The following is a 144,179-nucleotide window of genomic DNA, read 5'->3' as shown; positions in this document are numbered from 1 at the left end:
CGTGGTGCAGCGGTTAGCACGCCGCGCTACAAACCCGGCAAACTGAGTTTGATTCCCGCTGACGGCCGATATCAGTGACGATTATTGGAACCGGTCTCAAATGAGCCCCTGGTGCGATGTGTAAACGTCGCCACTGCGGAGACAAAGGCGCCGAGGCGTGGTGCTGGCCACCCACCCCCTCGTGTGCCACGCCGGCCTTTACAGGCACTCGCTAACAGCACTTGCATGGCCCAGCAGTGTTTCTAGGTTATACAGGGGATCTTTGTTTTTGTCTGGTACCGTCCTCTTTCCGGAGGATTGGCGGCATCTCCTCCACCTCTCGCCATCCTGCCCAGTCTCAACCGCGTTGTCCATCTGCATCCCCATTGCCGTCTCGCCCCACCTCGGGATCTGTGCGCATGCGTACACAGATTGTGCTCCGGTCTCCCTAGAGACCTGCAGGGTTTGAGAACAGGACGTCGTGAATCCGACCTTCGCACGTGGGCTGTGAGGACCGTTTTAATGATCAGGCATTAAGCATACAATTGTGGCACCTTTTTTCCTCTTAAGATATCACTGAGGTCATTTGTCAATCTAGATGATTTTAAAATGCATAGCCCCAGTGCCTTCCAAATATCGGAAGGAAGAGCGTTCCAGACGGCCGCAAACGGTTTGCCAAAATGTGGTTAAATGAGCTCTTAAAGTGTCCAAATAAAATTTTCCTAACGAGTCCAACTTGCTTGAAACCTTCCATTTAGATTCTCTTGCTTGCCCCTGGTGGTTGTTTTAGGCCGTTGGTGATCGGCTCTCCCTGGCCCGTGTGCTCACTGCAGTAAGAAGTGCCGCGTCGCGCCGAATGCTACGTGCTCACTTTCTTTCCCCACTTCCCTCCACAGCTCAGTGCCCAAACAACGAAGTCCGCACTGCGAGCTATGGCGTCATTTTGAGCCCCGAGTTTCCAAGAAACTATCCAAACTTTCAGACGTGCGCGTGGACGGTATCCGTCGAGAGGGGTTACAACATCACCGTGTCGGTGGAGTTTTTCCAGAGCGAGAAAGAATACGACTTGCTGGAAATATTTGACGGTGAGGACAGTCACGAGCTTGCATTTGACAAACGTTCGAGCGATTTGTTCTTCTTGGTCTTGGGCAATGATTGTTGTACAGGAATTTACAGAGACACTACGTAAATCTGTGAATACTAAGATTCACAAGGCCCTTGGGGGGGCCCTTGGAAACTCTTAAACTATGAAAAACTTTATATTTTACCAGGTAAGGCCCACTCAGCTACAAAGCTATTTTTCAGAAGCGACTTAGCCATCACAAATACTAGCTCAGTGAAGTGGCTTTTCACGTGGAAATTTATAGCAGCCAAATACTCTAAACGCATGTTTCTAAATGTACAGGGAAAAAACCAGAGGACCCGGAGAAAAATCCACGCGACCAACATACAGGCGTCAGGGTCGGGATCGAACCCCCAACGTTCTGCATACTAGGCGAGGTAGTTAACATCTCGTGAGGTAGTTAACATACAGGCGAGGTAGTTGACATCTCGTGAGGTAGTTAACATACTAGGCGAGGTAGTTAACATCTCGTGAGGTAGTTAACATACAGGCGAGGTAGTTGACATCTAGCCCCACCGCGGCGCCTATATTGTTTTATATGGCCAACTAGAAAAGTTCTAGGGTCGGTGGATTTCGCGTCCGGTAAAAGCTTGAACCACCTTCAGCCTCTCCTGCTCTGCCAATCCCCCCTTGCAGGCATCAACGGCGAGAGCCCCGTGCTGCTGACTTTAAGCGGCAACCACTCACACCCCATGAACGTGACCAGCCACGGCCACCACATCCACCTGCGGTGGGCGGCCGACCAGGCCACGAATAAGAAAGGCTTCCGCATCCGATATGGAGGTGGGTGGGGGGTGGGTGGGTGTAATCTCACGCGCGTACATCGTTGTCTTACTGTTCATTTTAACCCCATTAAACGTCGCAACTAAGAAGTCACTGGAAGCACAATCAATGCCCTACGCGTGGACTACGCGCGCCTAATGATCCGAACCGTCTTCTTCTTGTGCCCACCTCCAGCGGCCTACTGCAGCACCCCCCCACCACCCCAGCACGGCTCCCTGCAGAGCCAGATCGGGGGCCACGTGGGCGGCACGGTGCGCTGGGTGTGTGACCCCGGCTACCGCATGGTGGGGCGCGGCTCGGCCGTGTGCCGGAGCACGCCGCGGGGCTGGCTCTACTGGGATGGCCCGGTGCCGGCCTGCCAAGGTGCGCACACAACTCCTCCTTCACCGGGCGGCTCCTCCACACCCAGGAAGAATCGCTCTCTCCCTCCTCTCTTCTGCCAGTTCAGCGTGCAGTGGCATACTTAATTTGGAGCTTTCGTGACTGCAGGAATTACTCTTTGGTTCTTTCGGTAAAGTCACGTATAAAGAGAAAATAAGAAATAGTATTTAATTTATTATTTTCTCTTTATACGTGACTTTACCGAAAGAACCAACATGCAGTGGCAGCCCAGGGCCCAACAGTCGAATATGCAGTGGCAGCCCAGAGCACAAGCAAATCAAGCAAACTATTAAACTTTATATATTTTTATTTTATTTTACTAGGTAAGGCCAACTGAGCTATACAGCTCTTTTTCAGAAGCGACTTGGCGACATTATAGCTCAACGAAGTGGCTTATAATGTGGAAATTTATGGCAGCCAAATACTCTAAACGCATGTTTCTAAATGCGGAGGGGAATACCGGAGGATCCGGAGAAAAATCCAAGTGAATACAGGGAGAACATGCAAATCCACAACCTCCTGTATACCAGGCGAAGTAGTTAGCACCTCGCACCCCAAGCAGCTTTAGGGGCGCCCAGATTCATGAAACAATCGGGAGTTCATCAAGCATCAGCTCAAGTTCAAATCCTCATAAAATAATTCACGGAAAGAGTAAATTAATCTCTCATTGCTATCTTGTCGGTGACTATATTCCTATTATCATGGTTGGCTATGTACGGTGCGAAAGAAATTCAACATACATACATAGTCCCAGCTCACTGCATCCCTGTTTTATCTACATCTTTGTTATCTCGCTATATCTCTATTTATTGTCTATATCTTCTCTGCTTGTCACCAGGAAGTTAAACTTTGGAAGAGGTGAGGTGGTGGGGGGGGAGAGGTCTCCAAAAAATATTTTCAGCTTAGGGCCCCCCGATGGGGGGGGGGGTGGCGGCACCACCACTGGTACCAGGGCGGCCGACGAGGAGGCCGGACGTCTCTCTGCCCGCGGCGATCGCCTCCCTTCAGTCCTCCCCCTTGAGGCCATCGATCCACCGCTCGCGCACGCGGCCCCCACTTCTTGCTCCTTCCACGCGGCAGTGCAGATCCACTCAAAACGGTCGTTTGTCAAACTCCCATTCTCTTTGCGCGCGTCCGAACCGAAGAAGTCTGCTTTCGTTGTTATTAAAGGGATTGGCGACGCTGCGTGTGCGGTGCTGCACGAGCACAATTGGCGACGAATGTGTTGACTTATTTTTCAATTTTTGCACGGCCAAATATCTTGCGCCCAAGCAAGCTTCTCACGGGCCAATGTCATTGTTTTGACCGCTCACGATACTGCCCAAGATCCTGAGACAATTCATTTCTGCTCCTCATCAGTCATTTCTATTTTGACATCAGCATTTGAGATGCATCGCAGATGAGTGCGCTCTGTCGAGCAAAACTATTTTAAGCTGCTAAATTAGTAAAAATTTAATCTTTGCATGGAAACCTCTGATGAATATAATATTTGAAGTAAAATTAGTTATGTATTTTATCTTAGGTCTGGATTATTAAAGTCATTATCAAAAGGTCATGAAAGGATCAATTATTTCAGCGTAATATTCCTTATTATTTTTAAATATCACAAAACATTAATATGGAGATTTAAAACCGTATATACAGTATTTTGTAATGATTTTCTTAATAAGAAATAATCCATCGTCAGCCCTGATCAATCCACTGCTGGATGAAAGCCTCACTAATCCATCGCCATCTCTCATGGTCCCGCGATGTAATGATCCACCCAGCTCCGGCGGCACACAAGCTGATTTCTTTGCTCCATCTCCGTGGCACGTATGTGTACGTCGTCGGGAACGGGGTCATACATTTTTTTTCTATTCCATTCCGATGATGTAAACAAAAAAAAAATACGTAGGCTTTCGCGACCAATATTATTCATAATCAATGTTTTTGGGTTAGATCCCATTATTGATAACGTTGAAGTGTTGTGTAAAACTAGTTACTACTGGCAAAGACTAATTAGATAATCCATTGAAATTGAGAGAAACAGAAATAACTTTAACCGCTCAGACAGCTACAGACTTAGTGTGGCCTGGAAGCATATTATTAAATAATACATATTACAATTCCTTATAGGGAAAACAAATACTAATTAACCGATTACTAACGTAGCATATAATTACAATAACACACATTACAACTGATTACTAATCTACAACTAACATCGTAACAATTGCCTGATTATTAATACAGGACCCTGCAGGGTGGGCTGGTAGGAACGAATAACCAAAGAATATAAACATAATGTATTATTACACTTGTTTAGCCAGGAAAGCCCCACTGAGTCTAAAGATTTTTGTAGGGTCCTGCCAAGTGTTTGCAGTAGGGGGCGATGTTGCTACACCGAATCGGACGATACGAAGGGAGAGTGTGAGGCCTAGTTCTAGGCTTTAGGCCTAGCTGTAGGCGTTAGGCCGCTGTGAGTTAATTTTTAATTCAAATGTTTTAATTATTTATGTAAAAGGTTTAAATGTAAATGTTTCTATTTAAAAACATCAGGGAATGTAACATTGTTAAACATTAACTCCCTTTCACACACGCGGGGGTACGATACGAAGGGAGAGTTTGAGGCCTAATTCTAGGCTTTAGGCCTAGCTGTAGGCTTTAGGCCGCCGTGAGTTAATTTTAAATTTAAATGTTTTTATTATTTATGTAAAAGCTTTAAATTTAAATGTTTCTATTTAAAAGCATCAGGGAATGTAACATTGTTAAACATTAACTCCCTTGCACACACGCGGGGGTACGATACGAAGGGAGAGTTTGAGGCGTAGGTCGAGGCTTTAGGCCTAGCTGTAGGCTTTAGGGCGCTGTGAGTTAAATTTTAATTTAAAAGTTTTAATTAAAAGCTATCTCAGGGAATTATAAGGGAATGTTACACTTGTTTAGCCAGGAAAGCCTCATTAATTAAAATGGTTTAATTAAAAGCTATCTGAGGGAATTATAAGGGAATGTTACACTTGTTTAGCCAGGAAAGCGTCACTGAGTCTAAAGGTTTTTGTAGGGTCATGCCAAGTGTTTGCAGTAGGGGGCGATGTTGCTACACGGACGGACGGACGGACGGACGATATAATCTGTTGTAGGCTGGTCCACTTCGTTCCTACCAGTACTAGTATATAATTACAATAACCTCCGCCTCAAATCACTGCACCTGATGAGTTCAATGATAACGTCACCCTGCTGCTGTTCTATTTAAGACCGGGAGCAAGAGCAGAGCCTCACCATTCTGGCGAATTGCCCGATGATGCTGGTTGCAATTACCAGCGAAACGTCGTACTCAAAAAATTGTAAATGTTGTGGTTTCACGCTTCAACACACCGGTGGGCTAAAGCAGTGAACTATTTGTCTTTTGTCAACGTGACACTTTTTTTGCTGATTGGCCATGTTGGGTGGTGGAGGGTTACGACACATTTATAAATAACGTGATCTAACTCAAAAACGTTGATTATGAATAAAAGAAAATATCTACAACAAACTCAGATATCTTTATCGCTACGTCTTCAGGTCGGTAGGCGTACCGAGGCTCCCACAAGGCCATGCGTGAGGGCACATGGCACAGTTTGGCGCCGGCTATCGTACAGTGAGGTGGTCGTGTCGCTGCAGTTCACTGCGGTGAGTAGCGACGTCTTTAAAAGCAGCGGCGCTACTCCTCTCTAAAGAAAATGAACACTTACCGCTTGCGCGTTCCGAGATTCGGCGGTGAACGCGACACCACCCTGCAACTTGCAGATGTTCTATAATCTATTTGTTCCCTGTTACGTCTCGACGGAATTCTCAGCATGCAATATCTCCATGCTTCTTTGCACACTCTTCAGTTTTTGTTCCGTACATTTCTCAATGACCATTATTCTGAAGCGGTGCATGCTCATTAAAAAAAACTAATTTAGAAGATTTATTTAGACTGGAGGAGGAATCCAATGACCTATGAAGCACGGGCTCAGAAAGTTACAACAACAAAAATACAAAGGCACGATAGGCGTACAAAGTATAGGAAAGCTAAGGAAGTGACTAAATATAGAAAAAATATAAATAAAGTGTTTTAGTGAAAATGAGGTACGTCGCTGCGTTACTTTTCATTATCAGGTTCAGCTTTCCAACGGCGCTCCAACCAGCTCTCATCTGCCTCCTTGTGTCATCATTTTGACGCCGGGGATCACCTTCAACAACCGCCGGGCTAAAATCGTTTTAGCCATCCGCCAATGGGTCTTCTGGACCGAAGTCTTCCAGCGACATTCGCTTACGCAGGCAACAACACATCTGGGCCACTTTTGACTTATCTGCGTCTCGTCACTCGGCTGCGGTCAGTTAAGCACATTCTGCTGGATACCCTCAAGTTATCGGCAAGGGCCTTGAATGTTCCGTAAAAGAGCTTTTAGCGCAATGGGCCTCGCCAAGCTGAGGTAGACCGAGTTGAAAAATATTCCCCTCCGACGCCCGATTAAAGTGGCTGAGACGCGCTTACAGTGATGGATAAACGTCGCTTGTGGCCCGCTTGAATAAGTGATAGGGCTGACATGGCCGCTGGCCGCGCGCAGTCCGGAGTGCCGAATTAAATGAAGTCAAAGGTCCTATCCAGCCCACCCACGGGCCATAGGTCTCTCCACCCCACCCAAGCCCCCCGGGGTTAAAGTATGTGAAGATAACTTGAAATGCGCGGCAAGCCCTCACTAATGAGGCGTGACTGCACATCATTAGCAAACTATATTTTAGTCCCATCAGCGCGCCACCCCCCACATACTATAATGTGAATGGAGCCAGATATTTACTCTCTCTCGACTGGTCGTGTCCAATAGAGCAATTGTGCATGCTGCGGAATGTCGGCAGCTGCGGCCGCTACGTCAAGTCCTGGAGTCGGCGGTCAAGCCGTGGGTGTGCGGCGAGTGGTTGCGATCACCTCTCTCAGTCTCGTCCGCGCCTCGAACGATGGCAGCTTGCTTCCTTCGTGCGCCTCGCGAATTCCTTGCACGGCAACTTCAGATGAAGCAAATGACCACTGTCACGTTCCTCACTCAAATCAACAAATAAACCCCGGATCTCCCCGATCCTCACAGCCCTTCACTGGCTCCCTATCGTATGCCGGAACACAACTGTAAAGATTGTGTTCTTAATGTCGCAAACTTTCTACATGAATCTGCTCCTGGCCTCCCCTCTCTCTATCATCTTGCTCTCTTCTCCCCTCACTGGAGGTAGAAGAATATCGAAATTGTATTATTTTTTACTCTAAATGCAAATTCCCCTTTTCACAGAAGGTGTTTATTACAGACTGGTTATTTCCTACATTGATCATCACTCTTTATTTGAGCTCCAATCGTATTTATTCTCACAGTTATTAATCGATTTTCTTTATTAAAATGTAGTGAGTCCAACTGAGTCACAAACGTTGTTTCTTTTTGAGGCAACACATTTATTTGTAGCACCGTAACACACAGGGATAACTGCCCCTTTACCAGATACCACCTAGGGTGGTGACCACCCGGCTAACTACTCTATACAGGGGAGTTACTGCTACAAAGGGTCAGACCCTCGCTCTGGTCTCCGACCACGTGGTCCCCCGTAGGACGAGGTGCTTCCAGCTTGAGACGCAGAGCTTCCCGCTTGTATAACGAAAAGAGACCCCGGTCCCTCCCATGGACCCGCCTTATATCCCTCTCCGGTCGGGGCCGCTCCGCCCTCGGCCCCGCCCGCCTTCCCGAACATATTCGTTCCCTCTCGTTCCTTCTCAAGAGCTCTCTCCGGACACGTGATCACCCACTCGCCCCCCCCCCCCCCACCTGGGGCCCCCTGTGTGGACACTCCGGATCACGTGTCTACGGGGTCAACCAGAGTGCCATGGCCCGTGGCAACCCTGCCCCTGGGCTGACACTCACCCACTCCCCCTCGTGGGAACCCCCACCACATGCTGCGCATGGTGCCCACACTATCCCAGTGCTCGCCAAGCCCCGCTAGGGCTGTGTCACACACAGCCTCCCACACGGTGCTGTCCACGCTAGGGCTGTGTCACACACAGCCTCCCACACGGTGCTGTCCCCACTAGGGCTGTGTCACACACAGCCACCCACACGGTGTTGTCCACGCTAGGGCTGGTGTCACACACAGCCACCCACACGGTGCTGTCCCCGCTAGGGCTGGTGTCACACACAGCCACCCACACGGTGCTGTCCCCACTAGGGCTGTGTCACACACAGCCACCCACACGGTGCTGTCCCCACTAGGGCTGTGTCACACACAGCCACCCACACGGTGCTGTCCCCGCTAGGGCTGTGTCACACACAGCCTCACACACGGTGTTGTCCCCGCTAGGGCTGTGTCACACACAGCCTCACACACGGTGTTGTCCCCACTAGGGCTGTGTCAAACACAGCCGCCCACACGGTGCTGTCCCCCCTAGGGCTGTGTCACACACAGCCACCCACACGGTGCTGTCCCCCCTAGGGCTGTGTCACACACAGCCTCCCACACGGTGCTGTCCACGCTAGGGCTGTGTCACACACAGCCACCCACACGGTGCTGTCCCCCCTCGGGCTGTGTCACACACAGCCACCCACATGGTGCTGTCCCCCCTCGGGCTGTGTCACACACAGCCACCCACACGGTGCTGTCCCCCCTAGGGCTGTGTCACACACAGCCACCCACACGGTGCTGTCCCCCCTCGGGCTGTGTCACACACAGCCTCCCACATGGTGCTGTCCACACTAGGGCTGTGTCACACACAACCACCCACACGGTGCTGTCCACGATGTAGGAACATCTAATGGCACGACCCTTCCAGGCCGGCACCATACAGTGACATCCCTGATATGACGACAAAAATAATAATCCTGATTTTGATTGTTTTTTTTCTTCCTCAGCAATTACATGCGGTGTCCCTAACCTGCCGGACAATGGCATTGTAGTAGGAGTTGAGCACACGGTGGGATCCGAGGTGACGTACCGGTGCAATCTGGGGTGGATGCTGTCGCCCGGAGATTCGATCAGTGCCGAGTGCCTGGCAAGCGGCGAGTGGAGCAACAAGAACAGGCCCCCGGTCTGTGCCGGTAGGTGTCCGCCCTTTCTCGTTTTACCCCCATCGCTTTATCAGAATCAGCATATTTATTTATACTGGAGGAATCCGATGAGCTATAAAGCTCTTTTTCACAGATGTTCAGGAGGGGTGGGTGAGAAGGTTTCAACAACAAACTGTATAGTAGTGCAGAGTACCAGAAAAGTAAACAAATCACCCAAACAAATACAAATTAAACAAAACCATCCCTATCCTACCAGGCAAAGCCCACTGAGGTTTTAACTTATTTTTCAGAAGCGACCTGGCTACAAATGATAGCTAAAAAAATTGCCCATCATTTGGACATTTATAGCACCAGAAAAATCTAAATAATCTAAGCGCATGTTTCTAAATGTCGAGGGGCAAACTGGAGTAACCGGAGAAAAAAATCCACGCGACCACGGGGAAACAGACACGCAAACTCCATATATACAGCAGCAGGCGTCGGTTTTGGTATCAAACTCCCGACCTCCTGCATACACCAGGCGAGGAAGATGACGTCTCCTCGCCACCATGGCGCAGGGCTCAAACCCCATTTTGGACAACGCTTACTTTCGATGCAGACCTGGTTCCAGGATCCTGGTTATAGCAGCAACAACAACAACGAACAGAACCCTCAAGTTTCCGAATGGCAAGGTCGTGCATCAAGGTGGTATAACCAGCGCACACACACACAAAAAGCTAACAGAATGCATACACAAAAAACCGACACATTTTCAGAGTAGAATTTCGTTCCAGGTAATATAATGTTGATTTATGTTTGCGTACTGTTTTTTTTTATTTCCTCTGTAATGTGGTAGCTTCTGCGCCGATTTGAATTTTTGCTTCATTTGATGTACTTTGTTTTATGTGTAATTACTTTAGTCGTTTTTGGTGACTCGGTGTCACTATTTGCAAATGCGACTGTCATAAACTCCTTTCCCCCCCTGACGAAACAAATCAACTTGAGCTTGGCTGTGTGGCAAGGCCGCATTGACAAAACAATCACAACGCTGCTGCTGCTATCATCGCCTGCCGCTCACACTTTTGGGGAGTAAGTTTAACACGTAGTAGTAATATTGTCCATAATAGAGGTTTTTGGGTTAGATCGCATAAATATAAATGTGTCGTTAAACCCACCACCACCCGACACAGCCAATTAGTAAGGTTTGTCACGTAAACAGAATGCGCCAATTAGTTACTAGTTCAGCACACCGGTGTGTTGGAGAGTAAATCCACAACATTTACAATTTGCGTAGTACGACGTTTCACTGGTAATTACATCCAGCATCATCGGGCGATTTGCCAGAATAGTGAAGCAATCTACCTACTTACAGTCTTAAATAGAGCAAGATGACGTCATCACTACCAATCAGGTGCGGAGAGCAGAGGGGGGGGGGGTGTTATTGTAATTATATAACAATAAATTGTTAATCACATACTTTTTGGTTCTTTCGGTAAAGTCACGTAGGTATAAAATAAAATAAATCACGACGTTTCGGGCGCAACACAAGCGTCCGTCATCAGGTGGGAAAGCGTGGCCTGCTGCTGAGGCAGACTGTTTTAAAAGGTTTGAAATGATTGTAGCCCAACGGTCATAAAGAAGTGGCCGGGGCTAGTGATGTTAATGTGAGAAATTAAAGGGCATGGAAGTGGCTTTGTTAATGTGAGGGATTAGCACGATGTTAGTGTGAGAAATTAGAGGGCACGGAAGTGGCAGTATTAAAGTGAGAGATTAGCATGATGTTAATGTGAGAAATTAGCATGTAACTATAGAAAAGAAGGAGAGCGGCCTGCTCGACGAGGGAGTGCAACCCAACGGGTGTAATCCACAGGGCCTGTGAGTATGAGAGTGCAATCCAAAAGACGTGAGCATGAGAGTGCAATCCAAAGGCATGAGAGTGCAATGCAACGGACATGTGAGCATGAGAGATCTAAGAGAGAGGCATAGAGAGAGAGACACAGAGAGTCGAAATAACAGCTGACATAGGCAGGTAGGATGGAAACATCACATTCAGTTAAGACTTTACCTGGTTAATAACGTCCTTCCAATGATTGCTCAGTTTCTACCCATCATCTCGGTTGAAGTTGTGTCTATGTTTATATATCTGGATGGCTTCATGAACAAATCTCTGAAGGTAGCCGGTAGGTTTGCAGAGTACCTCCGTATTGGAAAAATCTATTTCGCGTGAGTCCACAGCGTTAAAACAACGATCGGCAACGGCAGAGGTATTGGTCCTACCGTGTTTCAGATCTGCCTTGTGTTCACGGACGCGGTCCGGGACATGTCGTTTCACAGTTGATTAGCATGTGTTGCCTTTACAAGGAATACAATTGAAAGGTGTATTGCATAATAATACGTGACAAACTTTACTGTGTTGGGTGGTGGAGGGTTACGACACATTTATACTTACGCGATCTAACCCGTCAGACTGTGTGTGTACGCAGAGAGAGAGCGCTCGCGCGTCTCGACTGGCACGAAGCCGCTGCTCTGACGTGTGCTGTCGCCCCGCAGTGATGACATGTCCCAGCATCAGCAGATTCGTGTTGACGCACGGGAACTGGCGATATCTTGGCGAGCCCAAAAATGAGTACAGGTCGCAGGTGCTGTTCGCTTGCAACCCCGGGTACCACCTGCAAGGCCTCAAAACCATCACCTGTGAAGCTAACGGAATGTGGAGTTGGCCTTCTAAGCAACCGCAGTGTGAAAGTAAGTTCATTCAGACTCGTATGTCACCATCTAAGTGATGCATGATCGGCTTGTGCAATGGCTAGTGTAAGCCTACCACGACGTGGCGACACAAGAGTTTGTTCTACAACGATAGTTTATTATGTACTCCGGTGTACACAGTGGTGTTGGTTGCCTTGGAAACCGTTTTGTGATTGTAAGTTGAGGTGCCGCCGCTGCCCCCGTGAGCGGCGGCGCTCGGGAATCTCTTCGCTCGCGCTCCTTAATTCCGTCGATGCTTCAGGAGGTGAATCGTACGTCATTGTTGCAGCGCACAGTAATGATGCGGCAACTGTCAACTAAACCCACGTCGTCGCGCCGATTCCACCCCCTCTTCCCCCCCGCAGTCATATCGTGCGGCGAGCTGCCGACCCCTCCCAACGGAAATAAAGTTGGCACACAGATCTGTTTCGGTTCCACCGCCATCTTCTCGTGCAACTCGGGGTACACACTGGCGGGCTCGCCGGGGAGGGAGTGCCTCAGCACGGGGCTGTGGAGCGGCACCGACGCCAGCTGCATCGGTGAGCGCCGGCTCCACCGCCGCCTTCGAGCCTCGGCGGCGTCGCTTTGGTGATGCTCGTCTCCTTTTCAGTTGTCGGCAAGGACGTGGAGGAGCTTCCCCCCCCCACCCCCCGCCAATGTGGATGTGGCGCGCAGCGCGTGTAAACGAGGCTGCGAAACGATTCTCCGTGACGGTTCACGAAGGGAGGGGATTACCTTGGGCGAGTGTGCGCTAATGTGCAGCTCTGGGTTTGGCGGCAGAGATTTCATTCGAAATAAGTCGCGCGGAATCGTACTTACGTCATCGGCCACCATGACGCTGCGTGCAAACTGACACACGGAGCTCCGGGTCTTCTCGGCCATAATTGTGCACTCTCTTCTCTACGTTTCCAAATCGCGAACTCGTCACGCAATAAACACATGCAGTGGATAGAAAAATTCGGGCTGACCCTCTAACAGTCCATCCCGGGTTTTTCAATCCTGGATTGTGTGAGGAGCTGACAGACACTTTAAATATCTGGACACAATGCCCACACCAGTGAGTTCCTCTGCCAGGTGAAGACCGAGTCAAGTGATTGCACAATCAGGCACCGCGTGCCCACGCAGCTTCCGCACACGAAGGGACAGAGGAATGACGTCCCTTAGTGGCCAGAGGTGGCACTCCGTGAATCGGCCCTGTTGGACCGGTGGCTGCCGTTGCTCAAAATCGACCAACTCCCTTCAAAACAGAGTCACGACGACAGCCGGAAACCCACGATGATTATCTTCTCTAAACACCGACCCTTCCACCGCACGCACAGCCTGGGCCCGTAGAGCTCCCCTTTGTCAACAGTCCTGTGCCAGTGGAATAGGGGCATCCATTTGGTAGCTGGTTCGTGCCCTGTAATCCACGTGCGTGCGACCCGAGCGCCTACGCAGGAAGCAGGCGAGCGGATTGGCCGGCGTCGCGAGGCCACCGTGAGTCACAGCACAAAGGCGCCGCTGTCCGGCCGACTGCTGACCGTGCACTTCGCTCTGTGCTCTGCCATGGTTGAGAGATGTTAACTAACTCGCCTGGTCGTGGGGGGATAGATCCCAACCCTGACGCCTGCATATTTGCAGTTTGCGTGTCTCTCTCCCCTTTGTCGCGTGGATTTTTCTCCAGGTCCTCCGGTTTTTCCCTCCACATTTAGAATCGACGTCAACCATTTTAGAGTATTTGGCTACGATAAATCTGCACACGATGATAAGTCACTTCGTTGACCTATAATTTGTGATAGCCAGGTCGCTTTTGTAACAGAGCTGTATAGCGCAGTAGAATCTTACCTGGTAAAATAAAAAACATAGTTTATCGTTGAAATGCCACCACGGTGCTCGGTTGCAGAACGTCGAGCCGAGTGCCGGCACCGATGCTGCCGCGGTGTCACGGTCGGCGCGCTGCACTCGCGATCCGGAGGTCGCCTGGTTCGATCTCCCGGAGCAGTGGTCAGAACAGTGGGCGGGCAGAGCTTCTTGAACCGCCATCCGCCGCCTCCATCCAAGGTGTGGTGGGCGTTTGCCAAGCAAGCTCCCGGCGGCCGTGCGAGCAAAAACGATGGACGTCGTGCCGAACGGCACGCGGCGCAAACCCGAAAACACGTGGGAGAGGTCTCCATGTCGTGTGTACTTCTGTGTGTTGAACCTCTTTCGCACTGTACGTAGCCGACCGCGCTAATAGGAGGTGCAGGGGAAGGACAACAAACTACACACACACGTCGTAAATGTCCACGCGAGTCGAGCGCTGACACGTTTTTTTGTTCCATCCAGCGGGCCACTGTGGGGTGCTGGAGCCCATCGTGAATGGGCAGGTGGTCGGGGAGAGCTACGGTTACAGGGACACGGTCGTGTACCAATGCAGCCCTGGATTCCGTCTCATTGGCTCCTCCGTCAGGATTTGCCAACAGGACCACTACTGGTCTGGGAATTCGCCAGCGTGCGTGCGTAAGTGCCACTTCTTTTTTTTATATTTCCGTCGCTAATGGAGGTTGTTATTCTGCGGTAATGGTGTATTTAAAAATACACGTGTTTAATTAAATAATCGCAAGCGCGTACGGATTTTGTAAAAATGTTAACTCAGAACCATGGTTACTAATGTTGTCAAAACCATTGCAAAGCAGCCCTGGCCCTGTGGGTACATGTTTATCAATGTTGCGATGTGACGCCTGACTTCCTTCTACAACACACAGCACAGGCGCCGCGGTGTGCGAGATGTTAGATACCTCGCCCGGTATAGAGGATGTCGTGGGTTCGATCCCGACCCTGATGCCTGCTGTATATTTGGAGTTTGCATGTTATTTGCATGTTCTCCCCGTGGTCGTGTGGATTTTATTCGCGTCCTCCGGTTTTTTTCCCTCCATATTTAGGAGCACGCGTTGTAGAGTATTTGGCTGCAAAAATTTCCACGTGATAAGCCACTTCGTTGAGCTATCATTTATGGCCAGGTCACTTCTGAAAAAGAGCTAAATAGCTCAGGGGGCCTTACCTGGTAAAATTTTAAATAAAATAAAATGTATATTTAATGAACACGGTGCACTGCAAAGTGTATAAGCGAAGTCACCTCAATTCAGACACAGAATCCTCATACTTCGCAACACACAGCGATACATTACCCTGTCCATTGCAATAACTCCGTCTAATTGTTCAGCGATACATTACCCTGTCCATTGCAATAACTCCGTCTAATTGTTCAGCGATACATTACCCTGTCCATTGCAATAACGCCGTCTAATTGTTCAGCGATACGTTACCTGTCCATTGCAATAACGCCGTCTAATTGTTCAGCAATACGTTACCTGTCCATTGCAATAACGCCGTCTAATTCCAGTCGGACTTGCTGAGTCTCAAGATGCCCTTTCATGAGGGTTCGACATTGGCATGTTTGCTAGTTTCATGCTCAGTGGAGTTTTGTGCGACGTCTCTCAGGTCGGTGTTTTTTTTCTATTGCTCCGTTAGCCATTGCCAGCCGCACACAAAATGGTGCATTCAGAAATGCCCGCTTCATTCACTTACACTTTGTGCCGTTAAATTACTTCGCGTGCGTCGTCGTTTTAGTTCCATTACTTTTACGGTCGTTAGGGCGGCGGGGATTGGTGAGGTGTGGTAGCATCACCGGCATCGGTCGTGCTGACCTTATGACCTTGGCGGTGCATGTGTACACGTTGTGTACGGTTCTGCTACGGACAAATCCGCGTGACGCTTGAAACTCTGAATGGTGAGCCTTGGTTCCCAACAGATGAACCGACGCCGCTCGATGTTCTCGTTCCACTCTGTCACCGAGAAATTAATCTCTGTACGGTAATACCGTCAACTCGCTTATAAATCAGCGGCTCTGCTCGTACCAAAACAATCTGTCGGAGGCCGCCGGGCACGTGATGACATTGTGATAGCGCTGGCCACGGACGATGCCGCCCCGCGTTCGTGCGGCGCGCCGTGATTCGTGGACATAACGAACGCCGGAACGCGCATGATGAATCTCGTCACCGCGAGGTGACCTTGCAGCGAAACACCAACAAAGGCGTCGTGCCATCTCTTTATCGGCGTGGATGTCTCGCCCGAGCCTGCGGGACACTTCTCACAACTCCCTCCCTTGCACACCGGTCATTTATTTATTGTCCAAGGTCCATCAGCTCAATAGACACGATTCCACAGTGGCCGTCGCACTGTGCTGATCGCCAGCTGCGAGCACCGTGTCTCTCTCGCAGACCCAGAGACGACTGCCCTCTGGTTCCCCACCTCCAGTGTATCACCACTTTGAAGCCCACCGCATCGTAAAGCGCGTCCTCCCGAGACATTCACAACAACCCTTCTCTCTGCACCCAAGATGAATCGTGTCCCCAGAATGTTCGCCCGCCCTGCGTCTGACGGGAAACGCACGCTCGTGGGGTGTTTTAAGCGTTCAGGCGAGAGAGGGTGAGGTTGTAGGCTGGGTGTGGTGGTGTGACAGAGAGGTTGGGTTGGCGCCTCGCACAAAGGTAACACCAATGAAGTGCCGGCCAGGCACCAGCAGGGAAGGCAGTACAGCAAATTGGTTTATTAGCGCACACACGCACACAGCGACAAATAAAGTAGTCCCCAGTTAACGTTTTTAATCCATTCTACGAAAAGTACTGTTGACCGAGATAACTGTTAATCGAATATAGGAATTACGTGAGTCTGCAAGAGAGCTGTTTCCACTGCCAAAACAGAAAACGTTATAATATAAACAAAGCCAGTCGAGATCTAAACGCTCATAAATGGGCGTCGTTGATTGGCTGAGGGCGTGGCTCAGCCCCACTTACGAGCGCTCGGATTGGCTGAAATTTAGTGCCCGCGTGCATAACATAAACACGTGACCATTAATCAAAATATTCTTAGGTTTTTTTCGGTAAAGTCACGTAGGTAAAAAATTTAAATTAATAAAAGTAAAATAAAATAAAAATCAAGACGTTTCGGAGGCAACACAAGCTTCCGTCTTCAGGTAGAACCGTCACAGCCCTACAAGTAAATGAGAGATTACAAGAGATACCACTCCGTATATATAATGGTTGAGTGGGGGGGAAGGGCCAGGAACGGCACACTTTTTATTATTATGGTAAGGTGCGGCTTGAGACTATGAATAGACTGCATAACAAATGACTGAGCCTTTATTATGGAGAGGTGCGGTTTGTGACTACGCCTAGCCTACATAACAAAATGCTGCAAATGAGACCGAGCCTCTGCCATGTAGATGGTAATAGACTATATAACAAATGACTGAGCCTTTATTATGGAGAGGTTCGGTTTGTGACTATGCCTAGCCTACATAACAAAAGTGTGAAAAAATGTGAAAAAAGAAACTAAACCTGGTAAAACAAAACTGGCTGTCTAATCAAAATGTTCACGTTAAGTCGAAACCATGGGGTCCTATGGGAGGTGAAACGTTAACTGGATAACCGTTAACCGATGTCACTGTTAACTGAGGGACTACTGTACATGTAAGCGTAATGTATGTTGAACTTCTTTCGCGCTGTACGTAGCCAACCGTAATAATCGAAAAAAAAAGCAGCTCTAAACAAATTAGTTTGCCAATCTATATTTGAAAATGCACAGCTCCAGTGGCTTCCTATCAATCCACGACAACGTTTTACTTTTCAGATTTTTCTTTTCAGGTGGCCAAACCACAAGTCACTGCCGCGGAAATACTAACGGTGAGCTCGCTCCGTGCGTTGCCTATCTTCGCAGCAATCAGCTGCGGACACCCGGGCAGTCCTGTGCACGGCATCGCTCACGGTGGCCGATTCAATCTGGACGACGTGGTGGGTTTTTCCTGTGACGTGGGCTTCGTAATCCACGGAGCAGAGAGCACTCAGTGTCTCCCCAGCGGGCAGTGGAGCGACCCCTTGCCGGTTTGCAAAGGTAACTCTGACGGCGTCGCGAGGAACGGACGGCATTGAACGGAGCGCGGTTAACCCTCGACCCTCCATGTGGGCAAATAATCCGGGCTCGCGGACGACCCCGTGCTCGTTCAATTACGAGCGGCTCCTTACTCGTCGACTCGGTGCCCACGCGACCTGCAAACGCGTCGGCGAATGCAATGATTACTTTAAGAAGCTGTCATGTCGAGTCGAGCACTACACAATGATTACATTAAGAAGCTGTTAGATAAACAGGCACCTCGTTCTGCTATCTTCGCCCCCAGTCTAGTAAGGTGAAAACATTAATACGTTTCCATAGCCTGATTCGCATTGTTTGCGTTTTACTTTTATCTGGGCTACCACTCCGCCCCAACACCGACCATTAGTCCCGATAATTGGGAGCTGACTGTGCGCTCAATCTGTCCGTGTTTAATATCGACAGCGTACAGCTCGCATCTTTACAAAGATTCCCCCCCCCCGTGTAGCCTTTAGCATACTGTTGGGGCAAGTGCTGTTCGTGAGTAGCACCTATGAAGGCCGGCACGGCACACGAGGGGGCGGGTGGCCAACACCACGCCCGGTCGCCTTTGTCTCTCCATTGGCGATATTTACACACCACACCAGGTACTCATTTGCGGCTGAGTCGTCCTAGGGGAGGCCCAGGACCGATTCAGATAATCGTCACTGGTTTTGGCCCGTGAGCGGGAATTTCATTCGGGCCGCCGGGTTTGTAGCGCAGCGTTGCGCTAACCGCTACACTACCACTCTCCACGTCCTCGAACGCCTTTGTCTCCCTAGTGGCGAAGTTTACACACACGCACGCACACGCACGCACTAGTGCAGCTGCTGCAATGTATCGCATTGTGTCCCTCCAGTGGTGAACTGCACCGGTCCGGCACACGTGGAGAACTCCTACCTGGAGATCAAGAACAAAAACAAAATGTTTCCCTACGGGACACTCGTGTCGTACCACTGCAAGCCGGGCTACGATCTCATGGGTTCCTCGACTCTCAGCTGCCAGCCCAGCGGCCAGTGGGACAAGCCGCCTCCCGTGTGCACCGGTACGTGAGCCGGGGCGACCTCGCGGACGCCACTCACGAGGGAAGGCAGCGACATTGTGAGGCCCGGGCGGCTGGAACCGCGGCCCTTTCCCTGAGCGTAACCAGGGCGGCGGGGGCCTACGCGCGTGCCGGGCCCGTAACTCGCTCACGGTAGGTGTGGAATAATATCGCGCGTCCCGGCTGTTGGGGGCAGACTGTGGCCCCCCTCGCACCGCGTGGGCTTTCTCCAGGTGCTCCGCTTTTTCTCCCATACACGGGCACACTCATACACGGACACTCTTACACGGACACACTCGTACACGCACACACTCGTACATGGACATTCGTACATCGGCGGACATTCGTACATCGGCAGACATACGATGTGGCAGAAAGCCTCGGGCAAAGTGTCCTTGGGCTTGGGTGTGGACTCCTGGGTAAACCCAAGTGACCATTGATCACGATTGGGTCATGAAGTCCCAAACTCGCGTTGTTCACGGAGGTGGCTCGGTTAAAAAACAGGGAAACGAAAAGCACCGCTCCTGCGACCAAAGTGCAGCGTTCTGAGTGGACAGTCCGGGCATTGCTGACAGGACGTTAATATTCACCCCACGGTATCGCCCAGGGAAATGATGAACGTTGCAGTGTGTTTCTGTAGTGTGAACCATTCTGTTGTTTAGTTATCAATACGGTACTGTCTTTAAATACGTGAGTATTTATTTTTCCGTATGAACTCACGTTTTGTGTCATGCTGCAGTTTAACATCTGCGCTAATAGGACAGCAGAATAACTCTCGCACACGTCGCTGCTGACGGCCGCCATCGAGAGTCGGAGCCGTCTTCTTGTGGTGCCTCAAGAGCCTCTGGCCTAGGATTAGCGGCGCTAGTTTGGTGCAACAGCAGCTGGATATAAACACAATCTTGGGAGGAATGCCAGCTGTAGTTATATCCACAGTGTGCTTGGATCAGAAGTTGCCCTTTACCCCTCCACCAGTACAATATGAGGACGTCTTGACTATATGAGAGCTGTGCTTGTATAATGTGTGCTTATACCCAGCGTCTGCCGTGCCACAAGTGCTGGGAGGAGAGCGGCCACGGCTGCCCGATGGCTTTTTAGCCGGTGCTGAGATGGCACGTCGTGGGTAGCAGGGCCCTAGGGGAAGGTGGAGCTGGTGATGAGCACCGTTCCAGCGCACAGGCGCTCGAGAAATAAGTCCAGACGGAGGCAAGGGATGTCACAGGGTAGTGGCACCAACAGCGTTGGCCACGATTATCTGATTGATATTCAGTTTTCACATCAAAACGATGGTTTTGTATTTGCAAGCGCTGCTGCTGTGGGCGTCTTGCGGTGAGCGCGATGCGCTACGAACCTGGCCACCCGGGTTCGATTCCCACTCACGGCCAACACCAGTGACAGTTATCTAAACCGATTCTGGGCCTCCCCTCAGGTCAACTCAGTCTCAAATGAGTACCTGGTGCAATGTGTAAAAACATCGCCACTGGGGAGACAAAGGCCGTCAGGCGTGATATTGGCCACCCACCCCCTTCGTGTGCCGTGTCTTCATAGGTGCTCGCTAGCAGCACTTGCCCAAAAAGTCGGTTAACGCTATACGGGGGATCTTTCTCCTTTGGCCGGTGCCGGAGGATTGGCGGTGTGTGGCATCTCCCTCCACGTCTCGCAATCCTGCTCAGTCTCAACCGCGTTGTCCATTTGCATCCCCGTTCATTCTTCATCTCTCCATTGCCGTCTCGCCCCACCTCGGGATCTGTGTACAGGCGTACACGGCTTGTGCTCCGGTCTCCTGAGAGACCTCCAGGGTTTGAGAACAGGACGTCCTTAAACTCGTGAATACGGCCTTCATTAGTGCTACTCGCTAACAGCACTTGCCCCAATGTGTGTTGAGGCTGCACGGTCGGGGGGGGGGGGGGCGTCTTTATCTTTTTGTTTTTGTTGCCGTGTGTGAGTAGTGGTGAACTGCAGTCACCCAGGCTCGCCGCCACACGGCATCTTGGCGGCCGAGGGCTTCACGTACGGATCCTCGGTGACGTACTCGTGCTCCGAGCGCAGGGCGCTCCTAGGCCACTCCACGCGCACGTGCCAAGCCAGCGGCCACTGGTCTGGCTCCACGCCCCTTTGCTCTGGTAAGGAGACACAACAGTGAGCTTCTCCCCCCGTGCGGGTGTTTCAGGTTTAAACTGCCGTAAATACCCTATATCGCATCCGCTGCAGATGTGCGTGGGGTATCAGCAGTGATACCCCACGCACAAATGTGTGCGACTGCGGTCATCCAGAACAGACCGTACGACATATAACGACGCGATGGGTTTGATCTTCCACGAAGCTGCTCATCGTCTCCCCTAACTCGCATCCACTGGCCAAACCATGGCAGCAGCAGCAGATGCGGATACCAGGTACACAAACAGCCACTAAAAAACTGTCCTGCGTGCGACTGCGGTCATCCAGAACAGATCCTACACAACGTATAATGATGTGATGCCCCGATCCACAAATACGGAGGAGGCATCGTGGCGGTGATGATCCACTCCTCCGCTACTGCTCCTGACGCGGTCGTTATCTGGCTTGACCACCTGAATGTGAAATTGTAGTCGCTGCTCTGCATCTACATCAGCCGTACGACAGCCGGAGAAGAAGACGAATACGAAACGCACCGACGCAGCGTGAAACAAACGCCTTACTCCACCGCGTTGACGGGAGACGTGGACGGCGAGCGGTCTCACTGTGTCGTGGCCTTGGTCACCAGGTGCGGGCCTAGTGGCTGGAGATACGTGATGAATGAAAACTAGGCTAAACTTTTTTTTTATTTTACCAGGTAAGGCCCCAATGAGCTCTATGTTTGTTTTCAGAAGCGACCTGGCCATCGCAAATGGTAGCTCAACGAAGTGGCTTGTCGCATGGAAATTATAGCAGCAGCCAAATACTCTGAACGACAGGAAGTTAACGTTCTGGCAGGATTACCCGAGCGTGAGTGAGTGGGTTGTAACAATCATCAATCACCCAACAAAGTAGCTTATCAACACGTGATGTTGATTCTAAATGTGGAGGTACCCGGGAGAAAAACCCACGCGACCACGGGGAGAGAGAGACGCAAACTCCAAATATGCAGCAGCAGGCGTCAGGGTTGGGATCTATCCCACAACCTCGTGTATACCAGGCGAGGTAGTTAACATTTGGCCACCACAGCGCCCTGAGTTGGTGAATGGCGAGTTCACATCCCCACGCTGGTCGCGTCGCCGCGTTGAGTTTGACGACACGTGCGCTGAGTCCTGCACACCGGGAAATCCTTCAGAGATTCACTCAAGCGACACCGGCACGACTCGGCACTATTTCTGTGGCATCGTGGTCGTGATGCCATCTGATGCTGTCCTCGCGGGGAGTCGCAACGATGTTAACTCGCATCGCCACTTGAATTTTCGTACAAAGGAAACGTCGCTTGAAAACGTGTGAGAGCATATGTGTGTGAGAATCAACCCCGTGAAATGGTAATTTGTAATAACACTTTTCAACTCTGACTAACCTCATTAAGAACAGGGGGGAATTAAATGTGGCGTAAGGAGAGAGGCGGTTGTTTATTTAATAAAATTAAGAGCTGTGGATAAAAGACTTGCTTTTCCATGGGTCCTGCATGCACAAGGCATCTTAATTATCTGCTTATTAATGGTTCATAATTGCCCTGACGCATGATGGAAAAAAATGACGAAGGAAGGGCATTTTAGCAATCCCTAAAAGAGCGAATCTATTTGCATTCAACTCGATGTCATAACCTCGCACCCTGACGAACCTACACTAATTGCTTTGGGATAATTGCGCGCAACGTATTCGAGGCCAGTGCTTTGCATGATTACTTCATTCACGTTACAGAGGATTTATAGCCCGTGACAAAGAACACGATCCCAACTACCGAATCGTAGGGGGGGGGGGGGAAGTGTATAGAGTGGGCTTGTGTTCCAACGTATTTTGCTCTGCTTTGTCGAGAGAGAGGGTGGGGGGGGCGGTGAGTGGGCGGGCGGGCGGGCGGGCGGGCGGGGGTCAGGTAAATGAAAAGGATTACAAAATAATGAATTTGGAGCGACGCCAAAACATTCTACGTGACCCCACGGATGATCGTGCCTCTCAGGCGACGGCCACGGGGCGTGCGGGGACCCCGGGGTGCCGCCGCACGGCTCCCGGCGAGGTGGTGCCTTCCGGACGGAGAGCGTGGTGAGCTTCTCGTGCGACGACGGCTACGTCCTGCGCGGCTCGGAGCGCCGCTCGTGCCTCGCCAACGGCAGCTGGTCGGGGACGCAGCCAGACTGCAGAGGTGCGGGCGAGAATATAAAGCACGGGCGGTAAACACCAGCGCCGTACGCAACGCCCCGAGGAGTCGGGAATTCCTACTTTAAACAACAACAAAGCAGTGACGTCGGTGTTAGCCAAAACAGAGGCGATCGGCCAAATGCATTTCTTCGCGCGGTCCTGAGCACGCGGCAAACGGCACGGCATGCGAACAATTTCAGTGTGCGCTCTCCTTCAGCGATCGTGACGGCAGCCGTCGTTTTCGCCACCAAATTGGCTGCGATGTCACCGCAGCGCTTGTGCCAGGCTAGCTGCGCTTTTGAGACCGTGTCAGAATCAATCATCTTCATTTAGACCGGTGGAATCCGATGAGCTGTGAAGCTCTTTATTTCACAGATGTCCAGGAGACATCTGTGAAGTGTGGAGGGTGCTTGCTCGCAGGAGGTCACGTGACAGACCCAGGTGTTATGGGTTAACTGATGGCGATGACTGGGGGGTTGCACCACCCGTGCTCCCTACTGTGCCACCCTCCCTTACCGCATCAGCTCGCCCCTTCTCCAGCCCGTTTAGCCCCCTCTATCTGACCAATCAGAAGCTGCTCCTGGAGGAGTTCACTGATGAGACATGCGAGTGAACTGTGATATGAAACCATAACTAACAGCAGTGAATACTGATCTCATCACCAGCCCTGCCCTCCCCCCCTCACAAACTAACACTACCCAGTGTGGTGAAATATGGTCAAACGACCGCCATGAGACTGAAATTGCGTGGGGAGACCTTCAACCATAGATGGATTACTAATGGTGAATTAAGGATGGCTGGGAAATAAATATATACGTCCAAATAGTTTTATTAAAAGTGCGGAGTTTCGTGAACATTACTGTCATAATCGGCGTGGCACTGTAACTGGTGTGTATGTGCGCATGTGTGTGTCTGTGCGCATGTGTATACGCGCGTGTGTGTGCTTGTTGTGTGTGTGTGCATGTGTGCGTGCATGTGTATGCGCATGTATGTGTGCGTGTGTCTGTGCGCATGTACGTGCGTGCGTGACCCCAGCGGTGTCGTGCGGGAATCCGGGCATCCCCATGAGCGGCGTGATGGCGAGCTGGGCCGGCGCGGTGTTCCCAGACTCGGTGACGTACGCGTGCCGGGACGGCTTCCGCATGCTGGGCCAGCGCACGCGCCACTGCTCCGCCAACGGCACGTGGAGTGGCAGCCTCCCCAGCTGCATCGGTAACAAGCACAAAGATCCCTCGTGTAGCCCGAACAGACTTTTGGGGCAAATGTTGTTAGCGAGTAACACCTGTGAAGGCCGGCACGGCACACGAGGGGGTGGGTGGCCAGCACCACGCCCGACCTCCTTTGTCTCTCTAGTGGCGATGTTTTTACTGCATCGGTAACGCACGGGCGTACGCACACACGCACGACGGCGTAAACCCGCGGCAGCGTAGGCTTTCACGGCTGTGCTGGGTGGCTCTCCGGTGGTTCTCTGGTGCGTTTTCAGAATTTATTTTCTGCTCCTCCTTGGGGACGCTGAGAGGCTGAAACTGACGCAGTGTACGCAGCTGCAGCTCGGGATTCTGCCACACGTCTCGGCGTAGATGTGCGCATCGGCGGGATAACTAACGATGGCTCTATGTTTGCTTTGCTTTACGTGTTAGTCATTACCTGTGGCGATCCTGGAACGCCGGCTAACGCGGTACGGACAGGCGTGGACTTCACCTTTGGCCATAACGTCACTTACCGGTGTCACCCGGGCTACACCATGGAGCCCACAACTCAAAGCCAACGTGTTTGCACCAAGGAAGGCGTCTGGTCTGGAAATCTGCCTCTGTGTAAAAGTAAGTTTTTTACATTGTTGACATTTGCGTGTGGGAGATGGACTGTTATCATCTCAGCCATATAGCGTAATTCATGTTAACAGCATCCCATAACGCGTGCTCTCTTCACCAACCCGCACCGACCAGCGTGGTGAAGTACGGTCAAATCCACCCGCGCCCCCAACCCCACCCACCCATGACTGATCGCGCACCCAAACCGAACGGTGTGCCGTTGCACGTGAAGTCATCCGATGCCAGGAGCCGCCGCTCGTGATGCACGGGAGGCAGGAGAGCGGCGACTTCACCTGGGGCTCGGCGGTCGCCTACGGCTGCCTCGCGGGCTACCAGCTCTCGCACAGCGCCACGCTGTTCTGCGAGGGCCGCGGGGAGTGGACCGGGGAGCTCCCTCAGTGCCTCCGTGAGTCCCGGCGCCGCCACGCCGCCCCCGCGAGCTTCCCCGCCGTTTGTTTTCATTGCCCCCCCCACCCACGCCGGCTCGCGACCGATGAATTAGGCGCGGCGGTATTAATGACGTGGTTGTTTAAGTTTTGCTGCGAATCTTTCGAGATTTTCAACACGTTCGCTGAGCGTTAGCAGATAATGCGGTGGCGGGTAGAGGGGGGCATTGTGGATGATGATGCCCTCCCGTGACCCACCCCGACCTTTTACGTGAGCCCGTGCGTAGGTCTTGTTCCGTGGGCGCCCGCGCAGCGAATGCACCTACTGCCACCTTGTGGCAACATCCAGAAAATAAAAACATTGCAGTGAGAAGGACCCCCACGGTCGTGCCCATTTGGGGGTCTGCAACCAAAATAACAAGATACTATTTTTTCGAATTCAGAGCGCGCAATGCCCGTGGTGAATACTCGACGGTGGTCCTTGATAAATAACATCACGAAGTCAGTCCTTGAAGAGATGCGTGTGGCGTCCGGAGCCGCAGGTTGCCGACCCCCATGATCATGCCCCATTCACATTCTAAAAAATGTATCAAACAAAAATCTAACGGGACGTAAAAACTTACAATGAGTAATTTTAAGAAGTGCCCAGCTGCAGGGTGACGCGCAGCTCAAAAACCTCCGGCTGTGAGAAGGGGCCAGCCGCCTCTTCCCAGCAGCGCCACGGGTCGACGAGCACGGTTGGCTACGTACGGTGCGAAAGAAGTTCAGCAGGACATACGTACGTTGAGTCGCCGCCGCCACCTCACAAAGCGGGAAACTAAGACGAGATGTTTCACATCGGAAAGCCGTTACGGGTTTATGACTTTGTCCCTGCCTTCTCTGTGCCATGTAGGGGCAGAGATACGTGAAGCCGGAGAGTTAGTTGCATGGAGGTAGACGCAGAAAGAGACAGAGAGAGACAGGGGCAGAAACGGAAACTCTGAATGGCAAAGGCAGTGAAGCAGAGAGACACGCAGATACAAATGTAGGGAGATACATCGGTAGACAGAAATAAAGAGGAGAGAACGATATAAATAGACAAGCATGAATAGACATGCATAAATAGACAGGGAGGCAAACATCGGCAGAGGGAATGAAAGGCATTATCGACATACAGCACGTAGAGATTGACTCTAAGGTGGACATAGAGATTGGTACAGAGAGGCAGACAGGGAAACGACACCCTTGGAGATGAACAGACAGAGATGATCCTTACCCATGTGTAATAAAAGACTCGGACGCTTCTCTCTGTCCTGTGTCCTTTATTTGGGTTCGATCTCTTTTCCCTCACGGCACTCCCCTATATACTCTCTGCTCTGCAGCCCCAGGCTGCTGTCGCTCACGTAGCCCAACTCCCTCCTAGCAGACCCGCTGCTGTCTCGTCGTGCAGACCCCTGCTGCCCAACTCCTCCCTTGCAGACCCGCTGCTCTCTGCAGCCTCCTCACTGCTCCTGCTGCCCGGGGGTCGGTCACCGTTGGCCGACGGTGCCGATCCTCGTGGCCCGGGTGTGTGGCGATCTCGCCACTCTCTCTCACCCTTCGCCCTGCGTGGCCTCACACTTTCCCAGTCTCCGATCACTCCCGACTGCTTCCGGTTACCCCCCTTATAGACCTCTACCCTCTCCCCCACGTGACGTAACTCCTCCCCCCATGACGTCACTTCCGGGAGGTCGTTTACGCCCGCATTACACCACCCTCCCCCGTAGAGAAAATCCAGCCGACCTCGGCTGAACACAACTCCATTAAGCAATGCGAGCGAACACGACCGAATACGAAAAAGGACACAGAACACACCATAATATACCGAAAGAACAAGAACACAACACAATAATTAACGAAATGTGAGGGATTTCGAGCGGGTGCGGGTCGCCGGGCCGTCCCGGACGGTCGGTGGCCCTCCCGCCGAGCGGGAACGTGGCAGGGTTTTAAGAGCGACAGGCTGAAGTTCGTCTGTCGCTATTGGAGGCCTGGCAACGTCCCGGTCCCCTATTCTCGAAGGCGCAGCATCAGAGGCGTCCCGCAATCGTGTCCGCGGCGGGGTTGGAAGGGCTGCGGGCCTCAAAGGTTCCGCAGCCGTGATAGGCGCACCCCGAGCTGAGTCTTCTTTCCCCTGCCGCGTCACGGCCGGCTCGTCTGTGAAAGGCACGACAGGCGCTCTAGCAAAGTCAGCAGGCACAGGCAAGGGCGAGTCGGCAGCAACAGACCCCGGCAAGGCAACCTCAGAAGATGACGCATCCGGTCGAGGGGCCACGTATGGTTTCATCCGAGATGTATGGACGAACCAACGCCGAGAACCAAACCGAACACGCGCCGACTGTGGGTTGGGAACCTCGATGAGGCGAACCGGCCCTTGCCATGGCTTATGTAACTTAGGAGAGGTACCTGGCCGCACCTGTGGACAATGGAGCCAGGCCAGGTCCCCCGTTTTCCAGGGGCATTCCCCTTTTGAACGTCGCGCACACCGCTCGTTCCGAGCCTGGGCTTTGGCCGTAGCCATGCGAGCCCCTACCCGCGCCTCAGTGACTCGGCGAACGGTGTCCTGAATATAATCAGGAAGAGGCTTGACAGGTCCCCTCGCTCCGGTTCCCAACTGTTCATTAATCGGCGGTACGTTTTCACGACCGTACATTAGAAAAAACGGCGAATATCCTGTAGCCGCATGCGGCGTCATCCGGTACGCTGAAAGCACCCCAGGGATATGCAAATCCCAATCCGATTGTTTTTCACTAACCGTATGGCACAACATGGCGGACAGGGTCCGATTAAGCCGTTCCACCATACCATCCGTTTGTGGGTGGTAGGGAGATGTCCGTATTTTTTTTGTACCCAGAGCCGCACACACCTCCCCCAACAATTTAGAGGAAAAATTCCGGCCTTGGTCTGTAAGGAGCCTCTCCGGCGCCCCTTTGTCCATAACATACCCAAATAGAAAGGCGTCTGTGATAGACGCCGCTGACTGGTCAGGCAAAGGCCAGGCCATCGGCCAGTGGGAGAGGTACTCCACCCCTACCAGCAAATATTTATTTCCCCTAGCGGATGGCGGAAAGGGTCCCAAAATATCTAACGCCACCAACTCATTAACTCGAGACACCTGAATAGATTGTATCGGCGGCACATATGGATGTTTAGGTGGCTTACGGCGGGCACAATCGGGACACGCGCGAACGTGCCCGACGACATCCGTCGTCATGCCGTGCCAATAGTAGTCTCGCTGCAGCGTCAATAGCGTCTTCTGCACCCCCAGATGTAAAAGCGTGTCACAATGCAGAGTCCTAATCAATTCGTACCGCAATGATGCCGGTACAACAAGACGCCAGCGTTCCTGCATCCCTTCCCTCCACATCAGCAAGCCATCACGGAGAGCGGTTTCCGGCACGCCTCCCGCACAGAGTCTCCCACTCCCCTTCACAGGCTGCTTACGTAACGTTACCAAAGAATCATCCAACATTTGTTCCCGAATCCAAACAGACCTCGGGAGATGTAGAATGCCATCAGCCGGTCCCCCATCAGCCGGCCCCGCATCAGCCGGCCCCGGCTCAAGCGGAGCTTCCGGCACTTCGACTGCCAGCGCGACAGGCGGAGGGGGGTGCTGAATCGGGCCACACCTATGCGTCCCCGACGCACACGCGCAAGGGGATCGCTGCGGCAGCCTGGAAAGTGCGTCCGCATTAGCGTGACGCACTTCCTTCCGATGGTGAATTTGGAAGGAAAATTCTTGCAGCGTGTCCAACCACCGCGCCAGCTGGCCGGATGGTTGGTCCATTTTAAGAGCATACTGCAAGGCCGCATGATCCGTGCGAACAATAAACGAACGACCGTACAGATACGGTCGAAATTGGCGGAGAAAAAAAACAATAGCCAAAAGTTCCCTGCGAGTGACGCAGTAGCGGGTTTCAGCGGGAGACAAAACCCGGCTACCATACGCCACCACGCGTTCCACACCACCTTTGGACTGAGATAACACCGCCCCAATGCCCGTGTCACTCGCGTCCGTATCCAGAATGAAGGGATGTGCAAAATCCGGATAATCCAACGTCGGTGCCGTAGCCAATAGATCGCGTAGGCCTCGAAACGCCGCCTCCTCTGGCGGTCCCCAAGCAAATTTGTGTCCTTTACCCGTCAGGAGATGCAAAGGCCTCGCGATCGTAGCAAAATTTGGAACAAACCTCCGATAATATGAGGCGAACCCCAAAAACCGACGCACATCCCCCACCGTGGCAGGGGTTGGCCAGTCACGGACGCACGCAGTTTTGTCCGGATCTGTGGCCACCCCGTCCGCACTGACGATGTGCCCCAAATAACGCACGGAGTGTTGCAGCAGGTGACATTTCTTAGGCTTAAATTTCAAATTAGCAGAACGCATCCTGATCAACACGGCCTCCAACCGCGATAAATGCTCGTCAAATGTGCGGCTGAAAACGATAATATCGTCCAAATATATAAGACGTCTCCCACTGCAACCCCGTTAATACCAACTCCATCAACCTCTGAAAAGTGGCAGGGGCCGCATTCAGCCCCATCGGAAGACAGTTAAATTGGAATAACCCCTGCGGCGTACGGAAAGCAGTCTTTTCTCGCGAGGACTCGTCAAGGGGAAGCTGCCAGAAGCCCGAAGAGAGATCTAGCGTTGAAAAGAACTTCGCCCCCGACAAGGCATCGAGAGAGTCGTCCATACGCGGCAGGGGATACGCATCTGCCACCAACACTTTATTTAATTTACGAAAGTCTACACAAAATCACAATTTGCCATCTTTCTTCTTGACCAAAACAACAGGTGCGCCCCATGGGCTGTTAGACGGAGATATTATGTCCGCAGCCAACATGTCATCCACTGCCCCTCGAACATGCTCTCGCTCAGCCGGACTCATCCGATGCGAGTTCAACCGAATAGGGGCAGCGTCCCCTGTGTCAATATGATGCTAAAGCAACGAGGTGCGTCCTAAGTCCAAATCATCGGAGCTAAACACATCAGAATAGCTCGATAATAATTTACGAATCGCACAACGTTGTTCCCCGGAAAGAGCTGAATTCTCCCCACACAATTCAGCAATCCAGCGGTCATCTACAGCTCCGGGGCCCGAAACACCTCCAACAAACCCCCGGCCGGACAGATCATCATGAGCTGTAAACGCAGTAGTGGCATGTGCCACAACGGTACCCGCCGGCACACACACGCTTTCGGCACTCGCGTTAAGCACCTGCAAAAACGGCTGCTGGTCTGGCCGAACGCACTCCAATCGCCCCCGATGGAGAATTCCTTGACAGTCGTTAGGTGACGACTGCGACGCCTTGGCGCGTTCCCTCCAGCCGCTGACTCATCCGGTGGCATGTTCAACATGGCATCGCAGCGTGGTGTCGACAAGATGGCGGCCTTCCGTCGCGGAGGGCCCAAAATGGCGGCTTCCCGCCTTTCGTCGTGCGCCACGCCCAAGATGGCGTCTTCGTGCCGCGTGGCTGATGGCGTCGACATCGAAGACAACCCGGGCTCCTGCGGACCACCAACATCTCCTTCCGACGCCGTCCTCGGCGTAACGAGCTCACACAACTGTGCAAGTACGTTCTTGAGAGTTTCAAGTTGCTCCGCCATCTGACTCCATCTTAAATCCGCGTCCTTTGGTGCAGACTGGTCCGCCGACGCGGCGACATCTTGGACCCCCGGACCCGCACTCGTCCCAGCACGGATCTCCTCCTCTGCCGGAGTCGGGTCCACCGCAGGAGGAAGGTCATCATCGTCGGAAGATGAAGCCGATGCCGGAGACGGAATATTCTTTTTTCTCAGTTGTTTAGCCATGCCGTTACACTTTTGACACCAGTGTAATAAAAGACTTGGACGCTTCTCTCTGTCCTGTGTCCTTTATTTGGGTTCGATCTCTTTTCCCTCACGGCACTCCCCTATATACAGTCTGCTCTGCAGCCCCAGGCTGCTGTCGCTCACGTAGCCCAACTCCCTCCTAGCAGGCTCGCTGCTGTCTCGTCGTGCAGACCCCTGCTGCCCAACTCCTCCCTTGCAGACCCGCTGCTCTCTGCAGCCTCCTCGCTGCTGCTGCCCGGGGGTCGGTCACCATTGGCCGACGGTGCCGATCCTCGTGGCCCGGGTGTGTGGCGATCTCGCCACTCTCTCTCTCACCCTTCGCCCTGCGTGGCCTCACACTTTCCCAGTCTCCGATCACTCCCGACTGCTTCCGGTTACCCCCCTTATAGACCTCTACCCTCTCCCCCACGTGACGTAACTCCTCCCCCCATGACGTCACTTCCGGGAGGTCGTTTACGCCCGCATTACACATGTATCGATTGTTCAATTTAAATGTTCCATTTCATTGAGGCACTAGTGCTGTGTGTTGTTGTCTTGGTGTGGTCTGGGACTGTTGTTGTTTTGCTGCCTTGCCCAAGCTTGCAATTTGTGTTGAAAAATCAGCAGGAATTTTTGTACTTATATACTATATTTATTCATGTTGTGACTTGCTTACCCTTTCCTCGACTTTGCACTCCTATCGTGTTGTTGTACTGTTTGTTATTGTAACCTGCGGACCTGCCCTGGCGCTGGCCTTCCACCCCCTCGTGTGCCGTGCCGGCCTTCATAGGTGCTCGCTAACAGCACTTGCCTCAATAGTCTGTTAAGGCTATGGGGAGGATCTTTGTATGTAAATGGTTGTGTGTACGGCCGTTAGCGTTTGTCCGGCAGTGCAGTATTTTGTACACTGCACCTTGAATCCCACAACTTAAGTTTGGCTGTTAGCCGCAGCATACATCAGTAGCGAAACATGCTTTTACATTATTTGGCTGCTATACATGTCCAAATGACAAGCCACTTCGTCATTTGTGGCCATGTCATTCTGATAAAGAGCGATATAGCTCAGTGGGCCTTACCTGATAAAATAAAAAAAGATTTTACAGTGGTTTTCTGAACTGGTTGTTCTGAAACCACTATATTTAGATTACTGAAAACTATGAACTTGATACTTAGATGTGCGGTGTTCACACCAGGGTTTGCACAGCAGTTGTTAGATGAGACATGGGAAGCTTCTTCGTAGTGATAATAAGATCTGGGCGACTCATAATCCAATTCAAGTCGAGTTTGTTTTCCCACATATACGGAATTCTGGAGTTACCCGGAATTATGAATGGAATAGTCTTCAGCCCGATTCATCGCGCATGAAGGGTGCCACCCAAATCCGCAAAGAAATATCCTGCAGCCAATTTAAGGCGAAGCCACCCCTAGAGAATATGCAGAACGCGTTATGACACCGCACTGCCACTGATGTTTGCCGTGGCTGTAAATTAAACCGAAGTCGCCAGGTTCATACCGCAGTTTGTTAATAACTGCACCACCACCCTAACCCTAACCCATACGTGCTCGGAGAGCAAAGGCAGTGGATTGAATAAGGGCGTCAATTTAGTATTATTATATATGCATGTACGTTGAACCTCTTTCGCACCATACGTAGTTCTAAAGGCTGCTCTGACAGGATGCCGAGATCACTATCCAAAGCGCACCTCCGATTAGCACGGTTTTCTACGTACGGTGTGAAAGAAGTTCAAAATTACATATACAGACAGACAAAATGAAGACTTTACCCTCTTGTTGATTAAAACAATTTTTAATTTACAGCCGTATCTCATTACACTGTTGGGGAAACGCCTCGCAAGTGTTTATTAGGCATGGGGTTCGTTTGATGATAATCACCGCTTTATATGAACGTACTATCCACCTCATTTCCATATCACCTCGCTGGGAAGTTTGCCGACTCCGCCTTCGATGGCAAGGGGCCCGGGAGCTATCCGGATATCACTCACCGATAACTGATGCTAGCCATGGCCAGGAATTTAATTTAGGTCACTGGGTTCATGGGGCAGTGCTGGTGGCCCACTCCCATCCACCTGCCTCGTAGAAGTATACGCAGTGTGTGAGTTTGTCTGTTTACGTGCGTGTCTGCGTGTCTGTGTGTCTGTTTACGTGCGTGTCTGTGTCTGTGTGTCTGTTTACGTGCGTGTCTGTGTCTGTGTGTCTGTGAAGATATGGGGAGCAGTGATGTAGTGGTTAGCGCGCTGCGCTATGAGCCCGGTGACCCGAGTTCGATTCCCACTCACGCCCAACACCAGTGACGATTATTTTAACCTGTCCTGGGCCTCCCCTACGTCGACTCAGCCTCAAATAAGTACCTGGTGCGGTGTGTAAGCATTGCCACTAGTGAGACAAAGGTGGTCGGGCGTGGTGCTGGCCACCCATCCCCTCGTGTGCCATGCCGGTCTTCATAGGTGCTCGCGAACAGCACTTGCCCCAACAGTTTGTGAAGGCTAGACGGGGGAGTGTTTGTCTTTGTTGACATTCATTGCCACACGTTGGACACGAGTGTGGCCACAGCGAGGGAGCAGACTCTCTTGGGGTGAAGGCAAAACACGCTGGCCACTATGCACGGCCATTCGCATCGGTCTTGTGTAGCTTTAAACAAAACATATACACACATGTAAGAATAAGGCTGCTAACTGATGAAAGATACACGGCATTTATTGATGGTTTTAATTATATTAAAAAAGAGCTAATTTTGTTTGCAGTATTCCTTTTTTAATGTTTAACATCTTTGAGAATAATGACACAATTTAATAGCCTGCGGAAGCCCCGCAGTCATATATCATTGACGGTCTGCGCTCCATCAATTCAGGTGTTTTGTTTTTACTCAATTACCGATTCACAGGCCCAAATGCCCAAAAACGCCAAATGGCCAGCAACGGACGGCACTCTTAGAGTTGTGATTGATAAAAAAAAATAGTTAACACGACTCTTGATATTGAGCGAGGTAATGAGAACTTGGTAGAAGAGACGACGATGGGAGGAGGTGGCGGTTCCTTCCAAAGTGGAGCGGTGCGAGGGGAGAGGCAGAAAGATAAGTGAGGTGAACTGCGGCGTGGTGAGTGAGCGAGCGGTGGGCGAGTGAGCGTGGTGAGCAGGCGAGTGAGCGCGGCGAGTGAGCGTGGTGAGCGAGTGAGCGTGGGGAGTGGTTGTGCCCTGTATTTCCACAGTTGGCACAGTAGGGGGCACAGCTGGTGCATCTGCCAGTCATCTCAGTTACCTGGGTCTGTCTCGTGACCTCCTGTCAGCAGCGAGCCTTCGATACTTCACGTGGCCTCAAAGTGCACCTGGCCTGGCACAGGCGCCGTGGTGACGTCACTGCCACTTCACGGCGAATGCCGAGTGTTGTGTTGCGTGTGCCCCGTATTGTGGTGAGCGGTCGCGGTTGGGTGACACTGAGCCCCATCAACACGAGCGGATTAAATATATGGATGGTACGTGTGTATCCAAACAAATGTGCCATTCATTTCGACAGCCATGTTCTGCGGAGACCCAGGCGTCCCCGCCAACGGCGAGCGACAAGGCAGGAGTTTCACCTTCCAGTCGGAGGTCTCCTTCACGTGTGCCTCTCCGCTGGTGCTGGTCGGCTCTGCCAAGCGCGTGTGCATGGCCAGCGGGATGTGGAGCGGCACTCAGCCGCGTTGCATCGGTGCGTCCCGTCCCGTCCCGCCCCCTCTCTCCCTCCCTCCACAGGCTCACTCACCCACTCGCCAGACTCACTCTCCCAACCGCTCACTCACTCACCGCACTGCGGGTCATCTCACTTCCCTTTCTGCCTCTTTCCCTCGGACCGCTCAACTTTGGCATTGCCTCCTCCCATCGTCGTCTCTTCTCCCACCCTGGGGGCATTGCGAGCAGAGGCCGCTGTTGACAGATGCAGCCACGTGGGCTTCACTTTACCAGCTTCAAATCCCTAATTGAGAGGCATTGCTCTTTCGGGAACGGAAAACCTTGCAGGAAATGTTTCAAAGGACAAATGGAGACTGGAGCCGCATGGAGTGGAGTTGACTGCAAACTACAGCAGTTTAATTATTTAAAGTGGAATTCAACACCATTTGAATTAGTGAATTGCCCACATGCGACTATGTCTGAAGATTCTGTACACAAGGTAGTCGTGTCGCATCACTGCTGTGGCCTCCGTCAGTGGACACCCAACCTTGGCCAGCCTTTGGGTGGTGTCCCCAGAACAGCTGATTCATTCCACAATGTTAGTCCATTGGAGGTGTTCTCACTTCTCCCTGTTCCCTCTCCTCCACCTTTGTAGGGCGGTGGTAGTTACTGATGTCGTACCTCTGCTTTTCTGGATTTCACGGACCGTCGTCGGCTGTGATCTCTAATTTATTCTTGTTATCGCTGCTCGCACTCGACTGAATCAATCTTTTGGTGCGGCCTACGAGATGCGCAGTGGCCCTCTGAAGCATCTCATTTCCATCGCTGGGATATTTCTCGCATATTTGCTGTTATAGTCCGAGTTTCAGATCCATACAGGAAAACCGATGAGACTCCTGCTCCCACGATTCCGATCCCAGTGACTATTTAGACGTTCTTGGCGTTCCAGATCGGGTTAAGTTTGGACGGCGACAGCTTTTGCCTTTGCGGCACTTGACTTTCTTTCTTCCAGGGATTTTCCATCGTTGACGATCGTCAATCCAAGGTAGTTAAATGTACCCTCGTCATAGTGGCCCGTCCACCTGTGTACCTGGAATGTACGTACATATGTTGAACCTCCATCGCACTGTGCATAGCCACCCGCGCTAATCGTAGGTGCGAACCCTCCTGGCGCAGAGGCCTACCTGAGGCTCATGGAAGGCAGGGGGAGCGGCTTACCTCCCTCGTGGCGTACGATTCCGAGAAGCCGACCCAGCAGCTCAATAAATGCGTGCGTGTTGTGAGATAGTGGTGGGGAGAGGAGGAATGAGGGATATTATTGGAAGTGAAGGAGGAAGCTCGGGGGAGAGCAAAATCCTGATGATTTCTCTGCTGATCAAGACAACGGGACAGAGGGAAATAGCCACCCACAGGCAGGGGAGAAGAGCGACATCTCAAGCCTGCACCTGAGGAAAGAGAGATGGAGCTGCCAGTGAGGTGGACAGAGGGAGTTTGACGTCAGTTTGATCCCGTGTTTCACGACAAAGTGTTTCTTTGTGTTGGCACGTGCCACAATGGAAACGACAGGCGTTATTATGTACATCATGGGACCTTTTTGCCAGTATCAAAGTATGATAAATCGATATGATATTTTTGATAAGTGCTGCTCACCCCGAGCTGTAAGTGCTCTGATACGTGCATTGTCTTTGTTTGTGGCGAATTGGCACGTTCTGTTTACGTGACAACCCTCACTAGTTGGCTGTCGGGTGGTGGCGGGTTTTAACGACACATTTATATATTAGCGCGATCTAACCCAAAACAAAAAATAAAACTCTTATGGATGATATTGGTCGCGAAAGCCTTCGTGTTAAAATGAAGAGAGAGTATCACGACATGCCGTATGTTGATTTTGACTCAAAATAAAATGAGCCCCTGCCCTGTTGGAGGTTGAGCTCAAATGCAAAGGTATAAGGAGGGTGTCTTGGAAAGCGGCAACAATATTTGCTTCTGTCTGCAAAACCGTGTCCTCTTGTTACAGAAGCATCTCACACGACCTGCACCAACCCCGGCACGCCGCACAACGGATTCCAGAACTTCTCCCTGGGATATCAGGCAATGTCTACACCAGCGATCTTCTTCCCCCATGCTGTATTAATCCAACTGCCGCATCGGCTGCCGCGGTGTAACGCGTTCGCACCCCCCGGACCTGCAATCCAGAGGTCGCGGGTTCAATCTCCCGGCTCGGCAGTTGAAACAAAGTTCCAAGCTTCTTAAATCATCACTCCCCCCCTCATCTCTGTCCACCCGGCAATGTAAACGGCTTCACCGCAGTGACGTGCGCAGCCCACATTGAGCCGTGGTGCCCGATGATGGCGAGATGTTAACTCCCTCGCCTAGTAGACGGGAGATCGTGGGTTCGATCCCGAACCTGCCGCCTGCTGTATATTTGGAGTTTGCGTGTCTCTCTCCCCGTGGTCGCATGGATTTTTCTCCAGGTCTTCCGGTTTTCCCCTCCACATTTAGAATAGACGTCACTCGTTTAGAGTATTTGACCACCGCTATAAATGTCCACGTGATAAGCCGCTTCGGTGAGCTGTCATTTGTGATGGCTGGGTCGCTTCTCAAAAAAGTCCTACATAGCGCAATGTGCCTTACCTCGTAAAATAAAAAAATAGTTTAGTTTTTTTTAGTAAAGTCTGGGTACCTTTGGCTAGTTGCCCAGAGCTCGATCGAGTGCAGGCCCCCTCTGCGAGCCCGTGGCGTGAAAAATAAAACAATTTCTGTGCTGCGCCTTTTCTCTCCCTCCTGCTTCAACAGGCTTTGTCTGCTCTGTTTCCCTTTTTTGTTTTTCCTTACAAACACGACGCCAGGTTGGGAGCACCGTGGCGTTCGAGTGCAAGAAGGGGTTCCACATCCAGGGGTCAAGTACTCGGACCTGCCTCCCTGACCTCACGTGGAATGGCCTCCAGCCCGAGTGTGTCGGTACGTCCCTCGCCACTACGGCCTCGTGCCCAGCACGCAAGTCCTGCCACCGGTCTGACGACGCACAAGGGGGCCCGCTCGGCAGCGTTCGAAAGCTCTCGGCCTCGCGCAGACCGCTGGCTCAAGAGGGCTGAACGTAAAAAATTAGCTGGGCACACTCACCCAGTCGCTCACCTAGTCACTCACCCGGTTACTCACTCGGTCACCCACCCGGTCACTTACCCAGTCACTTGCTTATTCGCTCTGTCATTTGGACCACCGCCGGCTCCACGAGTTGGGGAAAATGTGGCCGTAACCAACAACGGGCAGCAGTGACATAAGACTTAACTATAGACCACTTGCACCCTCATTGGGACTTATCTGTTACAGTCATCAGTGCTTGCTGTGTGATGTGTTTTTAATGTTTCAGGTTTCTCATTATTTACAGATTTTTATATCGGTCCTAAAACAAACAAAGAGGAACAGTGCCTGCTAATGCATGCGTTCCGTAAAGGCTTCCAACGTGTGATTGTCCTCGGTAATGACCGTGCCGCCGGTTGACTTGCGATCGTGACGTTACCTTCCGAGCCCCGAACGAGGTGACGTCGCGCGTCGTGAGGTCAGGGGACAGGCGGAACGAACCTTGGGAGACATTTGCCAATCTGCTCGGACCCGACGAACGGTCGCATCAGGGACATCGGGTTCGCCGCATTTACAGTCGCAGCCTCGCCGCAAAATTCCCGTGGCCTCGCTGCCGATCGATGTTTCACTCCCAACGTCGCATTCTACGGTTTCAGAATCAGAATCAGTTTATTCACGCCATAGGATTCCGACGAGCTACGACACTTTTTTTTTTACCCGGTCGTCCACTTTGACATCAGGAACAGAGCAAACGCCGACCAGGAGCGGCAACGGCGCCCGTTGCGCGTTTTTCCGACGCCGAATAGCACGCGCGAATTTGCCCACCCCGGCCTCTTTTTGGAGGTGGCCAGCCAACCGACGACCTTTGTCGGCGCGCGTTTTTCAGCGCACAGATGCAGCCAGCCGGAGACTCCAGCCTACGCTGACGTCCGGGCGCAGGACGTCGCGCAGCTGGGCTACACGCTGCTCTACTCGTGCCAGCCCGGCTACTACCTGAGCGGCGGCTCCGAGCACCGCACCTGCGACCCCGAGGGTGCCTGGTCGGGAAAGCCGCCCCTCTGTCACGGTGAGGGCCGCCCGCTCCTGCTGGGTTTGGGAGAAAGTGAGGCCCCCCCCCACGCCTCAACTCCCCCCCCCCCCTTGCAACAACCCCCCCCCCTTCAACCCCCCCTTAACCCCCTCCACCCCTCAACCCCCTCTCCCTCACCGCCCTCAACCCTCACCCATCCCCCTCAACCCACCCCTCCACCCCACCCTCACCCCCTAAACCGCCTCTCCTTAACCCCCCACCCCTCAACCCCCCCCCCGCTTCCCCCTCAACCCTCACCCCCCTCCGCTGCCTTCACGTTATTTGTGGTCTCGCTAAAATAAATTGACACACGATCGATTGACCGTTGTGGATTTGACAGCCAGCATGGGGAAGCCTTCAACAGTAGCTTGACAGAGGGCTGAACATTTATTATAATTATTACATAGCAATTGTATAATACTGTAGTCATATACAGCACGGTTGGCTACGTACGGTGCGAACGAAGTTCAACGTGCGTATATGAGCGTGTATACGTCCAGCATCGGGAGACCACATACTTGGAGAGTCTTGTCATTCTAAAACTTGTATTTGTTGTTTATATATAGTGAGTCTAGATTTGAAGCTTTCGTGACTGCAAGGATTCATATTCTTAGGTTTTTTCGGTAAAGTCACGTAGGTAAAACATTAAAATTAATGAAAGTAAAATAAAATAAAAATCACGACGTTTCGGAGGCAACACAAGTCTCCGTCATCAGGTGGGACCGTCACAGCCAGATTTGATGCAGCAAATCTGGCTGTGACGGTCCCACCTGATGACGGAGACTTGTGTTGCCTCCGAAACGTCGTGATTTTTATTTTATTTTACTTTCATTAATTTTAATGTTTTACCTACGTGACTTTACCGACAAAACCTAAGAATATATAGTGAGTGTCGCTGCCTTCTAGGATCGCCACTTGATATTGGCAGACTCCTCGGATCTGCCTGTCTCTGACGCCAATAGCTCATCACCCTGCCTCAGTGGGGCCGTGTGTGATACTCGTGCTGCTTGGGAAAATATTTGACAACCCCCATCCTGCCGACTAGGTCAACAACCTCCAGATTTCCTCTCTCCCAGATCGTGCTTCTGAGCTTTCAGATAGCCTCGCTGGCTGAAGTTTTATCTGAGACAGATCCAGAAACATTGGTTAATGACTGGGGAAGGTCTAAGCCATTACACCAGCTCTTCTTAACTGTCTCCTCTTGGAAACATTCTGACATCGGTGACAGAATGACACATTTACCGATCACCTGAATATGCATGTGTCATGTTGCAAACACATCTTGCAGAACTCAAGAAAGGATACCACCAGCCACACTGACTTTGCATTGACAAACCTCCACATCTTGCCAGAATGTGTCAGCTAATGATGACGCCTTCTTTCGTTTTTGGTACAGCCTCTGGTCCTCGCACCTGATTGGCTCACAAGTGACGACACCACATGTGTAGTGGGTTCACTTGTGACATGGACGACGTAGTCGAGGCACAACGTTTATTATAACTTTGTATTCAATACAGGGCGACGTATACAACACTTGAAGTGGTAGCGGCCCCTTCACCCGTCCTGAACAGGGAAGACCCCGAGCACTATCCCCGGCTGGTCTGCTCCCAGGTCCTCCGCTAAGAGTGCTAGGGGAGGCTATCTGATCCAGCCCTGGTCAAGCACGGATCCCGGCACCCAGCTAACCAGGCCGTGCTCTTACAAGAGCATCGGCTCTGAGGCTCTCAGGGCCGCGCCTCTGGCTTGCCCTGCCCGGCCCTGAGAAGGACAGCGAGCCAGGGGAGTTCCAGGGCCTATCTGCCGGTCTTCCGTCTTCACTGGTTCAGCTTGTATACTCGACCACGAGCCCTCTGGCTCCCCGCCTTTTATACCAATTTCCCCCGAGGGGAGGGGCTATGGGAGATCCCAGCGACCACCCACAGCCCCCCAGGGTTAACCGTTGCGGACGTGGATGTAGACACCCCTGTGTGTGGGTGTAGACACCGCTGTGTGTTTGTCCGCTTCCTCTCCCATAACACCCCTACACATGTACCCCTCTAATTAAGGCCGAAACAGGAGGATTTCTCCACAACTCTGGCTGTCGTCTGATGATGCTGGTTGTTGTAATTACCGGCGAAACGTCACGGTGCTCGAATTGTAAATGTTGTAGTGGGTTTACTCTCCAACACACGACTGGTGTGCTGAACTAGCAACTAAGTGGCACGTTTTGTGGACGTGACAAACCTTACTTATTGGCTGTGTCGAGCGGTGGCGGGTTTAACGACACATTTATATTTACACGATCTAACCCCAAAAAACCCTCTTGTGGATAATATTGGCTGAGAACGCCTCCTCTGCGTTAAACTGCATATTTGGTGAAATCGGCTCACGGGGAGGTGCCAGGTGGATTATTACACCGTGGGCCCGCGAGAGATGGCGGCGGCCTTGAGCCAGCAGTGGATCGACCGTGGATGACGATGAAACGGACGCGTTTATAAGCAACGGGCGGTGGTGCGGGGGCAGTGCAGGCTGAGGGCTCACCACCGCAGGATGCTGCTCGTGACCGATGGATTGTGTTCGGGGCACTAGCCCGCAAACCGCACTTCTGCACCCCGCCACGCACACGCGTGGCTGCAACCGGTATTCCCGACTGCACATTCCCGGATGCACATTCCCGGCTGCACTTTCCCGCGCAAATCAGGCCGCAACTTTCTAGCACAGATCGTAAAATTCGAGTCGCAGCTGCAGGATAAAAGCAACCAAGAGCCTTGTTTTGCTTTAAAATAAAAAAAAATAATTTACTTTTGTAACGTCATAAAAACCAGTGCCGACGTTAATGTACATGTCAGCTAGGGAATTACATGTTGAGAACAATTCTGAATATGTAATGTGCCAGTTCGCAATATTTCCCAGCGAGAATAATATCTCAGTGTTAATATGCATATTTTAGTTTTTTTTTTTCTTCTGCAAAAAAAGTCTGTGTGTTATTGAGATGCAATTCGCCTGTCTCTGAGCCCATGGCTCCCGGTTAACTGAGACACTCGTGTAGGCGGTTGTGTCACAGTACATTGAGGCCACCTCACCGCAGTTGATGTGCAATGATAGCGCGCTCACTTCTGGCAGCTTAGCTGCCTCCCTTCCAATTACCGAGGCGTTTGAGCCTTTGAGGTACGATTAGCGTGCTGCGCAGTGCAACTGCGACGTGATGATGGCGATGACGATGATGAAGCGTGTTTTTTTTGTTCACGATTGCAATGAGGTCATTGTTTCTTGTTTGCAGCTGGAATAAAGCAGAAGGAGAAGACGAGCGTGTCTCTACTTGGGACGACCGGATTCAAGCCGGCGGGTGATTGTCAGCATGCTCTCTGGCCTCGTTACGTTCATCCCGAAATGTATTCGCATTTGTCCGTGGGAGTTTTCTATCTTTTCTTTCTGAGAGTATGGAGTCATAATAATAATTAATAATTACATGTATATAGCGGCTTTTCATCAATGATCTCAAAGCCCTCTACAGGACGCAGCAACAGCAGAAAACACTCGGCATGAAAATCATGATATTATAAATACATTTTAATAATCCATTTACAAAATGACCTAAAAGTTTAATAAGCTGCAGGGTATATAAATGGGTTTTAAGACGCATTTTAAACATGTCCACAGACTCGGAGAGGTCCCTGATACCCCTTGGAAGTGTTTCATTATCTGGGGGCTACACGGGGGAAAATCTCGGTCACCCATAGACAGAAGCCTCGACCTGGGAATGCAGAGAAGATCTGCAGGAAAGGTCTGCAGGGTATTCATTTAGAATTGAAGTCATGTCTTATGGCTTCAGTGGAGCCACACGTCAGTAAATAATTGCAGCTTAGTTTTCTTTGAAGATAAAAGTTTGTCAGTTTTAACAAGGCTGGCAATGTCAAATATACTTCAAAAAGTGATCGCAAATTAATTTTCTTTACGCGCAGAATACCTACCAGAGGTTTATTTTTTTATATATCGAAATGTATGCAGTGTAAGGGATGTTAACTGTTCATAGTTTTGCAAATATCGCAACAGGTTATGTTGTAAGCACAGGGTACAACTCATGAAATATTCAATCACTCTCTTCCACAACATACGGAAACCCCATCACTCTCATAGTGTTTAATCACCTGTTGGAGAAGGCAGCCGAGGGTTATTAGAAATCAGTGGTGGATAAATATATAAGTGGATCACCCTGCATTGAGAAATCTAGTTACACATTCGTCAGAGGTATCATTAAATCTTGACTTAAAGCTTTCGTGAATGCAGGAATTAATATTCTTTGGGTCTTTCGGAAAAGTCACGTAGATAGAAAAATAATTTTAAAAAATCCCGACGTTTCGATCGAAACACAAGGAATCATCTTCAGGTGAGAAAAAGACGATTGCTTCTGTTGCAATCGAAACGTTGTGATCTATTATTTTTTTTACCTACGTGACTTTACCGAAAGAACCAAAGAGCATACCCACACCTCGTCGTCATGCCCACACCTCCTCGTCAGAACCACACCTCCTTGTCGTAACCACAACTCCTCATCGTAACCACAACCGCTTTGCCGTGACCTCTCACCTCCCGCGGCCACAGTGCCCGATGGCATCTTTGCCGAGAACCACACGTGGAGAGGATTCTACGACTACCTGGGGAAGAAGCAGCCACTCTCCCTGAGCGCCCCCGAGTTCAACCTGAGCAGTTTCCGCGTGAACCTCACCTTCTCGGATCGCGCCGTCGATCTCAGGCTCTCCGGTGAGTCTCCGGCGGGCCGCCCTGCCGCCCTGCCGGAGGGGAGCGGCATTTGCGTCGCAGGGTCCACCAAGAGCCACAGGGAGGCCGCACAAAAGCGTCGCGAATCGACGTTAATTCAACCGTGTAACAATTGTTTTTGTTCCTGGGTAGTAAGTGTTATTTCCTAATTGCTTATGTCTCAAAAGTACAGAAAATGGCTATTATTCCCCACAAACTTTGCTTTGTGACCAGGGCAGTGATTTTTTGAAATTTACCTATTTTCCAGAACATTCCAGATATATTCAGTGCTGAGTGAACTTGGAGCAACTTCTCGAACATTCTAGAACTTTCCAGTAATATAAATAGAAGTAGAAATACAGGGGCCTTAAGCCCACCAGGTCAGTTTATTTCCAGCTGCCTAAGTGGATACATATCTGCATTTTTCTGAAATGGCATGAAGAGGATGCAAGCATCCGGCAGACGCATTTTGCTATGTCTGCAGCCAATTTATCAAGACAAGAGCGAAAAAGTACTCTGTGGAAGCATCTGCTAAGATGTGTGAGGCCTACAAGGCATATTTCGGCATGCCTGTCAGGGATCAAGACAAATCCTGGGCACCTCATTTCACCTGCGAGCAATGCAAAAAAACTCTGGAAGGTAAGATGGATAATTGTTGCTCGAAATTTAATGTTATAACATTTTTAAAATTGTAAAAGTTTTTTTAATGTTTTACAATTTTAAATGTTATTGAAAAAATATATAATATATGAAAAATGTTGTGAGAATCTCTTACACATTAGTCATGGGTGAAATTAATTTATTTTTGTAGGATGGTACAGAGGGGAAAAGAGAGCCATGAAGTTTGCAGTCCAAGAATTTGGTGGGAACCCACTGACCACTCAAGCAACTGCTACTTCTGCATGGTGGACCCTTCCAAACGTCGGACTGGCAAGAATGCACCTGCTATCACGTATCATCCATCGCTCCGGTGCTACACTGCCATGAGCTCCCCGTACCCATTCCTCCGGAGAGAGAGCAGCCGTCTTTAGAAGAGAGCAGCAAGTCAGAGAGCGAGGAAGACGTTGTAGATCCAGATGACAATTTCAGAGGCGGAGCTGAGGAGAGAAACCCATACTATCCCAACCAAAAAGACCTCAACGACTTTATCAGAGATCTTGGTCTCACCAAGTCCAATGCCGAGCTTTTGACGTCTAGGCTCAAGCAGTGGAACTTGTTGGATGAAAGTGTGCAAGTCGCAGATCAGAGGAAGCGTCATGAACCTTTTTGCAACTTCTTCACCCATCAAGATGGGCTCTGCTTCTGCCACAATGTGACCAGTCTGTTCGAGGCTATTGGAATCGCCTGTAACCAGAATGAGTGACGCCTCTTCATTGACAGCTCATCCAGGAGTCTCAAAGCCGTGCTGGCCATAATGGTAACAAGTACCCGTCTCTTCCCCTGGCTCATTCGGTGCACCTCAAAGAGGATTACAACAGCATCAAGACCTTGCTGGACGCCTTGAAGTATGAGTACAGCTGGGAGATCATCGGAGACTTCAAAATGGTGGCATTCCTGATGGGTCTCCAAGGCGGTTTTACCAAGTTTCCCTGCTATCTTTGCCTTTTGGACAGCAGGGACACCAAGGCGCACTACAACAGGCAGGACTGGCCACAGCGGACCGAGTTCTCTGTGGGGAGGAACAACGTCAAGTGGAAGCCACTGATGGACCCCTGGAAGGTGCTGATACCACCACTGCACATCAAATTGGACCTTATGAAACTATTTGTCAGAGCTGTAGATAAGGAGTCAGCAGCCTTCAAGTACCTTCAAGACTTCTTCCCTAAGCTGTCTGAGGCAAAGGTCAAAGCAGGTGTCTTCGTCGGAACACAGATAAAGAAGATCCTGGAGTGCAATGAATTCCCCAAGAAGCTCACTAGTAAGGAGAAAGCGGCTTGAAACAGCTTTGTCGCAGGGGTTCGTGGCTTCCTGGGCAATCACAAGGTCGAAAACTATGTGTAGCTGGTTGAGACTGGTGAAGAACTACGGCACAATGGGCTGTAGGATGTCCCTCAAAGTCCATATCCTTGATGCTCATCTTGATAAATTCAAGGAGAACATGGGAGCCTACTCAAAGGAGCAAGGCGAGCGCTTCCACCAGGATATACTGGACTTTGAACGCCGCTACCAAGGACAGTATAACGAGAACATGATAGACTACATTTGGGGGCTGATTCGTGAAAGTGATTTACAGTATAATCGTAAATCTCGAAAAACGACTCACTTCATGGGACCTTTTTTGCCAGTACCAAAATATGATAATAGGTTTCCCCCTTTTTTCTGGCAACAAAACAGGTGTTAAGATGTTAAAACACCAAACTGAAACCTTTTACAAGGAATTATGTCTGCATTAACCACAATACTTGTGGTCAGAATGCAAACAAAAAACATACTCTGATAATATATGCATTGTCTTTGAAACCGATTGGTCCACACCAGAGACAGCTTTCTTTTGAGCCTCGTCTCAAATCAAATGCCTTTTGGCATCCTTGGGTCTAACACCGTTTGGGGCTCGAAAGAAAACTGTCTCTGGTGTAGACCAATCAGTTTCAAAGACAATGCATATCAGAGTATATCGGGTCTTTTGGTAAAGCCACGTAGATAGAAAAATAATACAATTAATAAAAATAATAACAATATCACGACGTTTTGATCGCAACACAAGCAATCGTCATCAGTTGAAAAATATAGCCGGAGAGCTGCTGAGGCAGGAAATAATATATGTCGGGAGCGCTGCTAAGTCATTTTGGTATTTTAATATCTTAACACCTGTTTTGTTGTCAGAAAAAATGAGAAAACCTATTCTCACAAATACTCACTAGCGGAGCCAGGGGGGAGGGGTGACACGTGCCTCCCCCAATGATCCTTAATTTCGATCATTGGGGTTAGTAATAAATTAGTAATAAATCGGCATTTTGCGACCCCCACTGCCACTGTGTAGCATAGTATTACGTGCCAGGGACTCTATGAGATGATAGGACAATAGTCTGAGTCCATAATTTGCAATAAGTAACGGCAAAGCAGTTATAAGTGACTCACAGAATTGTGTGCAGTTGCGTATACAGTACACGACTTCCCTGAAGGCAAACACCTTCAGCGAGCGCGATGCCGATCACACACGGTTCGAATTCGACCCTCGATCGATGGCTGCGCCATCGCCGCACACGCATCAAATAAAAAGCAACTTACTATAACAACTCCTATCATTTTTCATTGCTGGAGGGGTTGCCCCCCCTACCTGAAAATCCTGGCTCCGCCATTGCAACTACTCACTTCTAAATCTTTTGTAGTAAATTTTGTCTTACTTTAGTATAAATACATGTTAATTTTGATTCATATGTTGTTTTCTGACTTTATGTGAACGAAAAGACACAAATTCGCCCGTTTTCTCATTGAAAATAGGTAAATTTCTAAATATCACTGTCCTGGTCACAAAAGCAAAGTTTGTGGGGAATAATAGCCATTTTCTATGCTTTTTAGGCAGAAGCAATTACAAAATAACACTTACTACCCAGGAACAAAAATTGTGTTTTTTGTATGTTGCGTAATGCGTGATATCATTGGAAATAAGAGTTGCATTTTAGTTGAAACAAGGGCATGGGTTTCTTCAATCCCCCCCCGACCCCTCGCCTCTGTCCACCCGGCAGTTAAAATGAACAACGCCGCAAATTGATCGGCTGGTTGTGTGTGGTGGGGTAGAGCTTGGGGGAGCGGTGGTGCAACGGTAAGCACGCTGCGCTACGAACAAGTGTTTCGCTCCACGTTTCAGAAACAACATCACGTGTTTGGGGTATTTGGCTGCTTCTGTCCATTTCCGGATGACGGCGAGCCACTTCGTAGAGCTGTCATTGGTGATGGCCGGGTCGCTTCTGACAGAGAGCTATGTAGCAGCTCAGTGGTCATTACCTGGTAAAATCTCGAATATATAAATATTATATAGACTGCAGCAGGCCAATGGAATGGTTTAGATGGGATGTGATCCTCCTTAACCAGGGGGATGCGGCCCAGCCGAGGAGGCACGCCCACCTAGCGGCTTGGCAGACAGCGGCGCACTCTGACATATAAAAGCACATGGGGTGTGGACGACAGTGGTTACACACTTGTAGTTTAAATATATGCATACATACACGGTCTGTTCTCCTGTAACGTGTAGTGTTCATGACGCGAATGGGATATAACGCGACATGTATTTAGGGAACACATTTTTATAACCCGGATGCGAATTGGATATAATGCAATCGAGAATTAACGAACTACGTCGCGCGAGTAGGAATAAGCGGTCGTACGGCTGCATCGGCGTAGCATCACACAAGGCGGGATGTTACTGGATGCTTCTAGATGCTACCCACAGTGCCTCAGTCTTTGTTCGGCCGGCGTACGCATCTCACGTGGTGTTATTATGGACTCTGCTTTACCTCCATATTATATCTCATTCATGATAACGAGATTTTTCCCATAACGTGGTGTCCTTCAGGAACTACTGCCACGTTATAGAACAAGACTGGACGTATGTTGGTTAGAGAAAGACAAAAACAAGAGGAACTACATGGATGAGATAACTTACGCAGGTTAGGGGCATTATCTGGACTGTTACCAAAAATAGGTGGGCAGGACTCATCGCCAAGAGGGATGATGGTCGGTGGCCGAGGATAATTATGGAATGACAGCGAAAATGAGAACGATGTCCCTGGAGAGGAAGACATCGGCCGTGGAATGCAGCAAATGAAATCGGCTCGTGACGTGCGGTCGCACGGTGTAACGTTGGCATCGCAAAAGCTGTGGATAGATGGCGATGGCTTGGGGCGCGCGTCCATCCAGCAGTTGATAGATGGTGGCTTGTAACATCTGCGATTGGATTGAGATTGAGCTGTGCTTTGCGGTGGGTGTCATGTGTTAGGAATATACAAGCGGCAAGAAGCCAGACTGACGCTGCACATATTCACGATCACAAGCCAAACGCAGACTTCTGCCACGAAATTCAAGGATGAAAACTGGGTCATGGATGGATACGTGAGTAGGAATTATAATCAAGTTGTCAATTTCAACAAGGTGACAAATATGACATTGCTCTTGCGTTATTATTCACGTGACATTCTTTTGGTAGCAACAAATTCATTTTTCCCGAATGGAAATCGCAAACGTTTGCGAGTTTTTCATTTGCATTAAACAAGGAATCCTCAGAGTCTAGTAAGGTAGCCCATGTCATGCTGTTGCTGTAGACACTCAGAATTCAGAAACACCGACCTACGCGCACACACAGAGACATTGCGATCTCTATAGACGGATCGCCCAGTACAGTCACCCTCACGTCTGAATGCTCCATAATATAATTGTAGGCGTGGATAAGCCTATAGTTTAGTCAGTTTAACATGAGTAAAGTTTAGTGATTGTTTGATTTTGGTTAGCATTTTTTTGTCATTCAAGAACCCAGAAATACGGTGTGAATTTCCAAAGTATGTAGGAACAGCAAATCACGTATAACAGGCCAGGCGTAATTGTGATTGTTTGATTTTAAAGTAAATTTGAATTAATTTGTTCAAACTGAAAAGTGTTATTTTACGTGATAAAATGCACTTTGTATTTCAACTGCGCTCGGTTTGATTTCTTTGCAGGTGTCTGCGGAACACGGAAGCTACGTCTATCAGGGGTTCATCCACGCGAAAGGCTTCGGGCAGTTTGGAGTGCAGCGTCTGGGTGAGACGCTGCACGCCTGCGCCTTTGTTCGGTGCTCATTTTACACGTCTTGCGTGTTTCCTGTAACGCGTATGTGGCCAGACGACGCTTCGTGCGGTTGTTCGTACGTGTGTTAAACTACTTTCGCACTCTACGTAGCCAGCCGTGCTAATCGGAGGTGCGAGTGAAGGGACAACAAACTGAACACAAAAATCGGTTCTACAGAAATCAGTTTTCAATCTTGATGATCATTTTAAAGTGCATAGCTCCAGTGTCTTTCTAATATGGGAAGGAGCAGCGTTCCAGACAGCGGCAGAAGCGCGCGACACAGTGACCGTCTTTGTTCGATCACGAGCCAAAATCCTCTGTGAGGATGACTGGAGTTCGCGTGATGGTTTACGCTCCTTGACGAGATATTGTCTAGCCACGGATATGGTAGTGGCTGGGCTGTTGGGTCATTGGAGACTCGTCGAGGTTTTGCATCTTCATTGTGTTCCGCGAGATACTCGCACTCGGTCCGGGAAAGTTCGCCCATTGATGTTGAGTTGGAGGGACCTTGTTTCCGGAACAGATGTGAAAGCAGCTCGTTGGTTGGCCCCCGGAGAAAAGGCCCGTTGGTGTGCCCCCTTCGGGTTGTTGTCTCTCTGGTGACCGGGATATCATCGGTTATACGTACTGTATGTATGTATGTTGAACTTCTTTTGCACCGTACGCAGCCAACCACGGCTAATCGGAGGTGTGATTGATGTTCGTTCGCCGGGTTGACGATGATGGAATCGGTCCATCGTAGTGGGTCTGCTTCACCTCCGCTAAGTGTCAAACGCGAGGTCGGAAAATTGTAAAACGGCGGCAAAATCCTGCTTTTTCCAAATGTTTTTGGGACACCGGAGAGACTTTCTGAAACTGAGACCGACACGGCCAGACCGGGACACAGACGGCAGCCTCACAGAGCCACCTGGCTGCTCCGGCACGTGGCGCTCCCATCGACCAAAGACGGTGGCCACCCCATCGCACGGCGCTTTCAGATGCGCTTCTGCGGCTGTCTGGAAAGCTCTTCTTTCCGACATTAGGAAGCCACTGGGAGCAATGCTTTTTTAAATCATCGAGATTGAAAACTCATTTCTTAGAACTGCTATTTTGTGTTTAGTTTGTTGTCCTTTCCCCCGCACCTCTGATTAGCATGGTTTGCTACGTACGGTGTGAAAGAAGTTCAACATATATACAAACATGATGCATATCTTTTCTCCCTGTGGTCGCGTGGAATTTTTTTTTTCCGGGTCCTCTGGTTTTTCCCTCCACATTTAGAATCAATGTTCGTTTCTGGTATTTTTCTTCTATATATTTCCACGTGATTATGATGATGAGCCACTTTTTTGAGCTGTCATTTGTGGCCGGGTCGCTTCTGAAAAATAAACTAACATCTCAGTGGGCTGTACCTGGTAGAATAATTTTTTGTTTTGTTTTATCTATACTTTTTGTAGCGATTTGCTTACCTTTTCTATACTTTGCACTCCCGTCGTGTTGTTTGTTGTTGTAACGTTCTGACCCAGTGCTCCTTTTAAGACGTCTGTGAAAAAATAGCTTCGTAGCTCATCGGACTCCCCCAGCGAACATAAACATTCTGATTGCGATGGCACGCGCGCGTGAACTTTCTGGCTGAACCCACCAATGTTTTCCCACAGGCCTCACGGAGCCTGGGGGCTGGCGAGAGTCGGGCGCTACCCGCAGGGGCACCAGCAGCAGCTCCGTGGCCATCGCCATCCTCGTGCCATTCTTCGCTCTCATCTTCGCCGGCTTCGCCTTCTATCTGTACAAGCAGAGGCGAGTATCCCGGCGCTCGGCGGCGCCCGCCCAAACCCACTCTCGCGAAGGCCGCCCTTAGTCGTCGTCACCGGGGGGCGAAACGCAACCGCTGTGCAATTGCGCGATGGCTAGGAGATGTTAACTACCTCTACCGGTGTACATGAGGTCGTGGGTTCGATCCTGACCCTGACGATGCCTGCTGTATATTTAGAATTTGCGTGTCTCTCCCCGTGGTCGCGTGGATTTTTCTCCGGCTCCTCCAGTTTTTCCTTCCACATTTTAGAATCAACGTCACGAGTTTAGAGTATTTGGCTGCTATACATTTCGTTATCATTTGCGATAGCCAGGTCGCTTCTGAAAAAAGCCATACAGCCCAGTGGGGCCTTACCTGATAAAATAAAAAAATAGTTTAGTTTTAGTTTATCTGTGGTCACGTTTACTCTTGAAGCAATGCCTTGCGTGCTCCTACCTCCATGTCAAGGATCGTTGTAGTTTTGCAACTCCCCCACGCGGTAGATTAATAGCCTAGGCCTCCACTGGAGGGAGACTCCACGGGCAGCACCGTGAACAAGATGTCGCAAGGATGCGCACACCTAATTACCCTCAAGTAATTACCATCACGTAATTACCCTCAACCTATCCTTGTTCATGTCGTGTATTTGAATAGTCACCGCTTTAATAAATGGATTATCCCCTCCTTTCTCTGCCACCCCCCCCCCCCCTTTTTACCTCCCCATGTGAGTTTTCTTTCCCCTCATCCTCCCCTGCCCATTGATGTCGGCTCTCCTCATGTTCTCGCTCGCAGTCCCCACTTGGGAGGGGCAGAGAGCCGGAATCTCCAGCACCCCTCCGCCACCCCTCGTTAAGCCCCCTGGCGTGATGATCTCGGGGGGCCGGGGGTTTTGCTCCAGAAGTTTCTGTCCCCCCCCGCTCCTGTACTACGACCGGTGCTCTGTACTGGGCTCGTGTTGGGTCGCAATAACAAAAAAAATGGAATGTCCAAGATACATGAAGATTTTACATTTGCAGCCTGTTCTCGTGTAACGCTGCGTGTGGTTTTCATAATGCAAATTGGATATAACGCGATGGATGTGTATGGGGGAACTCGTTTTTTATAACGCGGATGCGAATTGGATATCACGCGATCGAGCAAATGGAACTACGTCGCACAAATAGGAATAAGCGGTCGTACGGCTGCCTCGGCGTAGCATCGCACAAGGCAGTGGCAAGGCAGCGGGATGCTGCTGGATGCTTCTAGACGCTACCCACAAGCCTCAGCTTTTGTTCAGCCTGCGTACACATCTCGCATGTTATCGCGGACTGTGCTTTACCCCTATATCATCTATTATAGATGACAAGGCGGTGTTCTTCGGGAACACAACTCCTGCGTTATTGGAGAACAGACTGTAGATTTTACATAAATGTAGATGGATGAAACACACGAATGCACTGCAGCACTATGCCAACGGGAAGTGACGCCGCCTATGCAGTACAATATGGCAGCTGGTGGTGTATGGCGCACTTTGTTTGTCAGTGGTGAGGGTCTGGTGAGTGTGAGTGTACGCTGTGATTAAGCGAGTGTCTGTGTCAGTGGTGAGTGGTGAGTGTCTGGTGAGTGTGAGTGTGCGCTGTGATTAAGTGAGTGTCTATGTCAGTGGTGAGTGGTGAGGGTCTGGTGAGTGTGAGTGTGCGCTGTGATTAAGTGAGTGTCTGTGTCAGTGGTGAGTGGTGAGAGGTCTGGTGAGCGTGAATGTGCGCTGTGATTAAGCGAGTGTCTGTGTCAGTGGTGAGTGTCTGGTGAGTGTGAGTGTGCACTGTGATTAAGTGAGTGTCTATGTCAGTGGTGAGTGGTGAGGGTCTGGTGAGTGTGAGTGTACGCTGTGATTAAGCGAGTGTCTATGTCAGTGGTGAGTGGTGAGTGTCTGGTGAGTGTGAGTGTGCGCTGTGATTAAGTGAGTGTCTATGTCAGTGGTGAGTGGTGAGGGTCTGGTGAGTGTGAGTGTACGCTGTGATTAAGCGAGTGTCTGTGTCAGTGATGAGTGGTGAGTGTCTGGTGAGTGTGAGTGTGCGCTGTGATTAAGTGAGTGTCTATGTCAGTGGTGAGTGGTGAGGGTCTGGTGAGTGTGAACGCACGATGTGATTGGTGTGTACAGGAGTCGTTTTTGTTGTGATGTCGCTGCCCACCGCTGTCCGCTGACGCCGCGTGTTGTCGCATGAAGTCCAACGTTTCGCTCCTCGTGCCAGGAGTTCCTCGAGCCGCTCATTTCACTTCCTGAAGCATCTCCCAGTACGTAGAATGAAACGTCGGACATCACACTACAATCCATAAGAGAGGTTTCTTGTTGTGCTAGATCGCGTAAATATAAATGTGTTGTTTAAATATAAGAATAGGTTTTACCTTTTCTGGCAATGAATCAGCTGTTAAGATGTTAAAACACCAAACAGAAACATTTTGCAAGGAATCCTGTCTGCATTAACCACACGTACTCGTGGCGAACATGCTCTGGTCCACACCAGTGTGTTGTTTAAACCCGGCACCGCCCGACACAGCCAATGAGTAAGGTTTGTCATGTTAACAGAACGTGCCAATTCGTTACTAGTGCAGCACACACGTGTGTGGGAGAGTAAACTTGAATGGTAAATGTCGCGGTGTTTACTCTCCAACACAGCGGTGTGCTGAACGAGTAACTCTTTTGGCGCGTTTTGTTTACGTGACAACCCTTGCTAATTTCCTGTGTTGGGTGGTGGCGGGTTTAAACGACACACATTTATATTTACGCGATCTAACCCAATAAAAAAAACCTTTCTTATGGATAATATTGATCGCGAAAGGCTCCTACTATTACTACTACGTGTTAGATGTCACCACAGCACGACAGTTCGCAGCGCAACCCTGGTCATCGCATGCAGTCGGCTACAAAGTTCTATTCTGTCCCTCTGCTCCGCACAGAACGAGGCCGAAGGCCAGGTTCAGAAGCTGCACGGGACACGAGAGCTCCAACGGGCAAGCGTCGTTTGAGAACACGATGTACGACACGAACGCAAGGCCCGGCGAGAGCAAAGCGGTGCGGTTCGACCCGGCGCTGAACACGGTGTGCACCATGGTATAGCATCGCCCGGCGCAGTCCGCCGCAACACCCTGTGAAGTGACTCTGCCGATGCGTTTAAAGTTCCGGTGAGCCGCTCACAATCTGTGGACTGTTGAATGAGGTTTGTTTTTTGGGGGGCTCTACGTTTCACTTCATGCTCTTAGACACTTCTGAGACAGAGCGCGAGAGAGTGTTTCGGTTCTGGCCCGCAAAAAAAATGATCTTTCCAAAACGTCTATTTATTTCGGGCAAACATTTTTAACGGACGTCGGGACAAAAGGGCATTTGCTCGCGCGTGCGTCGTGTTACACGCCAAACGGGGGTGCGTGCGCAGAGGAGGAGGATGGAAATACAATATATATTTAATTAAACGTTTTAAAGGCTGGGGGTTTGTTTGTTTCTTTCCCAAGAGTCACATTGTATTTGATGAGTAACATTCAAAACTGTCGCTCCTTCAAGACTCACGTGAAAGTTTTCGGAGGAATGGCATCAAAGTCGCCGACTGTGATCTGCAAGTCACCGGGGTAATTGTGACTTCATGGTGAAGGGTTCTCCCGCTGCAGGAAGGAGTAGTTGTAGGTATGCCTGGATTGTTACGAAAGGGATGCGATGCAGTTCTTCGTCAATCGCTGCGGCTTTCCCCCCCGTTAATTTAATACTAAAAATTCGGGACGTGTTTCTCGGAAAAGTCGTTCCGCGTCTACTCCTGACCCAAAACAATACGCGCCTCGATCACTTTTCACAACGCAACAAAAAGTCACAATAAAAAACGTAAATATTAAAACGATTGAATAATAATAATGAATTTAAAATAAACAAATGTAGCCTTTTCAGAGAACTCGCCGCAAGATCTGCTGCATGTTGCAATGAGTGGCGAGGCGACGACGATGGAGGCGTTGCTGCTGCACTGCAGGGACGCCGTGACGCTGACGCGGATGACGGCGCCGCAGCCTCCCGGGGGGCTTCTCGTTTGATGATCTCACGGCGCGCGTGGCCATCGTGAAATTTTGTTCGTGGGGAAATTCGCAACCCGAACGTTCGTAAACCGAGGGATACCTGTGCAGTCCACATCTCCCCACTCGTCACCTTCGGCTTTGATAATTACAGACGTGTAAAGTTTTGACATGGGCACACAACGTAATGATGCTTAACAATTATATTTCATTCAAGTCGCTGTGTCGCAATTATGCTTGCTTTTATTTTAGTTTTTTCACGTAACTTTATATTTGATAGAGTCTTGGTAGTTCCCAGTGGATATACCCCACCTTAGATTTTAATTCTCATAGCTGAAAATAATAATAACAGCACGTGTTTAGCCTTGAAAAGTAATCGCCATAGTCCATGTCAAGAGTGTCTTTCAACCGAGTCAGTCATGTAGATGCCTCGAGCATTACCCGACAAGACACAAACAATTGCTTACAACTTACTACCACGCACTCAGCACCCACGCACAAAGCTCACACACGCACATACACACACAACACACACAGCAAACGTACACACATATCACACACATTGCACACAGCTTACACACAAAGAACGGACTCATCAAAATGCTCTTTATGATTTACAAAACATTTTAGGAGCATTTTAGATAAAACAAATATATATATATATTTTTTTCACAATAAGATAAACTATTTGACAGGCGGAGTTAAGGAATGTGTTTAACCAGCACAGATTTAATTCTACCGTTTCGACTGTCCTCTTGCTCCCAAGTTCCGCCTACACTTGCGGTAACATTACCAAGTGTTCATTTGCTTCAACGCATTACTTGTCAAAGCAGCGGACCTTCTCAACTTACAATGAAAATCAAACGTGTAATTCGACGGAATGATTTCCGTCGTAAAATGTCAAACGTGTTCACGGTTTTCGGATGCTCTGTCAGCTTCTCGTGCGCTGTCCTCGTTCCGCGAGTTGGTGTGCACATCCCGTGGGCGCGTTATTCCTCCGTGCAATCTTTTTTTCGGGTCAAATTTAAGTTGGACATTCAGAGGGGGGGGGGGGAGCGCTTGTTTTAGTGATTTGCCAAAGTTGAGAAACTCATTGTAAGATATGTGTATAGCCACAATACTTCAGCTTGTCACCCTCATTGCATTTTGGTACAGGATGTTTATAGTATGAGTTTCAATCTAATCTGCATTTCAGCTCCACGCTGAATACCTAAATGTATCCATCGCTTACACTTTAGATAAGTGCTTCACCTCAGTATCATTAAAATAGCTGTACAAAGTTATTTTGTACAAAAATATCTATTTTTATGACGAAACATAAATGCTTAACTGAAATATTGAACGTTTCAGGACTACCGTGAAGTAGAACGATGACATTTGCGACACAGTCTGCAGTTATGTTCTCCAGGTCTGTTTCGGTTGTATCCTCGAGTAAAATCATTCACCCCGCCCGCCAGATCCTTCTGCAGCCCAGTGAGCATCACGAAGCACGTTCTCATCACGCTGTAAGTTCATGGCTCAATGCGGCCTCATGTCACAGTTCCCAAAACATGTATACGTTTGCAAAAGTGCGGAAATATTCAAAGTCTAATGTGCAATCCGGGTTGTACTGCATGTGCTTCAGTACGATATGCAGCGTGGTGAGTGTGGTGGTGGTGAGTGTTTGGTGGTGAGTGTGGTGGTGGCGAGTTTTTGGTGGTAAGTGTGTGGGAAGCGGTTGTGTCGCGTTTGGCGCGCCACGCTACAAACCTGGCGAACCGAGTTCGATTCCCGCTCACGGCCAACACTGGCGACCATAATCTGAACCGGTCCTGGGCCTCCCCTAGGTCGACTCGGCCTCAAGTGGATACCTGGTGTCGGTGTGTATTAAACATCGCCACTGGGGAGACAAAGGCGGTCGGGCGTGGTGCTGCTGGCTACTCGCCCCCTCGTGTGCCGTGCCGGCCTTCATAGGTGCTCGCGAAACAGCACTTGCCCCAACAGTGTTCAAGGCTATCCGGGGGGATCTTTGTCTTTGATGAGCGTGTGGTCGCCGCTTGATGTGTGCAGCAGCAGATGGCAGCACTCCCTCCGGTCTGCGGCGAGCTGATTGCACTCGGCTCCTCAAGAAGCTCAAAACCCGGCACGCGGAGCTTAGTGTCACCCACACCACCCCCAAGTCATTCCAGACGATGCGCGCGGTGCAACGCGCGGGAACATCACAGAGCTGGGTTGCAGCACAACCTCGAGACCTACGCAGCAGCAGCATATTAAAAGTCTACACGACGAAAATGGCAGATGATAAACTCTCCACAGTAGAGGGGATTTTTTGTTGGGGGGGGGGGGGGGGGTTAGATCGAATAAATATAAATGTGTCGTTCAACCCGCCACCACCCGACACAGCCAATTAGTAAGGTTTGTCACGTAAATAAAACCCACCGTGTCGTGGGTTTACTCTGCAACACACCGGTGTGCTGACCTAGTAACTAATTGGCATATTTTATTGACACATTTACATTTACGCGATTTAACCCAAAATACCCCTTTAATGGAAATTGGTCGCGAAAGCCTTCGTGTTAAAATTATCAACTCTGCGTTAACCTAAACATAGGGTTTCTTTTGTTTCCTTGGCCATTATCAAATATACGACTGACGGGAGAAAACGCACATTTTATAATTGTTAATAAAATAATGGCAACATTGTGTGGGAAATCATTTGCACACATATCTTTTTCCATAAACCTCAATACATGCTGACTTTCTGAAAGTGAGCCTTGTGATTGAGCCTGAGGGTGCAATAAGGCCCTTCCTCTGGCACCTGGGGGCTGCGGTGTCTTGCCAGGGGGTGAGATTGCAAGGTGTTTGAAGGTAGAAAGTGTGTCTTGTGGTATATATGATACACAACCCCAAGGTGTGCTTGGCTTAGCCTTGCTGTGTCGTAACAGATACCTCTTTTCCACTGCACAAACCGAGCCGTTCCGGGTCCGTGCCAAGCTAGCCCGGCGTGACTCAGGAGGCGCCGGGTTTTTTCCACTGGAGAACCCGCACCGTGTCGCTGCATCGCACGCAGTGAACGAGTCGAGTATTGATTGACGCGGTGGCGAGATGTTAACTACCTCGCCTGGTGTACGCAAGGAGGTCGTGGTTTCGATCCCGACCTTGACGCCTGTATATTTGGAGTTTGCATGTTCTCCCCGTGGTGACGTGGATTTTTCTCCAGGAACTCCGGTTTTTCCTTCCACAGTTAGGAATATACGTTTAGAGTGTTTGGCTGCTCTCAATTTCCACATGATAAGCCACTACGTTGAGCTATCATTTGTGATAGCCAGGTCGCTTCTGAACAAAAGAGCTGTATAGTATAGCTTTGTGGGACTTACCTGATAAAATAAAAAAACCTTTTAGTTTTTAAGAAAATCTTTAATATTTGAGTATTATATATTTTTAAAAGGTGAACCAAGCTCCTGGTCCTGCTCGGACCTGAGCCAGACTCAGACGTCTCTTTGTCAGGCCAGAATTTTCACGGTTTAGTTCTGGCTCGGCTGGGCAAAGAGCCACTGGAGGCACAACCCATACTGTGAAGGGCCCTTACTGGCGCGGCTCGGATGTGATGATGGAAAAGGGGGGGGGGGTTAGAGACCCCAATTTCACGGGGTTTCGTTGCCTCGGAGCAAGTGGTGATAATATAATTACAAATAATATTTTCGACGAAAATTTGCAAACATCGTTCGTGTGGTTTTGTAGAATGTGACATTACCTTATCAAACATTACACGATATGCATTGTGTATATTCCATTTTTTGTCCGTTCGGGTAATTAATGTTTCGCCAGAGACCTGTACATAGTATTTTATACATTGTAATAAAAATAAGCCCTATATGCCTTGTAAAGAATGGGAGTGTTGTTACTTTGAATTGCCAAGTCCGAACTTCTCACGGCATCGTGCGCGCCCCCACACCACGCGCACGTCGACAGCAGCCCGCGTTGTTCCTCCCACGCCTGAGCGTGAAGTTCACTTGTCCGCCACGACAGTTTTTTTTCAGTTTCATATACAGTATTAGGTACAGCCCTGTGAGACATTCGGCTCTTGAATCGGGTGCAACCGCAACAAACAAAAAACAAAAACATGAATAAGAAAACATCTTAAAGTGACTATGTGCAAACAGAAATATCCAGGAAAAAACAGCAAAATCTTCCATAAAAAGCACCGTACACCCACGCTGTGTGCAAAAATCCCAGTGGGATGCAAGTCAAACAACCACAAGACAACTTAGATTAAGGCCATCAGTCTAACTCCGTACTACAACAACCAAACATGGCCAAACCAAAAAACTTTTCGAAATCACCAAAATAAAGCCATAAAAGCAATGTAACAGTGATCATAGGACTACGACACAAGCACGGAAATGCGCGCGGATTTCTGTAACGCATTGCAGCGCGCCCCTTTTAAACGTCGGAGGGGGGGAATATAATAATATTTAGAGAACGCATCCAAGTTAATGGCATAATTCAGACTGTTGGTAAAGCGGGTGGGCGTCGGCAAGGCACGTCGCTCGCAGGGACGGTGAGGAAGAAAGCGCCCGTGGCAGCCAAGGGACGGGACGCGTCCCACAGGACGTCACCTTGAGACGACGGAGCGATAAAATCAGCTCGTACTGCCGGCGCTGGGCGGATCGTTACATCACCGGAGTGCGACAGATGCGAGAGTGGGGAAACCATCCAGCAGTGGATGGATCGTGGCTGTTGATGATGGGTGACGTCCGCGAGGTGACATTATGGAGTGATGCCATCACATGCGTGCTCAAGGCTTGTGATGTCAGCCATGGGGGCTGAAAAAGTCTAACATTTTTCAGTGTATCGCCCAGTTTTGGTCAACCCTTTCATAAGTTTTGCCCGCTGGTCTGCAAGATAAATCTCTTAGTGCAACACCACACATCACACTCACACTCAATGTGTATTGGGGTTATTATAACGACCCTTGCCAGATGACGCAACACAGCCTGTGCAATATAACACGTTCAACCTTCTTTGGAAACCACCGTGTGAAAGAGTCGAAAGCCCCTCCAGCGAGTGAATGACTCTGCGTACAAAGTCCGAGCTGCTCAGGATGGTGCCTCCTTGTGTCCATGTTGTGGACTGTGGACATTTGTTTATTCGGGTGCCACGGTGGCGAGATGTTCACTGCCTCGCCTGGTATGCGTGAGTTCGACCCCGACCCTGACGCCTGCTGTGTATATTTGCAGTTTTCATGTTTCTCTCCGGGTCCTCCGGTTTTTACCTCCACATTTACAATCAACATAACGCGTTTAGAGTATTTGGCCGTTTATACATTTCCACACGCTGATGATAAATCACTTCGTTGAGCTATCATTTGTGATAGGTCGCTTCTGAAAAATAGACAGCTAGGGGGACCTAAACTGGTAAAAAAAAGATAGCTTTTTTAAAATCAAAGCTTATGGATTTTCAGCAAAACTCCCACACATCCTGTGCGATGCAAACTCCTCTCGCCTCGTGCAACGAGTTTGTCAATGGTCCCGTGATCTCGCGGGGGGGTGCGTCTGCTGCCCTGTCAGTGCGTTGCACAGGAACGCAGTCACGAATTGCGTGAAATATCCATGCCGTGGAAGGAGGTCGCACGGTCTCTCTCTCTCCAGAGTTGTAGGAGGCTGGAACAAAGCTGCCCGCTGTGCTTGAGCGATGGCGAATGATGTCACTCCCTGCAGCTCTTCACATTCCGTGGCCGCGCCACAACAAAGTCCCCCTGAGCGTTGCCCCCTTCTTGGTCTGTGCAGGCAGCCCCCTGAGTGGTCGGGGATCATTGGGGGGGGATGGTGGCTCGGAAAAAACTTAAACACGGATGATGCCCCCCCACACACACATGTAAATTAGGCCATAACACGTGGATTCTTTACCGATGCAGAATAGGGGGGACACAGAATATGCCGTCTGCGTTTTGACGTCGTTTTTCATCGAGGGATGTATGCCACCGGCTGGCGCGGTGTGCGGTCACGTGGGCACTGAATCATTGACCCGCTCCACCACCACCACCCCCCAACTTCACAGAAGCTAAAAATAGACACGCTAATCCGCATTCCGCTTATTCCGTGTGAGTTAACGGTATGCGTTACCTCCCTCGCAACACGGAGGTGAGTTACGGCAGTTGTAAAGCGCGTAGAAGGAACGGGAGAGGGATCGTGGAAGCACGATTTTTGTTTTAGTTTTAAATCTTACAACAGAGAAATTTGAGAAACGATGTCAACTATTTGACGCTAAACTTTGTTCACCAGCCGAGGGTGTGGCACGGTCCGACTGTCGGCTCCGGACGACTTGAAACGCGACAGGCGACTGAGTGCGCCAAGATGATAAAGAGAGGCTCGTGGAGGGGTGGTTGGGGGGGGTGGTGGTTGAGGGGGGTGGTGGTTGAGGGGGGGTGGTAATTAGGGGAGGGGTTGGGGGGGTGATTGGGGGGTGGTGGTTGAGGGGGGTGGTGGTTGAGGGGGGGGGGTGATTGGGGGGGGTGGTGGTTGAGGGGGGGGATTGGGGGTGGTAATTGGGGGAGGGGGGGGATTGGGGGTGGTAATTGGGGGAGGGGTTGAGGGGGTGATTGGGGGGGGGGGGTCCGCGTCTGGCCCGCGAAGCGCGCGGCCTCCCGGGGTCCCGGCGCTCAGCCCACAGCGGGGGCAGTGACCGCGGGGCGGAGCTCGCAGCAGCCGCCGCCTCCTCGTGCCGCCTCCTCTCGCCCGCTCGCTCGGCACCCAGGCAGGTGTCAGTCGCCTTCGTCTGACTCCACGCCGCAGCCACCCGCGTCTCCTCTCCCTCCACACGGGAGGGCAGCCTCTCTGCAGCCTCTCTGCTGCCTCTCACCCCTCGTCTCGCCGTCTCCTCGCACCAGCACCACCAACACCACCAGCAGCGGCAGCGCCATGAGGCGGTAGCCGCTGCGGGAGGCCATGGGGAGCCATCTGGGCAAGGCGGAGCGGGGCCGCGTGAGGCCGAGCGGGGAGATGGGCAAGGGGGGGTCCCCTCTACCGCCGCGCCTCCGCGGCTTCACGGGCGCCGCCGACCATGAGAGCCTCGCCCCGGCCACGGGGACCCTCGCCGCCTCGGCCGCAGAGACTCAGAGCCAGACTCGAACCGAGACCCCGGCGGCTCCCACCGAGAGCCAGGAGACCCCCACCGAGAGCCAGAAGGAGACCCCCCCCGGCGGCAGCCGAGCCCAGGGCCCGGCCGCGGAGACCCCGGGGGAGGCCGCCGCCGCGGAGACCCCCCCCAAGGTGTGGCCGCGCTTCGTGGCGCTGTTCGACTACGAGGCGAGGACGGAGAGCGACCTGAGCCTGGTGCGCGGGGACGAGCTCGAGGTGCTGGAGGAGGAGGAGGCCGAGGGGGGGGGCGCCCGCCACCCGTGGCTGGTGGCGGGCGAGGCGCCTGGCGCCGCTGCGCCCCGGGGAGTCCCGCGAGGGCTTCGCCCCCTCCACGTTCCTCGCGCCGGCGGCCAGCGAGCAGAGCGAGACGTGAGCCACGCGGGGGGGGGGGGACGGGGGGGGAGACACGGGGGGGGAGGGGGATACGGGGGGGGGGGAGACACGGGGGGGGAGGGGGATACGGGGGGGGGGACACGGGGGGGGAGGGGGATACGGGGGGGGGGAGACACGGGGGGGGGGACACGGGGGGGGGAGACACGGGGGGGGGAGGGGGATACGGGGGGGGGGACACGGGGGGGGGGGAGACACGGGGGGGGGGGGAGACACGGGGGGGGGGGACACGGGGGGGGGGGGGACACGGGGGGGGGGGGAGACACGGGGGGGGGACACGGGGGGGGGAGACACGGGGGGGGAGGGGGATACGGGGGGGGGGGACACGGGGGGGGAGGGGGACACGGGGGGGAGGGGGACACGGGGGGGGAGGGGGATACGGGGGGGGGGACACGGGGGGGGGGGGAGACACGGGGGGGGGGGGAGACACGGGGGGGGGGGACACGGGGGGGGGGGAGACACGGGGGGGGGACACGGGGGGGGGAGACACGGGGGGGGAGGGGGATACGGGGGGGGGGACACGGGGGGGGAGGGGGACACGGGGGGGAGGGGGACACGGGGGGGGAGGGGGATACGGGGGGGGGGGGGGACACGGGGGGGGGGGGACACGGGGGGGGGGGGGGACACGGGGACCCCCAGAGTTGGGACACCTGTGAGCAGGAAGTGATGGGAGCAGGGGGAGTTCCCGGGCTGTGTGAGTCAAGATGCCGAGTGATGGGGGTGCGGATGTGAGTGATGGGGGTGCGGATGTGAGTGATGGGGGTGTTGATGGGGGTGTGGATGGGGGTGATGGGGGTGGTGGTGGTGTGTATGTGAGTGATGGGGGCGTGGATGTGGGTGATGGGGGTGTTGATGTGAGTGATGGGGGTGTGGATGTGAGTGATGGGGGTGTGTGTGATGGGGGTGTGGGTCTGGGTGATGGGGGTGTGGATGTGGGTGATGGTGGTGTGGATGTGAGTGATGGTGGTGTGGATGTGAGTGATGGGGGTGTGGATGTGAGTGATGGTGGTGTGGATGTGAGTGATGGTGGTGTGGATGTGCGTGATGGTGGTGTGGATGTGAGTGATGGTGGTGTGGATGTGGGTGAATAGGGGAGTGTGGATGTGAGTGATGGGGGTGTGGGTCTGGGTGATGGGTGTGTGGATGTGGGTGATGGGGGTGTGGATGTGGGTGATGGGGGTGTGGATGTGGGTGATGGGGGTGTGGATGTGGGTGAATAGGGGAGTGTGGATGTGAGTAATGGGGGTGTGGATGTGAGTGATGGTGGTGTGGATGTGAGTGATGGGGGTGTGGATGTGAGTGATGGTGGTGTGGATGTGAGTGATGGTGGTGTGGATGTGAGTGATGATGGTGTGGCTGACCGCCGGCACCTGATTCCGATGTGCCGTCTTGCACAACATGACTCACGGGTGTCAGTCGCCGGCGTTATCGGTTCAAGTTGTGACTCGGCCAATGAGACAACGAATGTCGAAACGGGTCCAGAGGTTTATTTTGTAGCTGAAGTGATGCGTTTCCAGGAGGCCGTCTAGCTGATGGAACGTGTCAGAATACTTGTGTTTTATGTGGAGGGGCTGGGATGCGATGGAGGTGCACTGGCCGCTTAGTTATTTTTGCGTTTCGCTTAGAGCTGCTTGTCTAGGGTGCGGGTTGGCGAAGCCAGGGAGCATGTACGTGGGAGCTTAGAAGTGCAGTACAACAGCGGATGTTACTGCACTGCCCTCCACTGCCCACAACGCGGCCGCGGAGCGGTCTGTAGCGCCCGCTCTACGCACGGTGGGTGCCCATCCAAGTGCCCGCCACCATCGTCATCGTCGTCATCATCACTTGTTCCGCTCCTCCGCAGTGATGCTGCCAGACAAATTGGCACCAAATAGGTCTCCTGTCTCCAGCTCTGGGTCAGTGGCGTCACTGCGTCACTGCGGGGGGTGCGGGGGGGTGACACCATCAGAGGGAGTGACACCAAAATGACTGTCTATACAACTTTTGTGCAGTGTTTTAGCAGAAATTTATTATTTTTAATAATAAATATCCCTGTAGTTAGTTATAACAAAAACTTTTTTCGTAAGCCCAGCTTACATGTACTGTACGGGAGGACGTCCATGGGAGGTGACACCGTGAGTTACCGCACTGTGTGACACCAACCCGAGTGACGACACTGCTCTGGGTCATCATTTTTTTCGTGCTTTTAGTTTGCTGTCCTTCCCCCGCACCTCAGATAAGCACGGTTGGCTGCGTACAGCGCGAAAAAAGTTCAACATATACTCGTACATTTACCCGCTGCGCCGATCTACCTGGGTTTCTCTCTTCCCCTGCTCCCAATTGCTTCTACTTCTTTGCGCAGCGTCTCTAAGTAGGGGCCCTGTCCGCGCTCGTTGGTGTCTGAACCGCGCCCGTCTCGCGCGAGTTATTTTTCCACCGTTAACCATCTTTTTTTATTGTGCACATTTTTTTTCCATTCCTCTCCGGTGTCGAAACTCGTCACATCCTTCTCGGGCAACCCGTCTTAGTCATCCGAGCACTGTCCAAGCACAGCCCCGCTTGTTCTCCACACCTTGTTTCTCCACTCCCGACAAGATGGGGTGCATTCCAGGTATACGCGGCGGTGGTGGATATGTCCTCGACCCCCCCCCCGCCGGCAGGGAGAGGGCCCGGTGGTGGCCGCGTCTTGCCCACGCGTCCACCGCTCGCTCCGTTTGTTTGCGATCAGGCAAGAGCGAGGCAGCTCGGAGAGCGGTACTTTAAGTGTTTGCAAACATTTCTCGGCGTCATATTCACGGAATGGACCCCGATGTCTTTTTTTGTGGTGATTTTTGTTCATTATTTTTTGTTCACCGCCAGCAAAAATTGGCAAAAGGCTCGAGTCAGCGGTTTTAAAACCCACCCAGTGCGTCGCGCCCAACCCCCCGGGTGAGGGGGGAGGGAGTGGAGGCCGTTCCGGGGAGTCACAGAGGATGCGGGCGTGGATGCCGTGCAGGAGAAAAATTCCAAATGTGAGCGGGGGGGGGGAACGGGTCAGCGCCGTGATGCACGGCAAAAACACGGACGCATCATGAAGCCGATGCCTGGCGAACACCGCGTCTTCTAAGAGGCATGGACACGCGAGCTATCTCTCTGTGTTAGTATTGGGGGCCCTTAGTAACCCACTTGGGGTGGAGACGTGAGGGCCGGTGGTGAGGGTTGGCGTGGGGCCACCGTACACAAAGATCGTTGGGAACCACAGAGTTTAGGTGGGGGAGCCACCAAGGGTGTGCGTCACGCGTCCCGTGGGGCTCATCCTGCACCGCGAGCGGTGGCTGTGGGCTGGGTGCAGGAATCGGCGGGGGGAATTAAAAATGTTGTATTCGCGATTCACGAGTTGTGTTATAGACGAGTGGCGATGGGGATCGTACGTCGGCACGGCCGCCCGCCCTGCTCAGTCGACGCGTGGCGAGGCTGTTGACTCCCTCGCCTGGTATACAGGAGGTCGTGGGTTTGATCCCAACCCTTCGATGCCTGCTGTATATTTCGAGTTTGCGTCTCTCTCTTGTGGATTTTTCTCCGGCTCCTTCGGTTTGTCCCTCCACATTTAGAAATGTGTGTTTAGAGTATTTGGCTGCTATACATCTCCACATTATAAGCCACTTTTGTTGGCCTATCATGTATGATAACGAGTTCACTTCTGAAAAATAGCTATTTAGCTCAGTAGGCCTTACCTGGTAAAATAAACATAGTTTAGCATGGTCGGTTCTTTCTGCCTCCAGCAACCCCATACGCACTGCGCCTCCACCGAATTCTAAGTCGCCACTGTGGTAAGCGCACTGCCCAGGGTACGCGTGGCTCAGCCTCGCGTCGTCGTCCCTCTGGGGTTTGTGGACTGAGTGCCACTTTGTGAACAGTCGGCAGTGCTCGTCCCACATCACTCGGGCCGGGCCCCCACCCCCGCCAGAGTGATGAGGACCACAAACAGATATGAGCCTTTGATAAGGAACATCCCCACATGCATGCCAACTAGAACCTACTGCATTTGAGCAACCTCTGGCTGCGGTTCCCGGAAGAGACGGGGCGGGGGGCGGTTAAATATCCAACCAAATGTTCGTGAATGGACGGTTTAAAGAACCTTCAGAGGAGTCGGGCCCCCTACGCAAATAGACTCGGCTTCCTGGTGCATGTGAAGTACCGTTGATGACTCTTGGACACCGTTGGTGAGGCACGCGTATTTATTCCGTACAAGTAGTCACAACTGTGGACATACAATACTAGAGGGGGTATCGGCCCCCTCACCCGGCTAGCTGGGAATACACTGCTAGCTATCTCTGACCTACCTCCTAGTCCTCCACTAACGGGCTAGGGGAGGCTGTCTGGCCCGACACTGGTAAGTCGGGCTACGGTACCCGGAGTCCCAGAGCACTAGCTCTGGTTCTCGGGACCACGCCGCTGGCTCGGTCCTGCGCGGCCCTGACAAGGGCGGCGTCCCAGGGGAGTCCAGGGCTCTAGCTAGACGATCTTCGGTCTTCACTGGTTTAGCTTTAACATTCTGCCCCGAGCCCTCTGACACATCCCCCTTTATACTCAACCCCCGCTGAGGGGTGGGGCCCCGGGCTGCCTGGTGCGGACGTCGTTGAGAGCACCCCCCCGTGCACTCACGTAGCCCCGCCCACTGTGTTTGTTTCCCATAAGCTGCCATGCATAACGGCTCTCTCTCTAACACCCCTACACATGCGTGCATTAGGCAACGAGTGCATGCGTTTCAATGGGGAATTGTTTGCGCGTTATTGTGAATGCCTCTCGTGCAGTTGGGGACATGAATGCGGCAGCCCATGGCAACAAGCTGAGGTACAGCCACTTTTCATTTAACAATCGAAACGTTTATGCTGCAGAACAGCAAAGCAACAGGCGATCGGCAAACATATCAGCCCCGTCCCGACTTCACCGGCTTACTATGGGGTTGAGAGTGGAGTTAAGGATTCTCCTTCTGACTTGTAAGGCTCTCAAAAGCAGACAACCGAGTTATCTCAGATTCATCGACCCTGTACGTGTGGCTCCTCCACACTCTGAATGACGGTGCCCCTCCACGCTCTGTGCTCTCTGCTGCTGTGCCGCTTTGGAGCAAGCGCCCAGGGGGTGTTCGGAGATTGGGAGGCAGCGGCGGTGTTGGTAACCACCGCCTGTCAACTCGCGTTTACTTTCTCACGCTTTCACTTCCCTGAACTGGCTTCTATTTGTCTTCTTCATTAGTTGCCTCTCCCTTGGCCTATCAGATGACGTTTGTGTTATGTTCAGCGCCTTCGGTAACATGTAATATATTACATGTAAGATATAACATGATTATTATAGTCTGAAACGTCTGCAATTCCACCACCGTTGGTTGTGTGTTGGACTTAAGTAGGCACAGAGCCCATCAAGGGTGAAGGCCTCAGTGTCCCATCCAAACTAAGGAATACCGACGTCCCGCGTGCCAGTGCATGGACGTCCAGTGCTTGGGTGGGGGTGATGTGGGAGTGCGGATGGCCAATTGAGTCGAGAGTCGTCAAATATTACGTTTTTATTCTCCCCTAGATCGATCCCGAGTGTGCGAAAGCAAGTCTGAGCATATCCTACCGCACACTCCTACGAGTCCAGTCCAACGCGGATGCGCACTCATCGCACGCCGTAAGCTCTTTGGGACGCAACGGCGTTTGAAGTCGCTTGCAAAAACTGGCTCGGGCTCGGCGATGGATCCCCGAACATGAGCCGGTGACTCCTTCCGGGCCTTCTGACCGGAGACCGCGACACTCTCGAAACCGAAGCGACCATGCGGAGCCCTTGGAGCAGCGCAACATCTCTGTCTTGGAGAATGGCCCACAGAAGCGGAGATCGCAGAGCTTCCTCAGAACCCCTTCGGAGTGTCCTCTCTGAACGAGAGTGAGGCTTGTGACGTGACAGTCAAACTGATAGGTTAATTCTCAAAGATGGAATTTAGCCAAATGCAATGCACAAACAAATTGAACGTGATGGGTTTTTTTTTCCTGCAGTCATTCGTTAACGGCATGTGGCTGAAACCTGGATTCGAATCCAGGTCCTTAGTGGTGCCAGCTCAGCACTCTGACCTCCGAGCCACGCGACCACCTCCAGAGTTGCTCGTAAGCGTTGTGCAAGCACAGCCCTTGCGTCAATCCACTGCTGGATGAGGGCCTCCCCAAGCCATGCAGGGTTGTGGGAGTTGTTTAACTGTACTTAAACTCATTGGTCAGTGCGGGGTATGGGAAGGCAGGGAGCAAAGACGTTGAATAATAGTACAATACAACAATCGATGTTGCTGCATTACCCCCTGCACTGACATGGCTCCTCAGCGCCGATGGGATAACGTAATTAAAACGTTATTACGTGATCCCATCTGTGAAGGATGTGATCCCTGACATGCAATACCCCGGCGTCTACAAACTAAGCTGTGTCTGCGGCAGTAGTTACGTTGGGGAAACTAAGCAACATGTCTCGGACTATGTTCGTGAACACAAGACAGACTGACACACGGTAGGACCAATACCTCGGCTGTGGCTGATCATTGTTTTAATGCGGTAGGCTCACACGAAATTGATTTCTCTAAGACGAAGCCACTTTGCAAACCCACTGGCTATCAACAAATATTCGTTCATGAAGCCATCCATATATACAGACATAGACACAATTTCAACCGATCACTGTAAAGACGTTATCAACCAGTTTGTCATAACTGGCTGTAATGTTTCCATTTTAGACCTGGCAGCCCTTTATTGGTGGAAGTCCACCACCGGGACCATCACTGCCCACTACTACCATCACCACTAGCAGTAGCCCTTGATTCGTGGAAGCTCACCACCAGTGCCGTCGTGGCCCTCTACGAGTACCATCACCTCCAGCAGCAACCTCCACCATCAACATTGTGAGTGTGTAAAGCGAGGTGCAATGATTACTTGGCAGCCCTTTAATTTATGGAAACCCACCACCAGAGCCGTTGTCACCCTCTACGAGTACCATCACTGACATTAACATCAGCTGCCCCGCCCATGCTGCTGACACTTGGGCTATGCCCATTTCAAACCTTTATGAACAGTTTGGCTTTAGAGGCTAACCCCTTTTCCTGATGACGACCGCTTGTGTTGCAATCGAAATGTCGTAGTTTTTGTTATTTTCTTTTAACCTATCTACATAACTTTACCGAAAGACCCAAATAATATAAATAAATAGCTTTTATTTTACCAGGTAAGGCCCATTGAGCTATACAGCTCTTTTTCAGACGCTACCTGGCTATCACAAATTATAGCTCAATAAAGTGGCTTATCGTGTGGAAATTTACAGCAGCCAAATACCGTAAACGCATGTTGCTTCTAAATGTGGAGGGAAAAACTGGAGGACCCGGAGAAAAATCCACACGACTGCAGCCAGAGAGACACGCAAACTCCAAATATACAACAGGCATCGGTGTCGGGATCAAACCTACAACCTCCTGTATACCGGACAAGGTAGTTAACATCTCCTAGCCACCGTGGCACCCAAATGGCTCACCAATCAAACACTACCCAGGCTCAAAAATCCTGCTTAGCTCCCAAGATCTAAGACGAGATTGTGGACGAATTGTGGGAGGTGGGCGATTTGTCTCCCCCTGGGCTAATTCGCTTCTGCACTCGGGCTCGAGTGACATCCACCTCTGGTGCCTCGCGATGGGACCCGACTTCACGATGCCATTGGCCACCAAAAAAAACGGGGAAATGTTTCACCCACCACCCCGCGACAACCTGCAAAGCCCCCCCGCGAGGCTCCCGTCACAGTGGCGCGGCCCTGCCAACGTCAACTCGTCGCTGACGGATAAGGGGGTGGTGGGGTTTATGCCTCCCGCTGAATTTTGGCTGCTGACAACAAGAGAGAAAAAATGTGATTTTGGCAGGCAGCAAGTCTTAAAACATAAACCAGGCCCCAGATGTCTTCCAAAACCGCAGAGCCTTTGGAGAGGGGCGCCGCCGTGTTGATGTAAGCACCGTCGCGCTGTACAGTGCGCCGAGAGTAAAATATACGCTGTGGGGGGGGGGTGGTGACTTACGGCACTAAAACTTCGAGCTTCATGAGACTGCTCGACCTCTTGTTTTTTACGACGGACCGTGCAGCCGCGTGGATCGCGTCTGCGTTTTCGCAATGCCACCCCCCCCCGGGATGCGAGCCGCGTCGATTCTGGGACACGTTCGCTGTTGCTATTTAACCAAACACAAGTCCAAACACAAGTCCAAACGCCAAATGTTTAAAGATTGCTGGACACAACGAGAAAGATGCAGAAGAGAGAGAGAATTAATAAGAGCCATGCTCTAATGCACGAGCTCTCTTTTTCTCTTCGTCTTGTACGAATGCAATTCGATGTCTTAAGTTCGGACTCTGGTTGATGGCTTCGTCGGAGAGTAAATGCATTCCACGTGGTCCCCCTCCTGCTCTCGTACGGCTGATGATGCTATAGATGCAGAGCAGCAAACTACAATTTCACATTCAGGTGCGCAAGCCCAGATAACGACCGCGTCAGCAGCAGTGGCGGAAGAGTGTATCATCACCGCCGCGATGTCTCCTTCGTATTTGTAGATCGGGGCATCACATCATTGTACGTTGTGTACGGTCTGTTCTGGATGACAACATGGCGTGGGCTTGCTGTGGCCTCATGCTCCAAAGGGAGCGAAGAGGAGTAAGGTGTGCATCAGGTGGCCGCATCTGCTGCTGCCATGGCCAGTGGATGCGAGTTATAGTGGACCATGAGCAGCTTCGTGGAAGATGAAACCCAGCCAGGGATCTTCTGCGTTGGGTCTTTAACAACAAGGTGTTTGTGAGTTGTGTTTTGCCTTTTGGTGTCCTCTGGGCTGACACTGGTGGTGAGATGAGGCTCTAAAGAAGGCTGTCTCTGGTGTAGGCCAATCAGTTTCAAAGACACTGCATGTGTTATCAGAGCCACGTGTTTGTTTGTTTGCATGTTCCCCACAAGTACTCTGTGTGATTCATGCAGACACAATGCCTTACAAAAGATTTATATTTGGTGTTTGAACATCTTAACACCTGTTTTATTTGCCAGAAAGGGTGAAACCTATTATTTTTCATATTTTGAACTCCATTCAGCTCCTGAGAATAAACAAAGGGGGCGCTGGAGTTAACTACTGTCAAGAGTTCTGCTCGGGTTGAACCACAGCGCTGCTGAAATTATTCACTCCCAAGAGGGTATTGTGGCTGATGGGATTTGTCAAAAATAAAATGTATTTTTACGTGGAGGAATAGATGTTTGTAGGAGGTGGTATTTAATGTAATAAACAAAAGTAATTACTGGTGAAACGTCATGGTACTGGAATTGTGAATGTCGTGGGTTTACTCTCCAACACACACCGGTGTGCTGAACGAGTGACTGATTGGCATGTTTTGTTTACGCGACAAACCTTACTAATTGGCTGTGTCGGGTGGTGGTAGATTTAAGGACACATTTATATTTACGGTATTGTCTGCATATTTATGTTGTAGATGAGCATATTGTAACCATTATCTTTCCACTACTGGGCAAAAGTGCCCTTTGTTCTCCACATGCGTAGTCTGCCTCCCAATAAGTTCACTTGATCGGAGTGATTCCATGCAAGGACGTTTCGCTGCATGTCTTAAGACTTTTTTTAATTTAATATCCAGTACAGTTTCGTTATTTTCCCCCCTCCCTGTTGACCTCAATGCCTGGCTCCCGCGTATCGTCAGAACGCTTCCACTGTGTCAGGCCGATCACTTTTCTGATTTAGTTTATGTTATTTCAACGCATCGCGGAGGGGGGAGGGTTCCATATTTTCAACGCGTACGTTGGTGCCGGGGATTCCGACCGGCGTTCCCGCGTTAGCCGACGCCGTGTGGTCAGGTTAAACCTGTAAAGTTCCGTGATGTCTGCGGATGTCTTCCTCTTCCCTGGGGGGGACGTTACAAGCGGGGAGGAGGAGGTAGTCTACCTCCAAGGTGTACCTCTGACATGGGAAAGGGGATTGGTGGTGGAGGAGGACGAGGGGGATGGGGATGATTATGGGAAGAGGGAGGAGGAGCGGGGGGGAAGGCCAATCACGTAAAAAAACGCCCGTGCCAATATTGAAATCTTTCGTAGAAAAAAACCCGCGATCATTGTTTGTTGTGGTGCCGAATTCCTCGCCGGGAAATGCGAGGTGTGACCGTGTTGGAGGTGTTTCACTCAAACGCAGCGAGGGTTACCCCCTGAGCAGGGAATTTATGCCGCACTTGGATGCAGAGTTGCGATAAGTTCCTCGGGCCAAAAACCGTAACCGTAATGTTCCATTCCAGATGGCTGTCTTTGGTCAGGCCGCCAAACATCCATTGCCAGGCTTCTATGTGAAAGTCACAAAACGTTACCATTAACTTAGGCCTCATAAAACTAAGGGCCCTTTGAAGGTTGTAGCTCAACATTACGAGTACCCGAGCAGGTGAAGTCTTCTGAGGGAAACTAAACTATAAAATACTCTTTGGGTCTTTCGGTAAAGTCACGTAGATAGAAAAATAATAAAAATCACGATGTTTCGGTCGCAACACAAGCAATCGTCTTCAGGTGAATAAATACAGCAGGCGAACTGCTGAGGCAGGAGAAATATAGCGGGAGAGCTGCTGCAGCAAGAGGTTATATAGGTTTGAGATGGGCGCAACCCAAGGGTAAGTGGGCGGGGCTAGAGATGGAATTTGCATGTAAATTTAAGATCGGAGAGCCTGATAAACCTCACGACTACGGTGCTGAAGAGGCGGCCATTGTATTGCTAGAGATTAAACTACAACACTAAACTATTTTTATTTTACCAGGTAAGGCACACTCAGCTCTTTTTCAGAAGCGCGTCCTGGCCACAAATGATATACAGCAGGCGTCAGGATCGGGATCGAACTCACGACCTCCTTCATAACAGGCGAGGTAGTTAACATCTTGCCAACGTGGCGCCCCCCTTACTTTCCTTAGCAGTCGGTGTAAGGCCTCTTAACCTCCGTGCGTTTCCTGATCCATGTTCCCCTTTTCTGTCTCTCAGCATTCATCTATTCACGCTTTTTTGCACACTTCTCAGCTATTGTTGAATTTTTGTGCCAACGTTCTGATACCTGTCATGTCTGTATGTATGTATGTATGCATGTCTGTATGTATGTATGCATATATGTTGAACTTATTTTGCACCTTACATAGCCAGCCATGTTAATCAGTGAAGGACAACAAAATAAACACAAAGCAGTTTTAACGAAATGAGTTTTCAATCTAGATTTAAAATTGCATAGCTCCAAGTGGTTTTCTGATATCGGAAAGACGGACGTTATACAACAGGGGTCCCCAACCCCTGGGCCGCGGACTGTTACTGGTCTGTGGCCTGTTAGGAACCGAGCCGCACAGCCGGAGGTGAGAGCGGTGAGTCCGCACGTGCCCCCCCCCTTTATTTTATTATTTACCACTTCCGTCCGCGCCTCTTTCCCGCACTGCGCACTTGTCTCAGTCACAGTGTTGGTGAGCCCACAAGCTCTAACCCCTAGTAGCCAAAATGAGTAAAAAACAAACGTCGCTGGAGAGCTTCTTTAAAAAGGGGGAAAGACCCAATGATGACCCCCCCCCGGTCCGTGAAAAATTGTCTTCCACGAAACCGGTCCCTGGTGCCAGAAAGGTTGGGGACCGCTGTTCTAGAAGACCACAGAAGCCCATCTGAAAGCGCCACCCTCACGTGATTTCCACTTGTCCCTCCAATGCGCGTCTCAAGGTGCTTCGGCAGGGAGGAGGTGGAGGGATCATCATCATCACGATGCATGAGCAGATAGCCTCGTAGGTGTCCACTGCACATTTTGTAATTTGTTTCCACTTTCCTCTCTCTCTTGCAGCGCCACGATGGCTCAAGTAGTGGCCACATCCTTCTGGCACCAATCTTATATGTTGTCAAGCCATTCTCTGTTAGGTCTTTTAAATTTCTTAAAATTTTCTGAACTACACACTTTTAATTTTCCCGTTGTCAATCCTACATCTGGTGACCAAATAGTGGCCCTTTCCTTCTCATCACTGGCTGCATCACCATCAGGTCGTCTTCTATGATGCAACCTTTTCCTTCTACGAATATACGGTGATCACTCTTTGGGCCCAGCTCAGATGCGGCAGCATCCTTCTTTAGCCGGAGAAGTATACATTTTAAATATATCTTTTTTAAACTGATTATATTTCATTACAGTATTTAGCACAAAATGAATGTGCATTTGAGTAGCTAAACACCCACCTCCATTCAATGTATCTGCAAGTGTAGTAACAACAACACAAAATTGCGTGTGGACATCGGTACATGTGCGGGGGCATTCCGTAAAACCAAGCATGGTGAAGACATTCCAGTGATACGAGCGCAGGCTTGCCCCCCCATGCCATAAACCATCAAGGCGAAAACCCAGCCGGCTTCCCAAGTGCAATTCCGCAGGATTTACAGCGCTTTGTGAACGGCGGTCTGGTTTCTTGAAGCACCCCGGATCCGAGTCCCGTGGTCTGGCGGTGGGCGCACGGCGCGGCAAGTCCTAATATTTACATCGCCGTCGCGCGGGGCGTCTCACGGCGGTGTTTTTTTGTCACAACAACCATTGTCGCTTGTCAATGTTCTCACCTCCGCTCCTCCGCGGCCCTCGAGCGCCCATTTGTGCGGACTGGTTGGGCGGCAGCGGTGGAGTTTGTATTCGCGAAGCGTAATGACAGAACGCTTGCTGTTGGGGCGTCACCAGCCAATGATGATGGGAACTCGCCCTGGCTGGCGGCCGAGGTGGTGCGCGTACCGCGTAGCCAGGGGCGCAACTTCGGTTGGGGGGGGGGGTACGTGGGAGCGTCAAGGGACACACAGGGGCCCATTCGGCCTCAAGGGGGGAGGGGGGCGCATCAACAAAGATAAATAAAACAAATGCTCATCAAAAATTACTAAAAATAAATGTTCCAGCAATGAACCAGAAATGCCAAATAATTACGTTTTACGAAAAATACACGCACCGTGAAATGTCGTTACTGGCTTGTTTGCGAACTGGCATGAGCACGAAAGAAAAACGCACGATAACTGCATTGTGGGTATTGTAACCTTTAAATCTTTTTATTTATTAATTTATTAATACTGCTACTGTGACACCGTCTTCTAAACTCAATACCCGGTGCAACTAAACTTATGTAAATATGTCGTTGTAGCCTAACATATTGTATTGGGGAGGGGGGGTTAAAAAACGATCCGTAGCTATTGCAGTGAAAGTGAGTCTGGAGAAAGAGGAGGGAGGATTTCCACAGTCGGATCTTGAATAACCCCCCCAGAAATGGCTCGCAGCGCCCCTGCGCGTACCGCAGGTGTGGCGGCACCACGCAGTGCCAGATGAAGGTTCTTGTAGGCCCTAGGGCACTACTTCTGTTTCGCGAGGCCTTCAGTGATGACTCTCTGCAGTTTGCTGCTGCCCCCCCATGTTACTGCCGCCACCACCGCGGGCACTCGGCTTGTTTCACGTGGTACTTCGTCCAGCCGCTGGACAGGCCTCGTTACTGCTGATACGTTGCTCTTGGGATGCATCTCGCCACCGTGGGAACGAATTGTGAGGGTGGAGCGGTTTTTTTCTAAACTAAAGCTGATAAAAAAAATAACTGTCCTATCAACCATAGCACAACAATGCCGCCTTGTCTTCCCCTGCACCGCTGTTTATTGAGAATGAGATTGTGCGAAAAACATCCCTTGAAGATGTTTTTTTTATAATCTTGCAATGAAAAAAATGTCGAAAAGTTCATCTCCGGTGTTAATTTCTCTCACCTTATGAAAAAAAAACCCGATTGACATGACTCTGCCTCTTTGTATATACACTGTCCTATATATATAAAATATTCAAGAAAATATATTGGCTACATTTTTTTATCATACAAACAACAAAAAGAGATGGTCACATTTTGTTTCAGTAGGCCGTAGGCATAGCGCCGACTGTGGCCTATTGGGCAATACGGCCCAGGTGGGGTAGTGGGTGGGGGAGTGGGTGGGTGAGTGGGGGGAGTGGGTGGGTGAGTGGGGGGAGTGGGTGGGTGAGTGGGGGGAGTGGGTGGGTGAGTGGGGGGAGTGGGTGGGTGAGTGGGGGGAGTGGATGGGTGAGTGGGGGGAGTGGGTGGGTGAGTGGGGGGAGTGGGTGGGTGGGTGGGTGAGTGAGTGGGGGGAGTGGGTGGGTGAGTGAGTGAGTGAGTGGGGGGAGTGGGTGGGTGAGTGAGTGGGGGGAGCGGGTGGTTGAGTGAGTGGGGGGTGTGGGTGGGTGAGTGAGTGGGGGGAGTGGGTGGGTGAGTGAGTGGGGGGAGTGGGTGGGTGAGTGAGTGGGGGGAGTGGGTGGGTGAGTGGGGGGAGTGGGTGGGTGAGTGGGGGGAGTGGGTGGGTGAGTGGGGGGAGTGGGTGGGTGAGTGGGGGGAGTGGGTGGGTGAGTGGGGGGAGTGGGTGGGTGAGTGGGGGGAGTGGGTGGGTGAGTTGGGGGAGTGGGTGGGTGAGTGGGGGGAGTGGGTGGGTGAGTGGGGGGAGTGGGTGGGTGAGTGGGGGGAGTGGGTGGGTGAGTGAGTGGGGGGAGTGGGTGGGTGAGTGAGTGGGGGGAGTGGGTGGGTGAGTGAGTGGGGGGAGTGGGTGGGTGAGTGAGTGGGGGGAGTGGGTGGGTGAGTGAGTGGGGGGAGTGGGTGGGTGAGTGAGTGGGGGGAGTGGGTGGGTGAGTGAGTGGGGGGAGTGGGTGGGTGAGTGAGTGAGTGAGGGGAGTGGGTGGGTGAGTGGGGGGAGTGGGTGGGTGAGTGGGGGGAGTGGGTGGGTGAGTGAGTGGAGGGAGTGGGTGGGTGAGTGAGTGGGGGAAGTGGGTGGGTGAGTGGGTGGGTGAGTGAGTGGGGGGAGTGGGTTTGGTGGGTGAGTGAGTGGGGGGAGTGGGTGGGTGAGTGGGGGGAGTGGGTGGGTGAGTGGGGGGAGTGGGTGGGTGTGTGGGGGGAGTGGGTGGGTGAATGAGGGGAGTGGGTGGGTGAGTGGGGGGAGTGAGTGGGTGAGTGGGTTGGTGGGTGAGTGGGTGGGGGTTTCACATCACGTACAGTGAGTGAAAAAATGAACCCGTAAAAACAAAGTTTTTCACTATAAATCCTTTATATGCGTGGCGGCTAGAGTCCTCTCGTCCTCTGGCTTGAGATGGCTGCCACCTATGGGTCAGATGATTGCCTGCCACCATTAAGCAATTGGTAATTAAATATAAAAAAAAATCCTAAAAAGTGGAACATTTTGGAAAAAAAAATTTCACGAAAATAAATTGTCACGCACAACGAGTCTGTGTGCAAAATGTCAGCTCGATTGGATCACGGGAAGTGGGTTAAAAAACGACCGAAAGATTTGCACGGTCGTAAGCGCGCAAGCAAGCAAGCAAGTGAACTTAATATAAAGGATTTAAAAAGTATTTGGTCCCCTGCTTATTTTGTACGTTTGCCCACTGACAAATAAATGATCATTGCAACTCCACGAGGTGAGATCTTGCATGGAGCCCCAGGCCGAGGGAGATTGACAGTTCTTTTGTGTTTCTTCCATTTGCGAATAATCGCACCAACTGTTGTCATCTTCTCACCAAGCTGCTTGGCGATGGTCTTGTAGCCTATGCCAGCCTTGTGTAGGTCTACAATCTTGTCCCTGACATCCTTGGAGAGCTCTTTGGTCTTGGCTATGGTGGAGAGTTTGTAATCTGATTGATTGCTTCTGTGAATACAGAAGCAATCAATTAATACAGGTAACAAGCTGAGATTAGGAGCACTCCCTTTAAGAGTGTGCTCCTAATCTCAGCTCGTTACCTGTATAAAAGACACCTGGGAGCCAGAACTCTTTCTGATTGAGAGGGGGTCAAATACGTATTTCCCTCAATAAAATGCAAATCAATTTATAACATTTTTGACATGCGTTTTTCTGGATTTTTTTGTTGTTATTCTGTCTCTCACTGTTCAAATAAACCTACCATTAAAATGATAGACTGATCATTTCTTTGTCAGTGGGCAAACGTACAAAATCAGCAGGGGATCAAATACTTTTTTTCCCTCACTGTACAGGACGTACGTCAACTTCTTTCGCACCGTATGTAGCCAGCCGCGCTAATCGTAGGGGCGTAACTCGTGCGGTGGGAAATTCGTCACACCTCAGAAACTCGGTTGGTAAGCATGCAGTAGTCAGTGGATAAACATGCAGTAGTCGGTTGTTGAGCATGCAGTAGTCAGTTGGTAAACATGCAAGTAGTCTGTTGGTGAGGACGCAGTAGTGACGACGTTTAAACGCCTCCAGACGGCATGTAGGAGGAGGAGGCGGCGGCGGTGTCTCTGCAGACACGGGGCAGGCAGGCGGTCGGGGGGGGGGGGTTCTTCATGAAACGGGTTTTTCTGCGTGCTGCTGCTGCTGTGTACAGCCACTCCTTGCCTTCTGACCTGGGGGCCGTGGCGAGGAGATGGATTGGGGGCCGTGGCGAGAAGATCTGAATCAAGAGCCCCTTTTTATGCCGGAGCAATCCAATGAGCTTCAAAGCTCTTTTCAAACAGATGCTCCGCCCAGCAGAGCCGGGCACTTTGACCGGTGCAATCTGTCAGACGGTCGACCCGTCTCGCTCTGCGAAGCATGCAGACTCGTTTTGCCACCCAGTCATTGTCCTCTTTGAGTTCCCAGCGCCGGGTTTCTGGCCTTGCCGGCCGTGGTGCCTGGACGAGGCAACGGTCCCGCGTGCCCATTGAGGGACGGGTGCGTGGAGGCCAGCGGGGCGCGTGTGGCGGTTACTGAGCTGCGGGGAAACTCTCTCCCGCTCTCTCTTCCTCTCTCCAACTCTCTCCCCCCCTCTCTGTCCCTCTCTCTTGCTGCAGGTGGTTCTTCGGGCCAATTAAAAGAAGCGAAGCGGAGCGGCAGCTGATGAAGTCTGGCAACGTTCACGGCTCCTTTCTGGTGCGCCAGAGCGAGACGAGCGGACACGGATACTCCCTCTCAGGTGCGCCCCTCGCTGGCTCCCTTCCTCGCTCCCTTCCTCTCTTCCTTCCTCTCCTCTTTCTTCCTCCCTCTCCCTTCTTCTCTCTCCACACCGCAGCGTCACCCATCACCGTCCACCGCTCACGGCGCTGCTTGTGCGGTGAAGCAGCGCCATGAGCGGTGCTGCTGCCCCTCTTGCACCCCCCCCCCACCCTACTCGTGAGGCAGTGACGGCTCAGCCCCGGGATATTCCAGAGGATAACCTCCTGCAGGCTTCTTGAACTCTGCCTCACCGGTGGGCAACGTACAAATATATAAACGTAAACATAGCGTGTGCTGTTGGGTAAATGTCATGTGACGTCCCCCGTCATGTGACGTCCCGTGTGACGTGATATCTCAGTTTCGCTTAAGGAAAATCCCAATTTATAACAAATCTTATGACGTGAATTGTGCACGTTGTACGTGCTACGGATTAAATCGTCTTCATACCTCCTTGTCTCCGAGCTGGCGATCATACGACGGCAGATGGAGACGTTGCCTGGTAGCTGGAGACGTTACGTGGGGTTTTGTTGTCTCCCTCAGTACGCGATGGCGACACGGTGAAGCACTACAAGATCCGGGTGCTGGAGAAGGGCAGCTTCTTCATCACGCGACGCAACCAGTTCGCGACCCTGCGGGAGCTGGTGCAGAGCTACAGCCGCAATTCCAACGGCCTGTGCGTGACGCTCAACCAGTCCTGCCTGAAGGTGCGTGCAGATGTGTCTGTCCGCGCGCGTCTCTCGAGACGAGCCACGCATTGGGGTTGGGGAGCGAGGAACTTATCGAACGCCTGTTTGCACGGAACCAGATTTTAACGTCGTTGGTTCTCAAGCCTGCCTCGTTTATATTACTGCCCTTTGGAAGCAGAGTCTAACTCTGCAGGGAAGGTAAAGATCTCTTTTTGGGCCGCTCGTGGATCTAACGGGCGGAAGCATTGACTCTAATTTTTTAAATTCCCAACCGCTGTAAACATCGTGAAGAATAATAATCATAATCCTGCTGAAATGTAAACAGCTTTCTTGGCGGGATGGACGTGGCCACGGCTCCGCTTCCTCCGCGCGGAGTCCCCATCTTTTTTTTGCCAAGCCGCCAGTCGCTTTTCTTTCCCTCCTCCTCCCCCCCCTCCCGGTGCAGAAAGAGATGCCGCAGACGGAGGGCCTCTCGTCGGACATGGCCGACAAGTGGGAGATCCCCCGCAGCTCCGTGCAGCTGGTGAAACGTCTGGGCGCTGGGCAGTTTGGGGAAGTGTGGCAGGGCCTCTGGAACAAGACCACGCCGGTCGCCATCAAAACCCTCAAGCAAGGTGAGCCGCGGTTGCCGTGTTTGCCGCGACTCCTCCTCGACCGCGGAAAGTCACCCGAACGAAAACGGCTCGCGAAGGTTTATTACCTTCCAAAGTCTTTTTAACTATCGAAGCGAACCTGGCCATCGCAAATGATAGGTCACCGCGTGGAAATCTAGAAGCAGCCAAATGACTCTGAACGTGTGACGTTCATTCTAAATGTGGAGGGAAAAACCGGAGGATTCCGGAGGAAAATCCACGCGACCACGGGGAGAGAGAAACGCAAACTCCAAATATATAGCAGCAGGTGTCAGGGTCGGGATCGAACCCACAAACTCCTGCATACCAGGCGAGGGAATTAAGATATCCTAGCCGCCGTGATCATGATGAGAGAGAGAGACACACAAACTCCAAATATGCAGCAGGCGTCAGGATCGGGATCGAACCCACGACCTCCTGTATACTAGGTGAGGGAGTTAACATCTCCTAGACACCGTGGCGCCTCTCATAAATATTCTGCCACTAAGGCATTTTACCTCGTGCCCAGAGAGTCAACAGATTTGTCGCAGGCCACATGAATGTAATTTGGTGTTAAGTTAAACGCAAATAGGAATTCGATCTGATATAAGACTCACCGAGTTGGCGACACTGGGTGAGCGGCTTCCTCTGACAGGGTTTATATTGTGTCTATAAACCTCTGCTGTTTTTGTCAATCGGCCAAAATGCAGACATTTAACGATGGTTTCATATCTGTGTAAATAATTGCAGTCATGTTCTGTTTTATGAAACGAACTGCGATAAACCCAGTGACCTAGGTTTGATTCCTAGCCATGGCTGACATTGGTGGGGAGTGATATCTGAACTATGGGTCGAGCAGTTATATCTGTGGGACCTTTTTCCAGTATCTAAGATGATAAAAAATAAGAATATGTTTTACCCTTTCTGGCAATGAAACAGGTGTTAAGATGTTCAAACACCAAATATGTGTTGTTCGTGCAGAATCGATGCCTTCCAAAAGGTGTCTATTTGGTCTGAAGCATGCATTGTCTTTGTACTGTTTGCGTTTTGGCGTTCTCTGGTGGTGAGACAAGGCCATACAGAAGGCTGTCTCTGGTGTAGGCCAATCCGTTTCAAAGACAATGCATTATATTATCAGAGCGTGTTTGTTGGTATGTTTATTGCTACAGGCATGTATGGTTAATGCAGAATTGATACCTTGCAAAAGCTGTCTATTTGATGTTTGAACATCTGCACACCTGTTGTCTTGCCACGAAGGGTAAACACCTAGTCTTACTTGTTATTATCTTGGATACTGGCGAAAAGGTCCCATAGAACACTGCGATGTCGTCTCTGCTGTTTCCCTCAATTCCACTGCCTCCCTTCGCTTCTCTTCACTCCGCCTCCCCTCCGGCGTTAATTTTATTTCTCATTAATTCTCTCACAAGGGGCGCCACGGTGGGGCGAGATGTTAACTACCTCGCCTGGTATTATGCAGTTCGTGGGTTCGATCCTGACGCCTGCTGCTGTATATTTGGAGTTTGCGTGTCTCTCTTCCTGTGGTTGTGTGGATTTTTCTCCGGGTCCTCCGGTTTTTCCCTCCACATTTAGAAAAAAACATCACGCGTTTAAAGTATGTGGCTCCTGTAAATTTCCACACTACGAGCCACTGTTGCGCTATCATTTCTGACCAGGTCGCTTCAGAAAACGAGCCATGTATGTATTTCGAACTTCTTTCGCACCGTATGCAGCCAACTGTGCTAATCGGAGGCCTACCTCAGTGAGTTTTACCTGATAATTAATTTGTTATTAATCTCATGACGTGGGCTACCCATTTTGCCTTCATTTCCTTTGCGTTGATAGCAATGGCTCCCTTTCTTCAGTATCCCACTGAATATCTGTGAAAAAGAGCGTTATATAGCTCATCGGATTCCTCCAGTATAAACAAATAGTCTGATTCTGATCCGCAATCGTTACCACGAGGCGGCCTCGCAGGGCATTCCCTGCGAGGTCCTCCAGCCAACGCACGCTGTGGATCAGCGTCGCTGTGGTTCGACTGTCTGGAGTGCAGGGACCATGGACCGCGATGACTTCCTCAGGGAGGCCCAGCTCATGAAACGCCTGCGGCACCCCAAGCTCATCCAGCTCTACGCCGTGTGCACACAGGAGGAGCCCATCTACATCATCACGGAGCTCATGAGCAACGGCAGCCTGGCCAACTACCTGCAGAGTGCGTACCCTCTCTGCTAGGCCTATGGAGTGCGTGCCCTCACTGCTAGGCCTGTAGAGTGCGTGCCCTCACTAGGCCTACAGAGTGTGTGCCCTCACTCGGCCTGCGATGCAGTATTAATTTCCTCAATTTATAATTGATATTTGGAATGGGCCACCTCATGTGTGTCATTCAAAATCCTCCGAAACCCAACACAGCCATACAAATAGCCACGTGGCTGACAAGCGTCTAGCACGCCTGTTGAATCCTCACAACCAAACCTAGCAAGTTATGTATTCATCACTCAACATAAGCATGCTATAAGCGTTTTAATCATTGCCCACTTTGTGATCTATAACACTTGTAACGCACGTGTCGTTAGTTTGACCAATAACTAAATTGTAATTTTTGCATGCATGAGAACAGAGATGAGGTCATATCACGTCGTGCAATATCTTGTATCGTGCAATATCGTTGTGTCGCCAAGGTCGCTGCTCAACCATAGCTCTTACTCTGGCAGCGGTGTCTTGTTGCGAATAAACGAGCCCACCCTCTATCGCTGCATCCATGACTCAATGGGCTTTGCAAGCGATCTGCTCTCTGTATGGGAGGACCGATGAACTTGTGCAGTTGTTTATCACTGGGTTAGTTGGCAGGGTTGGATGCCGATGGCCGACCCAGAGCTCATTTACATTTCAAATCGAACACCGTCGCCGTGACTGCGTGACACAGCCTGTTCTAGATTCAAAGATTAACAACGGCAGACTCGTGTCTGAGATCATCAGCAGCCATATTTTCAGAGACATTGACGTCATGCAATACCATGATGTCATGCTGCAATGCAATGATGCGACACATACGTCACGCGAATGCCATAACATCGCCCCTCTTTTAAATAACGAACAATTTAACACGTAGGCTTTCGTGACCAATATCCATAATAGATTCATTTTTTGGGTTAGATCGTGTAGATATAAATGTGTTGTTAAACCTGCCACCACCAGACACAGCCAATTAGTAAGGTTTGTCACGTGAACAAACATACCAATTAGTTACTAGTGCAGCACACCGGTGTGTTGGAGAGTAAACCCACTTCAACATTTACAATTCGAGTACCGTGACGTTTCGCCGGTAATTACAACAACCAGCATCATCAGGCGACGGCCGGAATTGTGGAGAAATCCTCCTCCTGTTCCCATCTTGAATAGAGGGATACATGTAGTGTCGATCCAATCAGGTGTAGAGACCAGAGGTGGGGAGGGATGAATACAGGGTGCTTCAAAAAAATATTAACGATTCCGAGATTGTTGCAACAATACCACAAGAAATGTGCCTCCGGGCATGATTCCAGGCATGTGTTGACAATGATGGCAAGCAAGTGCAGACTCTTTGAATTTTTAAAGCTATTAACATTTGTTATCATGTTACAGTGTATTATCCATTCTTTTCCCATTACAAACAATAGACCCATAAGCACCCCATTTATTCATATAAATTACAATCCATATCCATTAACGGTGGGGTTATTAAGTTTAAACATTCAAACAGCCCACCAAGTAACACTTTTAACAATCGTTCACGCAGCCCCCGAGGGGAGGAGCCTGGACCTGGTGGAGCTGGTGGACATGGCAGCCCAGGTGGCGGCGGGGATGGCGTACCTGGAGGCGCAGAACTACATCCACCGCGACCTGGCGGCGCGCAACATCCTCGTGGCCGAGCACAACGCCTGCAAAGTGGCCGACTTCGGCCTCGCCAGGGTTATCAAGGTCGCGTGCTCGCCACAATACGACCCCCCACTCTCAATCAGCCGGTCAACGAGGGCCAAGGGCCCTTCTCCTGTGTGTGTGGGGGGGGGGGGGGGTTGTGTGAAGGCATGGGGAGGAGGGGGCCCGGGACCGCTTTTGGATTATCACGCTAATTTTGACTCGGCCATGGAACAAAGACAGTCGCTGCATTGCGCGGCGCTTTTTCAGATGCGCTTCCGCAGCCGTCTGCAACACCCTTCCTGCCTGCAACACCCTTCCTGCCTGCAACACCCTTCCTGCAACACCCTTCCTGCCTGCAACACCCTGCCTGCAACACCCTTCCTGCAACACCCTTCCTGCCTGCAACACCCTTCCTGCCTGCAACACCCTTCCTGCCTGCAACACCCTTCCTGCAACACCCTTCCTGCCTGCAACACCCTTCCTGCCTGCAACACCCTTCCTGCCTGCAACACCCTTCCTGCCTGCAACACCCTTCCTGCCTGCAACACCCTTCCTGCAACACCCTTACTGCAACACCCTTCCTGCCTGCAACACCCTTCCTGCCTGCAACACCCTTCCTGCAACACCCTTCCTGCCTGCAACACCCTTCTTGCAACACCGTTCCTGCCTGCAACACCCTTCCTGCAACACCCTTCCTGCCTGCAACACCCTTCCTGCCTGCAACACCCTTCCTGCAACACCCTTCCTGCTTGCAACACCCTTCCTGCCTGCAACACCCTTCCTGCCTGCAACACCCTTCCTGCCTGCAACACCCTTCCTGCAACACCCTTCCTGCAACACCCTTCCTGCCTGCAACACCCTTCCTGCAACACCCTTCCTGTCTGCAACACCCTTCCTGCAACACCCTTCCTGCCTGCAACACCCTTCCTGCCTGCAACACCCTTCCTGCCTGCAACACCCTGCCTGCAACACCCTTCCTGCAACACCCTTCCTGCCTGCAACACCCTTCCTGCCTGCAACACCTTTCCTGCAACACCCTTCCTGCCTGCAACACCCTTCCTGCAACACCCTTCCTGCCTGCAACACCCTTCCTGCCTGTAACACCCTTCCTGCCTGCAACACCCTTCCTGCAACACCCTTCCTGCCTGCAACACCCTTCCTGCAACACCCTTCCTGCCTGCAACACCCTTCCTGCCTGCAACACCCTGCCTGCAACACCCTTCCTGCAACACCCTTCCTGCAACACCCTTCCTGCCTGCAACACCCTTCCTGCCTGCAACACCCTGCCTGCAACACCCTTCCTGCAACACCCTTCCTGCCTGCAACACCTTTCCTGCAACACCCTTCCTGCCTGCAACACCCTTCCTGCAACACCCTTCCTGCCTGCAACACCATTCCTGCCTGCAACAACCTTCCTGCAACACCCTTCCTGCCTGCAACACCCTTCTTGCAACACCGTTCCTGCCTGCAACACCCTTCCTGCAACACCCTTCCTGCCTCACCCTTCCTGCCTGCAACACCCTTCCTGCCTGCAACACCCTTCCTGCAACACCCTTCCTGCCTGCAACACCCTTCCTGCAACACCCTTCCTGCCTGCAACACCCTTCCTGCCTGCAACACCCTTCCTGCAACACCCTTCCTGCCTGCAACACCCTTCCTGCAACACCCTTCCTGCCTGCAACACCCTTCCTGCCTGCAACACCCTTCCTGCCTGCAACACCCTTCCTGCCTGCAACACCCTTCCTGCAACACCCTTCCTGCCTGCAACACCCTTCCTGCAACACCCTTCCTGGCTGCAACACCCTTCCTGCCTGCAACACCCTTCCTGCCTGCAACACCCTTCCTGCAACACCCTTCCTGCCTGCAACACCCTGCCTGCAACACCCTTCCTGCAACACCCTTCCTGCCTGCAACACCCTTCCTGCCTGCAACACCCTTCCTGCAACACCTTTCCTGCCTGCAACACCCTTCCTGCAACACCCTTCCTGCCTGCAACACCCTTCCTGCAACACCCTTCCTGCCTGCAACACCCTTCCTGCCTGCAACACCCTTCCTGCCTGCAACACCCTTCCTGCCTGCAACACGCTTCCTGCAACACCCTTCCTGCCTGCAACACCCTTCCTGCCTGCAACACCCTGCTTGCAACACCCTTCCTGCAACACCCTTCCTGCCTGCAACACCCTTCCTGACTGCAACACCCTTCCTGCAACACCCTTCCTGCCTGCAACACCCTTCCTGCCTGCAACACCCTTCCTGCAACACCCTTCCTGCCTGCAACACCCTGCCTGCAACACCCTTCCTGCAACACCCTTCCTGCCTGCAACACCCTTCCTGCAACACCTTTCCTGCCTGCAACACCCTTCCTGCAACACCCTTCCTGCCTGCAACACCCTTCCTGCCTGGAACACCCTTCCTGCCTGCAACACCCTGCCTGCAACACCCTGCCTGCAACACCCTTCCTGCAACACCCTTCCTGCAACACCCTTCCTGCCTGCAACACCCTTCCTGCCTGCAACACCCTTCCTGCCTGCAACACCCTGCCTGCAACACCCTGCCTGCAACACCCTTCCTGCCTGCAACACCCTTCCTGCAACACCCTTTCTGCCTGCAACACCCTTCCTGCCTGCAACACCCTTCCTGCAACACCCTTCCTGCCTGCAACACCCTTCCTGCCTGCAACATCCTTCCTGCAACACCCTTCCTGCCTGCAACACCCTTCCTGCAACACCCTTCCTGCCTGCAACACCCATCTTGCAACACCGTTCCTGCCTGCAACACCCTTCCTGCAACACCCTTCCTGCCTGCAACACCCTTCCTGCCTGCAACACCCTTCCTGCAACACCCTTCCTGCCTGCAACACCCTTCCTGCAACACCCTTCCTGCCTGCAACACCCTTCCTGCCTGCAACACCCTTCCTGCAACACCCTTCCTGCAACACCCTTCCTGCAACACCCTTCCTGCCTGCAACACCCTTCCTGCAACACCCTTCCTGCCTGCAACACCCTTCCTGCCTGCAACACCCTTCCTGCAACACCCTTCCTGCCCGCAACACCCTTCCTGCCTGCAACACCCTTCCTGCCTGCAACACCCTTCCTGCCTGCAACACCCTTCCTGCCTGCAACACCCTGCCTGCAACACCCTTCCTGCAACACCCTTCCTGCAACACCCTTCCTGCCTGCAACACCCTTCCTGCCTGCAACACCCTTCCTGCCTGCAACACCCTGCCTGCAACACCCTGCCTGCAACACCCTTCCTGCCTGCAACACCCTTCCTGCAACACCCTTTCTGCCTGCAACACCCTTCCTGCCTGCAACACCCTTCCTGCAACACCCTTCCTGCCTGCAACACCCTTCCTGCCTGCAACATCCTTCCTGCAACACCCTTCCTGCCTGCAACACCCTTCCTGCAACACCCTTCCTGCCTGCAACACCCATCTTGCAACACCGTTCCTGCCTGCAACACCCTTCCTGCAACACCCTTCCTGCCTGCAACACCCTTCCTGCCTGCAACACCCTTCCTGCAACACCCTTCCTGCCTGCAACACCCTTCCTGCAACACCCTTCCTGCCTGCAACACCCTTCCTGCCTGCAACACCCTTCCTGCCTGCAACACCCTTCCTGCAACACCCTTCCTGCAACACCCTTCCTGCAACACCCTTCCTGCCTGCAACACCCTTCCTGCAACACCCTTCCTGCCTGCAACACCCTTCCTGCCTGCAACACCCTTCCTGCAACACCCTTCCTGCCCGCAACACCCTTCCTGCCTGCAACACCCTTCCTGCCTGCAACACCCTTCCTGCCTGCAACACCCTTCCTGCCTGCAACACACTTCCTGCAACACACTTCCTGCCTGCAACACCCTTCCTGCAACACCCTTCCTGCCTGCAACACCCTTCCTGCCTGCAACACCCTTCCTGCCTGCAACACCCTTCCTGCAACAACCTTCCTGCCTGCAACACCCTTCCTGCCTGCAACACCCTTCCTGCAACACCCTTCCTGCAACACCCTTCCTGCCTGCAACACCCTTCCTGCCTGCAATGCCCTTCCTGCAACACCCTTCCTGCCTGCAACACCCTTCCTGCCTGCAACACCCTTCCTGCCTGCAACACCCTGCCTGCAACACCCTTCCTGCAACACCCTTTCTGCCTGCAACACCCTTCCTGCAACACCCTTCCTGCCTGCAACACCCTTCCTGCCTGCAACACCCTTCCTGCCTGCAACACCCTTCCTGCAACACCCTTCCTGCCTGCAACACCCTGCCTGCAACACCCTTCCTGCAACACCCTTCCTGCCTGCAACACCCTTCCTGCAACACCCTTACTGCAACACCCTTCCTGCCTGCAACACCCTTCTTGCCTGCAACACCCTTCCTGCAACACCCTTCCTGCCTGCACCACCCTTCTTGCAACACCGTTCCTGCCTGCAACACCCTTCCTGCAACACCCTTCCTGCAACACCCTTCCTGCCTGCAACACCCTTCCTGCCTGCAACACCCTTCCTGCAACACCCTTCCTGCCTGCAACACCCTTCCTGCCTGCAACACCCTTCCTGCCTGCAACACCCTTCCTGCCTGCAACACCCTTGCTGCAACACCCTTCCTGCCTGCAACACCCTTCCTGCCTGCAACACCCTGCCTGCAACACCCTTCCTGCAACACCCTTCCTGCCTGCAACACCCTTCCTGCCTGCAACACCCTTCCTGCAACACCCTTCCTGCCTGCAACACCCTGCCTGCAACACCCTTCCTGCAACACCCTTCCTGCAACACCCTTCCTGGAACACCCTTCCTGCCTGCAACACCCTTCCTGCAACACCTTTCCTGCCTGGAACACCCTTCCTGCCTGCAACACCCTTCCTGCAACACCCTTCCTGCCTGCAAAACCCTTCCTGCCTGCAACACCCTGCCTGCAACACCCTTCCTGCAACACCCTTCCTGCAACACCCTTCCTGCCTGCAACACCCTTCCTGCCTGCAACACCCTTCCTGCCTGCAACACCCTGCCTGCAACACCCTTCCTGCAACACCCTTCCTGCCTGCAACACCCTTCCTGCCTGCAACACCCTTCCTGCAACACCCTTCCTGCCTGCAACACCCTTCCTGCCTGCAACACCCTTCCTGCAACACCCTTCCTGCCTGCAACACCCTTCCTGCCTGCAACACCCTTTCTGCAACACCCTTCCTGCCTGCAACACCCTTCTTGCAACTCCGTTCCTGCCTGCAACACCCTTCCTGCAACACCCTTCCTGCCTGCAACACCCTTCCTGCCTGCAACACCCTTCCTGCAACACCCTTCCTGCCTGCAACACCCTTCCTGTAACACCCTTCCTGCAACACCCTTCCTGCCTGCAACACCCTTCCTGCCTGCAACACCCTTCCTGCCTGCAACACCCTTCCTGCCTGCAACACCCTGCCTGCAACACCCTTCCTGCAACACCCTTCCTGCCTGCAACACCCTTCCTGCCTGCAACACCCTTCCTGCAACACACTTCCTGCAACACCCTGCCTGCAACACCCTTCCTGCCTGCAACACCCTTCCTGCCTGCAACACCCTTCCTGCAACACCCTTCCTGCCTGTAACACCCTTCCTGCCTGCAACACCCTTCCTGCAACACCCTTCCTGCAACACCCTTCCTGCCTGCAACACCCTTCCTGCCTGCAACACCCTTCCTGCAACACGCTTCCTGCCTGCAACACCCTTCCTGCAACACCCTGCCTGCAACACCCTTCCTGCCTGCAACACCCTTCCTGCCTGCAACACCCTTCCTGCCTGTAACACCCTTCCTGCCTGCAACACCCTTCCTGCAACACCCTTCCTGCCTGCAACACCCTTCCTGCCTGCAGCACCCTGCCTGCAACACCCTGCCTGCAACACCCTTCCTGCAACACCCTTCCTGCAACACCCTTCCTGCCTGCAACACCCTTCCTGCAACACCCTTCCTGCCTGCAACACCCTTCCTGCCTGCAACACCCTTCCTGCCTGCAACACCCTTCCTGCCTGCAACACCCTTCCTGCCTGCAACACCCTTCCTGCCTGCAACACCCTTCCTGCCTGCAACACCCTTCCTGCCTGCAACACCCTTCCTGCAACACCCTTCCTGCCTGCAACACCCTTCCTGCAACACCCTTCCTGCCTGCAACACCCTTCCTGCCTGCAACACCCTGCCTGCAACACCCTTCCTGCCTGCAACACCCTGCCTGCAACACCCTTCCTGCAACACCCTTCCTGCCTGCAACACCCTTCCTGCCTGCAACACCCTTCCTGCCTGCAACACCCTGCCTGCAACACCCTTCCTGCAACACCCTTCCTGCAACACCCTTCCTGCAACACCCTTCCTGCCTGCAACACCCTTCCTGCAACACCCTTCCTGCCTGCAACACCCTTCCTGCCTGCAACACCCTTCCTGCCTGCAACACCCTTCCTTCAGGAAAATGAGGAAGCCACTGGGACCCGTGCAATTTCAGATCATCGTAAGATTGAAAACGCTTATATTTTTTTTAGAACTGATTTTTGTATTTTAGTTTGTTGTTCTGGCCCCCCATCACCTCCGATTACACAGTTGGCCACGTACGGTGTGAAAGAAGTTTAATGTGCACAGAGCACATACTCACCGCTGATGTTAGTCGGTACCAGGAACTAAACGCAAGATTGTTGGGTGTCATAGCACAGAGCGCAAACCACTGGGCCACGGTCCTACCTTTCTCTCAAATTGTAAATGTTGTGGGTTTACTCTCCAACAGACTGGTGTGCTAAACTAGCAACTAATTGGCACGTTTTTTTTACGTGACAAACATTACTAATTGGCTGTGTCGGGTGGTGGCGGATTAACAACACATTGATATTTACGTGATTTAACTCAACAAAAAAACCTTTATTACGGATCATATTAAATCATTTTAGTTTTTCCGCTTAATCTGGCTTGTTCCAACTGATTGACATGTGACACAAACAGTTTGCAGGGCTTGTCCCAGGGCAGAGACAGGTGCCTGTTCAGGTGACTCCAGAAGCTGCTCCGTGATTTCGCCTTCCAGGCTGTTTTCTGGCTGCAGGGTTCCAAATGCAAACTCCCTCATCTGATCTCGATTTGAAGTTTTCGTGACTGCAGGGATCCATACTCTTTGGTTCTTTCGGTAAAGTCATATAATAAATTAAATCACGACGTTTCGGGCGCAACACAAGCGTCCGTCATCAGGTGGGACAACCACAGCAAGAGACAATTGCTGAAGTGGGAAAAAGGGGCTGCAGCAACAAGAGGCCATATAGGCATCTCATTGGCACGATGCCAAGAAGCACGATTGGGGCGCCCATTAAATAGCTTTTTGGGTCTTTCCCGCTAAAAATAAATAAAATCTAAATGTCAAATCTAAAATGGCAGCAAACAAGGTCCCTTTGCTTTACAATTATTTTTCGTGAGTATTCTAAATTTCGGTAATGGGTTTTGTAAAGTTTAACACGTAGGCTTTCGCGACCAATATTATCCATAATAGAGGTTTTTGGGTTAGATCGTGTAAATATATAAATGTGTCGTTAAAACCTGCCACCACCCGACACAGCCAACTAGTAAGGGTTGTCATGTAAACAGAACGTGGCCAATTCGTCACTAGTACAGCACACCGGTGTGTTGGAGAGCCAAGCCACAACATTTACAATCTGAGTACGGCGTTTCACCAGCAATTACAACTAGCTTCATCAGGCGACAGCTAGATTTGTAGAGAAGTCTTACTGTTTCGTTCCTTATATAGAGGCGTAGATGTGTTGACCACCCTTCTGCGCTCTTGCACAATGATGGGGGGGGAGGGATTACTGAGGCAACGTACATTATGCATGTGCATTATGCGAGCCCTTTGAACTTGTCCTTCCTGTCTATTGTGTTTATTAAAATAGCCCTACCAACGGTAATCCCTATTGAAGTACGCTGCCCTTTGTAGGCATACATTTAAATAATGTGATACTTGATGATTCGCTTCCACGCAGCACCAAGACGGTAGCTATCCGAACGGTTAAAGTTATTTTGATTTCTTTAAATTTCGATAGATTCTCTAATTAGTCTTGGCCAGTAGTAGCTAGTTTTGCACAAAACTTCAACATTAGCAAAATCAATTGTTCTGCTACTGCTGACAGTTGCATTTGCCAGAATTTAATATTTCTCTGATGTTCTTTTAGTCTCGTGCTGATCATTCGTCCTGATTGCCCAACATAACATTTTCCACACGTGCAGTTAATCCTGTACACACCTGCGGTTGATAGCTTCGGTAATACAGCTTTTGTACCAGATATTAAATTTAGTATTTTATGTACTCTGACTTGGATGTTTTGTTTTTCCAAACATCTGGCGAGTTTATCAGTTACTCCCACAATGTACGTTATTTTGATCGTTTTATTTACTTGGGCAGTTTCAATGCTCTTGTTATTTGATTTGGTTTTGGTATTCAATGCCCTGTTGATTTGTGTATCATTGTCACCATTCATTTGCAGAACTTCTTTAACATGTTGAATTTCACTTCTCAGACTGTCACCATATGACACTTTCTTTGCTCGATGAATGAGCATCTTGATAAGAGCAGTATTCTGTACTGGGTGATGGTGTGACTGCATTCAGATAGGCGTCAGTATGCGTTTTCTTTCTGTAAACGCTGTATTATTTTACCATTTCTACCCCGTCCGAGCAAAATATCCAGAAATGGTCGAGTTCTGTCAGCTTCCACTTCCATGGTGATCTGGATGGATGGGTTTTGCGAGTTGAGATTATTTATAAATGCGTTCAGTGTATCTTTGCCATGTGGTCAGACCACCAACGTGTCATCCCCATATCTAAACGAAGCAAATGGTATTAGTGTGCTTGAAGCTATTGCTTTTGTTTAAAAATCTTCCATGTACAATTTCGCTATCACAGGCGACAAAGGAGAGCCCATTGCTGCTGCTCCTTTTTGTTTATAGAAGTCACCTTGCCACAAGAAGTGTAATATTTGCCTTTTATAACTTTCCACGTGATAAGCCACTTAATTGAGCTATCATTTGTGATGGCCATGCCGCTTCTGAAAAAGCGCTCTATAGCGCAGTGGGCCCTTACCTGGTAAAATAAACAAAATTATTTCGTTTAGAGTGTTAAAAACAAAAACCATATTTTTATATTACCAGGTAAGGCCCACTGAGCTATGCAGCTCTTTGTCAGAAGCGTCCTGGCCACAAACGATAGCTCAACCAAGTGGCTGATCACGTGGAAATGTGTCGCAGCCAGATACTCTAAACGCGTGTCGTTGATTCTAAATGTGTCCCTCTGTGCTTCCTCAGGAGGACGAGTATGAGGCACGGGTGGGCTCCAAGTTTCCCATCAAGTGGACCGCGCCGGAGGCTGCCAACTACAACCGCTTCTCCATCAAGTCCGACGTGTGGTCCTTCGGGGTGCTCCTGCACGAGATCGTCACCTACGGCAAACTTCCGTACCCAGGTGCGGCGCGCGCGCGGGGGCTTTGGAGGCGCGAGGAGGGTGCGTGGGTGTGGGGGGGAATGGGAATGCTCGCCACGCAAGCTGGGACACGCAACAGGCCTTGCGGTCAACAAAGAGAGCAATCGCGTTGCTAATGCTGGACATTTCATGGCAGATTTATTTGCTTTTCAATGTTTTTTTTTATTATTACTTGGCAGTTCAGATGTGACAGACAGCCTAGTCAAGGGGGATGAATTAACTCGTGCCTCAGAGCAAGAAGGGCCTGTCTTCGATTGTAACACTGTGCACAGTTTGTATGTTTTCGCCCCGTTCTGCATGGATTTCCTCTGAGTTCTTCTGAAGTTATTTTTCCAGCTAAAAACCACACACACACAATGTAACTTGTATTATTTTCTTTCTACGTGACTTTACCGAAAGAACCAAAAAGTTGTATTGGACAAACAACCCAATGCTGAAAAATACCCTGCAAATTGCTCAAAAGTGTAGCAATAGCGCCCCCGACTGCACAGACTTGGCAGGGCCCTCCTGAAAAAAAACAGCATGAGGCCTGCCTGAGTAAACGAGCCTAACAACAATAATAAATTAACATCTGACGCTTCAGTAATTGCCAATACATTCACGGTGAACAGACGCTCTCATTCACTACACGGGTCGGTGTCCAGGTCCATTTCACGGCGGTGTCGAGATGTTAACAACCTCGCCTTGTATGCAAGAGGTCGAGGGTTCGATCCCGACCCTGGCACCTGTATAATTGCACATTTTCCTCCTGGTGGCAAAAGATTTTTCTTCCGGGTCCTCCGGTCTTTCTCTCCACCTTTAGAATCAACACGCGTTTAGAGTATTTGGCTGCTATACATTTCTACGTTATAAGCCACTTTGTTGAGCTATCATTTGTGGCCAGATCGCTTCTGAAAAAGAGTGATATAATTCAGTGGGCCTTACCTGGTAAAATAATGTAACATTATACCGATTGTACGTATTGTGAGTAAACTTTAGTTTTGTACAGCGTTCCCTCGTTATTCACGGTGGACGTGCTCCGGAGATGCTTGTGAATGGAAAATTTTGGAGATAATGATATTGGCCTACAAGAATAATTCTTTTAATTAATTATCTTAAATGAATACATAAGCTATTAAATACATGAAAATTATCATAATACAAAAATGTGGTTATAATAAACATAAAGTGAATTAAAATAAATATGAAAGTATAAAACATATATATTTGATTAATTAACTTACCTTAAATTATGATGATGCTATGCATCATGCTACACATCATCACTTTCTATCTCACCGCTTTATCTCTCATCACTTTATTTCATCACTCTCTCTCTTATCCCTTTATCTCTCATGTCACTTGATCTCATCACTTTCTTTCTCTCTCTGCCTCGATGCAGCAGTTGTGCTGAGTTCCCGATGCCATTCGCGGATAGCCAAAAATCGCGGGCAGCAAGCTCGCAAATTAACAGGGGAACACCGTAGCGGCGGTCCGTCGTGGTAAAAATGTCACACGGTCTGCGAGGAAAGGCTTGTCCGCTGCAGCTAGCGCATTGTTCCCCTGCATCACAGGCCAGACCAACGCGGAGGTGCTGGCCGCAGTGGACCGCGGCTACCGCATGCCGTGCCCGGCGGGCTGCCCGCAGGCCTTCTACGACCTCATGCTCGAGTGCTGGAACGTCGACGACCAGGCGAGGCCGACCTTCGAGACGCTGCAGTGGCAGCTCGAGGACTTTTTCAGCCAGGAGGGCACCAACTACACGGAGGCCGGCGCGCTCAGCTAGACGCCCGCTGCACGCGCAGCGTCGCCGGACTCCGAGGGTTGGACGGTCACACGAGGGGTTGCCGCTCGTCGCGGTTTTCCCACAATGTGGTCCTCTCGTTGAGGCGTCTTCACAGGATGTTTTTCTTTGTTGCGTAATAATACACCGCCCAAGACGGATGTATTTATGTTTAGTTCTCCGATCTTCTGGTATTGAGATATACGGTAGTCCCTCGGTTAACAGTGACATCGGTTAACAGTTTTCCGGTTAACGTTTCGCCTCCCATAGCACCCCACGGTTTCGACTTAACGTGAACATTCTGATTAATGTCATGTGTTTACGTTATCCACGCGGGCGACAATTTCGGCCAATCAGAGCGCCCGTAAGTGGGGCTTAGCCACGGCCTCAGCCAATGAGCGACGCCCATTTATGAGCGTTAAGAACTCGACTGGCTTTGTTTACATTGTAACGTTTTCTGTTTTGGCAGTGGAAACAGCTCTCTTGCAGACTCACATAATTCCTATATTCGATTAACAGTTATTTCGGTTAAGAGTAGTTTTCGTGGAACGGATTATAGACGTTAACTGAGGGACCACCTGTACTTTTTATGCTATGCCCATGATATATCCTGGGTGTTTTTTTTTACTTCAGAGGTGGCAACTATGAACACACACACGCACACTAGGTTTTTCTTCCTGCTTTTTTTTTTAAACAAATAAATCCTACCAAAACAAGTTACGATGGGAAAGAAACCAGCCTATGCAAGCATTTGAACTGGCTCTTCCCCCAATTTAAGGTGGCACATTCCTCATCAATATCGGGGTGGGTTGCACCACCCACCTTGGGCACCCACAGGTAGAAGTCGCAGTGGAGAGTAGCGGATCGCTGGTGCTTCTCTCCGCGTGATGATCATTCACGATGGTGGCAGACGTGGGGCTGCGAAACGTTGGCCACGTGGAAGCCGAGTGCTCTGATGATAGAAATTAGCTTTTACCTGATGAGAAGTTATTGTATTTCAGGGCCAGGATTATGTGCCAATATTTTAAGTAAAAACTTTAGGCAGTATGCCGCTACTGCCAAAGTATGAATGGTTAGCACACGAGACTTACGATCCAGGTCACCGTATTGATCTCCTGGTGTGGCAAGTTGAGACAATTGTCAAGTTTCTTAAATGCCGCTGCTTCTGTCCACCCCGCGGTATAAACGGGGTACTGTACACCAGAGTTATTCGTGTGGTGGGGTAAAGTGTGGGAACCTCCAACTGTTGTTTCCCAAGACGTCTGACCAGCGTGGAAGAGTAGGCCAGAATTCCCTCGAGTGGGGATTTAGAGCTGCCTCTGGTGGAGGCCCTGCCGCCAGCAGTGGCGTGAGCAAGCAATTGCAGGGCTGCACCTTTATCTTTTTACTAGAGGCGGGGAGAAAAACATCTAAATGTAATTTCCACACAGACCTTTCATTTATTTGAATCCTCTCGTTGGAGCTTGGAGCAGGTTGGTGTTTTGTGCATAGCACGCTGTATGCACTATTTACCATGAAGCATGGGCCACTTAACTCCGGTATTCCCTCCCTCTGCCTGCATTTCAATGAATTGTCACTATCCGGGGTCGTGATTCGATTGAAGAATCAAAAACAAAAATGTGCCTCGTATATTTTTCAACCATCTCGTTTGTTTTCACATTTCTTCCATTTTTTGTCGAGTTGCGTTTGTGCCCGTTCGTGTGTATGTGAAATGGCATGTTTGCATAACTTTTTAAAGAATAGATTATTGCAGGAATCAATTTTAATCGACGATTCATTGCATTGCGACGTGCCTAATTTAGAAATAATAATACAAACTACATGTGAAATACACTGGCGTGTATTTAACTGAAAACTGCACTTGTGATCCACTACTCTTGACTCTGCCAGTCTTTAGGTACACTTTATGCATTTACTGGGCCCGTTTTACACCGACCTGTTTACTTTTGCCGGTAACGTGCCCGTCTGCCGTTGGCTTTAGCGTTTTAGTTCCGAGACCTCGTGTACCAAGTCTGCCCGTGTCGCGTGCACCCTGCGTGTCGAGATGCACGGTGCATTGTACCCGAAAGGACCCTTGGGCTTGCTTCATGATGCAGAGCGCGTGAGGAATTCGCAAGGGGAATGCTTCGAGGCCGAATGGCGCTTTACGGGCTACGTCGCTTTGTCACGGTTAGTGCTGGAGGAGCGCCTCTCCGTGGGTTAACGCCTTTGCTGCGGTCGCTACAAGCAGAGGCGATTCGGTTCTCGAACCGTGTGACCGCAGGGATCCCACTGGGATCGCAGCTCGCTCGTTCGTCCCGGTACGCGTGTCCTGTGAGCACGTTGAACTTCTTTCGCGCCCTACGTAGCCAACCGTGCTAATCGGAGGTGCGGGGAAGGACGGAAAACTTAACGCAAAAGGCGTACCGTTTAGTGTAAGCAAAGGAACGTTTAATGGTTGTAGAGTCCAAACGTGTTTTGAGGATAGCAATTCCTTTCACATGCAGTGCTAGCTGTTGAATACAATGCGTCCTGTGTGCGCGTTGAGCCTTTGACCAAGTCGGCCTGAATGCGCCCGATCGCATGGGATCTTGGAAGATAAGCGGGATTTGAGCCTGGATAGTGTTGGATGGTGGCCACCGTTACAAAACAGGTGCTATGGGCTGATTCTGCGGGATTCTGCGGGGTTACACGGTGGGCAGCAGAGGGCAGTACAGCACAATCCATTGCTATACTGTACTCCTCGCCCCCCCCCCCCCCCGCGTCTGCGCTCTTTCAACCCACACAACCCGCATGGCCCGTATGGCACGGGGAGGCCCTCGTCCAGCAGTGGAGTGACACAAGGGCTACGTGCACGCGCGCCCACGTGTTTCTGCAAGAGAGCGACCCGGAGTGTGGTGCACAGCGCTCACCCCGCTGCGTGCTTCCTTGCGCTGTCGTTTCCAGCACAAGCTACGGCGGCGAGATGTTAACTCCCTCGCCTGGTATACAGGAGGTCGTGTGTTCGATCCCGACCCTGATGCCTGCTGTATGTTTGGAGTTTGCATGTTCACCCCGTGGTCGTGTCGATTTTTCTCCGGCTCCTCCGGTTTTCCCCCCCACATTTAGAATCAACATCACGCGTTTAGAGTATTTCGCTGCTATACATTTCCACGCGAAAAGCCACTTAGTTGAGCTATAATTTGTGGCCAGGTCGCTTCTGAAAAAGAGCCGTATAGCTCAGTGGGCTTTACCTGGTAAAATAAAGATAGGTGAGTTTTAGTTTATGTCACTTGCCACTAAGTGACAGCTGGCCATCGGGGCCCTGCTTGACACACAGGGACGCAACACCGCCTGAACTGCACTGCCTTGCCAATCGGGAATGGCTGCAGCAGACGTGCCATCTTGCAACAACAATTGCATACATCACCGAGGAAAATATGTTACGTCATTAAATGTCGTTGCCAATATGCTTTTGCAAAGCATGCGCTGGTTAAGCCCCGAGGGTTAGCATTAAGAGTTATTGGGCCCACTTCACGTACACTTTGCTCGCGCTTTTCCTCAATTATTTCACCGAGCAGTGCAAATTTTACCAAAAAAAAGTTATTTGAGAACGGCTGTCGCGACGGTGCTCACACACTACCAGGGAGACGGAGTGCACAACGTTGACCAATCACGTCGTATATAAGTAACCAAATAAGCAGACGATGTGCCTCCTTTCACGTATGTTCCTCCACATTTTAAAAAAGTGTTTTATTTACACATCCCATCATCCGTGTGCAGCCTTCTGGAAGTGCTGAATTTCAACAGCATTGGTTTGATTTTAAACTCTGTCGGTTTTGACGTTCAGTATCTCGTCAGCAGTCAGGCTTTCTTAAACTTGTGAACTGACAGATGTTTAACACGTAGGCCCTAGGCACCAATTTTGTTCATGATAGATTGTGTAAATGTGTTGTCCACCCACCTCCACCCGACAGACAATTAGTAAGGGTTGTCACGTTACCAGAACGTGCCGATTAGTAACTACTTCAGCACACAGGTGTATTGAGAGAAAATCAACAACATGTTAGGTAAGGGCTGTTTCTTAAAAACTAAATACAACTATGTATATGTATGTTGAACTTCTTTCGCACCATACACAGCGAACCGTGCTAATCGAGGGTGTGTGCGGGAATGACAAACTAAACACAAAAAGCAGTTCTCAAGAAATTAGTTTTCAAACGCTATACCAAGTTGGTGCCATTGCTGGACTCGACCCCAATTCCACCAAGTTGGTGGTTGCTCCGGTGCAGAATGAGGTGGCAGAACACACGTGTCTCAAGGGCAAAATCGGCCGCTCGTGCATTGCAAACGGAGTGGGGACGATATCCCCGTAGAATCGGCCGCCTTTCACTCAAAACGGGACGCAGTGACAGCCAAAAAACCTCACGAATCATGAATCGGGCCCACAGACCTTGGAATAAAGACTATGGGATCTCCGGCTTGTTTTAGCTCCGGCTCTTTAACGTTACTTGAATCCTTTGCGAATGCCGTCGATCTGTAGTGTGTGCAGAGACCGCTTCATCAAAACATCTCAACACTGAATCCTAATACACACTTTGTGCATTAAACATACATTACTGTAAACGTGATGAATAATTGCTATTTTTGTTAAGTCATTGGTACTAACTATATTTTGTCTTATTAACAGGTAAAACTTGTTATCTTGTGCACTTTGGAAAAATAAAGTGTTTAAATTTATTTTATTACTGCGTAATTGTGGTGATGGGTGTGTCTGATTGTCTATCAAATTTGTGACAAAATCCAGATTTTCACCAAAGCTTCATGGGGTGTGGAGGAGGGTGGGGACGGTCCTCCCAACACCGGGCCTGCCCTCCCGATATCCTGGGCCTGCCCTCCCAATACACAGGAGTCTGCCCTCCCAATACACAGGAGTCTGCCCTCCCGATACCCTGGGCCCCGGGCCGGATTAAGATTTTGTAGACCCCTGGGCTGCAGGTATTGAGGCCCCCAGTAATATTTTCAAAAGGAAAACAAAGCTAAATAAATATATTTTTACGAGGCTAATAAATCAAATTCAGCATTCACAAATGAAACAACTTTTCACTTCATCTCTGGAGGCCCTCCAGTTGGCGGAGGCCCCTGGGCTCCAGCCCCTAAAGCCCCGTGCCTTGATCCAGCCCTGCCTTGGTGCTGCCCTCCCGATACCCGCCACCACGTGCGGGGTGCCGTGGGGAGGCCGCCCTTGGGAGTGGTCCCTGCTGGGTGGACTCCACTCGTCTGGGCGTGCCCACCTTAAAGCCACATTTATTTATTAGATCGGTGTTATTTATCAAGATCGTAGCGTTTGCTTGTTACTCAGTAGAAACTAGTAGGCAATTTATGCATGTACCAATATTACAAATCTTCAGAATCTTTCATCATAGTGGAATAATCCGATGAAGCTATACAGCCCTTTTCATGTTCCGTAAGTGCGGGCCAGAAATTTAAAACACGAGTACAACGTACAGGAAATGTAAGCGAATCAATAAAAAAACTAAAGTTTTTTCTTACCAGCTGAAACCCACTGAGCTATTAGCATATTTTTCACAAGCGGCCTGGCCACATTATAGCTCAACGAAGTAGCTTATAATGTGGAAATGTATCGCATCTTCACCAAGGGGTGCATGATGCCCTTTCTGGGGGTGCGAGTCATGGGCCAGATATGTTTAAAAGGTAAATAATCGAAGCGCTAATTAAGCACGGGCAAACCCGATGTAGTTATTAACATAAAAATTTTAAGATAGAGAACCGAAGTGTTCTCGCGGCAAGGCTGCAGTGTAAAGGTTATAAAAGGGCCACCGCTGCTGCTGCAGCCACTGTCGTCGTGGTCGCCGCTCCGCGGCCTGGAGGCGGCGCAGGAGGCCACGCTGCTCGTCCCTCCACGGCCCCGCGCGTGGCCCCTGCGCGGTGACGTCGCGCGTCACGTCTGCGCGGTGACGTCACGCGTCACGTCTGCGCGGCGACGTCGCGCGTCACGTCTGCGCGGCGACGTCACGCGTCACGTCTGCGCGGCGACGTCACGCGTCACGTCTGCGCGGCGACGTCACGCGTCACGTCTGCGCGGCGTTGTCACCAATTGGTGACGTCACGCCTTTTGTGGGACGGTGACGTCACTTCCGCCTGTGCAGAGTTCCCTGCTTGGCGAGAAGCGACGGCGCCTCCATAACTCCCCTCACGCTCCCCGCCTCGACACTCGCCGCCTCCTCCTCGCACCACCCCACGTCTCAGCGCACGGCAGCCCACGGTCTCCTCGTCTCGTCCCGTCGGTGAGAGGGCGCGGGCGCGAGGAGAGCGCGGCGAGGGGGTTTCTCGGGGGACCCGCCAGGCTCCGGCAGTGAGGCGCGGGCCATGGGCGCGGTCCTGCCGCGCGGGACCGGAGACGGAGAGAGGTAGAGCGGAGAGGGGAGAGGTGAGGGTAGAGGTGAGGGGAGGTGAGGGCTGAGGGGAGAGGTGAAGTATGAGACGGCACTCGGCTTGAGGAAGGGGAGAGGCTGCGATGTTGAACTTCTTTCGCACCGTACGTAGCCCATCGTGCTAATCGAAGGTGTCTGCGGTAGTGTCCGCGTGTTCCTTTATCCAGATGTTCGCGTCCGTGTTGCTTCTTTCACGATCTCCTTGTGTCTGTCTCGCTCTGATTTCCCGATCGCCAACGATCCGATCCACGGAGACCCCAACACGGTGTATCTGTTAACGCGGTCCCACTGTGGTCGTAAACTAACAAACACCATCCTGTCCCGTCTTGTGAATGGGGAATTGCCACCATTGACCGAGCCCCACGCTCGTTTTGAGTCGATGCCATTAGCGCGGTGCTCGAGTTCAAGTTCCATCCCGAGGTTCTATCCAGGGCTGGGCCTGGAAAGTTCATAAAAGGGCGAGTGACTGCCACGCATAATCGGGTTATTATTCATAATCGGCCTACGTGTTAAACTATCGGGTGGTTATTGATCGCGGGCGGTTGAACTGCTTTGCAATGCGCCCTCTACGTCGTCTGCTCACCCGTGTCTCGTGTGGTGAAGTTTGGTCAAATCGACACACGACCCGGAACGGCTCGGGAAGGCCATCAGTCGTTTGAGAAGTGTTATTGTACGTGTACAATAACACTTATGTGCTTAACGTGCTGTCAGAACAAATGCAAATTAATAAGCCCCCTCGTGCCGTGCCCTGTTTAATACTTGGTGTTTATGGTGTCTTCAGTTTCCACAGCGTCTTACCGAGTTGTCCTGTAGAGTAACACAATAGTGCGAAAATGCGAAAAAGTAATTTAACAAGTCCACGCCCCGCGGGGTAAGTTGACAATACCGCACAGTACGTCCTGCTGATTCCTATGCTGGCGGTGGACATCGGAACATAGAAGCAGAACCTTTATAGACGCAGGAGCTGCCGGTGTCACCTACTTTGTGGACGCCCAGTCGACACTGTCCAGGCTCCTTACTGCGTTTGTTTGCGCTATTGGGCACATTCCGGATGATTTGGTCATGTTAGGCTTAGCCCACCAAGTACGCAATACAACCAAACAAGCGATGACTTGACTTAGGAAAGGTGAGTAGTAGGGGACACGAGAGTTGTCACCAAACAAGTGAGGACTTCTTGACTGTCAGCAAAGGTGAGGAGTGCTCGAGCAGGAGGGATGCGTGGCTGGCGAGAAGACTCACGATGGAGATGTTACCGAGGAAGCGATGACATCGCCTTTTGTTGCAGGGCATCGGAATGTGTTTACATCACAGGGCTAGGCCCGTGAGAGATAGAAGACTGCTTGTGTACTGGTAGGAACCGCCAGGTTACACCAGCCCAAAGGGGATTATTGTGTCCGTCCGTCGTGCAGGGAGGGGCTGGGTGGGGAGGGGCTGGGTGGGAGGTGGGAGGGGTGGGGTTGGGTGGGGAGGGGCTAGCCACCCCGTGGTGCCCTTATAAGACTCAACGTTTAACCTACTCACGCTGGCTTGTGCCCGCCCTCACAGTCGGGCATATTTGCGGAATACACCACGCCGCCGTTGACCCTGGCCATTGACCGAGCAACCCAACGTTCCTACCAGCTCCCTCCGCAGGAATGTGTTTCCTGCTGATAATGATGCATCAAATGAATGTACACCCCGGTATCACTTAGCTGCTGGATGAAGGTCTTTTCACACCGTGGAGTTTGTGAAGGTTGTTTGGCGATACTTGACGCTGGTCAGTGTGGGTTGGTGAAGGGTCGGGGGGGGTAGTCCAGGACAAGAGTAATTCGCCACTGATCTTAGCTGTGATCGGGAATCGAACTCGGGTCACACCGGGTGCCACCAAAGATACCACACTGAACAAATGAAAGGGCGGTCCTTCCCCCCCCCAAAAATACCTTCCGTCAAGATGTGCAGTATAATTTATAACAGCGGGGCCTCATGCTGCATAGCGCAGTCTCCCAACTAACTGCAGTATTTATGATTCACTCAATGCGTGAAAAAGGGGGCCATTGCCCGAAATGTCGCTTTTTTATAAATCGTTTCCTTCTAGGGGCAGTGTTATTGACAAACCGTGCCGAGTTCATTCCGAGCCAGTTTCAGTCAAAGCGGTGGGTTTCTGGGTTCCCCTCCCTCCCTCTGGAAATGGTGAAACGCGGAGCTCCGTTGGTTGGGCGCGTCCGTAGCGAGGGGGGGGATCTCAGCCCGCCCGGCGCAGGTTCCGCGGCGCTCTCCGCCGCGCCTTATATGGTCACGGAGCCGCGCAGGGCGGGATTCCTGAGCGCGGTTGCGTCATCTCTCGGGGCGTGGCCGCACCTTCCCTACACAGTCATCCAGCAGTAGAGACACTGTCCTCACACAGCCATCCAGCAGTAGAGACACTGTCCTCACACAGCCATCCAGCAGTAGAGACACTGTCCTCACACAGCCATCCAGCAGTAGAGACACTGTCCTCACACAGCCATCCAGCAGTAGAGACACTGTCCTCACACAGTCATCCAGCAGTAGAGACACTGTCCTCACACAGTCATCCAGCAGTAGAGACAGTCCTCACACAGCCATCCAGCAGTAGAGACACTGTCCTCACACAGTCATCCAGCAGTAGAGACACTGTCCTCACACAGTCATCCAGCAGTAGAGACACTGTCCTCACACAGTCATCCAGCAGTAGAGACACTGTCCTCACACAGTCATCCAGCAGTAGAGACACTGTCCCCACACAGCCATCCAGCAGTAGAGACACTGTCCCCACACAGCCATCCAGCAGTGGAGACACTGTCCTCACACAGCCATCCAGCAGTAGAGACACTGTCCCCACACAGTCATCCAGCAGTAGAGACACTGTCCCCACACAGCCATCCAGCAGTGGAGACACTGTCCTCACAGTCATCCAGCAGTGGAGACACTGTCCTCACACAGTCATCCAGCAGTAGAGACACTGTCCTCACAGTCATCCAGCAGTGGAGACACTGTCCTCACACAGTCATCCAGCAGTGGAGACACTGTCCTCACACAGTCATCCAGCAGTGGAGACACTGTCCTCACAGTCATCCAGCAGTGGAGACACTGTCCTCACACAGTCATCCAGCAGTAGAGACACTGTCCTCACAGTCATCCAGCAGTAGAGACACTGTCCTCACACAGTCATCCAGCAGTGGAGACACTGTCCTCACACAGTCATCCAGCAGTGGAGACACTGTCCTCACACAGTCATCCAGCAGTGGAGACACTGTCCTCACACAGTCATCCAGCAGTGGAGACACTGTCCTCACACAGTCATCCAGCAGTGGAGACACTGTCCTCACACAGTCATCCAGTAGTAGAGACACTGTCCTCACACAGCCATCCAGCAGTAGAGACACTGTCCTCACACAGCCATCCAGCAGTGGAGACACTGTCCTCACACAGTCATCCAGCAGTAGAGACACTGTCCTCACAGTCATCCGGCAGTAGAGACGCTGTCCTCACAGTCATCCGGCAGTGGAGACACTGTCCTCACACAGTCATCCAGCAGTGGAGACACTGTCCCCACAGTCATCCAGCAGTGGAGACACTGTCCCCACACAGTCATCCAGCAGTGGAGACACTGTCCTCACACAGCCATCCAGCAGTGGAGACACTGTCCTCAGTCATCCAGCAGTAGAGACACTGTCCTCACACAGCCATCCAGCAGTGGAGACACTGTCCTCACACAGCCATCCAGCAGTGGAGACACTGTCCTCACACAGCCATCCAGCAGTAGAGACACTGTCCTCACACAGCCATCCAGCAGTAGAGACACTGTCCTCACACAGCCATCCAGCAGTGGAGACACTGTCCTCACACAGTCATCCAGCAGTAGAGACACTGTCCTCACACAGCCATCCAGCAGTAGAGACACTGTCCTCACACAGCCATCCAGCAGTAGAGACACTGTCCCCACACAGCCATCCAGCAGTGGAGACACTGTCCTCACAGTCATCCAGCAGTAGAGACAGTCCTCACACAGCCATCCAGCAGTGGAGACACTGTCCTCACAGTCATCCAGCAGTAGAGACAGTCCTCACACAGCCATCCAGCAGTAGAGACACTGTCCTCACACAGCCATCCAGCAGTAGAGACAGTCCTCACACAGTCATCCAGCAGTAGAGACACTGTCCTCACACAGCCATCCAGCAGTAGAGACACTGTCCCCACAGTCATCCAGCAGTAGAGACACTGTCCTCACACAGCCATCCAGCAGTAGAGACACTGTCCTCACACAGCCATCCAGCAGTGGAGACACTGTCCTCACACAGTCATCCAGCAGTAGAGACACTGTCCTCACACAGCCATCCAGCAGTGGAGACACTGTCCCCACACAGTCATCCAGCAGTAGAGACACTGTCCTCACACAGCCATCCAGCAGTGGAGACACTGTCCTCACAGTCATCCAGCAGTAGAGACACTGTCCTCACACAGCCATCCAGCAGTAGTGACACTGTCCTCACACAGCCATCCAGCAGTGGAGACACTGTCCTCACAGTCATCCAGCAGTAGAGACACTGTCCTCACACAGTCATCCAGCAGTGGAGACACTGTCCTCACACAGTCATCCAGCAGTGGAGACACTGTCCCCACACAGTCATCCAGCAGTAGAGACACTGTCCTCACACAGTCATCCAGCAGTGGAGACACTGTCCTCACACAGCCATCCAGCAGTAGAGACACTGTCCTCACACAGCCATCCAGCAGTGGAGACACTGTCCTCACACAGTCATCCAGCAGTGGAGACACTGTCCTCACACAGTCATCCAGCAGTGGAGACACTGTCCTCACAGTCATCCAGCAGTGGAGACACTGTCCTCACACAGTCATCCAGCAGTGGAGACACTGTCCTCACACAGTCATCCAGCAGTGGAGACACTGTCCTCACACAGCCATCCAGCAGTGGAGACACTGTCCTCACACAGTCATCCAGCAGTGGAGACACTGTCCTCACACAGTCATCCAGCAGTGGAGACACTGTCCTCACACAGTCATCCAGCAGTGGAGACACTGTCCTCACACAGTCATCCAGCAGTAGAGACACTGTCCTCACACAGTCATCCAGCAGTGGAGACACTGTCCTCACACAGTCATCCAGCAGTAGAGACACTGTCCTCACACAGTCATCCAGCAGTAGAGACACTGTCCATACAGTCATCCAGCAGTAGAGACACTGTCCTCACACAGTCATCCAGCAGTAGAGACACTGTCCCCACAGTCATCCAGCAGTAGAGACACTGTCCTCACACAGTCATCCAGCAGTGGAGACACTGTCCTCACACAGTCATCCAGCAGTGGAGACACTGTCCTCACACAGTCATCCAGCAGTGGAGACACTGTCCTCACACAGTCATCCAGCAGTGGAGACACTGTCCTCACACAGTCATCCAGCAGTGGAGACACTGTCCTCACACAGTCATCCAGTAGTAGAGACACTGTCCTCACACAGCCATCCAGCAGTAGAGACACTGTCCTCACACAGCCATCCAGCAGTGGAGACACTGTCCTCACACAGTCATCCAGCAGTAGAGACACTGTCCTCACAGTCATCCGGCAGTAGAGACACTGTCCTCACAGTCATCCGGCAGTGGAGACACTGTCCTCACACAGTCATCCAGCAGTGGAGACACTGTCCCCACAGTCATCCAGCAGTGGTGACACTGTCCCCACACAGTCATCCAGCAGTGGAGACACTGTCCTCACACAGCCATCCAGCAGTGGAGACACTGTCCTCAGTCATACAGCAGTAGAGACACTGTCCTCACACAGCCATCCAGCAGTGGAGACACTGTCCTCACACAGCCATCCAGCAGTGGAGACACTGTCCTCACACAGCCATCCAGCAGTAGAGACACTGTCCTCACACAGCCATCCAGCAGTAGAGACACTGTCCTCACACAGCCATCCAGCAGTAGAGACACTGTCCCCACACAGCCATCCAGCAGTGGAGACACTGTCCTCACAGTCATCCAGCAGTAGAGACAGTCCTCACACAGCCATCCAGCAGTGGAGACACTGTCCTCACAGTCATCCAGCAGTAGAGACAGTCCTCACACAGCCATCCAGCAGTAGAGACACTGTCCTCACACAGCCATCCAGCAGTAGAGACACTGTCCTCACACAGCCATCCAGCAGTAGAGACACTGTCCTCACACAGCCATCCAGCAGTGGAGACACTGTCCTCACACAGTCATCCAGCAGTAGAGACACTGTCCTCACAGTCATCCAGCAGTAGAGACACTGTCCTCACACAGCCATCCAGCAGTGGAGACACTGTCCCCACACAGTCATCCAGCAGTAGAGACACTGTCCTCACACAGCCATCCAGCAGTGGAGACACTGTCCCCACACAGTCATCCAGCAGTAGAGACACTGTCCTCACACAGCCATCCAGCAGTGGAGACACTGTCCTCACAGTCATCCAGCAGTAGAGACACTGTCCTCACACAGCCATCCAGCAGTAGTGACACTGTCCTCACACAGCCATCCAGCAGTGGAGACACTGTCCTCACAGTCATCCAGCAGTAGAGACACTGTCCTCACACAGTCATCCAGCAGTGGAGACACTGTCCTCACAGTCATCCAGCAGTAGAGACACTGTCCTCACACAGCCATCCAGCAGTAGAGACACTGTCCCCACAGTCATCCAGCAGTAGAGACACTGTCCTCACACAGTCATCCAGCAGTGGAGACACTGTCCCCACACAGTCATCCAGCAGTAGAGACACTGTCCTCACACAGTCATCCAGCAGTGGAGACACTGTCCCCACAGTCATCCAGCAGTGGAGACACTGTCCTCACACAGTCATCCAGCAGTGGAGACACTGTCCTCACACAGCCATCCAGCAGTAGAGACACTGTCCTCACACAGCCATCCAGCAGTGGAGACACTGTCCTCACACAGTCATCCAGCAGTGGAGACACTGTCCTCACACAGTCATCCAGCAGTGGAGACACTGTCCTCACACAGTCATCCAGCAGTGGAGACACTGTCCTCACACAGTCATCCAGCAGTGGAGACACTGTCCTCACACAGTCATCCAGCAGTGGAGACACTGTCCTCACACAGCCATCCAGCAGTGGAGACACTGTCCTCACACAGTCATCCAGCAGTGGAGACACTGTCCTCACACAGTCATCCAGCAGTAGAGACACTGTCCTCACACAGTCATCCAGCAGTGGAGACACTGTCCTCACACAGTCATCCAGCAGTAGAGACACTGTCCTCACACAGTCATCCAGCAGTGGAGACACTGTCCTCACACAGTCATCCAGCAGTAGACACTGTCCTCACACAGTCATCCAGCAGTAGAGACACTGTCCTCACACAGTCATCCAGCAGTAGAGACACTGTCCATACAGTCATCCAGCAGTAGAGACACTGTCCTCACACAGCCATCCAGCAGTAGAGACACTGTCCTCACACAGTCATCCAGCAGTAGAGACACTGTCCTCACACAGTCATCCAGCAGTAGAGACACTGTCCTCACACAGCCATCCAGCAGTAGAGACACTGTCCTCACACAGTCATCCAGCAGTAGAGACACTGTCCCCACAGTCATCCAGCAGTAGAGACACTGTCCTCACACAGCCATCCAGCAGTAGAGACACTGTCCTCACACAGTCATCCAGCAGTAGAGACACTGTTTCCACACAGTCATCCAGCAGTAGAGACACTGTCCCTACACAGTCATCCAGCAGTAGAGACACTGTCCTCACACAGTCATCCAGCAGTAGAGACACTGTCCTCACACAGTCATCCAGCAGTAGAGACACTGTCCTCACACAGCCATCCAGCAGTGGAGACACTGTCCTCACACAGTCATCCAGCAGTAGAGACACTGTCCTCACACAGTCATCCAGCAGTGGAGACACTGTCCCCACACAGTCATCCAGCAGTGGAGACACTGTCCTCACACAGTCATCCAGCAGTAGAGACACTGTCCTCACACAGCCATCCAGCAGTAGAGACACTGTCCTCACACAGTCATCCAGCAGTAGAGACACTGTCCTCACACAGCCATCCAGCAGTGGAGACACTGTCCTCACACAGCCATCCAGCAGTAGAGACACTGTCCTCACACAGTCATCCAGCAGTGGAGACACTGTCCTCACACAGTCATCCAGCAGTAGAGAAACTGTCCTCACACAGCCATCCAGCAGTGGAGACACTGTCCCCACACAGTCATCCAGCAGTAGAGACACTGTCCTCACACAGCCATCCAGCAGTGGAGACACTGTCCTCAGTCATCCAGCAGTAGAGACACTGTCCTCACACAGTCATCCAGCAGTGGAGACACTGGCCTCACAGTCATCCAGCAGTAGAGACACTGTCCTCACACAGTCATCCAGCAGTGGAGACACTGGCCTCACAGTCATCCAGCAGTAGAGACACTGTCCTCACACAGTCATCCAGCAGTAGAGACACTGTCCTCACACAGTCATCCAGCAGTAGAGACACTGTCCTCACACAGCCATCCAGCAGTGGAGACACTGTCCTCAGTCATCCAGCAGTAGAGACACTGTCCTCACACAGCCATCCAGCAGTGGAGACACTGTCCACACAGTCATCCAGCAGTGGAGACACTGTCCACACACAGTCATCCAGCAGTGGAGACACTGTCCTCACAGTCATCCAGCAGTAGAGACACTGTCCTCACACAGTCATCCAGCAGTGGAGACACTGGCCACACAGTCATCCAGCAGTGGAGACACTGGCCTCACAGTCATCCAGCAGTAGAGACACTGTCCTCACACAGCCATCCAGCAGTAGATACACTGTCCACACACAGTCATCCAGCAGTGGAGACACTGTCCCCACACAGTCATCCAGCAGTGGAGACACTGTCCTCACACAGTCATCCAGCAGTAGAGACACTGTCCTCACACAGCCATCCAGCAGTAGAGACACTGTCCTCACACAGTCATCCAGCAGTAGAGACACTGTCCTCACACAGCCATCCAGCAGTGGAGACACTGTCCTCACACAGCCATCCAGCAGTAGAGACACTGTCCTCACACAGTCATCCAGCAGTGGAGACACTGTCCTCACACAGTCATCCAGCAGTAGAGACATTGTCCTCACACAGTCATCCAGCAGTGGAGTCACGGCTCACTGGCGACCCGGAGTCACGACTGCCTATTAAGGGGGGGTTCTCGTGTACGCCTTATTTGGGTGTTCTTTTGCCGGGTGTTGAGGCCGTACAAAGATGGTGCTTGTGGCAGAGTTCACTGTCCGATTGTATACGTGACGTCACATTTGCTGTTAAGAAACTTCACAGAGAGAGCTGGAAACTTAGCATTCGACTTGGTTGTGTACAGACGTTTTTTTAAATTTATCAATGTGTAAGCTTGCACAGTTTCTTGAGTTGGTAAAAGCCACCAACCACATGTGGTCTTTGGTGTTTAAGCAATGCCGCCTTTTGCAAATGGTGATGGCACAGCTTCTTAACAGTGCACTTCCTGGACAAACCACGGTCTTATTTTAACGTGTAGCCTTTGAAACCCATTTATAAAGATGAAACATTTACGCCGAAATTGCATACAGTAGCACAATATTTGGGGCATGAGAAGGCACATCTGACAAGGAGTTGCAATTTCACGCAAAATTTACGGTGACTTCGTTTTTACTTTAAAATAACTGGATTGTAGAAATAAAAAGTGTATTTTAACCGTCAGATTATCATCCATATACGATTTGCTGATGACAGTCGTAATAACAACCAATGGGGAATTAAATGCAGACACACAGACGAACCTAATGAAGAAGGCTGCAAAGTGGGGCTCAAGGTTTAAAGTGAGAAAAACAAAACAAAAACAGGGCAGTAGTTGACGGTGAACTGGTACACAAATGATTCAACGTAAAGGCGGGCAAGAGCACAGTGCCTTTTGTTAAACTAAACTTTGATAGGTATATAAAGATTAATATCCCCAATATACCCTTTAACAGACTGTTGGGGAAAAGTGCTGCTAGCGAGTAACACCTCCTGAAGGCCGGAACGGCACACGAGGGGGTGGGTGGCCAGCAGCACCACGCACGGCCGCCTTTGTCTCCCTCGAGGCTATGTTTACTCATTGCACCAGGTACTCATTTTAGGTTCCGTCGACCAAAGGGGAGGCCCAGGACCGGTTCAAATATTCGCCACTTATTGGTCATGAGCAGAAATCGAACTCTAGTCGCTTGCTTCGTCATGCAGCTTGCTAACCGCTACGCTACCTCTAAACAATAGGCGTATAAACACCTGCTATGACATGCATGTGAAACGTGGACATTAGCAAAGGTAACAGAACAAGCCGACACTTGTATGCAAATAAATATCGAGAGGCAAATAAAGCGTGCTTAGAATTAGAGAGAGACACGGGAAGGGTAACACATTCATGGGACAATGTATGCAAGCTACACCTCGTGAAGAAAGGTCAGTGAGGTCGGGCAGTACTCGTCGCTGGCAGCGAGGGAGAGTCACCAATGGTTGAAACTAACGACAGTGGCAGCCCAGAGGCGGGCAACACGCCTGAGAGGGATGTCCAGAAGTAAACCGGCATGTGTGCAGCAGAATCTTGATGGGTTGTTGCACTGCAAGGTTATTAGGAATGGAGATGGATTGGCGAGGCCTTCATCAAGCCGTGGATAGACATATGGCTGATGATATTAATGTAAATCAGATTTGGAGTATTCGTGACTGCAGGAATTACTTTTTGGTTCTTTCGGTAAAGTCACGTAGAAAGAAAATAAATGATAGATATACGACATTTCGATTGCAACACCAAGCAATCTTCATCAGGTACGAAGAATGAGAAAATACAAACTTAGTAAACTCAACTCAAGTTTACTGGGTTTGTTTTTCTAATGTAAATCGGCCGAGTTGGACAACTTGTTTACCGATGCCACGTGAAGTTAACACATTTGAGAATTGCAATTCTGTTTCATATGCAGCTAGCTCAATATCTGGCTTGCGGATTAAGTTTCGCTTGGGATAAACGAACTGACGTGTCTTCACCCTTCGCCGACTTAATTCTCAGCTGCTCCTCACTAATTGGGGGAACATGACTCATCGGTGACCACAAAAATGTAAACTAATTTATCTAAAAAATATATAAAAGCTGAAACCAGATGTTAGCTACATCCTATAAATATTCACCCCCTTTAAAATATAGTTAAGCGATGCATGAATTTGTTTAGCATCATTTTTCATGTGTTTTACATTATTAGTATTTTTATTTTTTCTCTCCGGGCCACCCCTCTACCCTCCAGATAATTGAGAGTTGACAGTGTGCATTCCTGTGCTTCCCAAGTGCGTGTGCATTCCCCATGTATGGCATTGTTGCAGTCCCCTCGACGCTCGAGAAAAGCAACCTGCCCTTGTGCGGTTGTGTCACTGAACATTTTCCACCTTGCGCTCTTGTGAGTGAGTGTTGGGGCGGTTCTCGAAAAGCCTGGCAGCTTCTCGATCTTTTAACTTTGCACGTGTACTGGTTTATACTTTGTAGAAGAACGTGGGACTGGTTGCGAGAAAATCTGTGCTGGCTATAAGTGTCAGCATTTGTGTTGCGCGAACAGATCGGATCTAATAGCTGGGAAAATAGCCGAGCGGAGGCTGCTCTTTGTCACGGAGGTAGCAGAGTACGGTAACCATGATGCCTAACTATTGCATGCTGCCAAAAATGCTTTTTGGTGGCATTTGTATAAATCGGTGGATTGGTGGTGTGTGGGTACTGGCTTGTGGGTACTGGCGTGTTCTGTACCGTGATGTCGGTTCCGCAGTGTCGCAAACTTTGGGCTGTTCTGTGATGTTCATCGAGGCTCTAGCTGGTCTCAGTCCACACCAAATGCAGAGCTTTGTTTTTTGTGTGATTATTTTAGTCCACAATATTTACTTATGTATTTGAGTTCCTGTGTTCACATGTTATCTTCGGGCAGTAGCGATGTCTTGATTGGAGCGACGCTTGTGGTTGGTTTGGTTTCAGTTAAGGAACAACCGCCACCATGTCGAGCCGCAAAACCAAGGGGAAGACCACCACCAAGAAGCGGCCACAGCGCGCCACTTCCAATGTGTTCGCCATGTTCGACCAGTCCCAGATCCAGGAGTTCAAGGAGGCGTTCAACATGATCGACCAAAACCGGGACGGCTTCATCGATAAGGAGGATCTGCACGACATGCTGGCATCCATGGGTACTTGCCACCACTCACAACTCGCTGACTGCATCCACCTGCCCGTACCCCCCCCCGCCCGCACTGTTTGCACGCGACCGGTAACTTCAGCGCTCCCTGTGTGGCACCCTTTACCTCAACTTTACGATGCCAGGCTATATGATGTATATAACCGTGGTGATAGAATGGGAAAATTTTCACATCCCTGTCTGTTGGTGATATTTACTTTGCTTTCTGGTGATAGTGTGACACATCTAAATCCATTTTGTTTTGAAATGTAATTAAGCACAGGTAGTGCCAAATTGTGATTCGGTCACATAACATGATCTAGCGTCCCTTATTTTGTGTCTTTATGGGAGATGTGCCAGACATAGAGCAAATAATGCATTTGCTAGGATTGTATAACATTTCAACATGCGTATGTCCTCCGACGTATTTAATCGGCGATAATAATGGTAATGCTCATGCCAGACGTGCAGGAAGCAGTACGAGACCACAGGGCTCGGGCACAAACTCTGCCTGGCAGGGCACACCTCAGCGAGCAGGGCCAGGGTTAATGTTGCCTCCTATTTAAATCGGTGTCAATTAAGGGAGGTTTTCTCCTCCGACGTTTTATGCGACTGGCCGCGGAAGACCAAGGCAGATCCTTTTACGCAGGTTTGGGTCTGCCTAGTATTCACAGGTGGTCAATTTGAATAGAGTATGTCCCTAACAGCAACATTATTTTCGACCCATCTTTAAGCAAATTATTGTGCCCATCGCCCTCCCCCTTACGGACAGACGGATGTAGCTGTTGCATAAGCACTTTCAACCTTAGTTGGAAGGCGTTAAAAGCAATTAAATAGTTTAAGTGACTCCGTCTGTAAAATATGTGACCCGCAAAGCTATTGCGAGTTCCTATGCAAGTTGGCTTCACATACGGTCCGTGACGTGTGTATCCAGGCAAGAACCCGACGGACGATTACTTGGAGGCGATGATGACCGAGGCTCCAGGTCCCATCAACTTCACCATGTTCCTCACCATGTTCGGAGAGAAGCTCAACGGCACCGACCCCGAGGATGTCATTCGCAACGCCTTCGCCTGCTTCGACGAGGAGGGCACAGGTCCCCAGCCTTACCCCTATTACCCCATTATCCCGTGTATGTGTTTGTCGTACGTCATCATATGATCAATGCCCGCTGTGGGGTGTAGGTTTCCCCAAGCCAACGCCGTGATATCATAATCCACCTCTCTTCTGTACACCGTTGATTTATTCACTCCGTCTCCCCAGTGGATGCACTCTCGGGCTTGTTCCATTCCCTGGCTGCCACTCGTTCATAAATTATTAACCATCGACCATCACCTCTTCAACCAACACGTCGTTCCCATGGCCACTTGCGTTTCTTAACAGTTAAAATTACGCGTCGAACCCTTTGTGTGTTCCTCTAAATCTCTGAAATTCCAAGAATTTGGAATGACACGAGTGCATTGTGCGATAATGAAGATCTGTGTAACAAGTAGGCTTTAGCGACGAATATTATCCATGATAGAGGTTTTTGGGTTAGATCGTGTAAATATGTGGTGTTAAACCCGCCACCACCCAACACGGCCAATTAGTAAAGTTTGTCACATGAACGAAACGTAAATTTTAGTTGCTAGTTCAGCACACCGGTGTGTTGGAGAGTAAACCCACTACAACATTTACAATTCGAGTACAGAGAGGTTTCGCTGGTAATTACAACAATCAGCATCAGCAGGCGATAGCCAGAATTGTGGAGAAATCCTCCTCCTGTTTTCGGTCTTAAACCTTAATAATTGGCTGTATGCGGTGGTGGCGGGTTTAACAACACATTTATATTTACGCAATCTAACCCAAAAACCTCTTATGAGCATGAAGATGTTCTTGGTGTGCGCTTGTCCCATGTGAGGTCCGTGGGCAAAACGGGCAAAGTTGGGTGGTTGACGCTGAGAATTTCAGCCCAAGCACAGTCGTAGTAGTGTTTGTGTGTTTGCATGCGCGCACTCGGCTTTGTTAACTAGCACAGCCCTCCACTCTGCTGCTCTGACTCTAAGAGTTTCAGTGCCAGTTTATCCAGTTAATGTGCATTCTTGGCCGCATGAAAGAATATTAGCTCGTGTAATTAACACAAATTGCTGCTTTCAGAATTGTAGTGTTTATTTGAACCATGCGCACACGTTGCTTGCGAAAGATCAAATTGTCTACCGCTGTCTTGAATTCATGAGGTAGCCGAATGTTATGAATATTTATTCATTTGGAGCCTTGTGTCAATCCACTTCCTGTACTGCTTTTCAACCGTTTCATTGCGATGAGCATGGATGGCGACGTACGGTGTGAAAGAAGTTAAACATACTACATACATTCCACTGGACACTTATAGTTGGCTTATACCTGATGGCACACCGTTTACCCAGCTGTATGTGTGACTCATGGGGGGAGTGTGGGAGGTGTGAGGAATGGGGGCTGGGATCGGCCACCGAATGGCACAGAGATTTCGTCTGGCCCCAGCTTGCGCATGCCCAGGTTCTGTCCTACAATACAGAACAAGTTGGCGCCACGGTGGCGAGATGTTAATTACCTCACCTGGTATACAGGAGGACACGGGTTCGATCTTGACCCTGACGACGCCTGCTTTATATTTGTTGTTCGCATGTCTCTCCCCGCGGTTGTGTGGATTTTTCCTCGGGTCCTCCGGTTTTTCCCTCCACATTTAGAATCAATATGCTTTTAGAGGAATTTGGCTCCTCTACATTCCCACGTGATAAGCTACTTTGTTGAGTAAGCATGTGTAGCCAGGTCACTTCTGAAAGAGAGTTGTATCGCTGAGTGGGCTTTACCTGGTTAAATGTTAAGTTTTTAGTTTAATACCACGGCAGTACACCCGGGACTTTGTCAAGACATGTTGGTGTTCTGCTGCATACCGGTTTGCGAAGCACTGCTGGATGAAGGCCTGATGTGCGTGGATTATAATCACTCACCACTGATGCTAGCCGTAGCTGATATTTGGGACGCCATGGTTTATAGTGCAATGCATCAACCACGATGTATTTAATATAGCCAACCGTGCTACCGTGCTATTCTTCACCATGCTACCCCCCCAACTGTGCTACCCCTCACCCATAGATTAATTATATTAAGGATAATCAACAAGCTTTATTGAGTTATTTATCAAGTTATTGTAAGAGGGGGATAGAGCAGTGGTGGTGAACCCGGCAACCTGAGTTTGTTTACCTGCACTGGCTAACATTTGCAATGAATGGTATCAGAAACCGGTTCTGAGCTTCACCCTTGACCAACCCGCACTGACGAGCGTGGTGAAGTATGGTCAACCAATCCCTGTAGATCGACATGGCGTAGGGAGACCTCCAACCAATAGTTGAGCCAAAGTTTGAGAGCTTTAACTCTAGGTGGAATCACGAGTACCTGGAACAATCCACGCACACACGAGGATGTATCTGAAATTCCGGACAGTGGTTTGACAAAAAGGGTTATAGATTAATTGATGAATGAATGTGACGATGAGCACGATTGAATGACGCGGCATGCGTTGCGGTGTGCGCGCAGGCATCATCAGCGAGGACTACCTGCGCGAGCTGCTCACCACAATGGGCGATCGCTTCACGGAGGAAGAGGTCGATGAGCTGTACCGCGAGGCGCCCATTGACAAGAAGGGCAACTTCAACTACGTGGAGTTCACGAGGATCCTCAAGCATGGGGCCAAGGACAAGGACGACCAGTAGCCCAGCAGCGCTGTGCGCCCATCCAAAGTTATTCCACCACCGCCACCCACGTCCCCTTTTTCTATTCCACGATTTCTCAGACTGCAGTGTATCATTATCACGCCCCCTTCGATAAGCAGTTGACACGTTTATTGTGACCCCCAGGTCCACGGTGTGGGGGAGGTTGTTTTTCGGTTTGATTATTTGCAGTATCAGTGCTTACCAGCAAAAGGCACGGCAGCAGGGATGACGATAGACCAAACGAGGGCAGGAAGGGTTGTGTTTTGTCAAAGGCAGGAAGTGAGAGATGCGATCTGTTGATCCATTAGTAAAATTGAGGAAGTCGGGGGTTATGCCTCCGGTTCCAACGGTCCACTGTAATGTGTGCATTCCAAATTAAAAACATTCCTTTAATTTTAGGCATTTGTGAGAGCAAAAGTGATATTTGTTTTGCTTTAAATGAGTGCTTTTAATTTCCATCACGAATTTTTGTTTTTTTGCAATGCTTTTGGGTCGTCACCAGCAGCTGTGCATGCTTCGTGTACACTCCGAGCTGCTGGTGATCGTGGTTTACTGAGATTATGTATTCTGAACAATACTGCTTGTCATTCCATACTTTATTGTACTCATTATGCTTTAAATAAAATGTACAACATAGTGGTGTTTGGTTTTCCTCATTTATAAACTGCACATCCACAATTGTGTGCATTGTGACATTGTTGGAAAGTAATCGCACGCAGTTTTTATTGCCACTCGACCTTGCCGAACTGAGAAAAATCATGAATTTAAGAAGTGTACCCTTCATGAATCCTTCGCATGTAGCAATTGCATGGGCTTTAAATAGCTGGCATCATTCTACCCACTTGCATTTGCTGCCCATTTTCAGAATCCATTTGACAGTGATGTTATTTTGAGCTGCTCAGCACACTGAAGTTATAACAGATGCTGCCATTCCCATTAGTCGATATACTGCAGATGGCCAATGACAAGCTGCCACGGAATGCAACGATGTTTGTCAGATTTCTGGAAGGCAAGCCATGCTTGATCCTCTCCCGTCCTCGGGGTGTTCGCCATGCAGAACGCGGTGTAGGAGCGGAGCAGGAGGTTCTTTGGGGAAGTACAGAAACGTACATGACCAGCGTGACGATGCTTAATTGAACCCCCACGTTTTATATCGATTGTACATATGCCATACTTGTGGATGAAGTGATTGTCGAATCGTCACGGTCTTATCTTTGAAATATTGTGTGCGTTCTAAAGTATTTTATTGTCAGGGCCTATGGAGGGCAGTTCTAAATTGCAGCGAGAACTGGCTTCTCACTGCAGATCGCCACATTTAATCTGGGCAACCACATTCCGTTATTTTCTTGAGGGTTCTGGTTTGCTTTTCACAACTCATTATTTTCAAGAGCAAGTAAAATGCACCAAACACCAACAATGGATGGTGAAAATAAGCAATCCATAACCAGAGATTTGCCCAAAATCCCTTCAAGCCCCCAACAGTTGCTCACGGAATCCTTTCGGGTTAGGATACTCCCAACAAGCATTTCACAGGGATTCTGGGAGGACGCGTACATCCCTTTGCCTATCCACTGCTAGATTAGAGCCTGCCCGTGTTGTTTGGGTCGTGGGGGATATCGGACTGAGTATTCGCACATCGCGAGGCAAAGGCGAGGATATGCTGCCCCAACGCATGGCCGAGTGAATTGCAATGCACTTAATTTCACCATGTCTGAAGCCTGCCACGTTTGGGGCCTGGATCGTGTTTCGATAGAATTGGGTTACTCTATTTCACGAAACACGTAAGAAAAAGACAAGTTTGCAAAAATCTATGCAATGCAGTCTCAATCTTTGAAAATCGTGAGTTTATGGGTTTCTGAGACCGAGTCAAAAGTTAGATTTGAAGCTTTCGTGACTGCAAGGATTCATACTCTGGTTTTTTCGGTAAAGTCAACCGCTTAAGTAAGCGGGTGTGCTTTTGCTACGTTGTCCGCACCTGAAGGACGCTTGTGTTGCGCCCGAAACGTCGTGATTTAATTTATTTTTTATTTATTTTATTTTTTACCTACGTGACTTTACCGAAAAAACCAAAGAGTATGAGTCTAAAGGTCTCTGCGAGTATGGGTATTTACGCGAGTCTTGGGTATCTTGAGTGGGTGTTTGTGCGAGTTATCAGTCTCAGCTGGAGCAGTCGGGGGCACAGCTGGTGCATCTTGCCAGTCATCTCAGCCAGCCAAACCATGGCACCTGCTGGGTCTGTCCCGTGACCTGTCGGCAGCGAGCCTTCGACACTTCACGTGGCCACAAAGTGCACCCAGCCTGGCACAGCCGACGTGACGACGTCACCGCGACTTCGTGACGAACGGCGGGAATGGGTATCGGTCGAGTGAGTGGCCGTCCCGCTGCGTGAGGCTGTTCGTGGTCTGCCATTCGTGACGCTGGGTGGTGAGGGGGGGGCCCACGTAGCGGCTTTGAATTCACGGAGCCCCCCCCCCACGGTAACCTTTGACCCGTAACGCCCCCCCATCACCCCACCGTCGATTCCTACGATCGCGATTTCCGCGTGAAATCCACGACTGAGAGAATCGATCCGAGCGCGATTGGGAATCGTCGGGGGCGTTGCGAATTTAATCGCTCGGGAGCCGCGCAGCCGCACGGCGCTCCTGACGATTACCGCGTCCACGCGATCCGAGAACCGCTCCTCACGTCCTGGACGAGCCGCGGTGGTGGCGTGAGACGTTCACTATCTCGAGGCCCGCTGTGCAGCAGCAGCAGGAGGAGATGGGTTCGATCCCGACCTGACCCCCCCCCTGTTGTGTTCGGAGTTTGCGTTTCTCTCTCCCCGCGGTCGCGTGGATATTTCTTGGTGTCCTCCGGTTTCCCCCTCCACATTTAGAATGAGCACCACGCGTTTAGAGTTTGTTTGGCTGCTGTCAATCTCCACACGATGATGGCAAACCACTCGGTTGAGCTTATTCGTGATAGCCAGGGAGCTTCTGAAAAACAGCTGCATAGCTCAGTGGGGTGAAATAAAACGAGGTTAACAAGTGAAACAGTGACTTTGTGAAGGCGCAAGATCCCAACGTGTCACAGCATCATCGTCAGCAGGAGCAGCGATCGATCCACTGCTGGATGAAAGCTTCCCAAGGCCACGCGCACGCGACCTCCGAATGCGGAATCGATTCTTGCGCTCGTCAATCACCAACCGACCGCGATTCGCCCAAGACCGGAACGCAGGGAATCGATTCTCTGACAATTGGTTGTTTGAATCGACATCCCCCATTGGCTTAATGTCGGAATCGATTCGTGTTTTCTGCCAAGTCGATTCCTCGGTGCCCACTGACCGTGGACGCGGAGACGAAGACAACAACATGGAGAGAGTGGGGAGAGACGCGGAGAGAGATAGGGAGGAGGAGGGGAGAGATGGGGAGGAGGAGGCGAGTGAAGAGAAGAGCGATGGGGAGGAGGCGAGGAGAATCCGCGAGGCTGTGGGACAGAGCGGTCTTCGGCAGGTCGAGTCTCATGCAACCACCACGACAACTACTCACCTGGTGTGCACACTCAGTGACACACTCACCTGGTGTGCACACTCAGTGTCACTCACCTGGTGTGCACACTCAGTGTCACTCACTCAGTGACACACTCACCTGGTGTGCACACTCAGTGTCACTCACCTGGTGTGCACCACTCAGTGACGTCACTCACACTTAACTTCTAATTTAGCAATCTTTGAAAGAACGTAATCAACCAGGCTATGCGTTAATTGTGTGTTGACCGACCCTCTGTGTTGCATTGCATTACATTTCGAAATTTTGCTAGGTTATTTAATTTAGTGTGTCTCTCTCCCTGCCTCCTAATTTTTTCAAGCTTTCGCACCGTGCCACTCACCGTACCACTCATGGACATGCTAATTTCTCTAACCCCTCCCTCTCTCTCCACCCCCGCCCCCCTCTCTCTATTTAAGGCCTCGACACAGAGGCGTGATTTCTCTGTGTGCCTGTGTTTGTTCTCTCTCTATGTATCTCTGTGATATCTGTCTGCTTATATGTCTGTCTATATGTCTCTGGTTCTGTGTTTTATCTCTCTCTCAAATATAGCATTCTCAGGAAGAACGTAATCAACCAGGTAGGGTGTTGACTGTTATGTTTTCCGACTCTCTGTTGTATTACATTACATTTCTAAGTATACTAGATTTGTGTTTCTATTTAATTTATACCTGATGATGATTGCTTGTGTTGCAATCGAAACGTCGTATGCTAGTATTTAATTTATTATTTTCTCTTTATACGTGACTTTACCGAAAGAACCAAAGAATACGTCACTCAGTGTCACACTCAGTGACACACTCACCTGGTGTGCACACTCAGTGACACCACTCAGTGTCACTCACTCACCTGGTGAGTACACTCAGTGACACACTCAGTGACGTCACTCAGTGTCACCACTCACCTGGTGTGCACACTCAGTGACACACTCAGTGACACACTCACCTGGTGTGCACACTCAGTGACACACTCAGTGACACACTCACCTGGTGTGCACACTCAGTGACACACTCACCTGGTGAGCACACTCAGTGACACACTCAGTGACACACTCACCTGGTGTGCACACTCAGTGACACACTCACCTGGTGAGCACACTCAGTGACACACTCAGTGACACACTCACCTGGTGTGCACACTCAGTGACACACTCAGTGACACACTCACCTGGTGTGCACACTCAGTGACACACTCAGTGACACACTCACCTGGTGTGCACACTCAGTGACACACTCACCTGGTGTGCACACTCAGTGACACACTCACCTGGTGTGCACACTCAGTGACACACTCAGTGACACACTCACCTGGTGTGCACACTCAGTGACACACTCAGTGACACACTCACCTGGTGTGCACACTCAGTGACACACTCAGTGACACACTCACCTGGTGTGCACACTCAGTGACACTCACTCACCTGGTGTGCACACTCAGTGACACACTCAGTGACACGGAGTTGAGCTCAGACTGCACTTGCTAAAGCCGCAAACCCAGCCATGGATCCACCACTCGCACAACAACAACAACCACCACTGGTAACCACTCACAAGAACAACTCGTTACAGACACGACAACCACATCAACAATCTTAGGTTCGTAGTCGATATCTATGTATGTTGAACTTCTGATTGTTGTGGTATTTTTTTTGTTAGGGTTAGGCCACGCGGTAGTTTCATGGCAAATTTCATGCCAATAACCCTCCCGCGACCCGTCAGGGTGGTCACGTCTACACAGAGTTGATGTTCGCGTTGCCGGTGCATGGACCACGTTGTGACCGACACAGCAGCTGCTCCTGACCGGTGGCCTGAGACTGTTCATGCCATGACTGCGTTCAACGTCAGCGCAGGCCGGGTGCTTGAACCGAAGCCCCTGAACCTTCAAATTGTCAACGAAACAGACCTGTTCAAGAAGAGAATTGAAGTCAACAGGTTTTAGCATCAACTTAGCATTACTTAACATTCTTTTACAAAAAATAGTTGGTAAACATGTGAAGAGATGGATATTTGTTGATAGATTTAGTTTATCATAACAAGTGCTCAAAAGGAATGAGTACATCTTGAAATAGTCGTATAAAACGAGTGTATGTACGTATGTTGAACTTCTAGCCAACCGGGCTCATAGGTGCGGGGGGAAGACAACGAGGAGGAAGTGCTGCTGTGTTGCACAGACAGGTGGTGGAGCTACAGCTGCAACACTGAAGCTGGAATCTGGCACCAGCAAGCCCTGGGGAACAGTGAGGCCCGAGTTTCAATGACACTGCGGTGTGGGTCATTACGTAAACTATTAAACTACAATTAATGTTATTTACCAGCTAAGGCCCACCGAGCTATGAAGCTCTTTTTCAGAAACAAACTGGCTATCACAAATGATAGATCAACAAAGTGGCTTATGTGGAAATATATCGCAGCCAAATACGCACGTTGATTCTAAATATGGAGGGGAAAAAACTGGAGGACCCGGAGAGAGCACACGGAACGGGGAGAGAGACACGTCAACTCCATTCTAGATTTGAAGTTTTCGTGACTGCAAGGAATCATACTCTTAGGTTTTTTCGGTAAAGTCACGTAGGTAAAAAATACAATTAATAAAAGTAATAATAGAAATAAAATAATAAATCACGACGTTTCGGAGACTTATGTTGCCTCCGAAACGTCGTGATTTATTATTTTATTTCTATTATTACTTTTATTAATTTTATTTTTTACCTACGTGACTTTACCGAAAAAACCTAAGAGTATGTCAACTCCAATTATACAGCAGGCGTCAGGATCGGGATCGCACCTACGACCTCCTGTATACCAGGCGAGGTAGTTAACATCTCACCACCGTGAGATGTTAATGGTATTGCATCATTAAATCATTGCTTATCTTAAAAAATATAATAAAATATAAATGTGTGTGATGCTTCTCCCAACATCGGGTTGTGTTTAACAATTGAAACTTTTGTCTCCTGATAGAAGTTTATTGAATTGCAACGGCGGAGGGAGATGCTTGTGAAAAGATCAACAAACGATTTGAGACGCTACGATGAAAGTACGAACTTTGCCTTGCCCGTCACATCTTGCGTGTGCCACGTGGAGCATTTGTGTCATTCTCACTTCATGCCCAAATTGCTTGAGAGAAGCTGCTGCACCCAACGCACCATTGTACTTGTTCAGTTTTCCTCAAAGCCCTTTGTTTAGATGTGTGTGTGTGTGTGCTAAATGAGCTCTTGTGCACTCACTAAGTTAGTCATGCTGTGATTGTTATTATGATGGAGTGTACGCATGACTTGCATTGACGAGAACATCCTCCTGCACCGCTCACACCCTCCTAGCCACACGGTCATCACGGAAGAGGAGGAGGAGGAAACACAAAGCTCACGACTCGCCCATCCCACAGCAACAGGGCGAGCCAGGCGACCGTCCCGCCAGGTATGACCACGATTCAGTTCGACAGGACAGTCGTCCCTCGGTTAGCAGTGACATCGGTAAACGGTTTTTAGGGTTAACGTTTCGCCCCCCATAGGATCTCATGGTTTTGACTGACGTTGACATTATGACTAGCGGTACGTTTACGTTATGCACGCGATGGCGCCAATTTTGGCGAATCCGAGCGCTCGTAAGTGGGGCTGAGCCACGGCCTCAGCCAATCAGCGATGCACCATTTATGGGCGTTGAAACCTCGACTGGCTCTGTTTACATTGTAACGTTTTCTGTTTTGTCAGTGGAAACAGCTCTCTTGTACACTCCGTGATTTTTACTTATTTTTCAACTTATAAGTGAATTCGATTAACAGTTATTTCGGTTCAGAGTAGTTTTCATGGAACGGATTATAAACATTACCCGAGGGATTGCTGTATGTACGCTTACTGGACAAATCCATTTACCTGTGCACCGATGGGATGAAGTAGGGCTCATAAGCAGACTGCGTTCGTTTTCGTACCGCAGCGGGTCTAATCGTTCCCGTCGCTCGTTGTGATGCAGCGAGGGCCCGGAGGCGCAGTGGAGCGAGCTCAAGCAGTACTTCCACGCCAACAAACGCCTTGAGCCGCCACCGTGCAGCCGCCCCCCTCCCATGGTACGCCTCTCGCCCACCGCTCCCGGCCCTGTGAGCCCCCTGCCTCACACCCATACCCCCTTCTCCACTGACGCGGTACGGACGGTTTTACAGCGGATATTTGACTTTTCCGAGCCAAGCCGCGATATACGCTGGCCCCGCAAGGAGACATCTGTATAAAAAAAACTACAGTCTGTTCTCCTATAATGCGGTTGTAGTTGTGTTCCTGAAGAACACTGCATTATGGAAAAATTGCGTTATAATAAATAATATAAAGCACGGTCCACGGTAACACGTGAGATGCGTAAGCAGGCTGAACAAAGACTCAGGCGCGTGGGTAGCATCGAGAAGCATCCAGCAGCCTCCCGCCGTGTGTGATGCTACGCCCAGGCAGCCGTACGGCCACTTGTTCCTACTCGCGCGACATAGTTCCATTCACTCGACCGCATTATATCAATTTCTCATCCAAGTTATAAAAAATGTGTTCCCAAATACATTAATCGCATTACATCAAATTCGCGTTTTGAAAACAGGAGAAGAGACTATTTTACCGGGTAATGCCCACTGAGCTATACAGCTCTTTTTCAGAACCTACCTGGCCACAAGTGATAGCTTAATGAAGTGGCTTGTCACGTGGAAATTTATAGCAGGAACCAAATACTCTAAACGTACATTAATTTTAACGTGGAGGGGAAAACCGGAGGAGCTGGAGAAAAATCGACACGACCATGGAGTTAACATGCAAACTCCAAACATACAGCAGGCGTCAGGGTCGGGATCGAACCCACGACCTCCTGTATACCAGGCGAGGTAGTTAACATCTCGCCACCATGGCACTCCTTTCCCCGCGCCAACATCTCGCCTCGAGGTCTGCAGTGGAAAACAATCCGGTGCCTCCTGAGCCTCGCCAGGCTTGCTCGGCACGGACCCGGCACGGCACCGTCCGGTACACGGCTCCGTACGGTGCAAAAAGGGTTCTTATAAACCCGACCATCATTCAAGATGACAAACCCTGTGAGAATCTGAATATTTATTTAGACTGGAGGAATTCAATGAGCTATGAAGCTCTTTTTCACAGATGTCCCGTAGGTTCAGAGATGTCCAATCGGACATCTATGAACCGACTGTGGTGGTGATAGCATGCTGTGAGGGCTGTTTAGATGGCACATATGTGCTGGGTTTTTGTACGTGTGCAATTTTTACGTTTTCCCTATGCGAAAAAAACAATGGGTGACACCACGATCTGTGGAGGATGGGGGGCCTTGCCGTTGCCCCTGTGCCTGGTTAAACGAGCGTCGTTCCGTGGGAAGTCAACGGGAGGATTTCACCACAAATCTCGCTGTCGCCTGATGATGCTGGTTGTAATTACTGGCGAAACATCGTACTCGAATTGTAAATGTTGTCGTGGGTTTACTCTCCAACACACCGGTGTGCTGTACCAGTAACTAATTGGCACGTTTTGTTTATGTGACAAACCTTACTAATTGGTTGTGTTGTCATGTTGTGGCGGGTTTAACGACACGTTTATATTTAGGCGATCTAACCCAAAAAAAACTCTTATGGGAAGTCAACAGTCAATGTCACCCAAAGTGGCACCACGCTCATTTGATCAGTAAAAAGCTTTGTTCATGACGGGCCACAATTGCACTTCACGCGCGTTTTTCGCCAGGTCTCTCCAACGTGCAAATCAGCCTCTCTTTGTTTTGTTTTTGGGAATGCATAATGTCATGTACACTCAGCAAAAGTAGCCGCCAATTTAGAGCAGAATCACAAGGCTGCCTACCTACAGGAAGTAAAGAAAGGAAGCACCGTGGAGATAACGCAGAGTGGGAGTGAAACGCAGACCTGTTGTGTAAATCTGCATGTCTAAGGGCATCGGAGGAAAGTGGACACCTCTCCCAATACATTCGCTGCACACAGTCACATTCATGGCCTCTCAGCCAGCCTCTACACCCAGCGACGAGTGTTGTCGGAGCCTCATCCAAACCCCACCATTTGCTTGAATCGTACTGACTTCCACGATCCACCCTACCCGCACTGACCATGTTGAGGCCAGAAACCATTCTGGGCACTATGTTGAAGCTACCACATTTCTGGGAGGCTCAGCATTGCTGCCCCCACACACCCAGTGAGTCGACCTTTCTCTTTGTCACCTTGGGCCCATATCACGCACGAGACAAAAGCGCGATTTTTTTTTTTTACAAAACCTTCGGAACGCGGAGACGGCCTTTGTGAAACTGGGACTGTCAGTCAAAACTGAGGGACGCTTGGTAGCTTCATAGACCCACTGCCCCTCGTTGCTAAGCGGCACAACATCACGGTCAACCTGGAGAGGGCAGACTTGCACTGGCACGAGGCCGAAAAGCTGCCAAGGATACAACGTTTAAAGGGCCGTCCATAAATGACGTCACGCACCTAGGGGGGGGGGTCAGACATTTGTGACGATGTGTGACGAGGGGGGGGTGAGAAATGTGACGTCACATCAAAATGCGCAACTTTAAATAGATATATAATTGTTCTAACAACACTAATTGTTCTAACAACACTCCTACAACATCAGAGTGCAGCTCCATATTAAATACGCACTACAATGGCAATAGTTTAAAGCGATTTGAAGCATGTTTTATTTTCAAAATGGAAATATGGTTTTGGGGGGGGGCAGAGCTTTGTGACATCATATTTGAGGGGGGGTCTGACTTTTTGTGACGCCGTGTGGCGAGGGGGGGGGTAAAAAATCGTCCAAAATCGCGTGACGTCATTTATGGACGGCCCCTAAAGAGAATGTAGAGCAGTGTTCTTCATTGCAAGGCCCACGGGCCGCCGTTAGCCCCTGGTGACCTTTAGTGCAGCCCCTGACAAACAAATGTGAGAACACCCCTCATCATAAATCTTGACTTGAAGCTTTCGTGACTGCAGGAATTCATATTCTTTAGGTCTTTCGGTAAGTCACAAATTGATCGTTTAACATTTTTTTTTTATTTGAACCTATCTACGTGACTTTACCGAAAGACCCAAAGAATATACTCCCCATCATCAACGTTCTATCAAACCCCAATGGTTTCAAATGTGTGGTGGCTCTCGCACTGATGATGTCTTATTGGCGAAAGCGCCCCCCCTCTGAAAGTTATTGAAGAACACTGATGTAGATTAAGTTTATTGTAAGAGTAGGTTGGCCTGCGTTGAGTGAAAATCTCCATTGTGTGTTACTTCTCATTGCGGTTTAAAATGCACGCAGCCGGGCAAGTGACGTGAGAGCGTGCACGTCCCATTGTCACGATGAACCAGTGACGTCACAATCGTCACTGGGGCCAGCACTGCACGATAATAAGAGAAGTGTTTTGCAAGAGAGCTGCATTGCATCAGTGCAGTACTGGGAATGGTCAGTTTAAGTCGGGGTTACGTTCCTGGAAAACACGACTTAAACTGGGACGACGTTAACTGATTAGCTATTTCCGGTAAGAACGAACTAAAATACAGGAGATACGTTCCAGCACTCCGATACTCCATATGTAAAGTCCTAATAGATTGCAAATAATGGAGGAAAATAAGTAAAATATATATTTACATACAAATAAAAAAACATTACATAACAATAAAATAAGACGCGCAATAGGTATATAAATCTTGCCAGGGTATATTTGCTCACATTATCATGGGGGGGGGGGGGGGGGCGATGTGGCTCGAATGAGTCGAGGGAGGTCAAGAGGCAAGTGGTGGAGGGATACATCGGCGAATAACAGCATAGTACCACTACGCTGCTCAAAGTAGTCCCTCGGGCATGCCAGAGCAAGCGCGTGCAGCACACAAACACAACTTGGTAGCGAGCGATTGAGCAACTTACAAGTGATAGTAGACACTTTTGTGGATGACATCAAACTGATCGACGACTTAAACTGATAATACCCAACTTAAATTGATTGTTTCCGGTACTGAAAGATCGCTACTTGGCCTGTATTTGACTTCATGAGGAATGTTCAATGCTTTCCAGTTCAGGTTTAAAGCGTTTATGCATTACCTTTGGCCGTCTGTGCGCGATGGGATGTAAGATAGTGCCCTTGAGATGATCCAAATTTGAACCAAACCTATTCTTCTTTTTCATACTTTGATACTGGCAAAAAGGTCCCATAATATAGCAGCTCAACCCAAGCTATAAATCCTCTGATACGTGTGGCATTGTCTTTGAGCCTTTCGCCTTTTGGTGTTCTCTGGTCTGACGCTGGTGAGACTAGGCCATGAAGAATTCTGTCTCTGGTGTAGGCCAATCAGTTTCAAGGACAACGCATATATTACACTATGTAACACAATTTTTGTTCCTGGGTAGTAAGTGTTATTTCCTCATTGCTTATGCCTAAAAAGTATAGAAAATGGCTATTATTCCCCACAAGCTTTGCTTTTGTGACCAGGACATTGATATTTTGAAATGTACCTATTTTCAATGAGAAAATGGGCGAATTTGTGTCTTTTCGTTCACATTAAGTCAGAGAAAAACAACATATGAATAAAAATGGACATGTATTTATACTAAAGTAATACAAAAATGACTACAAAAGATGTAGAAGTGAGTAGTTTTTCGAGATTTACGATTATACTATAAATCACTTTCACGAATCAGCCCCTAAATGTAGTCTCTCATCATGTTCTCGTTATACTGTCCTTGGTAGCGGCGTTCAAAGTCCAGTATATCCTGGTGGAAGCGCTCACCTTGCTCCTCCGAGTATGCTCCCATATTCTTCTTGAATTGATCAAGATGAGCATCAAGGATATGGACTTTGAGGGACATCCCACAGCCCATTGTGCCGTAGTTCTTCACCAGAGTCTCAACCAGCTACACGTAGTTTTCGACCTTGTGATTGCGCAGGAAGCTACGAACCACTGCAACAAAGCTGTTCTAAGCCACTTTCTCCTTACTAGTGAGCTTCTTGGGGAATTCATTGCACTCCAGGATCTTCTTCATCTGTAATCCGACGAAGGCACTGGCTTTGACTTTTGCCTCAGACAGCTTAGGCAAGAAGTTTTGAAGGTACTTGAAGGCTGCTGACTCCTTATCTACAGCTCTGACAAAAAAATTCATAAAGCCCAATTTTACGTGCATTGGTGGCATCAGCACCTTCCCGGGGGCCACCAGTGGCTCCCACTTGACATTGTTCCTCCCCACAGAGAACTCGGTCCGCTGTGGCCAGTCCCGCCTGTGGTAGTGCGCCTTGGTGTCCCTGCTGTCCCAAAGGCAAAGATAGCAGGGAAACTTTGTAAAACCGCCTTGGAGACCCATAAGAAATGCCACCATTTTGAAGTCTCCGATGACCTCCCAGCCATACTCATCATACTTCAAGGCGTCCAGAAAAGTCTTGATGCTGTTGTAATCCTCTTTGAGGTGCACCGAGTGAGCCAGGGGAAGAGACGGGTACTTGTTACCATTACGGAGCAGCACGGCTTTGAGGCTCCTGGATGAGCTGTCAATGAAGAGGCGCCACTAATTCTGGTTACAGGCGATTCCAATTGCCTCGAACAGACTGGTCACATTGTGGCAGAAGCAGAGCCCATCTTGATGGGTGAAGAAGTTGCAAAAAGGTTGGTGACGCTTCCTCTGATCTGCGACTTGTACACTTTCATCCAACAAGTTCCACTGCTTGAGCCTAGACGTCAAATGCTCGGCATTGGACTTGGTGAGACCAAGATCTCTGATAAAGTCGTTGAGGTATTTTTGGTTGGGGTAGTATGGGTTTATCTCCTGCGGTTATCGCACAGTCCCTAATGCGGTCACCCTGTGAGCAATGTTACAGCCATGGAAGTGAGATACTCTGCGTGTTAAGCTTGATCTGTTCTCAATCTTCCTGCCCTTTGCCACCCACCACAGAGGCCCCCTGGTGGTCTATCCAAACACTAAAACTATGATTGAAATTTTTTTTTATTTTATTAGGTTTGGCCCACTGAGATCTATAGATCTCTTTCAGAAGTGACCTGGCCACAAATGTATATGTATAGCAGCCAAATGCTCAAAACGCATGTTTCTAAATGTGGAGGGGGAAACAGGAGGGTCCGGAGAAAAATCCACACGACCACAGGAAGAGTAACATGCAAACTCCAAATATACAGGTGTCAGGGTCGGGATCGAACTCACGACCTCTTGTATACCAGGCGAGGTAGTTAACAACTCCCCACCGTGGCACCCCTATGCAGATTCAACCATGCTTAGCTTCCACAGTCTGACGAGAATTAGCACGGTTGTGCACCTCAGATTAGTACAATTGACTAGTATGGTGCGAAAGAATTTGAACATACATACAGAATGGGCGCTTTCTGGGTAATCTGGTCATACAGAGCATCACATGTGTCCGTATATATCGTGTACCGACCTTTTAGTCAAGGCCCCTTCCAGACCATAGGTCAGTGGATTTAAAAATGCGTTAAAATTTGACATTGAAACAAACACCTGCTTGTTTACGATTCCCTGTTGTTCACCATCTGCCGGGTGAGGGGGTGTGTGGTGGTGATGTATCATTTTACTGCACTTGTTGATTTTGCAGGGATGGCAGTTTTCTCATTCTCTCAATCTTGTTTACCGAGTTTTGAAGGTTTTTTTTATGTTACTCATTAACGGGTAAACTGCTCATGTGTGGCATGCTGGTGTAGTTTTCCTCAAAATGCACCTGGCCTGGCACATGCGCCGTGGTGATGTCACCGCCACTTCATGGCGAATGGCGTATTTTGGTCTAGTTTTACAAGTTTCTCTGTGATGATCCTGAGCAAGATAAAGGGGGTCCGGTGTTTACGATTTTTCACTTTTGGAATGTTCTGGTTGTTGCCAATCCTGTCGTGTGGAGAGACTGAGATGCGTTTGGATTACTCTCTACGTAATAATTCACGGAATGTTTTCTTCACAATCAGTTATACGTTAAATTGTGGTTTTAGCATTTATAATGATTTCGCGTTAGTGTATGAAGAGTTGACGAATCTACATTTCTTGAAGGCCTCTCTGATCCTGTTCAAATACTGACTGAGGCCCACAAATAAGTGACCAGGTGAGACTATTCTGTTCTATTTTTATTTTATCAGGTAAGACCCACTGAGCTTCATAGCACTTTTTCAGAAGCGACATTGCTATCACAAATGATAGCTCGACAAAGTGGCTTATCATCACGTGGACATTTGTAGCAGCCAAATACTCTAAATGCATGACTATAAATTTGGGGAGAAAAACCGGAGGACCCGGAGAAAAATACACGCGACCACGGGGAGAAGATACAAACTCCAAATATACAGCAGGCATCAGGGTCGGGATCAAACCCACAACCTCCTTCATACCAGGCAAGGGAGTTAACATCACGCCACCACTTGTTGAAGACAGAAAATGCGTCTGTCTTCAACAATACACCACTCTGCAACATGGTTACCCAGGATGCATTGTGTCCTCATCTTTCGACACATTTATGTTTAATACAAATGAGTTTACACGTAATACGTTTGATTTTAGAAGGGTTTGTTACTCAGAATATAATTACAGGTGAATGTTCGTATGGATATTCTCGGGGAGTTAGGGAAGAGGGAGGCATTGTGTTTGAAGGGTATAGCGATACACTCCGATCATCCTGACGCACTTATCTGGCTTGCATCTACATCAGCCATGCGAAAGAAAAGAAGAATATTACGACCTTTAAGCTGATGCTGACGTCCGTGTTTATGGAGCTCCTGTGCCGAGCTGTACGTCTGTGTGTGTCAGGGACTCATGTGACGGGCTGTACGTCTGTGCGTGTCAGGGACTCCTGTGCTGGGCTGTACGTCTGTGTGTGTCAAGGACTCCGTTGCTCCCCACTTTGCTTTTAAGAGTTCACATTCGGGTTGTTAATTCACATTGCAGACACGTCTGTAAACGTTATCGCCGCGAACTTGTAAGCACTTGTTTTTTCTGGGCATACTTTTACGTAATATAAAGTGTGCGTTTCCCACTGCCACTCGTGTGAGTGGCAATTCTCAGAACCGTTTTTATATGTTGGTGTTTACACTAATGGTGTAGCGGCAGCCTAGTCACAGCGTGTTGTCAGTTTACTTGTACGTGTCGCTTCGTGACGTCACGGTACAGATTTGTGTTGACATTGTGGGGAGCTGTGGCGCAGTGGTTAGCACACTGCGCTATCAACCCGCCAACCTGAGTTTGATTCCAGCTCCTGCTAACATCGGTGGCGAGTGATCTGAGCTGGTCCTGGGCACCTCCCCCCTACTTAACCAACCCACACTGGCCAGTGTGGTGAGGATTGGTCAAACAACACGTGTATATATATATGTACGTTGAACTTCTTTAGCACCGTACGTAACCAACCGTGCTAATCAGAGGTGCGGGATGAAATGACTGTCCTGGTGTTGGGGAGGATTTATTTCAGCAGGGGATTGACAAAGGACTCTAAATTCTTATAATAATTATAAATTACGTGATTAAGGTAATGGTACTGTGAGCGTATGTGATCGTACTTGTCATAATTATCACCATACAGTGTGTTATGCGCGTGTGTTTACGCGTCATATGAGATTGTGTCATGCGTAATGGGCTGCGTTGCTCGGACAGGGCCGTCTGGACAAGAGGGTGGAGGCCGCCATTGCCGAGGGCGACATCGACGTGGCCGACCGGCTGAGTGACCAGGTGGCGTCGCGAGAGGTGCGTCGTCCTCTTCACATGCGCCCCGCATCCATCCTGCGTGGAGCCACGGCCATGAGAACTTTCCAACGTCACTTTACAGCAATGGGGGGGGGGGGGGGGCTGCCAGGGTGTAATGATTCGCACACTCGACTCACAATCCAGTGGTTCAGTCTCGACGGTGTAAGTCGGTTCACCGCAGTTAGACGGGCAGGTCGCGTGCGTGGTGGGGTGGAGTGTGGGTACTTCCACCTTTATTCAAGATTTCTCGCCGGTGTGGATGAGTAGGCCAAACACACTCTAGAGGGGTTCTCTAGAGCTCCCTCTCATGGAGGTCCTTCCAACAGTGGCGTGAGCGAGTACATGGAGGGTTGCACCTTTCAATGACGATGGAAATCTTTCAAGGCAGTGTAAGTGAAATGTCCAATCGCACCAGTATGGAACATCAATACGCAGCAGCAGCAGTATCTGGCAGTCTCTGTTAAGAAAAAAGTAAAACCCAAACCACCCCTCCTATCGAATGACTCGACTGCGTTGCGATCATATCATGTGAACGCTGTCGTCGGACTTAACAAGCTACGCAACATGCTGCAACGGGCTCGCGCTTTGTTTAAAAAACAAAGCGTGAAGCTTCTCTACGCGTACGCCGGCTCTATTCGCTGGTGACCACCTGTCCGTGAGTCAGTGAATCGGTGCCACAGACTTGTCGGAAAGTAAAACCCGATCAGCCCCACTCGATGCAGTGTGAACAATGAAATTGTGTGTCGTCATCACCTAACTGACGCGCGTTGTGAACTCCACTCCCCCATTAATAATCGAGAGCTGACTCAAATTAAGCAAAGTACAGTCGCACCCCTTTTACGTCGTTTCCCAAATACGTCATCACTTTATTAATACCACTGCATGATTTCAAACTGCTATAAACTATTATTTCTTTTACCAGGTAAGGCCCACCGAGCTGTCGAGTATATTTCTTTTTTCAGAAGCGACCTGGCCACAAATGATAGCTCGATTTAAGTGGTTTATCATGTGGAAATGTATATCAGCCAAATCCTCTCAATGCATGTTGATTTTAAATGTGGAGGAAAAAACCGGAGGACCTGGAGAAAAATTTACGCGACTATTGGGAGAGCATGCATACTCCAAATTTCGAGGCATCGGGGTCGGGATCAAACCCATGACCTCCTGTACACCGGGCGAGGTAGTGAATATCTCGCCACCTTGGCGCCTCTGCCCACACATCAGCATCCGTCTTTTATCATATCCGTCGCCTCAGACTTTGCCTCCCTGTCACTTGCGTTGATTGACGTCGTTTCGATATTCGTCTTCGCTCCTTTCGGGAACGCACCCCTGGCGTAAACCAGGGTATCAATGCACGTGAACCAGTTTTATTCCTCATTAAATCTCTTTCGTTATTGGGCATTTTTTTATTTTATGGTTTACACATTTACAATGTTTTCCTTGCAGTTTGGGGTGATGGTGAGCAAGGCGGTGGAGTGCCGCGAATTTGTAGCAGAGCAGCGCGCGATGTCAGAAGCCAAGTTCAAGAAGAAGAAACCCAACTTGGCGTGGGGGTAGGTGTGACGCTGTGCCCTCCACAAGCCTCGCTTCCCACGCATTCACATGTCGCTTACTAGTCTCCGCTCCTTACTCAACACTCAATTATTTTCCAGAGCTAACCCCATGACCCCCCTTAATCTCCGACCTCTTAACCACTACCACCGTTACCGGTCCCTCTTCATGTTCTCATGACATGGCTATCACTCATTCCCCCATTCACTCAATCCATTCGTCATCATTTGCTGTCATAAATTTTTGCTTTCACTTAATGCACAGATTCACCTCCATTGCTTTTTTTGTTATCTATTTCGTTCACCTAATCTCCACCGTTACATTCACACGCGTTGTTGTACCATTCTTAATTCTCTGTAAAGCGCCTTGGTTAAGGTGCTATATAAATTACATTAAAGATAAGATTAGCTAGTTAAACACGAAGGCTTTTACAACCAATATCCATAATAGAGGTTTTTTTGGGTTAGATTGCGTAAATATAAAGGTGTCGTTAAAATTACACATTTATGCATTATATGAATACGTTAACCCCCCTCCCCTCTGGGCTTCGCACCTGATTGGCCCACAAGTGATGACATCACATTTATCCCTCTATTTAAGACTGAAACAGGAAGAGGATTTTTTTCCAAAACTCTGGCTGTCGCCTGATGATGCTACTTGTAATTGCTGGCGAAACGTCACGATGCTCGAATTGTAAATGTTGTAGTGGGTTTACTCTCCAACACACCGGTGTGCTGCACTAGTAACTAACTATCACGTTTTGTTTACCTTAAACCTTACCGATTGGCTGTGTGGGGTGGTGGCGGGTTTAACGACATATTTATATTTACGTGATCTAACAAAAAAAAACCTATTATGGATAAGATCAGCTGTTGATGACGACAACAACAACATGAGCAAATAGCAAGTTGGATAGTGGCACAACGATCCACTTACACACGAGCTGCTTGAATTGCTCCTTCTCCTTGACGGACGTACTTTCCTGGCGTAGTTTCTTCTCTTGGCTGCCACTTTATCATCGATGTTCATTTTCACGTCCGTGCATTGTGTTCATGTTCAAACGCCGCTGTTGAGAATTACCAGCAATGAGAGACAGATCACGTAGGCATAAAATAAATCACGACGTTTCGGGCGCAACACAAGCGTCCGTCATCAGGTGGGAAAGCATGGTCTGCTGCTGAGGCAGACTGTTTTAAAAGGTTTGAAATGGGTGTAGCTCAAGGGTTATAAAGAATTCTAGATTTGAAGCTTTCGTGACTGCAATAATTCATATCCTTAGGTTTTTTCGGTAAAGTCACGTAGGTAAAAAAACATTAAAAAGTAAAATAAAATAAAAATCACGATGTTTCGGAGGCAACACAAGCTTCCGTCTTCAGGTGGTACCGTCACAGCCACGACAGCTGTATCAAGTAAATGAGAGATTGCAGAAGCCACCACTCCGTTTATATAATGGTTGGAGGAGGTGGTGGAGCAAGGGCCGCATACTTTTATTAATATGGTAAGGTGAGGCTTAAGACTAAGAATAGACTGCATAACAAAGGCTGAGCCTTTGTTATGGAGAGGTGCGGTTTGTGACTCAACCTGTAACAGGGAGACCACCACTAGACATGGTAAACTGTGATGGTTGTCTGTCAAATAAGATTGGCAAATAAGTGTAGTTAAATCTTTTTTGCATGGTTAATCACATCTTTCCAATGATTACTCAGTTTGTAACCGTCATCACGGTTGAAATTATGTCTGTGTTTGTATATTTGTATGGCTTCGTGTACAAACCTTTGATGGTAGCCAGGAGGTTTGCAGAGAACCTTGGTCTCGGAAAATACAATTTCATGAGAGCCCACCGAGTTGTAGCAATGATCGGCAACGGCCGAAGAATCAGTTTTGCCGTGTTTCAGATGTGACTTGTGCTCGCGGACACGATCAGAAACATGACGTTTCGTTTCTCCAATGTAGCAATCACCACAAATGCAACTCAATTTGTAGACTCCAGGATACTGTAAGTCAGGAACGACATCCTTCACAGATGGAATCAAATCATGGATTTTATGCACTGTACTGAATCGGACTTGGATCTTATGTTTGCTATGTATGGCAACGTGAACTATCACGTTGCCATACATAGCAGGCGTGACCATCTGTGAAGGATGTCGTTCCTGACTTACAGTATCCTGGAGTCTACAAATTGAGTTGCATTTGTGGTGATTGCTACATTGGAGAAACGAAACGTCATGTTTCTGATCGTGTCCGCGAGCACAAGTCAGATCTGAAACACGGCAGAACTGATTCTTCGGCCGTTGCCGATCATTGCTACAACTCGGTGGGCTCTCATGAAATTGTATTTTCCGAGACCAAGGTTCTCTGCAAACCTCCTGGCTACCATCAAAGGTTTGTACACGAAGCCATACAAATATACAAACACAGACATAATTTCAACCGTGATGACGGTTACAAACTGAGTAATCATTGGAAAGATGTGATTAACCATGCAAAAAAGATTTAACTACACTTATTTGCCAATCTTATTTGACAGACAACCATCACAGTTTACCATGTCTAGTGGTGGTCTCCCTGTTACAGGTTGAGTCACAAACCGCACCTCTCCATAACAAAGGCTCAGCCTTTGTTATGCAGTCTATTCTTAGTCTTAAGCCTCACCTTACCATATTAATAAAAGTATGCGGCCCTTGCTCCACCACCTCCTCCAACCATTATATAAACGGAGTGGTGGCTTCTGCAATCTCTCATTTACTTGATACAGCTGTCGTGGCTGTGACGGTACCACCTGAAGACGGAAGCTTGTGTTGCCTCCGAAACGTCGTGATTTTTTATTTTATTTTACTTTTTAATGTTTTTTTACCTACGTGACTTTACCGAAAAAACCTAAGAATATGGTTATAAAGAAGTGGCCGGGGCTAGTGATGTTAATGTGAGAAATTATCATGTAACTGTAGAAAATAAGGAAAGCGGCCTTCTCGACGAGGGCATGGAAGTGGCTATGTTAATGTGAGAGATTAGCATGATGTTAATGTGAGAAATTAGAGGGCACAGAAGTGGCTATGTTAATGTGAGGGATTAGCATGATGTTAATGTGAGAAATTAGAGGGCACGGAAGTGGCTATGTTAATGTGAGGGATTAGCATGATGTTAAAGTGAGAAATTAGCATGTAACTGTAGAAAAGAAGGAGAAGAGGTGGGCCTCCTCGACGAGGGAGTGCAACCCAACGGGTGTAATACATATTACAGCCTCAGCAGCAGACTAAGTTTTCCCACCTGATGACGGACGCTTATGTTGCGCCCGAAACGTCGTGATTTATTTTATTTTATGCCTACGTGACTTTACCGAAAGAACCAAAGAGTATGGATTCCTGCAGTCACGAAAGCCTCAAATCAAGATTGAGAGACAGATCCTCTAAAGCCAGATGCGGATCGTAGCCAACCCACACGGGTTGGATCTGACAGGATATGACTCAATACGAGAGCATGAGGATGTTTACACCATTGATGCCCTGGTGCTGCTCACAGTAGACTGTTTTGAATAATACTGGTAGGAACCTCCTGGTTACACCAGCCCACAGGGGATTATTTTGTCCGTCCGTCGTGCAGGGAGGGGCTGGGTGGGGAGGGAGGGGCTGGTTGGGGAGGGAGGGGCTGGGTGGGGAGGGGCTGGTCACCCCATGGTACCCTTATAAAACTCAACGTTTAACCTACTCACACCGGCTTGTGCCCGCCCTCACAGTCGGGCATATTTGCGGAATACACCACGCCGCCATTGACCCTGGCCATTGACCGAGCAACCCAATGTTCCTACCAGCTCCCTCCGCAGGAATGTTTTAAATTAACAATGATGCTTACACATCGTATATACAAATATGCAATATTTATGCACACGCATACAGGTGCACAATAGTCACAGAATCTACACACTGATCTAAATGCCCTGATACAGCCTGCCATACATTCACACAGCTTTTCAAGAGACCTGCATTTCGTTAAATTTTTCGATGTTTTCTCTTTTTTTCAGTGGTGACATGGCCTGCCAATTAGCACGTCCACCGTTTGTGGTGGAGGTTCACAGTTCGCATCCGACGGATGCCCTAATTAATACTGCGGGTGTAATGACCGTGATGATACCACATGCTGCCTGCCTCGCGGTGGCCATCCCTGAATGTCCGTCGCCAGAGTAGGCCACTATGTAGTGGCATATCGGGGTCCACATTTACCAAATTCGAAACTGGGAATTGCACGTAGTATTTGCATCTTACTGGCAGACTGATGCCCGTTTGCAGGCCAGGCTCTGGGTCACGTTGTATCCACGGGGACAGCTGCCACTGAGGGAAGCTCTTTCAATTGTGCTGAGATTAGATACGATGATGTAAGGCGCTTCTGAGGCGTATGGGGTGGGGCGCTTGATCAAAAACTACTCACGCTCACCTCCCTTCCACCCAGACTCCCCGCAGAATGTTGGTTATCTCTGTACCTCCCCCCCCCCATATATAAGCCCCCCTCTTCCCGACGAAAGAATACCATAGGTTGAGGCATCGAGCCTACCACCCCCACTTAAATGTGGCTATGAGACGCCGAGAGCCCTCCCCTCACCCCTGCGGATTTTCTGTCCCCCCACCGCCGTCCCTAGAACGCATCGGCGCGTTGTACCGAGCTCGTGTTCTTACCACAATAAAAACATTAAAAAACAACAATAGACCAACTAAAAAAACTACTCATTCTCGATAACGCAGCACGATTCTTACAGATCAGATATACGCATACGTACAGAACACATGCACGTACACGCTAACACCGAGTGTACATACACTTGCACAACAACACACACAAGATATAACAAATACTCGATGCCCGATGGATTGTTTCACCGCTTGAGAATGAGGGATGTGACGGCTTGGGAGAGAGGAGGCCTTCGTCCAGCAGTGAATAGATCAATCCCGTTGATGACGACAATGATTGTTCGAGCAAGAATGCCTAAACACACCTCGTGTTTCAATGTGCCACTCATAAGTGTATCCCAAAGAGAAAGAAAATAGACAACGTTTAGAGAAATGGCCGTTCTTCATAGCCGAGAGAGGGAAGAGGCCAGAGATATTGAGTGGTTAATATTTGCAGGCTGTACTACATAACCGTGGGGCCCTGATATCAATAATTTAATAGAAATACAGCAGTTAAGAAAATAGATGGAAAAATATGTAATGGGCAACGTTTCGGGTAATGACCCTTATGTGCTGTGAAGAAGGACCATTGCTCCAAATGTCACTGATTTAAAAACATATATCATCAGGGCGGCGCTCTTGATGCGTTCCGTTGCTGTTATTTACTCACATGCACCACTGCCAACGCAGCATCGCACGTTTTCACACGTGTTCTTTGTATGTTCTCTGTATGTTCTATCTTTCACGCATTTTTTTTTATCTTGTTGCAGATTCGAAGCTAAGAAACGGTGGGAGACGAAGAGCAACATGGGGTATATGTGAAACCTAGCGCAGGTGGGCGGCCGGAGCCTTTGCTCGCTTGTGTCCACCCCGCGGACCCGTGCTGGGGGGACACAGCGAGCGCAAGATGCTTGCTGTCGGCACCTCGGTGTGGGCAGTGTAACGCGGCGTAAAGCCGCTGCCCGTACCGTGACGGGATAGGTGGTATCCAGAGGTGGTGCTATGCAGGCACGGGATGATTCGCCGATGACCAAATTGCCAGAAAAGCACCGCTTGCTGGATCCCACAGGCCAAGCGGGTTTGAGCCTGGAAATTACCTGGGTTGGTGACTCTCATGTGCCAGCAGATTGCCATCGGCAGCTGCAGGGCTACATGGTGTTCAGTAGACGTCAGTGCAGCAGATTGCAATGTTGTATAGTAAATATATGCTTCCACGTCTGTGCTCCCCTACATCACCAACACCCGCACTGACCAGCGTGGTGAAGTTTGGTCAAGTAAACCCTACTATCCACATGGGGAGATCTTCATACAGCTGTGGATTGAAAAGAAAGGGGCTCATCTTCTTGGGTCTTTCGGTAATGTCACGTAGATAGGTGCAAAGAAAATAACAAAAAATAACAAAAAAACTAGTAGATTTTTGTTATATATATTTTTTGCAGTTTTTTGTTATTTTTGGTTATTTTCGTTTAACCTATCTACGTGACTTTACCGAAAGACCCAAGAATATTAATTCCTGCTGTCACGAAAACTTTAAGTCAAGATTTAAGAAAGATGCTGAGCATGCAATGATCCCCCAGAGTGATTTGGTGAATTGTCACGATTTGGGTCGGGATTCGATTCGAGAGTCAACAGCTTCGCCGCCTCGATTGTTTAGCAATGTCTGCTGCATTAGCCTCGATGTAACAGCATATCACTTACATGTTTGTATTAATCATAAGCCGACTTTGTGTGCACTATTTGATGAATCGATAGAGCGTTAATGGGTAAATGCTATTTAGTAGATCATATATTTTTAAATACAGGTTTAATTTAAAACTACTATATTTACCATTGTGATATTATTTGCACCACAGTATTCTAATAAACCGTGAACAGGAAAGATATGGATTTTAAAAAAGCACTTTCACAATGCATGCAAACTTTGGTTCTTTTGGTAAGTCACGTAGAAAATAAAATCAAATAATAATGGAATACGACGTTTCGGTTGCAACACAAGCAACCATCATCAGGTAAGAATGAATGATAAAACACAGACACGGGAACAGCATAGGCAGACACATGCAGAGAGAGACACGCACAAAGACACACCGAGCGAGACACACCAAGACAAAAAGAAGGACAACGAATCTGTGCCGAGGCGTAAAATAGAGAGAGGGGGGAGGGGCCGGGGCAGAGAGAGGACTGGGGAGGCGGACAGACGAGAGGTGACCAGCGGACAGACAAGGGGACAAGGAGGGAGCAGTGTGGAATTCCGGACCACAGTGGCCGGAGGAGAGACTGGTTTAGAGCAAGAAAATCGAAAGTTTGAGAAAGCAAATTTAGTAAAATTAAGACGTGTAATGCATTGCAACACAGAGGGTCGGCTAACACACAGTTGACGCATAGCCTGGTTGATCGTTCTCCCAAAGGTTGCTAAATTAGAAGTGTGATAAAACACAGACACGGAAACACCGTCTCCTCCTGTCCCCTGCAAAACTTGGAGTAAAAAAAAAATCCTCATTCAATATGCACAGCAAGTACACTTTGTATTGTGGTTTAATAAAGCAAAGTACAGGTTACAAATATTGTAAACGTTATTTTTATTGGCGCTTTCCAATGAGGTTGAAAGTGTGAATGTATCGGCTTATTCTATGGCGAGGATGTGTGACCTCCTTTGGGGGAAACTTGGAGCTCACAAGCACGAGCATCAGTGGGATGGAGATGGTATCATCAAAACGAACCCTCATCCATCAGTGGACTGACAGCTGGTCCATGTACAGTACACACTAAACTATTATTTTACCAGGTAAGGCCCACAAATGTTTGAGAAGCGACCTGGTCACATGATAGTTCAACGAAGTGGCTTATGTGGAAAATTATAGCAGCAGCCAAAGACTAAACGCGTGTTGATTCTAAATGTGGAGGGAAAACCCGGGGAAAACGAAGACAAGTCCACGCTACCACAGCAGCAGGCGTCAGGGTCGGGATCGAACCCACGACCTCCTGCATACCAGGCGAGGTAGTTAGCATCTCCTAGCCACAGCTTGACATTAACGTGCACGGGAGCTGCTGACACCCGATGCCAAGCAACTGGAGGGAGATACGTTTAATAAATAAAT

The 144,179-nt window shown here is 50.3% G+C and overlaps 4 protein-coding genes across 8 annotated transcripts in view; all 4 read left to right on the top strand.

Moving 5' to 3' along the window:
* LOC144944586 (CUB and sushi domain-containing protein 1-like) overlaps window positions 1-55,702 on the top strand; it is a 785,462-nt gene extending 729,760 nt beyond the window's left edge. The window contains exons 47-70 of one of the 4 annotated variants that reach the window (XM_078872870.1): window positions 876-1,064; window positions 1,739-1,885; window positions 2,060-2,248; window positions 9,154-9,339; window positions 11,839-12,033; window positions 12,399-12,572; window positions 14,338-14,511; window positions 17,770-17,943; window positions 18,818-19,003; window positions 20,950-21,123; window positions 23,118-23,300; window positions 24,332-24,508; window positions 24,937-25,116; window positions 25,340-25,513; window positions 34,856-35,029; window positions 37,007-37,080; window positions 37,839-37,950; window positions 38,957-39,136; window positions 42,399-42,464; window positions 43,721-43,879; window positions 48,813-48,925; window positions 49,528-49,609; window positions 51,271-51,409; window positions 54,342-55,702. In XM_078872870.1, coding sequence (XP_078728996.1) covers window positions 876-1,064; window positions 1,739-1,885; window positions 2,060-2,248; window positions 9,154-9,339; window positions 11,839-12,033; window positions 12,399-12,572; window positions 14,338-14,511; window positions 17,770-17,943; window positions 18,818-19,003; window positions 20,950-21,123; window positions 23,118-23,300; window positions 24,332-24,508; window positions 24,937-25,116; window positions 25,340-25,513; window positions 34,856-35,029; window positions 37,007-37,080; window positions 37,839-37,950; window positions 38,957-39,136; window positions 42,399-42,464; window positions 43,721-43,879; window positions 48,813-48,925; window positions 49,528-49,609; window positions 51,271-51,409; window positions 54,342-54,501 — 3,761 coding nt within the window. In that variant the 3' untranslated portion in view covers window positions 54,502-55,702. Of the gene's footprint in view, window positions 1-875; window positions 1,065-1,738; window positions 1,886-2,059; window positions 2,249-9,153; window positions 9,340-11,838; window positions 12,034-12,398; window positions 12,573-14,337; window positions 14,512-17,769; window positions 17,944-18,817; window positions 19,004-20,949; window positions 21,124-23,117; window positions 23,301-24,331; window positions 24,509-24,936; window positions 25,117-25,339; window positions 25,514-34,855; window positions 35,030-37,006; window positions 37,081-37,838; window positions 37,951-38,956; window positions 39,137-42,398; window positions 42,465-43,720; window positions 43,880-48,812; window positions 48,926-49,527; window positions 49,610-51,270; window positions 51,410-54,341 lie in introns of those variants that run through there. The other 3 variants (XM_078872877.1, XM_078872887.1, XM_078872896.1) reach the window with 3 other exon arrangements.
* A 6,323-nt stretch (window positions 55,703-62,025) lies between these two features.
* Window positions 62,026-101,027, top strand: LOC144944603 (tyrosine-protein kinase Src42A-like). Its single transcript, XM_078872909.1, is given in 9 exon segments — window positions 62,026-62,797; window positions 62,799-62,920; window positions 79,773-79,894; window positions 80,455-80,618; window positions 81,046-81,214; window positions 83,262-83,420; window positions 84,984-85,165; window positions 94,393-94,549; window positions 96,121-101,027. Coding segments are annotated over 9 exon segments (1,725 nt in total). The 5' UTR covers window positions 62,026-62,359; the 3' UTR covers window positions 96,333-101,027.
* Window positions 101,028-102,423: 1,396 nt separating this feature from the next.
* Window positions 102,424-119,293, top strand: LOC144944557 (myosin regulatory light chain 12A). Its single transcript, XM_078872819.1, has 4 exons — window positions 102,424-102,595; window positions 114,734-114,939; window positions 115,861-116,022; window positions 118,482-119,293. Exons 2-4 carry the CDS (start codon window positions 114,753-114,755, stop codon window positions 118,655-118,657), a joined length of 525 nt encoding a protein of 174 aa, XP_078728945.1. The 5' UTR covers window positions 102,424-102,595; window positions 114,734-114,752; the 3' UTR covers window positions 118,658-119,293.
* A 1,941-nt stretch (window positions 119,294-121,234) lies between these two features.
* FAM204A (family with sequence similarity 204 member A) lies at window positions 121,235-142,955 on the top strand. Of its 2 annotated transcripts, XM_078872804.1 has the most exons (8): window positions 122,081-122,148; window positions 122,734-122,761; window positions 125,142-125,217; window positions 125,501-125,597; window positions 126,150-126,243; window positions 134,780-134,869; window positions 136,316-136,422; window positions 141,852-142,955. In XM_078872804.1, the coding sequence occupies exons 1-8, from the start codon at window positions 122,093-122,095 to the stop codon at window positions 141,901-141,903; spliced, it is 600 nt and encodes a 199-aa protein (XP_078728930.1). In that variant the 5' UTR covers window positions 122,081-122,092; the 3' UTR covers window positions 141,904-142,955. The 2 variants fall into 2 exon arrangements, with proteins under 2 accessions (XP_078728921.1, XP_078728930.1); XM_078872795.1 differs by lacking the exon at window positions 122,734-122,761 and having other exon boundaries at window positions 121,235-122,148.
* The last annotated feature ends 1,224 nt before the right edge of the window (window positions 142,956-144,179 follow it).

Source organism: Lampetra fluviatilis, chromosome 2 (genome assembly GCF_964198595.1).
Source record: "Lampetra fluviatilis chromosome 2, kcLamFluv1.1, whole genome shotgun sequence".
Lineage (NCBI taxonomy): Eukaryota > Metazoa > Chordata > Hyperoartia > Petromyzontiformes > Petromyzontidae > Lampetra > Lampetra fluviatilis.
This window is presented reverse-complemented; position numbering and strand designations above follow the sequence as displayed.

What these genes read in the sequence shown, in the direction of transcription:
- LOC144944557 (XM_078872819.1), top strand. Translation starts at nt 114,753, where the DNA reads ATGTCGAGCCGCAAAACCAAGGGGAAGACCACCACCAAGAAGCGGCCA. An exon ending in CGACATGCTGGCATCCATGG is followed by an intron (nt 114,940 to 115,860) that starts GTACTTGCCACC and finishes GTGTGTATCCAG; the next exon opens with GCAAGAACCCGACGGACGAT. An exon ending in CTTCGACGAGGAGGGCACAG is followed by an intron (nt 116,023 to 118,481) that starts GTCCCCAGCCTT and finishes GTGTGCGCGCAG; the next exon opens with GCATCATCAGCGAGGACTAC.
- FAM204A (XM_078872795.1), top strand. Translation starts at nt 121,807, where the DNA reads ATGCGGAATCGATTCTTGCGCTCGTCAATCACCAACCGACCGCGATTC. An exon ending in GACAGAGCGGTCTTCGGCAG is followed by an intron (nt 122,149 to 125,141) that starts GTCGAGTCTCAT and finishes GTCTCCTGATAG; the next exon opens with AAGTTTATTGAATTGCAACG. An exon ending in AAACCCAACTTGGCGTGGGG is followed by an intron (nt 136,423 to 141,851) that starts GTAGGTGTGACG and finishes ATCTTGTTGCAG; the next exon opens with ATTCGAAGCTAAGAAACGGT.